General features: G+C 48.9%; 2 protein-coding genes, 1 long non-coding RNA gene and 1 pseudogene across 4 annotated transcripts; 2 read left to right on the top strand and 2 right to left on the bottom strand.

Moving 5' to 3' along the window:
- Nucleotides 1-6369: 6369 nt before the first annotated feature.
- On the top strand, nucleotides 6370-14124 carry CLEC3B (C-type lectin domain family 3 member B). Its single transcript, XM_047696062.1, has 3 exons — nucleotides 6370-6636; nucleotides 10912-11010; nucleotides 13619-14124. Exons 1-3 carry the CDS (start codon nucleotides 6528-6530, stop codon nucleotides 14017-14019), a joined length of 609 nt encoding a protein of 202 aa, XP_047552018.1. The 5' UTR covers nucleotides 6370-6527; the 3' UTR covers nucleotides 14020-14124.
- A 7721-nt stretch (nucleotides 14125-21845) lies between these two features.
- On the bottom strand, nucleotides 21846-25230 carry LOC125090845 (uncharacterized). The gene is made up of 3 exons (XR_007124503.1): nucleotides 24895-25230; nucleotides 24330-24464; nucleotides 21846-23691 (listed from the first exon to the last, which is right to left on the bottom strand). It is a non-coding gene; the product is annotated as an uncharacterized LOC125090845 (long non-coding RNA).
- Nucleotides 25231-43750: 18520 nt separating this feature from the next.
- Nucleotides 43751-101231, bottom strand: CDCP1 (CUB domain containing protein 1). 2 transcript variants are annotated; one of them, XM_047696031.1, is made up of 9 exons: nucleotides 101037-101231; nucleotides 71167-71385; nucleotides 66155-66517; nucleotides 64974-65342; nucleotides 54955-55176; nucleotides 53521-53901; nucleotides 50998-51363; nucleotides 48468-48555; nucleotides 43751-46474 (listed from the first exon to the last, which is right to left on the bottom strand). In XM_047696031.1, the coding sequence occupies exons 1-9, from the start codon at nucleotides 101116-101118 to the stop codon at nucleotides 46057-46059; spliced, it is 2508 nt and encodes an 835-aa protein (XP_047551987.1). In that variant the 5' UTR covers nucleotides 101119-101231; the 3' UTR covers nucleotides 43751-46056. The 2 variants fall into 2 exon arrangements, with proteins under 2 accessions (XP_047551987.1, XP_047551997.1); XM_047696041.1 differs by having other exon boundaries at nucleotides 43751-46471.
- LOC125081408 (uncharacterized) lies at nucleotides 99451-102597 on the top strand (annotated as a pseudogene).
- The last annotated feature ends 39530 nt before the right edge of the window (nucleotides 102598-142127 follow it).

The raw sequence follows: 142127 nt of genomic DNA, 5'->3' as shown, positions 1-142127 counted from the left end.
GGTTTATAGTTGTTGAGTTCTTGGGCTGTCTGGGGGAGACAGGGAGTTCTAGTAAGGTAGATCGAAATGTGTAGTATCCTATAGAGCTAATGGGGTTTTCTGTTTCTTGTGTGAGTTGTTAGAGTTGAAGACACCAAGTAAGTGCAGAACTGGGCTGATCATGCCTAGTTTATCCGTCACAAATGTACAGATCAGGTCATGTCTTGGCCCCGGAGTGGAGAGGATAGAGGGGCTGAAGGAGGCCATTGAGCTATGAAGTCTGTGTGGCTTCTCAGAGCAGTCTTCCCCCTCCTCCCACACTTTTGCATGTTGCCCAGCTGCCTCATACATAGGATCTTCTTTTCTTCCTTGCAAGGATCCCATTGTGTAGGCAGGGTCGAGATTATTACTCCTCTTCATGGATGGGGAATCTGGGTCTTGAATAACTTGCTCGAAAGGATGCAAATGCCAGGTGTCTGAGCTGGATTGGAAATCCAGGACTCTAGTTCTCTCTCCATGGGAACACTGCTCACCTTTAGGGACAGAACAAACAAGGAATGGGAACCCCAATGAGAGTCAAGAGTGGTATCTTGCCTCTCCCGCCATCCTGTGCCCCAGGGCCTGGCATGCAAGGACAGAAGCAATTCTTGTTGAATGAATGACAGCCCTAGACCAACAAGCTTTGCAAAGGAACGAAGGACTTTCCTAATGAGGGTCACCGAGGCCAAGGTTGTGTGCCATTTGGCTTTGGATTTGATTAAGGGCTGAGACTGCCTTTGCCATATTTTTTGGAGATGTGTACCCAGGACACTCTTACCCTTGAGGAGAGTGTGGAAAGTTCTCTGCCTCCATATGTGGGCCACATTCCTGTTGACACTGGGCTAGCAGGACTAAAAGGAAACAGCTGTGCAGGGCGAGGGGATGGGGTGGGGTGGGACCGCATGTTGGGCCGGAAGTTTGCATGTCATTTGGGCTGACATGGGTGGGGTGGCCAGAGATTGTTTTATATAACTTGGACTTCCAACAGCTTTGGAGAGAGAAAAAAAACAGAACGTGCTTAGATACTGAAATATGCCTGTCAGAGCTCTCTTCTGATTTTTCTGCCTCTGGGCTTTGTCATTAAGACCATCTCCGTGCAGGAAAATTGGCACAAAAAGACTGGCCCCTGGAACCCTCCTACTCTGTTGGTGGGAATGCGAGCTGGGGCAGTGATTCTGGAAAACAGAATGGAGTTTCCTCAAAAAGTTGAAAATAGAGCTACCCTATGATCCAGCAATTGCACTACTGGGTATTTACCCCAAAGATACAAATGTAGTGATCCGAAGGGGCACGTGCACCCGAATGTTTATAGCAGCAATGTCCATAACAGCCAAACTGTGGAAAGAACCTAGATGTTCATCCACAGATGAATGGATAAAGAAGATGTGGTATATACATACAATGGAATATTATACAGCCATCAAAACCATGAAATCCTGGGGCGCCTGAGTGGCTCAGTTGGTTAAGCGGCTGCCTTCAAGCTTGGGTCATGATCCCGGGGTCCTGGGATCAAGCCCTACATCGGGCTCCCTGCTCGGCAGAGAACCTGCTTCTCTCTCTTCCACTCTCCCTGCCGCTCTGCTTACTTGTGCTCTCTCTCTAGCTCTCTGTCAAATAAACAAATAAAATATTAAAAAAAAAAAAACAAAACCATGAAATCCTGCTGTTTGCAACGATGTGGATGGAACTAGAGGGTATCATGCTAAGTGAAATAAGTCAATCAGAGAAAAACAATTATCATATGATCTCTCTGATATGAGGAATCTGAGAAACAAGACAGAGGATCATAGAGGAAGGGAGGGAAAAATGAAACGAGATGAAACCAGAGAAGGAGACAAACAATAAGAGACTCTTAATCTCAGGAAAGAAACTGAGGGTTGCTGGAGCAGAGGGGGTGGGAGGGATGGGGTGGCTGGGTGATGGACACTGGGGAGGATATGTGCTGTGGTGAGTGCTGTGAATTGTGTAAGACTGATGAATCACAGACCTGTACCCCTAAAACAAATAATATGTTAATTAAGAAAAAAAAAAGACTGGCCCCTGAGGGTGATATATTCGTGCACAGACATGTCCGGGGTGGAGGGGGGCGGTCACTAGTGAATGTTAGCACCCCACTCCTGGCTGAAACCACCCCCTACTTGCTGCTCTTCTGGCTGGCTGAGGCCTCATGGACAGGGCCAGCAGAGGGGAGCTTTCATTCCGGGAGGAGGAAATCCATGGATGCCACCAGGGCTGGGAGCAAGTGCATTGCAAGTGTCCCCAGTGGTGGTCACCGCCCGGCCAGGGGCAGTGGGCAGTGGAGAATGGGGAGCTGGACATTTAATGGCTGGGAGCTCAGCATTGATGTGGTGGCTACAAAAAGACCAGGAATCTCCATCTTTTTGAATGGTGAGCATCCGACGACCGGCAGACCCCTTGAGAACGTGTCTCGTTCTGGGAGCTGTACCACCATGAGGTCCATCACGAGTGGACTCCTAGCTAAAGGTGATTTTCCAGAAGGTTAAAAACGGTCCCAGAACCATGTTGTAGAGGAACACAGGAGAAAGAGGAGAAAGGAACACAGAAGGGGATCACAATGGCCAATTTCAGATGTCTGCCCTCCTCGTCCTGGGTTGCTCCCCGTCTCTCTGCCGGGGGACTTGGCAGTAGGCTGAGAGCCTCACACTGGAGCCAGGCTGCTTTGCAGAGTGATGAGCTGCTCATCCAGGAGGGGTTTAAGCAAGCACAGGGGGACGGTGGAGAGGGTCAAAGTAAAGGAGCTTCCCATGCTGAGGGGTGGTCATACCGGACTGCATCTTCCAACCTACTTTTTATAAAACTCGGATGCCGACAGACGGTGGGCCACACGCATTCTTTAAGGCCTCCCAAAGCCACTAAAAAATGAGATGCCACAATTGGGTCACAAAAATAGTGATATATTTTAGAGATTTAAAGATTTATTTATTTCTTTCAGAGAGGGAGAGAGAGGCAGAGGGAGAACATGAGCAGGGGAGAGGGGCGGCGGACGGAGAGAGAGAGAGAGAGAGAGAGAGAGAGAATCTCAAACAGATTCCCTGCTGGGCACAGAGCCCAACTCAACAGGGGCCTCGATCTCTGGACCCTGAGATCATGACCTGAGCCCAAACCAAGAGTCAGATGCCCAAAGGGCAACGATATTCACAGGACTGGACTCCCTTTTAAAAGGTCAGCCTGAGGATGCTGGTGATGGGTGCAAATTCGAAGTGTGTGATGAGCTTGTCCTCTCCCAGGGCTGTCGGTGTATCTCAGAGGCTGCAGAGACCCTCCTTGGGAGACGTACCAAGCTTAAACCTGAGGAGGCCCCGAGCCAAAAGACAACCCCCACCGTGATTTTTACATAAGTCATTTTTATTTTTTTATTTATTATTATTATTTTTTATATTTTATTTATTTATTTGACAGAGATCACAAGTAAGCAGAGAGGCCGGCAGAGAGAGAGGAGGAAGCAGGCTCCCCGCAGAGCAGAGAGCCTGATGTGGGGCTCAATCCCAGGACCCTGGGATCATGACCTGAGCTGAAGACAGAGGCTTTAACCCACTGAGCCACCCAGGTGCCCCAACATAAGTCATTTTTAAAATAAGATTTTATTTATTTATTTGACAGTGAGAGAGAGAGAGCACAAGCAGAGGGAGTGGGAGAGGGAGAAGCAGGCTTCCTGTAGACCAGGGAGCCCAATGCAGGGCTCGATCCCAGGACCCTGGGATCATGACCTGGGCTGAAGGCAGACGCTTAACCAACTGAGCCACCCAGGGACCCCTGCATAAGTCATTTTAACAGCATGGGTGACTCCCGGTTGCTTATAGAGGAGCTCTGTGTAGTGCGTGCACACACACACACATACACACAGATGCACACATGCACACACACAGTCATACATGTACACACATGTACACACACCTGGGAAAAGCTGCAGGGTAAAAAATCCAGACGCTGCTCCCTACCTTCTAGAAAGCTCTGTACAAAAGCCCCCTTCCTGGACAACAGGTTACTTGCCAGGTTGGGCAGGAAAGAGTCCCGCTCCCCCAGTGAAGCTGTGATCCCACCTTGCTTGGGGGCTCATGTGGGACAGGTGCTTCATGTACCTCCCCAGGACCCCTCAGTCCAGCCCCACTCAGCTGTCAAAACACTCTCTCCACAGGGAGCTCTGATCACAGCCCTCCCTGCTTGGTTCTTTTCTGGCCTCGATTCCCTCTGGTCTGTGTCCAGAGTGTGTTAAGGTGGCTGGAGCATCCCTTTGCGATCGGCCCCGTCTGCCTCTCCAGCTTTCTTTCTTTCCCATCTCCACCCCCATTCGTGTTTAGGATCGAGAATGTGGGGTGCCCATAGTTGGCTGCCCCATAGTTGACACAAACTCCTTCCATTTCCTTGGCGCCCCAAGAGCCAAGGTGAGAAAACCAGGAAACCAAAGGAGTTAGTGAAAGAAAAATACAGCACGTTTTCTCTTGCCCTGCGCTGCCCTCCTCCGCCTGCTCCCCCGCTCCCGGCGCTAAAGGGCTGGGGGTGCTTGTTCTTGACCCAGATCCCTCCCCAAATCCAAGGGTGGGCTCAACAGAGGGCTCCTTGGCAGGCTTCTTGGAAGAAAAGGCCAAGTTACAGAGTACTGTATTTTCTTTGCAAACAATCCTGTGCTCACGGAAAATTGACAATTCCCATGTGGAGAGCATTGGTCCCCCGAAGCATTTGTGAGTAAGGCCTCAGCGGCTCAGTCGTCTGTGATGTTTCTTTGGCAAGAATCTCATGGACGGACGGACGGACATGGTGGTGCGTTCCCGTCAGGAGCTCAGGGGCTGCAGGCTTCCCACCTGCCCCACGAGCTGGGAGGCTTCCTGGGGTCGATGGATGAAGTAGTGTCTGCCAGTCTTCCTTCCTTACTCTTTTTCTCTTTTTAAAGGAAAAGCGTTTTGTGGACAAGTTATCTGGATCTCTGAAAATACCTCTTTCCTCATCGGATAAGCAGCGTGTCCACTTACTTACACCTGGGCGTGCTGTGGTTTTCTCTTTCATTGTTGCCACCGCAGTTGCTGACCGTCGGGCCCTGGGAGCTCCCCCAAGCTAGCTCCGAGTGCTCCCGGCATGTCTCCGTCATCCCTTGAGCACTCACTTGCCTGCTTTCTGGAAAAACAACTTGTTCATTTTTGACTTTCCCTGCCCAGGCCCTGGAATCAGGCCTCTCGCCCAGGTACTCTGGTTCCTTTTTGCGGGAAGCTGGGTTGAGAAGCCGGTGCTTGGAGGCTAGGGGTGCTGGGGGCCTTGGAGGGGCTGCTGCTCCACGGCCCTCCTAGTGACAGCTCGGGACCCGATGTGCACATTTCCATCTAAACGCATGGGCTCATCTTTATGTGTTGAAGTCCACAGTCGCACAGCGATGGCTCTAATGGTTATCCGCCACCATGGGATATCCTCCACCATTCTAGTTACCTGCCTCTCTGAATTGGCCCCTCCTGTCTCAGATGATGAGAAAACCGGCTCCCTTGGTCTATAACAGATTTGCTGATTTGATGGATGGAGCCCTGTATGTAACCTACCTCTTATCCCGTCCATGGCCCCGCACCCGACCTCCCATGCAGGATCATCTCCTCCTGTCCTCACTTGGACCCCAGCTCTCCATACAGGGTCCCTGTCCCTGCATCACCCCCCCGCCCCCCGATGCCCTTCTCCACCCTGTTGGGCCAGGACGGTCTTTTCTTCCTGCTCCACCCTGTCCCGTGTCTTCCCCCTCCCCCCGTGTGGTCACCTCTGCTTCAGGATAGGATGGTGGAGAGACAGAAATGTGAAGCGAGGAGAGGATTCCCTGGTATTTTTACCCAAAGATGCACCGAATGTATAAAGACAGAACCACAAAATTATCTATGCAGTCAGGCGCCGAGCCCCAGGTCACGGAGTGTACCTATTTTGAGCTAATGCTGGGGAAGGGCGCACCTCTACTCCTGCCCAATGAAACTGCTCAAGAGATGTGCACTTGGACAACGACCGTGTATATATCAGAATTCTAGAAAACAGGGTGCCTGGGTGGCTCAGTGGGTTAAAGCCTCTGCCTTCGGCTCAGGTCATGATCCCAGGGTCCTAGGATCGAGCCCCTCGTGGGGCTCTCTGCTTGCTGAGGAGCCTGCTTCCTCCTCTCTCTCTGCCTGCCTCTCTGCCTACTTGTGATCTCTGTCTGTCAAATAAATAAATAAAATCTTAAAAAAAAAAAAAAAGAATTCTAGAAAACAGTGAGTCTGCTTTAGAAGGCAGGGCCAGATCCCTGGGTGGGTGTTCCCTGGGCAGCCAGGCTCTCTCAGGCCTGCCTCTTTTGCAGGCTTTTCTTTCTTTCTTCTTCTTCTTCTTCTTTTTTTTTTTTTGGCAAGCCACGCAGCCCCGACTGGGAGGGTTTCCTGGACAGAGGTCCCCGTGGCTGCTGCCTTAAGACGTGTGGGCCGGGCGGTGGCCGCCACTCCTCTCCGGACCCAGGCCAAAGCAGGCAGAGCTGCAGCCCCAGCCGGTGCAACAGCATGGAGCTTTGGGGGGCCTACCTGCTCCTCTGCCTCTTCTCACTCCTGACCCAGGTCACCGCTGAGCAGCCAACCCCCAAGGTCAAGAAGGCTGCAAATGTCAAGAAAGGTAAGGAGGGGGACAGGGCTCCTGTCCCTTTTTGTTCACCCTCTTTGTCCTATCCCTCTTTGATCACCCTCTTTGTCACGGCTTCTTATGTTCCTTCCCTTCATTTTCCTTCTTGATAAGTCCAGGGAACTTTTGTGAGCTACCCCTGGACCCTAGGCAAATTCTTCAGTATCAGGGGCTGTTGTCAGACTTGGAAGGATCCCTGACTCTTAGAATGAGACAGAACCTTCCAGATCTTCTAAACCGACACCCACTCCCCCCATCTCCATCCTCCTATATGTTAAAGAAATCAAACCTGGGGTATGGCAATGCCAATGGGCTCTGCTTTGTAATCTCCAAACCTGGGGTTACTCCACTATAAAATGGGGATGGTGGCATTGGCCAAAAGAAAGCCGTCTGGTTAGGATTTAATGCTATAAAGCCCAGTGCTTGGCCCCTATGATCTACTTCATGCACAGGGAAAGAAAGGACCCAGTTAATTCTCCATGGGATAGCGTATCACGCAGTCTTGAGAAAACAAAAATGTGGGAACCCAAACTAGGATGCCAGGAGCAGGTTTGCATGCCCTCCATTGCCTCTGGGTTTGGGGTGTCCTTGGGTTGCCTTTGGCTGCTGCAGGGCCTGCCCTTGGAGGCCTGCGTGACTGTGGTGAGGTCACCCCAGGCTGTGTTGAGAAAACATTAGCGAAAAGCCATGGCAATGAACCGGCCTGTCACCCCCACAGAGCTTTGACGCTCTGAGGCTCCGAGAGAGAGTTCCAGGGGATGAGAATGTGGATTTAGGCAGAGAAAGGGGCAGCCAGAGCCAAGAGCCTAGAAGAGGCAAGGCGAGGGGCTGTGGGCCGTCCTCAGGCCGCTCTCTGAGCCTCCTCTGTAGATGGACAGCTGCCCGTTGGCTGTGGACTAGTGGAATGTGGAAAGGTCCCTCGGGACAGTGGAGACGCCCCCCACCTACCCACCCAGGGCTGTGACAGAGAACGGAGCAGATGTGTGGATGCCAGATAATGACCTCCAAGGTTCAGTTTATAAAGTTAAGGACAGAAAGTTCAAAACAGAATGGTTACCATGCCGACAATTATTTTGAAATGTGGGTTTATATACAACTACACATTTCCTTTTATTTATTTAATTTTTTTAAAGGTTTTATTTGTTTATTTGAAAGAGAGAGAGACAGCGAGAGAGGGAACACAAGCAGGGGGAGTGGGAGAGGGAGAAGCAGGCTTCCCGCGGAGTAGGGAGCCTGATGCAAGCCTCGATCCCAGGATTCGGGGATCATGACTGGAGCCGAAGGTAGATGCTTAACGACTGAGCCACCCAGGCACCCCCACATTTCCTTTTATGTGAGTCAGATTTTTTCTGGAAGGATCCACAAGAGTTAGTGACAGTGATTACCTCTGGGAAGAAAAACTGGGGAGCTGAAGGCAATGTCAGTCAGAAAGGAGACTGTAATGTTTTGAACTGTTTGGGTTTCTGAAAAGGTATATGCAGGTATTACCTCCCGCAAAACTTTCATGAAAAAGCAAAGAGTCAATATCACACACAACTGTGTCCATGAGCATTAGCTAAAATTACCACCCAGGGATGGTCTTCTAAAGGAGGCACAGTTCTAAAGGCAGATAATAGAATTTTTAAATGTGGAAAATAGTTGCTAACGTCTCAACTCCCAGAGATGTAGTATTTAGTTATTTCATCATGCAAATCATGTATCTCATGAAAAAGGAGAAGGCCAAACCAGAAAATGACTTGGTCCTTTCTGGTACCGCCACATGCAAACCTGGCCCTAGGGGGTCTCCACAGAGAGGGCGCCCTGGGGGCCTTCGGGACCGCTGATGACACTGGTGGAATGTTCTGTCCAGCACTGGCCTCTTCAGGAACTCGCTCCGGTGTGCTCTGACTCACCTGGTTTGCTTCCTTCCACAAGCAAATGCTTCCAGAGCGCTTTTCCACAAAGGCGCCGATATATGGGCCGAGCACCGTAGGGAAGGGTCACCACCCTGCTTGTTAAGGTGCAAATCGGCCCAGGAACTTTGGTGGCTCTCACTTGGGTGCCAGCACCATCTCGGAATCTGTTACAATCCAGGAGCCTGGGCGCCCCAACCCTGGAGATGCTGGATCTGGGGGTCGGGGGATGGGGCAGCATCTGCCTTTTCCACAAATCTCCAGTGATTCCAAGGAGCCACCAGGATTGAGAATCCCAGAAACAAACTAGCTGTAGGTGCCATGTGCACAAGTGGGGAAGGGAGTCCAGAGGAGGAAGCAACATGGTGCCTGGGATGGGGTTGGGGGGGGATGAACACATAGGGGAGGCTGGCAAAGGGAAGAGAGGATGGCTGTGTGGCAAGCTTCCCCCTTCCCCGGCCTCCAGGGTCAGGGGAGAGCTCTGGGTGCTTACAGGAGCTCATCTGCTCCTAGGCGGGAGGTGTCTCCCTTGCCGGCTGTATGAGGTCAGCTGGGGGTGATGCATGCTGGGAAGGCTCAGGTGGCTGGAGCTCTAGTGGCTGTGTGGCCACACCTGGCAGGGAGGCTCAGGTGGGCAGGATGGCTGCAGGGGGCTCACAGGCACTCAGAACAGGGACTGGGGAACCTGGAGGGTGTCCATTTCAATCACAGGCATCAGGAACCTGAGGCTCAAAAACGGAGAGGGGTAGCACAGGGCCTCCTGATTCCTCGCCCAGAGCTGTAGACATTCCCTACTCCTACACCTTCCTCGGGTGGAGCACTGTTGGTGCCTTCCTCCTTGACCAGTTCCTGGAGGACCCCTTGCACACATGGGCACCTGGGTGCAAATTACAAAGGTACCCCTCTGAGCTGCCAAACTATAGAAAGGCACCCCTTTCTCTGATCTGACCCAGCATAGCCAGGGCAAGGCTAGGGACTAGACATGAGCCCTCACTAGTCCCCTCAGCTGAGTGCCTTTGTGCAGTATCCAACTTGCACCACCTCACTTGGCACCCTGTGCTGATACATTATATGACTGGTACAGAGCTGCCATGAACTTGCCAAGACAGAGGCCCAGCACGAGGCACACATAACCCTGCCAGGCTAGTTTGCCAGCCCTAAATCCTCCCCCCCACTTTTTTTTCCCTTGCTCATCTGGGTGCTATTTTCCTCATATTTGGTAAATTGCATCACTAGTTTCTGTATATACAAGTATGTTTCTTGCTTGCATTTGTTTCCTGAGATTCTTGAGGTGCAAAAGCATCTTATGGGTGGACAAAAGCTCTGACTTCATCGCTCATGACCTTGGACTCCATGCAGGCACAGCTAAATGGACCATGGAAGCAATTCCCCGCCTTCCACCCCAAGCCACACAGCCTTTTCTGAAGCCCCTGGGATTTCAGTAAGACGGGGGTCCACCCACAGAGCCCTCCACATACACACACACACACAGAGACGCTTCCCACCTTCCCCTGCTGGCTCCCGCACAACCAGCTCCCAACAGGTCTTTGTGCTCAGGATGGCTCACGTTAGGACTCTGGTCCTGGGCTGTCACAAGGGGGTGTGGGGGATCAAGCCCAGAACCATATGCGCCCTGGGTTCAGCCAGCCCTGCCCCCTGCTGGCTCTGCGCTCTTCCATCTTCATCTGGCTCTGGTTTCCTCTTTGTGAAGCGGGACTCTCTAAGAGATGCTTATATGGGTCACAGGGTCTGTTGTGAGCCAAGTGCTGCTCACGTGCTTTCTCACTCTTAGTCTCTATTTTCTTCAGAGTCCCCTAAAGTGGGGCCATTATCATCTCCTTTCACAGATGAGCAACTTGCCCCAGGTTACTCACACCCTTGAGACCTCAGTATCCTTGCACATGCGCACCTGTTCTACCACGCCACGCCCCGGGCTGGAGCGCGTGCTCTGCTGGTCAGTGTCCCGTTGCTCCAGCCTTGGGAGGTGAACTTGGCAGGTCTCAAGGGCATCTGGTTCGGCTTCCTATGCTTTGCTCTCCTCTGGAGCTGGGAGGGTGGTTGGGGATGCCCCCCTCCCCGGCCCCTGCCAATCCCAACTCCAAACGACCCCCAGCTACACTCCTCAACAAACCACAGGTCTCTCTTGAATCAGAGCAGGTGAAGTGTGGGTCTCCGGGCAGGTGGAGAATGACAAGCGATTCCTCAGACTACCATCAGCGGGGACCGGGAGAAAGCAGTGCAAAGTATCAAGGTCTAGGGCCCTCTTTTCCCTTGTCCCCCTTGTGGTCGATAGAGCGAGGGCTTCTCCCAGCCCGTCCTTGCCCCACCCCCATCTCTCACTGCCTTCTTCACCGCTTTGTGAATGTGTCCATCCTAGATGCTGTGACCCCGAAGATGTTTGAGGAGCTCAAAAACCAGCTGGACAACCTGGCCCAGGAGGTGGCGCTGTTGAAGGAGCAGCAGGCCCTGCAGACAGGTGAACGTAGACGCGCGGGGCGGGTGGGGAGGGGAGCGCAGCCGAGAAGGGCTCAGGCAAGGGCAGCCAGGCACGTGCCTGGAAGTCTCCAGCGAGGACCGGGGCCCCAGCTGTCAGGATCCAGGGAGCCCCCTCCTCCACCTGCTCCTCTGGGGATGATCCCCCGACACGTGTGCCTATGGGAATGCTCTGGAAGGAAAAAAAGCCTCCCCATTACCGCCCATCGGAAGCATGGCCCCAGGAGCGCTGTGTGGAGCAGGGACAGCAGCCTTCCTCATGAGCCCCCAGAGGACCCTCCACTCATCCCATCCCCCACAGCCCTAAGGGGCACATTAGCGTCACTCCCCTGTGCCTCACTGCGTTTGCTGGTGCTGACGCTCTTCATCATCCTAATTATGTCAAGTCGGGGTTTATCCTACCCATTTGAAATGGGGGAAACCGAGGCACAGAGAGGTCATGTTCCTCCCCCACGCTCACCTGGTTGGTTAGTAGGCGAGGATCTGGATGGGAGCAGCTTGCCCAGTGCGCCCTGGGTGTGAGGAAAGGTGGGTTTGGGGCTTCCTGGCTCTGCGCTCACCAGACAAGCAAGTGTGGACACAGGCACACACCGGACAAGGGTGGACACAGGCACACAGCTGCAGAGCCTGGGGGCAAGGTCGGGCCCCCTCCCCAGCCAGCTCATCTTTCTCTCTCCGCCCCCCACCCCACATCATGTTCCTTTCATAGCTTCTCTATCCCACCTTCTCCTTTGTAAGTGTGCCCTGGGGAGCACAGAGAATACAAACAGTAGTAGGTAACACTCACACGTGAGCATCCTGCCGGCCTGGCACTGCTCCAAGTGCTCTACGTACAGAAAACCCCTGCTGGGGCTTATTACTATAACCCGCCTCCATTTCCCACTAAGACATGGAGTGTCTTGCTAACAGCTGGAAGGAACAGTCTTGCTCTTAGCTCTGCTATGCTGCCTTTCCAGTTATCACCTGGATTGCCCCTTCTTGGGCAATCTACAAATCTCCCTGTGGTCACAGCTACCTCTCACCTCTCACCTACACCTCTCATGCTTCTCTGACAGCATGTCCCAAACCTTGGGTCCTCTGCTCCCCTCGTGCCTCCTCAGAGACCTCCACATCCTTCTCACTGGGCAGTTTGCACCCACTTCCTCCCACCCAGGTCTCTCCTTTCAGTATGCACAGTGACCAGCTTTCTGTCCCTCTAAAGTGCCACAATCTGTCCTTCCCACCACGGAGCCTTTGTAATTGCTGTTCCAGCAGCCTGAATTGCCCCCCCCCCCCCCCGAGATCCACCTACTATATGGCATTCCTGTCTGAGAACTCTGTAATGACTCATCTCAGTCAGGCTCCTCAATTATAACTCTCACAAAATGATGTTCCTTCCTTCATCGTATTTATTGCAGTTTGTAATGATCTATTCATTTGCTTATTTAAGTCTGCCTCCCTCACTAGATGGTAAGCCCCCAGGAGCAAAGGGGCCATATTTGATTGCCTTGTCTCTTCCACCACATTGCCCACCATAGTGTCTGCCACATATCAACACTCAGGAAATTGTTGTTGAAGGGTGGACAAACACGTGATTTTGTACAACCTGCTTAACATAGCAGGTAGGGTGAAGGGGCTCTAGAAGGGAAGAGTCTACCAAGCTTTGACTTCCAGTAAGCAGAACACCTAACAGTAGCTTAAACAAAAATTGAGTCTGAGAGTGGGTAGCTCTAAGTTTTTGTTCAGAAACTTTGCCTCATGGTGCCAAAATGGCTGCCCCAGCTTCAGGCATCCTGCCGGTATTCAAGGCAAGATGTAGGAGAAAAGGTGGCCCAGCTATTTCTCAGGAGAGTGAAGGTCTCCCATTCCCACCTTATTGATCAGAGCTATATCATATGACCACCTGTAGCTTTGATGCAAGAAGGAAGATTTCCCAGCCTCTGTAGTGGAGGCAGACAAGGGAGAAGGGAATGGAGAATGGATGTTGGTTGGGTTGACCAACAGTATCTGCCCCAGAGGGAAAGTTTAGAAGCACGGTGCCATTCTGGGTGACAGTCTCCTCATCTGTAGAGTGGAAGGTGTAGGGGAAGATTACTGGGGGAGCTCTAACATCTCTCTCATGTCTAACCTTTGTGCTTGGCCAAAGTCCATATAACCTAGCCAGCACCAGCCCCCTGAGGTGAGGACTTCCTGGCACGAAGTTCATGGCAAAAGGCAGTTCTTCCATGGCAAAAGGCAGTTCTTCCCTCCCACCCCCTCCCCCATGTCTGCGGAGTCCCTGGAGGTTCACAGCCTCCCACGTTGACCGGGCTCCTCAGAATTCCACCGCCTTGACCAGAGCTGAGCCTGTCTCTACACTGGCACTGTGTGTGGTGCCCAGGAAAGGGCGGTGACCTTGAGCTAGGGGCTGTCCTCTGGCACGGGATCCGGGCTCTGCCTCAGTGTCCATCACAGCACTAGCCTGGGGTGGGGGTGGGCTGTCCAGGGCCCACAACAGGGTCGCAGAGGCGGGGACTGCAGGAGGGTGGACCGGGCCCTGGGGGTTGGCCTGGGGCTGGGGACCCTGGACACCTTGGCTGATTGCCGTCTCTTCCCCCCTTTCCCCCTCGCAGTCTGCCTGAAGGGTACCAAGGTGCACAGGAAATGCTTTCTGGCCTTCACCCAGGCCAAGACCTTCCACGAGGCGAGCGAGGACTGCATCTCGCGCGGGGGCACGCTGGGCACCCCGCAGACGGGCTCCGAGAACGACGCCCTGTACGAGTACCTGCGCCAGAGCGTGGGCGCGGAGGCCGAGATCTGGCTGGGCCTCAACGACATGGCGTCCGAGGGTGTCTGGGTGGACATGACCGGCGGCCACATCGCCTACAAGAACTGGGAGACGGAGATCACCGCGCAGCCCGACGGCGGCAAGGCCGAGAACTGCGCCGCCCTGGCCGGCGCGGCCAACGGCAAGTGGTTCGACAAGCGCTGCCGCGACAAGCTGCCCTACATCTGCCAGTTCGCCATCGTGTAGCCGCCCAGCCGGCGGGGGAGGGGGAGGGGCGGGGGGCGCGCAGCCCCGATCCCCGCTCGGCCCGCACCCCGCCCGCGCTCGCGCAAATAAAGCTGGTGCCGCTGGGCCGCGAGTGGCTGAGCCTGTGCTGGGCCGGCGGGGCCCAGAGCTCTGGGGAGGAGGAAGGGAGGAGGGGAGGAGGGGGCTAGGGAAAGAGGGGGAAGGAGAGAGTGGAGGAGGGGATGGAAGGAGAAGGGGGAGGGGGAGGAGGGGCGGAAGAGGTGGAGGGGAGCATAAGGAGGGGGAAATGAAAGAGGTGGAGAAGAGAGGAGGAGGGGGGAAGGGAGGAGGAGGAGGAGAGAGAGGAGAGGGAAAGCGAGCTGGACACACACTTCACACCACCAACGGATTCTCAGCAGGAGGACAGAAAAGAATAAGGGGAAACAGAACCCCTGACAGCTGCTGTCTTTTTCCTTTGTATAACTTCTTAACATCGCAGAATTTCCAACTTACAGAAAAGTTGCAAGAATTCCTGGATACCCTTCATCCAGATCTTCCAAATATGAACATTTCCCCATATTTGTTTTATCCTTTTATCTCCCCCCTCCCAAGCCATTTGACAGTAAATTGCAGACATGATTCCCCCTTTACCCTGAAATGCTTCAGTGTATTTACTTAGAGAGCAAGGGCATTTTCTTCCATAGGCACTATTATCAAAGTGGGGAAATTGACATCGACACAGTAATTGTCAAAGTCACAGCCCTGATTCCCACGTTCAGGTTTCCTTTTGTAAACTCCACTTCCACGTGCTGGAATCCAGTATTCCCTCCCCAACTCCAGGGAAGGGGTGACACCATCCCCTCCTGTTGTGTGGATCCATTTCTGGGATGCACTGATATCTGAGTCCTGCTGGGGGCTGAGGGGTGGGGGGTAGGAAGAGAGGTGATCTGTGGGAGAATTTGCATCCCCATCCTTCCCCAGCACAACCTGGGGGCTGGTCTAGGAGCCCCATAGGACCATTGCCAACACTGCCTGACTGGCGAGTCCCCTCCTTCCCACTCCTTACGGAGAGCTCCGTGCTAGCAATAACGGCTACCTCTTGTTGAGCTCACCAGAGTGCAGGAACTTCCAGTATGTTGTTTTATTAAAATCTTATCCACCCAGGACAAGATGCGTTATTATCCCCATTTCGTAGGAAAGGAAGCTGAGACTCAGGGAGGTTAAGCGACTTCCCTCGAGGTCACACAGCTAGTAAGTGGCAGAGCCGCGATTTTACCCCAGGGCTGATTCTAAGGGCCTTGGGCTTTCTGCCACCACTGTGATGCTTGCCTCACGTACTGGAGCTTTCCTGAAATAAAACATTGGAAAAGTGGCCTGGTGACCCCAGGAGGCTCCTGGCCATCTTGTGGCATGCCCTGGCTAGTGACACCTTCTACAGGAAGTCTTCCTTGTCCCATCAGCCGTGGTATCACTCCACCATCTGCGCCTTTTTCTCCCTGGTCTTTTTTTTAGTGTGTCTTGCCTTCAGTAATAAATTGATGACAGTTTGATTCGATCCACGGCCGTGAGGTGGGCTCGGGGAGGTTACTTACTGTGAAATGTGTCAGGCAGTCTGCTGGGCTTTGTCCCAGAAAGCCTCTCATGTAATCCAGTAATTATGGGAAAAAGTAGAAAGATCCAGGTGAGTTGCAGAAACAGGCTCAGAGGGAGCCTGGGTGGCTCAGTTGGCTGAGCAACAGCCTTTGGCTCAAGTCATGATCCTGGAGTCCTGGGATGGACTCCTGCATCAAGCTCCCAGCCCCCTGGGGAGTCTGCTTTTCCCTTTTCCCCTCTCTTGCTCTCTAAGTAAATAAATAAGATCTTTTTTTTTTTTTAAGATTTTATTTATTTATTTGACAGAGAGATCACAAGCAGGCAGAGAGGCAGGCAGAGAGAGAGGAGGAAGCAGGCTCTCCCTGCTGAGCAGAGAGCCCGATGCGGGGCTCGATCCCAGGACTCTGAGATCATGACCCGAGCCGAAGGCAGCGGCTTAACCCACTGAGCCACCCAGGCGCCCCAAATAAATAAAATCTTAAAGAAAGAAAGAAAGCAGCTCAGAAGGCTGATGCAACTTGTTTAAGACAACTCAGAGGCAAAGCTGAGACAAATCTAGGTCTTGCCACCCTCAGTTTGGGTACTCCCCCACCCCGGAAGGTATAATCTAGCTGGATGCAGGTGACCACGGCCTTTTGAAAGTTCCTGAAGTGGGCGGCTTCCCGCAAGAGGGCACCATGTCTCTGCGGGAGAGCAAAGGTCCGGGTGGAGAAGTGCCCCGGCGGCGGCCCGCGGGCAGGCAGCGAGCACTTCCCGCTTCCAGCAGCAGGGGGCAGTATGGGCCAGAGAATCGTTAGGCATCGCTAATCGGCCGCAGACGCTCTGGCTCTTCCGTTTGGAACAGAAATCAGTGGCCGGCAAACTTGGGGTACCCCTGACCTGGGATCTTGTTTTTATTTTAGCCTTTGACACTCTGTTCCTAATTGATTTACTTGCACTCATTTTTATTTTTAAACATCTCACGTTCAATTATTATTTATCACGATTACTGAGATTGTTTTCATTTTTGTATTTTTAATTTTTTTTTATGCTTCCTTAAATTTTGTAGCCCAGGCAAGTGCTTCTTCACACAGTGCTTCACTCATCTCACTGGTCCTGGCTCTGGCTCCGAGGTACAAACTTACCAATGTAAGCAATGATAGGAAGCTGGATTCTAGAGGTTCAACTTCTCCTGGAAAGATGGTCTCTTCATACTCGCCTGGAACTAATGTGGAGGCCTCTTTCATAATCATTACCCTTTTTTCTCTTTCCCATGGTGTGTTGCCTGGTGTGTCAAAAGCTTTGGGGATGCCAATCAAAGGGAAAAATTGAAATATTGGTGTAGGAATTGAGTTTAGGTCTGTCATTCTCAACTTTGGGCAGACATTAGAATCACCTGAGGTACTTGAAAAGCCCAATGCCCAGGCTGCACACTAGACCAATTAAATTGAATCTCCGGGGAGAGGGACTGGGCACTGAGAGGGTTTGAAGCTCTCTAGGTGATTCCAAGCAATAGTGGCTGAGAACCACTGGGCTACGGGGTTAGGATTTTTGAAGAAACCTATCAGCCCCAGAATATCTTCCTCATTGGTCTGCCTCAGTCTGAATTTCCTACTATTCTAAGCCTTGAGCAGTGATACCATGCCCACTAATTAGGATTGGCCAAAATAAGTTTGGTTACTGTTTTATATTGATTTTGACAAGAAGTAGAGGCTCAACTTGAAGCACTTGTTGTAAGTTAATTTCAGTAGGAGATAGGCATGTTTATCCAGTTAGAATTAGCTTTGGTTGCATATAATGAAAAATCCCAAATAACAGGGGTTTAAGATAGAAATCTGAAGGTAGATAGTCCAATGTTGGTATGACATCTTTATGATTGTAGGGGGTTCAAGTTCCTTTAACTTTCCCATTCTACCATTCTAGTGTGTGTTTCCTGTCTTTGAGGTCACCTCATGGCCCATGATGGCTGCTGGAGCACCAGCCATTATAATTCGCTTTCCAGGCATGAAGTAAAAGAAAATGGGAGAATGGGCAAGAAAGTTCCAGTCGGCTTCCTTTAAGGAGCCTTCTCTTTTCTTTATATTTCATAGGCCAGAACTTTGTCAAATGCCTATATGCATGGAAGGTTTTGGTAGATACCTTTGCTCCCCAAATAAAAATCAAACCTCTTTAAAGAAGAAGAGGGAGGGGTGCTTGGGTGGCTCAGTGGATTAAAGCCTCTGCCTTCAGCTCAGGTCATGATCCCAGGGTCCTGGGATTGAGCCCCGCATCGGGTTCTTTGCTCAGCTCGGAGCCTACTTCCCCCCTTTCTGTCTCTGCTGCCTCTCTGCCTACTTGTGATCTCTGTCTGTCAAATAAATAAAATCTTAAAAAGAAGAAGAAGAAGAAGGGGCAAATGGTAGGTAACTAGCAGTTTGTAGTTGTAGCATGGAGCTACTACAAACCCAAAGCTTGACCGTGGGAGGGAACAAAGGCTTGGAAGCAGAATTAAGTCATATTGAAGAAGAAATGATTCGTTCATATGGTTCCCAAAAACTTGCTCCTGTGGGTCTTTAATGGGAGAAGCATGTTTTCAATTGAGCAGCTGGGTCACGCCCTATTTCTTGTTTCAATAAATTCCTGGTTCCTAAGCACAGCAGTCTCAGCCTTACTTTTGGGTCAGTTGTCTCCCCAGGGCAGCCCTCTTCTTCAAGCGCCCAGATCTAGAAGGTTGTGACACCCCAGGTGCTTTCTGCCTGCCCTCGTCTGGATGGTAGAAGAAGTCATTGCTAGGCTGGAGGCAGAAGACAGAGGGCGTATCTTGGTGGACCCTGGCTGCATTCTGTGAAGCTTCCTTTTTCACTCCCTTGGAGAGTTAGTCAGACACTGTATCAGTTATGATCTTAGCAGGAAGCGGACTCCAACTCGGTTCAAAGGGCTCTGAGGATTATAGGCAGCCCTCATTTTGCATGGTTCTGATATAGATGAATTTCAATTATTGTTAATTTAGTGATTTTAATTTTAATTTTTTATTTTTTCAGCATAACAGTATTCATTATTTTTGCACCACACCCAGTGCTCTATGCAATCTGTGCCCTCTACAATACCCACCACCTGGTGCCCCCAACCTCCCACCCCCCACCCCTTCAAAATTCTCAGATCGTTTTTCAGAGTCCATAGTCTCTCATGGTTCACCTCCCCTTCCAATTTCCCTCAACTCCCTTCTCCTCTCCATCTCCCCTTGTCCTCCATGCTATTTGTTATGCTCCACAAATAAGTGAAACCATATGATAATTGACTCTCTCTGCTTGACTTATTTCACTCAGCATCATCTCTTCCAGTCCCGTCCATGTTGCTACAAAACTTGGGTATTCATCCTTTCTTTCTCTTTTTTTTTTTTTTACAGCTTTATAAACATATATTTTTATCCCCAGGGGTACAGGTCTGCGAATCGCCAGGTTTACACACTTCACAACACTCACCATAGCACATACCCTCCCCAATATCCATAACCCCACCCCCTCTCCCAACCCCCTCCCCCCATCAACCCTCAGTTTGTTTTGTGAGATTAAGAGTCACTTATGGTTTGTCTCCCGCCCAATCCCATCTTGTTTCATTTACTCTTCTCCTACCCCCTCAAACCCCCATGTTGCATCTCCTCTCCCTCATATCAGGGAGATCATATGATAGTTGTCTTTCTCCGATTGACTTATTTCGCTAAGCATGATACCCTCTAGTTCCATCCACGTCATCGCAAATGGCAAGATTTCATTTCTTTTGATGGCTGCATAGTATTCCATTGTGTATATATACCACATCTTCTTTATCCATTCGTCTGTAGATGGACATCTAGGTTCTTTCCATAGTTTGGCTTAATTTAGTGATTTTAAATGATGCCAGACCACCAACAAGATGGTTACAATTTCAGTGACACTGGTATATTAACTGCAAGAAAGTGTGTACAGCCTCAGTTGCAAAGGTACAATTGGATGACTAGCTCTTCCATCCAGAAATCACTAGGTAAACAGCAGACATGCAATGTGATCGGTGGCCAGCCATGTCACCTCTTTCCAAGATGGTGGGTGACTGGCCTCTGCACACGGGTTACTCCATTCATGCACAGACAGCAAAGCCAGCAGTTGTGGTACCTCCTGGTCTCCCACCGATGAACTCGGGGGACGTTTTACAAAGAAGGGAACAAACAGGGAACTGGCCAATAACGATGAAAATGCGGCAAATCAATGAAACGTGAAATTTGAATATAGGCGGGGAGTTAGGAACAGGCAAGGCGCTGTTCCAACTCCTCCTGGCTAGACTTTTCCAAAGAAATACTTTCTCAATGTCTGCAATGTTTCAAATTAGTGTATTTAGTACTGGTACTACTTTTCCTCTTATCAGCAATAAGAGGGTCTTAATGTTTTCAAAATCCTTTAGAAAGGCCAGTAGTAATTTTCCCCATGGATCATTAAGGTTATTTTGCATAGTTGCAGCTTGCTTGGTCCTTTTTACAGTCCCCCAAACCATGGTGAGGACCCCTATATTTAGAGAGATATGGGGGCACCTGTGTGGCTCAGTTGGTTAAGTGTGTGCCTTCGGCTCAGGTCGTGATCCCGGTGGTCCTGGGATCGAGCACCTGTATGGGCTCCTTGCTCCGTGGGGAGCCGGCTTCTTTCTCCCACTCTGCCTCTCCCCCTGCTTGGACTCTCTGTTCTCTCTCAAATAGATAAAATCTTTAACAATAAAAGCTATGGGCGTTCTCAGCAAGTGAGCAAGGGATAGCGGGCATTCAGAAACTCCCCACAGCAGGGAGCACTCTGTAGGGCAGGACTGTCAGTGGGGTGGGGGGCGCAAATGGTGCTAGGGGAGTCTCACAGCAGAAACACATGAGAGAGCTCTGTGCAGAGGGACACAGCCACAGACAGAAAATGCAGCCCAGCGCACAAAGGGGGACTGGGAGAAATACCCAAACACCTGCCTCTTTGCCCCCCTTCCCCAGCTTGGCAGGTGCTTCCTTCCCAGTGGGTGAACCCAGCTGAAAGGCAGCTAGCGGTGGGTATGGGTCTGGGCCATGCAGTCTGGTCAGACTCCCGCTGCAACTGACAGGGCAGAGGAGGGCAGAGCCCAGATTGGGGCTGAAGTACACTAACACATGTTGACTTTTTTATGTCCATGCCCTGCAGTCGGAGGGCAAAGTCACCTGGATCTCTGGGGCTAAGTGCTAGCACATTCCTTTAATAAAGACTAAGTGAACACACATGGGAATGTGGGGTTCCATTCTCTCCCAATGGCAAGGTTCCTAAGAACTGCTGACCCCGGAGTTTCCCTGGTGCTGCTTGTCCTATTGGCTGGGACAAAAACCACAAACACTTGGGGTCAACCGGAAGGAGAAAAAGCGAACTGCATGTTTTCCAGCTAGTGTTTACAGGAAAAATTTCTAGTGAGAGTCCCCCAGACTCGGTTGATTTTCAGCAAGATGGGCTGGGCAAGTTTCAAATTCCATTCTAAATGCAACGGACGGAATGTCAGGGTGGGCGTGGGTAGGTCTCAGATGCTACAGCATATAAAACATATTGCTTGGGATCAAGGGCTCAGGCATTTTACTTTCTGCCATGAGTTTCCGTAACTTATATAAGGCGTCTCACATGCTTTAGTTACACCTTTGGAAATCTTTTAAGGGTCTGGAAACTTCATTAAACAAAACTTATTGAAATAGAAAGCAAGCGCTGGTTGGCCTTCTGCAGGTTGCTCTCGCTCTGTTGCGCAGTCTCCTGGTAGGTCTCTGGCTGTCTGCAGCTTGTCTGAGCCTGATTCCAGGGGGGCGGGGGGGGAGGGCGGGACACCTCCATCCAGGAGGTCCTGGACCCTAGGGTCTCCCCAGGAAGCCCATGTTGCTGGCTTCCTTGCAAGAGGGTGAAGAGGACTGGCAGGGCAGTTTCTCAGCCTTAGCACTACTGACATCTGGGGCCGGATAACCCTTTGCTGTGGGGGCCGTTCTGTGCATTGCCGGACTTTAGCATCCCTGACACCCACCCACTAGATGCCCGCAGGGCTGGTTCCAGCTGTGACAGCCCAGATGGCCACAGACGTTGCTGCGTGTCCTTTTCGGGGGCAAAAGTCACCCTCCCCCTACCATGGAGAGGCGAGGAAGCAGTGAGAGAAGAGGGTCCTGGCGAAGCCCTCACAGAAAACAACCACGCAAAAGATAGTTGAGCTGTATCCTGTTTGTCTGATGCTCCAAATTCAGGGTCTTAAAAACCATATTTCCCAAGCCCATATTCAGCACACATGACTTCATGGAGGGTTTTAAAGGAAACACTCTTCTGTGAGTTTGTTTTTCACCTTCTTCACCAGTAGTGCACAGGTTGTGTCACATTTGCTTAGGTTCCCCCCTCCACCCCTTGCCCTCTTTTATCCTCACAGCATCTCCCTCAATAAAGCTGTTGCATGTCTAATCCCATCTTGGCCCCTGCTTCTAGGAGGATTTAAACTGGGTTCCATTTTGACTTGGGGGTGCTGCCAACTGAAGCCTTGTGTGTCCCCCCCCCCCAGGGTGTGGCTCTGATGGCGACAAGAGAGCGAGTGCCAAGAAGCAGAGCAGACTGACAGCCTCAACTGCCACCCCCCTCCAAGGGACAGGAGGCCAGGCACCCCCTGGCCGCCTCTGGGCAATGACTGAGCACGTCAGGGGCACGGCAGGGGTCCTGGTGCTACACGGTTCCCACCCAATGACGACTTGGGGACTCTTCTAATGGGGAAGTTCAGCCTTGGGAGACCCCAGCAGCCTGGCCAAGATTTTCTCAGAACTGCACTGCAGCCTGTGGCCTGTGGTTCTTCCCCCTCCGTCCTCCTTTCCCTCCCTGCTTCAGCAGGAGGGCTGGGCTTATATGTCTGAAGGCTCCCCCTGCCTGTTCCTGCTCCCTCAAATCCTTGTTCCCTCACAGGTGTTTCCCCAAATAACCCTCTTGCACGTCTAATCCCATTTTGCGGTCTGTTCCTCAGAGGATCAGACAAGTAATGGATTCCCTTCACTACAAAAATTGATTTGTATAAAACCCAGATCGTTTGTAGCAAAACTATATCCCAGGTAATCGAATAGTTATAATAAAGGTATTATAACTGGATGTACCAGAAAATTGAGTTGTATGATCACGCTACCTCGGTTTCCTAAGGGAGTGGATTGTATTTCTAAGTGAGGATTATCTGTTCTAAGAATGACCACTTATTGCCTTCCCCACCCCTTTACTGGGACCTTCTTTCTGTAATTCAGAAATCACCTGCTCAGCAATCATATCCTAATCCCTCCTACCCTGCTTCCTTCCTGCCCCACCCCTGCCAACATGGCTTTGGAATCCCATTCTATCCAGAGAGAGGAAGGGAACCCTGGATCTGTACAGGTGACAGAGATATGGATATTTTAAGCTAAGATCCTATTCCCTCCCCAGTCTACCTCCCACAAATCTCTCTCCTTATTCTCATCCATCCGTGCTTCCTCTTCCAGTGGGATGATCATTATCCCACCATGAAGATATGAGACTAGGAGAGAAGGTTGCAAGTTGAGGGTCAAGGCTTTGCCTTTGCAGCAAGAAAGAGAAAACAGTCCATGGCAGCAGGCTCGGACCAGCCAGGGGCTCACAGTTAGACTGTGAAGTTCTGCTGTGGAACAGAGCCAGTCTCATAGATCCCAAAGTCTGACAATACAGGACCATTCCATGGTCATGTCTGAGGGCAGACAAAATCATGGCCACTGTGTAAACCATAAAAACCAACGTTCCCCATCCCAAGCTAACACAAGTGAAGGCTGTCTCTTTACCAACCACAGCTTTAGCTCTGCTGCTTTTGTTTCCCATTCTATATAAAAATTGAGATACCCAATCATAGAATTGATCCTGCTTCCTTGAAACTGCCCCCACAGTACCTAACACAAGTTCTATTGTAAGTCCTTTGTAACACCTTTGGACTGAGATGTCCCTGGACTCATAGAGACAGGTACGCAGTCTCCCTCATTGCAACAAATCAGTAAATCCAACTTTGTTCCTGGTGGTCTATGGCTATGGACAGAGACAGATGGTCCACATGTGGCCAGGTCCTGGCCTGTCCTGGGACTTCAGCTCCCGGGCCTGTTTCCAAGGTGCTGGATCCATCCTATGAAAGAAAGAGAGAAGAAACTGAAGGCAAGACAATGACCAAAAAGAAAAAAAAAAAGAAAAAAAAAAAGGTTTCATGCACATAGCTGAGGTATAGATGAATTTCCTGACTCCAGTTCCAATTCTAACTAGTGGCTCTGTGGTCTTGAATAATTCATACAAAACTGGAGCTCCATGTGTCCCTCACAGACCTGCAAAGTAAGTCTTAAACAAGTCAAGAACGAGAACAAGCTGAGCCCAATGGCCGACATACGAAAAGTGCTTGCTTGTGGCTGGGAGAAACTGGCAGGGTGAGGGAAAGGTGGACGGTACAGAGAACATGATGGGGAAAGTCGATCATCTCAGGGAGAGAGAAGAGTTAAGAACATCAGAGGGAAACCAAGCTGCACAAGGAACCTTGGAGGCAGGCCAAGTTCTTCCCTGCTGGGAATCCTCTGCCCTTGAAGTATCACTCAGCCAAGGGAAAACAGATGTGGAGAGGAAATGGTGTGGGGCTGGCAAGATTGGGCAGAGAAGCACCTAGGGAGGGGTCAGGGAGAAGAGGAGAGGGACATCTGCCCCTGGGAATGGAGTTCAAAGTCCACCTCTGAGTGCCAGCTGAAGCGGGAGCCTCAGATGGGCAAGCGTTCCCCTTACCTTTACGTGTCAGAAGGAAGCTAGACTCCAGAGCAGATGCCTGCGGCCCAGCCTCAACAGCAGCCTTTATCATATTCTCCCCAAGAGTCCACCTTGGGTTCTTCAAGCAGCCACCAATTTAGAAAATGCACAGGCCTTTCAAGAGAAACAACAGATCAGTAATGAGGGTGGCCTTCCAGAGACTCAAGAGGCCAACATTAACAGCCCAACTACCAACGAGTGAGGGGAAGCCTTTAGGAAAACATGCTTTTAAGGAGGAAGGAGACGAAAGGGGCCACGAGCTCGAGGAACAGACAGGTGCCTGAAGGGTTTCCGCACTTCCCACCTGGGACCCCCTGGGAGGAGCGGCAGGTGCCCCGGCAGGAGGGCCCAAAGCCTCGCCATCCTTGCACACTGCCATCCTTCCGAAATGCGGACTTTAACTGTGGCAGGATGTCGGGTCCCAACGGGGGAGATGCATGCTCACCCCGCGCCCCCCACAAGGCGGGCCCAAACCCTGGATGAGGTGTCTGCTAGAGCAAACCTCTTCTGTCCTCGGCGGTGAAAACGTTCACCAGAAACTCACCCGGCCAGCCCGTGGCAGTTTCATGGATAAACGGGCTCTTTCTCCATCCGCCCACGTCCTCCACTGGGGGTCCTGGCAGTTTCTTCCCTCGCACGCCGCCGTGGCCTCAGCCCTGCCTTCGACCGGCTTCTGCGCTCCGATCGGTGCCCTCTCCCTGGAAACCCACGTGCAAGGCCCTTTTGCGGGCCGAGCCGGGCCGGAGCCCACAGCCTTCGCGGTGCTGTCCCACCCTCACCGGAGGGCCGTTCTCTGCAGTATGCGGAGGGGGCCAACGTGCCGAGGAAAGAGAACCCACTCGACTTCGCGAGACCAACGGTGCCAACCGCCTGCAGAGACCCAGCCAACGGCCGCCCGGCCCCGCCCCCTGCGCCCACATGGCTCCGCCCCCACACGGCTCCGCCCCCACACGGCTCCGCCCCAACCCCGCTCCGTCTGGCCCCGCCCTACCAGGCCCAGCCCCCGCCCCATCTGGCTCCTCTCTGCTCCCGCCCCTCCCCTCTCCAGCAGGTGCCCGCCTACACCACGCCCCTGCCTCATCCGTTTCCCAACCCTCACGGCCCAGCCCCACCCGCCCCCGCCGCGCCCTCGCTCCGCCTTGGCCTCCCGCTCCCTCCACTTCCTTAGGCATCGCCCACGGGGTCTCCTCCTCCAAACCTCAGGGTCTCCCTCACTCACTGGGCCTGTGCGGCTCAGGCCCCAGGCGCCTTTTGCGCCAACTGTCCTCATCCTGGTCCATTTCAAACATAGTTTAAAATCACGACTTGGAAGTGGGAGGCAGGATGGAGAGCAGGCACAGCTGGTTTGGATATACGTCTCAAGACCTGCCTTATTCTTCCCTGGGAGGTGAGAAGGAAGAAAGGATCTGCGTTGTCTGGCCTCAGGGCTCTTGCCTCACAGCCCCAAGATGAGAGCTTTACTTCAGGACGTAGGGAGATCTGGAAAGATTAGGATCTTTGCATGGGGATTTTTGTTGTTGTTGGCATTTTGGGTGCAGCTCTTGGAGATGTCTGGGAGGAATATGTCCCCTGAACACCAGCAGTCCTATGTGTTGTGGTCCTCTTGTGGCAAGAGCTCTTTCATTGGGATTTGCTGGAAGAATTTGACCAGCCAAGGGGATGAAGCTCGTGATTCCCTTCCGCTTTCCACACGTCCTCGCTTGTGCAGCATCTTGGGGCATCTGTTCAGAGAAGGGTCAAGGATGGAGTCTGTTCTGTAGAAGCTCATTCCTAGTGTAGCCATTATCTTCAAAACCTTCTTCCTGATTGTTTGGGTCCCTTAAAGAACCAGGGAAAGAGAACTTGAGAAATGTCAACTCAGAAACTTGAGAAGGGACTAAAACATTGTAGAAGTGTCCACACTCTCCAGAGTGCCACCCTCTCCAGCGAGCCTTTTGGTTATTTTTATTTTTTACTTTTTTCTGGATGGCCTGAATATGGGTTACCTCTCCCCTTCAGGTGAGAACAATATTAGCTTGCTATTAAAGAAACAGTAGTTCTCTCTGCAAAGGTTTGGAATTAAGATTAAAGCTTGAGGTGAGCCTGTTTCTTACAGGTGCAGAATCTGCCACCTTCTAGCTGCTCTGGTCATCAGCATAGCTGAGGGCCATGATAGAGTGCATGATTTCTTTTTATAGCATCCAAAATGTAAGTTATTAGTAAAAGGATATTGCTAGGAAATCATTGCAATATGCTTTAATTGGCTTTTAGATTAATGTAGCTTGTTTCTAATGTAAGTAACTTGCAATGCATTTTCTGTTACCTTGGGAGGAATGCTAGAAAAAAAAAGCTCCAAATTGGGAAAACTGAATGGAAATGGGCAGAGTCCCCATCACATTTTCTTCCTGCCCCTCTAGCCTCAGCCTAACGTTCCTCTTCTAGTTTAGAATTCTTAGTAGCTCAAGAGAGCATGCCCCACTCCTTGAATGAATGGATGAATGCAATCACCTAAAGTTTGTAATCTCCTCCCCCACCCCCCTTCCGCATCCCATCTGCCACGAGTGGGAACCTTTCCTTCTAGCACTTCACGTGGCAGCTGCTTTTCCACCTACGCTAAGCCTTCGCACCATGTCTTCCATGTCATATGTATTCGATAGGAGTGAATCGAAATAACTGAATTGAGTTGGATACGCAGCAGAACAGATAACACGCAGTTTAGTGCCACCTGTGCTAAAATTCTTCATGCAGACCAAAGCAGATGTGATTCCATGTTCAATTACTGCTCAACTCTTGGCAAGGATCTGAAGACAGATAGAAACATCTTGATCTCTGTGTGCAAGAAGTCGGCTTGCAGCATCTGTAGCAAGTATAAATTTTTATCTCAAAAATCGATGTCTCTGGCCTGGAGAAATTAAGTTAGATTGATTTTTTTTTTTTAACACCAAAGACAGAGACTTCATTATCTTGAAAGGGGTTTGTTATCCATGTTATTTAAGGAAAACATAATTGAAGATACAACTTCATCCTGGGTATCCTGGACTGATTTGGCACTAGACGTTTCTTTAAAAGGAACTTTTGTCTTCATTACTGGAAGTGTCTCTGTAGCCAGTGCCTCTCAAAGAGACTATCTGCCAAAGTATCACTGGGTTGCCATTCAAGAGGAATTGAGAAAGATTTCTGGAAAGATCTAACCCTTGACTGGAAGGATCTCCTCTGAAGAATGTATTTTCCCCATTGTCCTTCCTTCAGCTGGGCCTCAGTTTCTGCATCTGTAAAATTAATGGGCTGGTCGCCGGATAATCTTGACCATTCATTCTAATTACAACCTTCACAATTCTTTTTTGTTTGTTTGTTTGTTTGTTTTTATTTTTGCCAGCAGAAATGAAGGGCAATTATTCAGCTAATACCAAATGATAAATGTTAGGTGTCTTTTGTTGTTGTTGTTTTTTTTTTTTTTTTAAGATTTTATTTATTTATCTGACAGAGAGAGAAATCACAAGTGGACAGAGGCAGGCAGAGAGAGAGGGGGAAGCAGGCTCCCCACTGAGTGGGGATCCCGATGTGGGGCTCGATCCCAGGACCCCGAGATCATGACCTAACCTGAAGGCAGAGGCCCAACCCACTGAGCGCCCCTTTTGCTGTTGTTCCTAAAAGTGATTCTGTGGGCGGCTGGGTGGCTCAGTTGGTTAAGCCTCTGCCTTCAGCTTGGGTCATGATCCCAGGGTCCTGGGGTTGAGTCCCACATCAGGCTCAGTGCTTGGCGGGGAGCCTGCTTCTTCCTCTTCCTCTTCCTCTGCCTGCTGGTCCCCCTGCTTGTGCAGTCTCTCTCTCCATCAAATAAATAAATAAAATCTTAAAAAAAAAAAGTGATTCCGTGAGGAAAGACTTCTGCTGTCACTAGGTCTCCCAAAGTATTTGTGTCCATAGGTAAGTCTTTGCATTTCAAATAGAAACTCTGAAAATAGCAAGAGAATAAAGTCTGGCCTCTGTAGACCAGGCATTGCTTAGCATGAGTCACAGACTGTCTTAAAAATACTGGAAATCTTAATTAGTGTTTTTTCTTCCTAAATCAATTTTATTGAGATGTAATTGACCTACCTTTAAATGTACACAGTTGAAGTGTACTGCTGATCAGTTTTGACAAACAATTGCTCCCAGAGAAACCGCCACCCCATCACCCCTAAATGTTCCCTCATGTCCTTTTGTCGCCAGTCCTCATCAGACTGGGTCTTCAGTGTACATACATCATCCCTTCACATCTTCCCCCTCCCTTTTTTTTAAGAGATTTTATTTATTTCTTTGACAGAGATACATCGAGAGGGAACACAAGCAGGAGGAGTGGAAGAGGGAGAAGCAGGCTTCCTGCCGAGCAGGGAGCTTTATGCAGGACTCGATCCCAGGACCCTGGGATCATGACCTGGGCTGAAGGCAGACGCTTAATGACTGAGCCACCCAGGTACCCCGTCGCATCCCATTTTTTGACTTTCCTAGGGACACAGAGGTGAACAAAGACCATATACCTGCACTCAGGAGGCTTACACTCTAGCACTGTAGGGTAAGCCCAAGCCCCAACTTAACCAATTCAGTCTCTCTTACTGGGTAAGGAGACAAGACTCTCTTTAGACCTTTGGAGGATGCCCCATGAGGGGAATCCCCTTACACTTGAAATAAATCGCTTTTTCCCTTGGGGCGTGCCCGGGTGGCTCAGTGTGTAAAGCATCTGTCTTTGGCTCACGTCATGATTCCACGGTCCTGGGATTAAGCCCCATGTTGGGTCCCTGCTGTGTGGGGAGTCTGCTTCTTCCTCTCCCTGTGTGTGCTCTCTCTCTCTCTCTCAAATAAATAAAATCTTAAAAATACCAAAACAAAACAAAAGGTGACTGGGTGGCTCAGTTGTTTAAGCGTTTGCCTTTGGCTTGGGTCATTGTCCCTGGGTCCGGAAATTGATCCCTGGATCTGATTGGGCTCCCTGCTCAGTGGGAAGTCTGGTTCTCCCCCTCCCTTTACCACTCCCAACCGCTCCCAAAGGTTCTTTCACTTTCAAATAAATACATAAAATCTTTAAATAAACAAACAATCAAACAAAAAGGAAAATTGCCGGGGCACCTGGGTGGCTCAGTGGATTAAGCCTCTGCCTTCAGCTCAGGTCATGATCCCAGGGTCCTGGGATCCAGCCCCACATCGGGCTCTCTGCTCAGCAGGGAGCCTGCTTCCCTTCCACTCTCCCTTCCTCTCTCTCTGCCTGCCTCTCGGCCTACTTGTGACCTCTCTCTGTAAATAAATAATAAATAAATAAATAAATAAATAAATAAATAAATAAATCTATCTTAAAAAAAAAAAGAAAGAAAGAAAATTGCTCCCTCTCTCCCCCGCAGGATGAGGAAGTTCTTACTGTGTCTTTTACAGCTGAACACCAATGGAGTCTTCTCTTCTGTGCCTCCCCCTTTTTTTTGGCAACAGCAAAAAAAAAAAACCAACTCTGGCTTCCAGAGCTCTGAGTGGGTAATAGAGGGGAGCAGAATTGCTGGATTCTTCAGATGTATTTTGTTCTTCTTCTCTTGAAGGTGGTAGCTTACTTTAGAAAAACACTCAGCCCACAAGAATTATTTATTTTTCTGAAGAATCATGATGTAATAGCAAATGGGACAAACAATGTAGAATAAGATGGCAAAGTTAGATACAGGGCTGGTTAATATCCTACAGGGGCATGAAATCATAACCTCTGAGGTTTTCTTTTCTGCTGGACAGAGTTCATTTACATCAATGCCTGACAAAAATCATTCCTGACTTACCAATTTTCTGCAAATGAACATACACTCTTAACAGAGTCTAGGTCCCAATCAATAGTAAGTCAACCACAAACTTCATTTCCTTATAGCACTGGATGATCATTAGCTGAACTTGTTAGACAATCCTCTGGGAGACTCGGGAAGGACGTTCAGTCCATCCTTTTGCATAATTTTCAAGTTTTGGATAATCTATCTTTACACGATTGACAATACTCCTGCAAAATAATAGCCAAGCCTCATTAGACCAAAGGGACAAGTGCCTCTTCCATGACCTGTTGAGATGTTGCAGCTTTATATCAGATGTCTTTCTCCCCAGATCTCTCCTCTATCACCCGGGGGGAGTTGTTAGTGTCTCAGTACAATCTGATAAATGAGTTGCTTCTTGTAGCTTCGTGTTTAGTGTCTTCCTGTAATAGGAAAGACCATTGCCTAAGAGTGTTTGGCTTTCTTGAGAAAAAGTGGGGCTCTGAGTAAAAGATTGATTCATTCTTCTTTGGCAACTTTATTATTTTATTTATTTATTTATAAAGATTTTATTCACTTATTTGAGAGAGGATGAGAGAGAGTATGAGCAAGAGAAAGGGCAGGGGGAGAAGCCGACTCCTCACTGAGCACGGAGCTGGATGTGGGGCTCGATCCCAGGACTCTGTGATCATGACCTGAGCAGAAGGCAGATGCTTAACCGACTGAGCACCCAGGCACCACTTCTTCAGCAATTTTAAAACTGAGCTTTTTGTGACTTTATTTATAGAAAGACATCTAAGAAAAAGAAGGGAAATAGGTTGATCCTGAGTCATCGTAATCCCTATGCCAAAAGTCCCTGAGAAGCCCTGCCCTAAAGCCCCACAGGTCTATGTCATTTGGAGCATCAAAATACTGAGTGAAGACATCAACAGCCACTAAAAACTTTTACAAATATATTTTAAAAAATTGAATTATGGTTGACCTGCAATATTAATATTGTATGAGTTTCAGACACTCACCGTAGGAAGTGCAGTCACTGCACAAAGTTATTACAGTATTATTTGATGTGGTTTGAAGTGGTGGGATTTGGAGTCCATGGCCAAGAAAGAATTCTTGAGACCTCTTTGGTGCACAAAGGGGTTTTTTGTTTTGTTTTTAAGATTTTATTTATTGGAGAGAGACAGAGATAGCAAGAGAGAGCACAAGCAGGGGAGGAGAGGGAGAAGGAGACTCCCTGCTGATCAGGGACCCCCCCCACCCCCCACCACAGGGCTCAATCCCAGGGTCCTGGGAGCATGATCTGAGTTGAAGGAAGATGCTTAATCGACTTGAACCATCCAGGTGCCCCCCCCCTCCAAAAGGTGGTTTTATTAAAGCACAAGGATAGGACCCATGGGTAGAAAGAGCTGCTCTGGGATTGTGAGGAGCAATTGATTATATACTATGGAGTTGGGGGAATTAAAAGAAGAGAGAATTTTCCAGAAGGACTTTCATCTGGTAAAGAAGACTCACAGTGGCCTGCCTGTTGTCAAACTCAGGTTGCTTTTCCCTCTGGCAAGGCACTAACAGAAGATAGTTGGGAGTTTCCTAAAGCAATGTTATACTTTGCCTGCATCAAGTATTTGTCAATGGACTGCAGGTCATAAGGAGGTTTAATTTTATCTACATTTCCTGCTGCCCTTGTTCCCCACATCATTATTTTTTTGTTTTTTGTTTTTTTTTTAATTTGACAGACAGAGATCACAAGTAGGCAGAAAGACAGGCAGAGGGGGGAGGGGGAAGCAGGCTCCCTGCCGAGCAGAGAGCTTGATATGGACTCCCAGATCATGAACCGAGCCAAAGGCAGAGGCTTAATCCACTGAGCCACCCAGGCGCCCCTCCCCACATATTCCCTATGCTGTATTTTCTATCCCTGTGACTTATTTATTTTATAAATGTTAGTTTGTACCTCTTCATTCTGTCTACCTCTTTGGCCAACCCCCTTCCCCCACCAACCTCCCCTCTGGCAAGCCCTATGGCAACCACCAGTTTGTTTTATTTATGAAGGTATTTCTGTTTTTTTTTTTTCCCCATTTGTTTTGTTTTTAAGATTCCACCTATAAGTGAAATCCTGTGGTATTTGTCTTTCTCTGTCTGACTTATTTCACTCAGCATCGTACCTTCTAGATTCATCCATGTTGTTGTGAACATAGATGCATTTTAGAGTGCCACCTGGCGTCTTGGAGGACCCTCCCTTGTGTCTGCCTAAACAGGAGGCTGGAGTCCACCCCTAGGTCTGTCACTTTCTTGGAGGTGACATTAGGTAAAAGTCACACATTCTTTGTATTTCTTCATTTAAACTTAAAAAAAGAAAGAAGAGGAAGAAGGCAGTTAGCCCTCCAGGACTCAGCAGGGTGGTTATTAAGAACCAATTCAGAGTTTATTGAGCCGTTAAGTGCCAGGCACCCAGTGCTGCACGTGGAATAAAGCTGAAGTGATGTTTGTGAGGGTACTTTGCACATCAAAAGAGAAGGTGTCATTAGTCAAGATCAAAGGCCCATGACAGCTTGCAGTCTGGACCCCCGGGTGGTTGCAAGGATCAGGGGCAAGATGGGGGTGATAGTGGGAGGAGACTTAGCCTGGTGGGATGTCCCATGATCTTGACAGTGTTCAGCCTGCAAACGAGCCCAGGCAACACTGTGGGTGGCTGGCAACCAAGCAATTAGTGTCTCTTGAAAAGAAAGGGATCGAGAATGGAACTGGTCCCTACTAGTCTCCTGAGCCCCACGGAGCACACCCAGGGTTCAAAGTACACACTGAGTGCAAGTCTGAGGCTGAGCGAGTGGCTCTTTGATTCACTCCCCAGGCCTGTGGACTTGGATTTTAGCTAAAAACATAGGCTTTCCTAAAATTACAGAGCAGTCACAAAACGAATTTCTGAGTAGCCCTTCCCATAGAGCAGGCTGCTTTCCCTGAGCTCCGAGGAGCAGCCTGACCCCCTAGCAGCCCTAATCCCAAGGTTGGGTTCTGAACAGATTTTAGTTCCTCCAGCCTGGGTCTTTGAGAGATCAGATCTGAACGTCTTGGGCCACAGGAAGAACAGATGAAGGGCTTTGAAGTCACCTCATTAGCTGGTGCTGGGACTCCTCTTTCCAAGGGGGAGACCAACAGCCCCCCTCCCAGGGCTGGTTGTCAGCACCCTGGAGACATCTTGGCTTGGGAGGATCATCAGTTGAAGAGTGTGTTGAGCATAGAGTTCTGAGTCACTGGAGGTGTGTATAAGAAGCTTCTGGCAGGGTGTGAGCAACGTTTCTGCTGCTACACCTTCTAGTCTTTTCCAGCCAGTAGCCTCTCAGGGAGTAACCTGGGATCTCTGACCAGAAGGGGGTGAAATCTGGCCAAACTGGTTTGAGGACCTGGGGGTGGGGAGTGGGGAAGGGAGGCTCAAAGTCTTAAATGATGGACTTAATAGAGGCTTGCAGGTCTGTAATACTCTTTTGAGACATTTAACAGCCACAGAATCCTGAGTTTTAACAAATTTTAAATATATATATTTTTAAAGTTTATTTAAGTAATCTCTACACCCAACATGGGGTCTGAACCCATGACCCAGAGATTACATCTTCTTCCAACCCAGCCAGCCAGGTGCCCCAAGTTTTAACACGTTTTAAAAAGGAAATTTTCATTTTATTGTAATTTATTTGTTTGTTTACTTATTTATTTATTAATTATTTAAAAATTTTTTAAAAATTTACTCATTTAAATGATCTCCATACCCAACACGGGGTTCAAACTTATGACCTCGAGATCAAGAGCAGCATGATCTTCTGACTGAACCAGCCAGGTGCCCCCATTTTATTGTGGTTTAAGATTAGAGGTGCATTCTCAAGGTTCAAATTCAAAATGTACACAAGAGTATTGCGGTGAGAAGATTCCCAGTCCCACAGTTTCCTTCTATGAAGGCAAACACTTCACAGCTCCTATTTAAGATTTTTTAAGAAACTGCTTTTAAAACTTCTCAAATGCTTGGGACGCCTGGGTGGCTCAGTTGGTTGAGCAGCTGCCTTTGGCTCAGGTCATGATCCCAGCGTCCTGGGATCGAGTCCCACATCCGGCTCCTTGCTCATCAGGGGGCCTGCTTCTCCCTCTGCCTCTGCCTGCCATTCTGTCAGCCTGTGCTTGCTCTCTCTCCCTCTCTCTCTGACAAATAAATAAATAAAATCTTAAAAAAAAAAAACAAAAAACTTCTCAAATGCTTAAAGGCTAGTCAGAGGCACAGACTGAACTCCACATTGGAGAAGAACTGATGTGGTTTCTGACATTATAGGGGTTCAAAGCAAGTTGCAAACTAATCAAGGCCCAAAGACTGGGGAAGAAACTTTGGTCTTCCCCCTAACTGTCTGAAAGGATTTAGATGAAGAACCTGTTCTTAGACAAGGGATACATTAAATCACTGCATGTTAACGGGAACCAGGGTGGTGGACAGGGAGGGATTTAGCAAGTCTCTTTGTTAAAATTCCTCCCGATGTTCATTGTTTCCCCAGCAAACATTTGTTTACCAAACATTTACTTTTTCATCTTCCTGAGAATTTCCTTCCCTTTGAAGTCTCACACTCCTACCCCCCCTCTCTTTAGTTCAGGATGACATATAAACCTCATTTTGCCTGACTGTCTTTGGAAACTCATGTGTATGTGGATTCCCCATATGTGCAAGTTTAAATTAGATTTTCTCCTGTGAATCAGTCTCATGTCAATTTAATTCTTAGACCAGGTAGAAGAAACTTGGAGGATAGAGAAAAATGTTTCCTTCCCAGCATCATCTTTAAGAGAACGGTGTTGTTCGTCCATTCCCTTGTCATTGAGGATTGGTGTCCTTTGGGGAGTGAGATGGAGCAGGGAGAAAAGATTGGATGGTTGCTATGGTTACTGCAAAGCCACAGAGCTGTGAGTGCTGCTTTACCTCCCCCAACATGTCCCTACTGGGGTCTGTTTCTGACCCTGGTGCCCTGGGCAGGCAGGCCCAAATGCCCAGGGCTGCCTCAGACACAGGCAGGCAAATATCTCATCTCACTGCTCTCATGTCACAAAATGAGACCCTGCACTTTCCTCTTGCCTGGCTGTTGAGCCCCCTCACAGCTCATGCTGTGATGCTTCTTCCAGGAACTTCTCTTTCTAGGGCTGCACAAAAGCTGTAGGATCACATGACTTGCTGGAGCTGACAGCTCAATGAGTTTGGAGAGGATGAGGAGAACAGTATCGTCAAATTTGACACAGTTAGCTAGAGAATTGTCAACTCACAGGAAAAGGCAACCAGCTTGCTGAAGATGAGACCAAGCCAAAATAAGCCGATTGTTGGCATGGTTTTCCTTTTCAGTGCAGATTTAAGGAAGAGTGGCTACTAAATTCAGACATTGTCATATACATCCCCTCTCCCACCCTCGCAATCACCTTATTAAGTTGGTATCAGGATTCATATTTTATAGTTGAGGATATCTTGGCTCAAAAGGGCTAAGTTGCTTGCTTAGATTACATGGCTAGACTTCAGAGTTGCCTCTCAGTAATTATGAGGTCTGTGTCACCCTGAGGACAAATGTTTCCCAAAAACAAGATAGGTTGGGTTTAATATACATACCCATGTACACAAATTGATAGATCTGCCCCATCTCCTTGACACGTGGTGGATGAGTGATCTGTAGTCTCTTCAGTGGGTTTGCTGCTGGAGCACTCTTCAGTGATGGGCTCTAGCAGCAGTGACTCCCTCAAAGACCAGCCCATTCCCCAAATGGTCCTCCAAGGCCTCTCAAGGAGCAGCAGACAGTGACACAGGTGGACTAGAAAGTGAGCCCCAGTATCCTCATCTGAGTCTCCTTTCTGAAGAAAAGTCTTGGTCAATTGGCTAAAGACTGGGAAGCTGGTTGAAAATGTCAGAACTCCAGTCCCAGAGATCCTGACTGTGTAGTTATATAGGAGCTGGGAATTTGCATTTGATTTAAGGACTCCAGGGAATTTGGACACAGGTTCCAGAAATCACACTGAGACACCCTGGGCCCTGGAATGGGACATTAGCTGGAGCAGGGCAGAAAACATCCGGAAGCTTTCCTTTCCATTGAGGCCACAAGGGCAAATATTGTACCCAAATAAGGCTTTCAGAGGCTTTGAGTTTCAACAGACTCAGACCCTGCTTGGAATTGGGGAAAATAAAAATGAACTATAATATGATGAAAGTTTCCAAATGGATGAACAGCCCCAATTAGCTTGTTCATTGTCAAGCTCAGCTCACTTGGTCCTCCTTGGTGACCATTGCTCTATGTCCTATGCATAGACTTTAGTGGCTAATTGTATTTTGAGGTTAGTTAAGGCCCATTATGGAAACAAAACAAATAGAACAAAACATCATCATTTACAGCTAGATTCAAGATCTTTCTACAGTGTTACAATGGGCTGTATTTGTATTACATGATAGCCCTCTATTGAAGCCTGCCAAAAAAAAGCTCATTTTCATTTTTGAAAAAAATTTTAAATGCCGAATGACACAATATTTTTAATGGAGACATTTCTCTAGTCCATAAGGACAGGATAAAACTATTTAGAACACACTATGACTTTTAGTGTGGTCTCTAATCAGCTAAGGAAAGGGATAGGCTAGGGGGAAGTCTCTTTAGAGGTTCTTAAATCACTATGGCAAGAAACAGAAAAGAAATGAGCTGTATGCATAAATGTCTGAGTGAGGAGAATCTAGTCAATGGTCAGATGTGACTGTTACATTATGCTGGAAGCAAACTGCCTGTTTTTGAGAGATTTACAACCATATTTAAATATAAACAAATACATAAAAAACCAGAGCCAAAGCAAAGTTGCCAAGTTGCCTAATGAGTATCTATTTTCTCATTTCTCCCCTGTAACAGACCTCTACATTACCAGAGTCATCAATGTGCCTAGCTAATTTTCCAGTCATCTTTGAAGAGAGAGGTGAGATATAATAAAAAGTTAAGCGGAGCTCCCAGGAAAGCTCTTTACTCCCCATCTCTCTGCTTCCTACCTGGAATGTATATGTGGCTTCTGGAACTCCAGCAGCCATAGTGAGACCATGAAGCAAACTTAATGATTAGAAGCCACAGTCAGGATGATGAAGGAGAAAGATGGAGAATGTCCTCTATGGAAGAAAATAGGCCTTTGTCTTGTTTAGGGTACTATTTTTTGCTATATAAACTTGAATCTATCCTGTGCCAGGTACTGTTCCAGTACTAGGGTTGAGGAAGAGTAGAACATACTAACAGTTCCTGCCTCATGGAGCTTGTAATTTTTTTTTTTAAGCCCAATGTAGGGCTTGAACTCACAACCCTGAGATCAAGACCTAAACTGAGATCAAGAATCAGATGCTTAACCAACTGAGTCACCCAGGAGCCCCATGAAGCTTATAATTTAGTTGGAAGAGCAACAATAAACAAGATAAAGAAATAAAACATATAGTTTGTTAGATAGTAACAATGACTAAGGAGTAAATAAATAAGGCAGGGGAGCAGGTATGAAGTGTGGAGGTTGGGGGAAGCCTGACATTTTAGAGTGTAGCCACGGACCCCATGGGATTTGATCAAAGTAGTGACTGAGGTGCCGTTTGTATAAAGACCTAAAGGAAGTAAGGGAGAGAGCAGAGGGAATTCTGGTGGAAGAACATTCTAGTTGGAAAGAACAACAAGCACAAAAGCTGTGAGGCCAGAATTTTCCAGAATTAACAAGGGCTTGGCATGGGTGGAGTGGGGTGATTGAGGGGGAAGGTATTAAGAGCTGGATGTTCAAGAAGTGATGGGGCCAGGTCCAGCAGGCCCTCACGGGCAGTAGGAGGGATTTTGGCTTCTGCTGTGAATGAGATGGGGTGACATGGAGGGTTCTGAGCAGGGGAGTCATGAGATCTGCCTTGTAGAGGAACAGAACCACTGTGGTTACCGAGTTAAGACGAGGCAGCAGAGGGCCAAAGTGGAGGCTCAGAGACTGATGAGAAGGCGACAGAATCATCGAGGGGAGAGGTGATGGTGGCCTGGGCCCCAGTGAAAGCAGGGGGAGGTAGGAGGGTGGGGGATCCTGGATACTAGGGACAGCCATTACAATTACCGGTGGCCGGGACGCCTGGGTGGCTCAGTTGGTTGGGCGTCTGCCTTCTGCTCAGGTCATGATCTTGGGGTCCTGGGATCGAGTCCCAAGTCTATTTCTCCTTCTGCCTGCTGCTCCCCCTGCTTGTGCTCTCTCTCTCTCTCTCTCTCAATCTCTGACAAATAAAGAGAATCTTTAGAAAAAAAAAAATCCTGGTGGCCCAGTTGGGCTGGCATGGTCAGTAGAACATGCAACTCTTGATCTCAAGGTGATGAATTCAAGCCTCACATTAGGGGTAGAGTTTACTTAAAATAGAAAAAGGATTACTGATGGACCACATACACGTAAGAGAGTCGAGGGGGACTCTGAGCAATTGGAGGGATGGCGGTGCCATCAACTGATTGGAGCAAACTGTTTCCTCCACCCTCATCCTCAGTGAGGAGCAGATTTGGAGGGGGAATAGCAGCAGGTCAGTTTTGGGTGTCTGGTTTTTCTTTTTTAAGATTTTTTTGGGGGGGAACACTTGGGAGGCTCAGTCAGTTGAGCGTCTGCCTTCAGCCCAGGTTGTGATCCTGGGGTCCTGGGATCGCATCCCGCATTGGGCTCCTTGCTTGGCAGGGAGCCTGCTTCTCCCTCTGCCTGTCGTTCCCCCTGCTTGTTCTTACTCTCTCTCTCTCTCTCTCCCTGACAAATAAATAAATAAAATCTTAAAAAGAAATGTTTTTGAAAGTAATCTCTACACTCAACGTAGGGCTCAAACTCACGACCCTGAGATCAAGAGCTGTACACTCTATAGACTGATCCAGCCAGGCACCCCGGTTTTGGATGTTTTGAATTTGAGATGCCCATTAGATGCCAAGTGGAGATGTTGAGCAGAGATGGGCACAGAAGTCGGAATTCAGGGGAGAGGTCGTCCTGGGAGCCATCAGGATGTAGACGGTATTCAGTCTACTCGGAGGGGGTCACCCAGTGAGTGAGTGTGGAGGAAAAAAGGGATCTGAACCCTGAACCACAGGCCCCTCTGCTGTTCAGAGATGAGGAGGCAAGGTGTAGCCAGTAAAGAGGGCTGAAGAGAAAACTAGAGCCGAAGGAGGAAAACCAGCAAGCCCAAGGCCATCACGGCCAAGAGAAAAAAAATACTGGGGAGAGAGTGAGAGATGGTGTTCATTGCTCATCAAACCAGCCATAGAAACACTTCTGAAGCATTCTTGGTACATAGTAAGCAAGAATCCAGTTCATGGAAGGTGGTACTGTATAACACACACACACACACACACACACACACACACACACACACTGCATTAGTGCCCTGCAGCAGAATTTTCCATGATGATGAAAATGTTGTCCACATGTGCAGTCCCATACTGAGCACTTGAACATGTGCCTGGTGTAGAAACTACACCGTGGGAGGGACTGAAGCACTGTAGGCAGAGTGAAACCCAGTTCAGATAAAACAAGATGCCCGTATGTACCTTATTCATACAAACACCAAACACCCTTGGGGCATATTCATGCCAGGTGTGACACTCCATATCCCTTTCCCTAATCCTCCCACCCCCAGACCCTAGCATCCTCTCCACACACAACCGTGTACCCTTCATTTGAAAAAGGAAGCCCTAATGTATTAATTAGTACCCCATTTAATTAAAATTAATTGAATGTTAAAATTTAAGAAGCCACATGTGGCTAGTGTCTACAGAATGGATCTCTCGTCTATCCTGTGACCTGTTATAGATATTTTCTTTTCAGATTATCAGCCTAATCGTTACGTGTTTTAACCACTTAGTAAGTGAGGGGTACAGAGAACCCCTTTGGTAGAGTTTCAGAAGTCAGGTGCAGCGAAGAGGACAACGTGTAAGCAAGCAAAGAACCTTCAGAACCCTGAAGAAAGTGGGCTAGACCTTCAGACACCGCAGGACTCAAATCTTGGTTCTGTCACTTAGCCGCGGGCCCCCTAGTGAGTTTCTGAATCTCTCCAAGCCAGCTTCATCCTCTGATAACAGCCCTGACCTCCAGGCAGCGACGGCTAACTTCATTTGCAGGGTCTGGTGCAAAATAAAAATGGGGATATAAATGTTGGACAATTACTGAGAATCTCAAACCGGCACCAGGGGAGCACAGAGCTAGGAGCCGGCCCTCCTGAGCGTGTGGCCCGTGTGGCTGCAAGGGGGCACACCCGTGAAGCTGTTGCTAGGGTCTGAGAAGGGGTGCTGGGTGGTCCAAGGGTTGAAAACAGTAGTGGGTTCTGGGGGCTGAGCCAAGACTAGAGTGTTTGCTGCTGCTGCTGCTGGGCTGGGCTGGGCTGGGCTGAGGGGTGCAGAAGGGGGGGTGCGGGGAGCGGGGAAGATCTTTCCCGGCATCCAATCTGGATCTTCTCCCTTTCCATGTCCTTAGGCTACTTTACAGCAAATCTTTTTCTAGGCCTATTTGTTATCTGGGTCTGAAATGACCATAGTCTAGCTCCAGGTAATTTACCTCCATCAGAGGTTGACCAAGAGGCCGTACGGGCTCAGGTCTGTGGCTCGTGGATCGGCAACAGTGTCTTAAGAGGCCAGAGAAAAGGAGGGAGTTGGGAGGTTAGATTGAGTTCCGTGTCTTCCTGTTTTCTCATAAGCACCTTTTTTTTTTTTAAATTTTGAGAGATTCTATTTTATTTTATTATTATTTTTAAAGATTTTATTAATTTGAGTGGAGCCCTGCTGAGCAGGGAGCCTGATGCGGGACTTGATCCCAGCATGACCTGAGCTGAAGACAGACGCTTAACCGACTGAGCAACCCAGGCATCCCCTCATAAGCACCTTTAAAGCCAAAAAGCAACCCCATGAACTCCCAAACAGAGAACAGCAGAGTCCTAGGGTAGGGAATTGCTCGTTTCCCTCTGGAGTAAAGCTCGGGCGGAGGGACCTCTGTCTGGTGCTTTCTGGCGGCAATCTTGGAAACCACGCAGCGGGTGTGACTGGGGGTAGGGCTGAGTGTTGTGAGCAGGGTTTGGCAGGATTTGGAGGGCTGCAGGTGCTGTGTTCTGTGGCTCTAACACCAGATTCCCAGGCATCCCTGATGGGGAGGAGCTGTCGACTCTAAGCCCAGAGAGAGCCTATGGGTGGGGGCAGTGTCCCTGAGGCTGCTTCCCCCAAAGTTCATGGCCTCCTGGAGGAAGGAGAAAAGACGGTGGGGAGGAAGGGAAGAAAGGATCCCATGGGAGCCCTGAGCCACTTTGGCGGCCCCTTACCTCATCCCCGGATCCCAGGAGCCGTGCCCCTGGGGCCGAACGGAGCCACGGAGCAGGTGGAAAGGCTGTACATTTGCCGTCCCACCTCTCTCGTGTTGCGTCCTTGGGCAAGTGACTCCATTTCACGGGCTCTCCTTTTTGCGCCAGTAAACTGGAGATGGAACATTGCTGCTGCAATCGTCAGAGGCTGCCGCAGAGAAAGCTTGGAAGCTTCTAGCATACAGTATTTGGTTGGCATCAAATTCCTTCCCTTCGTCTGGCTGTCTCCTGTAGGATACCTGCCTGATGTCCCCGCCGGAGTACAGTTATGTCTCTATTCTGATCGTGAACGTAGCAGATGTTACTGCTGGGCACCTGCTGTGCTGGGCAGCGCAAGGAGGGTGAACCAAGGGCAAAAACATGGACTCCTACCTCCGAGAGAAGTACACCTGTGCTGAGCAAGACACAGGCAAATACAAACTTCCAACTAATCAAACTGATGTACCTCAGTGCCAAGTATCAGGCATCCTAAGGATGACTGCCATTTAGAGAGAGAGCTTGGTGGGGCTGGAGGGCTTCTTGGAGGAAGTGGTAGGTAGGAGTTTCTGAAATGCTGGAAGGATTTTCATAGGGAAGGGGGGTTAGGTAGCATAACTTCTGGTGGAGGGTTGTCCAAGAAGAGTGGCATGTGCCAATAATCGGGCAGGAGTGCCCATGATGCCCCCCTGAAGGTTTTGAGTACCATTGGGATGGAGCTCTGAGGTCATGGGTTCAAGGGAGGAAGAGGTCCGGAGAGCTCAGGAGGACTGGGTGGGAAACTGTAGGTGCCCAAACTGCAGCAGGAGATCCAGGACTTTATTCCAAGGGACAAACCTGGAGGCACAGATGTCACAAGGGAATTACATGATGAAGTATGGCAGGACTGAGTGGGAAGGTCAAGGAGAAGGATCTAAAGCAATCAATGTGAGTGACAGGGGTGAACCAAAGTTTAATATCTGGGCCTGGGTAGGACTAGAATAGTCCAAGCATTTTGGAGATGGACATGACCTTGGATGATTTACTCTTGTGTAGACATTTGAGAAACAGAACCCAACTCAAGGCCACCCAGCTAGTAGGGGCAGAGTCAGGAAATGAACTCACGTTAAAGGTTTAGTGCAAGAGGATGAGGAAAGAATGACTCTGCCTCTGGAGGGGTCAGGTTTGGGGTACAAGGGGACATGTGACCTGATGAATCCAGGAGGCTGCTGAAGATGTGGGTTTGGCGCCCGGGGAGGTATCAGCTAGGGTTTGGGGACAATCTCATCCTAGAATAGAGGACACGGTTAGAACCCCAAGAGGCAGTGTGCTAAGAGAAAAGGCCAGAAGCCCAAAGACTGAATCTTGCAGTCCAAGAACAGGATCCAGGAGAAAGGGTGGCCACAGAGGTTGGATGTGGCCCAGATGTGAATATGGTGATCAAGAAAACAAGTGTTGGTTAGTGCCGTCCAAGGGCTTGAACACTTGGCTCCGATCCCCCCCAGCCCCACTCAAGCAGATGGCGGCAAACTGTCCCACTCCCACTCCCAAACCCCACTCCCACTGAGAACATGGGGTCTTTTCTTCCTCCCCTTAAATGTTGGTGGGCTCTGTGATGAATGTGCCAGAGACTAGGATGGAAGGGACGCCATGCCGGCTTCCAGGCGCAAGTCTCCAGAGATGGGCTGCTCCAACTTTCTGCTCTGAGAACACTCTCTTGGAACACAGCCACTGTGTTGTGAAAAAGCCCCTGAAGTCCTGGAGAATGGTTCAAGGGAGGAGGAATCCAAGCTCCTGGTTGGTGGCTAGGAGACTCGCCAGCTGTGTGATGCCACCATCTTGAAAGGAGAGTCTGGTTGAGTTGCCCAGGGAGGTAAGCCATTCCTGATGAGTTCTGCTCTGATTTTCGAGCAAAATAAAGATCGTTCCTAAGTTACTAAAGTGTGGGGTGTTTGTTATGCAACAATATCCTGTCTCCTCTGTACAACTGGGTCTCTTCTCCAAGGGCAAGGTTAATGGTGGGGCACCCATTGGAGCTTCCCTCTCCCCCCAGCCTCCTTTTGCTTCTGTTCTGGTGGTTGGTCACCTGCACGGGACTTAGGGCTCCATTTCAGTCAATGGCAAGGATGGCCCAAGACCTCTAGAGGGGGTGTCAGGAGGGGTCACACAGAGAGGCTCACCGAGTTTCAACAAGGGCAGAACAGAACAGGTTCTGGCCCCTGAGTTACCTAGTGGAAGCCCGAAGCCCAGCATCTGGTACCATAAACACCCAGAAAAGACAATGTCAGCTGAGCCCCTGCTGAGCCTGTTGTGATAAACTGGGGCCTCAGCTGAACCAGGGGACAAATAGCCAAAGCATTTAAATAACTCGATGCCTGTTTTTCTTTCCTGTACATTTGTTTATTTAAAAAAGTGTAGGAAATGAATAAAATGGTACCTAAAAAGTATCTACAACGAAATAAATTATTCCCAGTTAAACACTGAAGAGCCAAACAAACCAGTCCTCTAACCTTGACCAAGGTCACGTTTCGAATGTCGGTTGGAGGGAGGAAGCCCCAGCCCTCCTTGTGGGGGCGGGGGGGCAATGTCAAGAGGCTGAGGGTAACTGGGCAGGAGCTCGCCTCTTAAAAGGGAAATGTGCCAGGGGCCGCACCCAGGGTGTCAGCCAAACAACAAACTCTTCCTTCTGGAAAGAGTTCGAGAGGCCTTGGAACACACACGGTTTAGGAGATTGCAAAACTCCTTTTCTTGGAAGCAAAGTAGCACAGGCAAGCAAGTCCAGACAGTGCGTCTCCAAGGTGAATTCACTGAACACGACGGAGCACATTTATTCTCTAAAGGAGGTTTAGCCACTGAAACATTGACCTTTGGACCGTGTCGGACAAGCCGGAACACGATCCCTCTCCTCGTGGATGAGAGCAGGGCCCACAGAGGCAAATGCTCCCTTTCCTTGGAGCTTGGCTGGTCATTAGTATAAAAGAGGGATGCGGGCCATGTATGAGAAAACACTTTACTGAAACACACCAGCCTCGACGCCCGTCTTCTCCTGTGATAAGAGGCACATAAGGAGCCTAAACTTTCTATTTCATTATGAACAAATCAACCACCCCGGGGTGGGGGGTGGCGGGGGCAGTGATCAGTAGCCACACTCAGCATCAGTGATGGAGGCGAGAGGGAGTGGTGAGGACTGGGGTGAACTGGGGGATCCAGGAGCCCCACCTGCTGCTGTCAGGTGAGTGTGAGCCCTAGCAACGGTCAGATCTCCTGATCTGGATTTTTATGCAAAAAATTGCATGATTTTAAGTGTTAGGAACAAGTTCTTCAAAAAGATTCTGTAGGCCAAACAAAACACACCCCTGTAGGCTGAGTCGTTTCACAGTCTCTCTCTCACAGCAGGACGGTGTAATAGGCAAAATCATAGGTTCCCAAAGACGTACATGTCCAAATCCCCCAGAACTTGAGGATATGTTACCTTAGGTGACAAAAGGGACTTGTCAGTGTGATTAAATTACAGATCTTGAGATGGGGAGATCTTCCTGGATTATCTGGGTGGGAGGGCTTTATAAGTGAAAGGTCCATAGAAGGCAAAGAAGGAGGGGCCTCAGTGTGACTGTGTCAGCACAAGTGACATTGTGTGACCAGCCATCGGAGGCCTGGAGTGTCTCTAAAAGCTCGAAAAGGCAAGGAAACCGATTCTCTCCTCGAACCTCCAGAAGGAAGGCAGTTCCGCTGACTCCCTGATTTTAGCTCAGTGGGACCCACTTTGCCCCTCTGGTTTCAGAAATTTAGATAAGAAATGTAAGTTGTTTTAAGCCACCATGTTTGAGGTAATTGGTTATAGTAGCAACAAGGCGTGAATAGGGTGGCCATTCTCTGGTGTATTTTTAGACATTGCTTGAGGTTAAAAATACTCTCTAAGTTCCTCTTTTTAAATGCCAAAGCATGGCTGGAGAGGGGACAGCCACACACACAGCAATTCAAGGACATTTTTCTTACTTCTAGGACTCGAGATAAATCTGTGCGGTGGGATAACCACAGGCAGAGCAAGAGAACCAGGAAGTCGCTTCTCAGAGCCGTCAAACAGACACACCCTCTTTTGGCTGGACCCATAGCAAATCATTCCCACTTTCCAGGGGGCAGGCACCTGTTTATCTAGTGGTTGGTGGAAGTCAAAACCCAGCCATCCAAACAGCTCGCGTGAGCTGTCACCATGTCAGGTAAAAAGAGCTACGTGGTTTTGCATTTGGCTTCTTAAATATACGGGACCACCAAATAAATAATAATAATAATAATAAGACACACTGTCATTTCCATCCAGGGCGCTCCAGTGGGAGCAGGGACCTTGGATGGGCTCTGAGGGATTGGAATTGTTGCCCTGAAGAGGTCCAAATCCAAATCCAAGTCCAGACCTCGTTGACATCCTCGTGCTTGGCGACTCACAGCTCTCCCCTCTCATTACGGGCTGGTTTACAACTCAACCCGAGTTTAGAAGGACATGGACTGTGACGATTGTATCCAGGTTGGAATTCATCACTTTCAACATCCCATCATTGGAATGAGTCCACTTGGGACTCGGAGGTCAGTGGCATCCTGAAGAACCTCCTGCTGTTCCTTCCATGTAATTCCTCTTTAGGATTTCTGCTTGAGACCCCTGTTTTAGGCAAAGTCTTCGGATGGGTCCAAGTTACTCCCCAGGCCCCTCTGGCTCATGGGTGTCCAGCAAGGGAATGTCTGTGTTCCTGTTGTTGGGGTGGGAGAAGGTATATGGTTCACTGTCAGACTCAGCAGGGAAGCCAGCAGATGGCTCGTCTGTGGTCAGCTTTGCAGTTGGGGCCCTGGAGTATACCAGGGGTGGGGAGGGGGGGCAGTCCCCTGTGGGCCCCTGGAAGGGCTGGTAGGTATCCACCTCTGGCTGTAGGAAGGAGCCGTTGGAATCCTGTAGGAGATGCCCGTACACCATGGTGTCATCGATGACAGCGTACACGTGGGAGTCACTGTCCTTTCGACCTTTCTGAAACTTTTTTGGCTGCATTGGCATCTGGGTGTTGATGTTGCCATTGTAGATGCCTACAGGTGGGCCTTTGTTTTCCTTCTTTTTCCTACCGAGAGAAGGGGAACAAGACAGAGTCAGGAAGAGCAGGATATTAGCTTGCTCCATTTGCATAACCCTACTGGAACTGAGGCCCTTTGGGGTTCTCATATGGCCCCCCCAGGTCCCTCAAATCCCTTAGCCCTCGAAACTGAAACTACTGTCTTTGCGGGAGCATTTAGAAGGGACCATCTTCTGTCTCCAGTCTTCACAGCGGAAACAGGGTGCAGAGCGTGGTTGAGAGAGGGCAAGTTTAACACTGCACTTGGATTTGTTTCAGTGGACGCAGGGTATCCAGGGGTGGGAACAGCTGACAACCAGCCTGTCTTTGCTCCGAGAAAGGATGGTGGCCCAGGCCAACCACATCTGGTGTGGTCATGTCCCCGCCAATCCTCTAGCACGCAGTCTTTCCCATAGCTAATGCTTCATCCCTCTTTTGCATGGGTACAAGTTCTGACCATCTGGATTCTAAATGATAGAACAGAGGGAGACTCGGGATGCAAGGCTGTGTCTTAGTTTTTAGCTGGAGTTGGGGACAGTGGGACTCACTATTAGCAGAGGGATCCAGGAACAGCCTGCATAAAGGGACAGAGCTCAAAAGAAGACAACATTCTGGCTGGGGCCCGCCAGAGCTCCTAGCAACGCCATTAACCTTTGCTTTGTAATGTTCTTTGGGACTTGAGTGTGGACGGGCATTAGCACTCTCCATGGGGGAAAACAAAGCTTCGCCCTCCATCTCCATGAGCCAAAAGCAGGGGACGCTGGCTTTTTAGCTGACTCGTGATTCAAATGGAGGACATTAGCTCAATTAACATAATGGACCCTATAATGCACTGAGAGCTCACTAATTGTGGACAGGCTCCCTGTCCTTTTCTGAGATAAAAATAATGTAGTACATTCAGCTTGTAACACTGGATCTCTGGCTAGGATGATGGGTTCCAAAGGCTCCCACCTGAAACCCTGAGATGGACACCCCTCCCTTTGTGCTTCACGGAGCCTCGATCGTCTCCACCAGTGTTCTTCTCAGGCCAGAACCGGGGCAGTTTAGAGATGGAGGCAAGGGCTGGACCCTCCTCTCACCCAGTTCCCCTCCTGAAGAGGACACCATGCTTTCTGATCTGGGTGGCAGAGACAGCACCACAGACAAGAAAGTTTCCTAGAGAAACCATAAAATGAAAGAAGTCCTTTCCCCCTGTGTGGATTTACACAATCCCATTTCTTGGAGAAGAGGCTTTTCCCTGGATCTGCCACAGGTGGCCCCTTCCCTATCACTAGAGACGTTTCTAGATAGTCTCACTGTGGATTGGGAATTTTAGTTGTTTGCTCACGGCCCCAGTTTAAAAAAAAAAAAAATCTTTAGCTTGTTTCAAGGCTGAATCGCGCTAAGGAAAGCAATTTCACTCTCTCTCACGGTTTTAATCAGAAATACGTGCAGAATTGATAAAATCTAGTGGCAGCCCATATTCTGTCTCAAAAGGTCAACGCTTTGGTCATAAAACACAGCTGTCATCCTGAGGGGGTGGAAGGTGAAATGAATCAGGTAACTGGGTCTTCCTTCCTTTCGCCCACAGGGCTCACTTTTTGGGGCCTGTCGGAGTCCCATAAGTAAGCACAAAAAAGTTTAAGAAACCGGAGGAGAACCAGCTCAGGTGGCATGCATTCACTCTCCAAGTGACAGAGGATGCAGGCTCAGAGACCTGGGCTGGCGGGACTGACATGAGCATTTTCCTGCTAAGATCATCCCCGATGACCAGTGTCCAGTAAATGATTCCCAGGGGACTCATGCTGAGATAGTTGCGTAAAAACCACAGGCTAACATGTCACCAGCCACATCTTCTGTCCCTCCCCTCCCAAGCATAACTCACATCTGGCAATATTATTCAACACCGATCCCTGGGAGAGGAATGGGAAGCCAGAAAAGAAGTCAGTAATTAACGACAGCTCTGGTCTGGGTGATCTAAGGAGGTGTCAGATCAGCCAAAGACAGTTTGAGAAATTCCACCTACTTCTTTTTCACAAAGCAAATGATGAGTCCGAGGGCAAACAGCAGTAAGGCGCCACCTCCCACGACCGCAATGACGACGACAGTCAGGTCTGTGAGCAGAGACACAAGGAGGAGGGATGAGGAGACATGGGGGTGGTCAGGTGGATGAGGAACTGGGGCAGACAAGTCTCCAGAGATGGCCGCCATTCCTTCCCTCCCTCTCCGTACACAGACACTGCTCCTGACAGCGAGAGGAGCCTATGTCCCTTCTTCTGGACTCTTCTTGACTTGCTGGTGCTGGAGTCCTTTAGAGGCCTGACAACTTCCTGTAGTTTCTGTCTGAGGGATAGCCAGTCAGTCACCATGTAAGAAGTCTGAGGCCGCCATCTTGTGAGGAAGCCCAAGCCAACAGGTGAATACTCCGTGAGGACAACGGACCAAGGAACCCGGCTGAAAGTATCAAGGCTGCCGGTGTCTGTCCCCATATGACCCATCCCTAGCACCTTCTAGCTGTTCGAGGCATCTGGCAGCAGCCCCACGTATCTAAGAGCAATATCTGTCCAAATTCCTGACCCATGGAGTTTTAAGCAAACAAAGTCTGCAGTCTAAGCTACTGAGTCTTGGGGCTGTTTGTTAGGAGGTGAAAGAGAACGAAAACAAACTGGGAGCCCTACTGGCTCCCTTCCAAAGGCTACTCGGGGCCTACCCAGGGGTGTGTCCACCCAGGCACCACAGCCTAGATGGGAGAGCAGGGCAGAGGGCTATAGGGGAAAGCAGGGAAGCCAAAGTCAGAAGTGAGGGTGCTAAAGACAGGGTTGTTCTATCTGTGCTGTCCTTTTCCTACGGTTGTACAAAGGACAGAGGAAATAAATCAGACAAGGAGCCCTGTGCCAAACAGGGATTTAGAAGTTCTTGCTTCAATAAGAAAGCAAAAAAGAGAGAAATCAAAATAGAAATAAATGGGGCACTATTTGGCTCAGTCCATGGAGCATGTGACTGTTGATCTCGGGCTTGTGAGTTTGAGCCTCATATTGGGTGTAGAGATTGCTTAAATAAAGAAATAAAACTAAAAAAAAAAAAAAAAAGTAGAACTAAATGACAGAAAATGGATGTAAGAGAGTCAGAAAACCCAGGGCCTAACCTGAGATTTTGGGAGAGCTTCTCACTCATGGCTTCTGGTTCACATCAGTTCTCTTGATGCTAACGAGTGTGTGGCCTTGGGCAGACACATAGCCCCTCTGACCGCCAGGAAGGGAATGGGCCAGGAGAAGCGACCTCCACAGTCCCTTCTGGTTCCAACACTCTGGGATGTTCTATGACTATCTTGGAATAAAGGCAAATGCGGCCCCACCACAATTGCTGTGCCACACAGGCATTTCCTCACTGGAGACTCGTGGGCAGATCCTGCGACTCTGAGCAAAAGGCCTGCCACCAAGGGCATCTTGTGGATTCCCATGTTTCCCTGGACTCAGTAAAAAAATGCCAATGCCAAGGGATGCCTGGGTAGCTCAGGTACTCAAGTGTCTGACTCTTGATTTTGGCTCAGGTCATGATTGTGGGGTTGTGAGACCAAGTCCTGTATTGGGCTCTGTACTCTTAGCACAGAGTCTGCTTAAGATTCTCTCTCTCTCCCTCTGCCCTTCACCCTGCTTACGCACACATCCACACATCCACACACACACACATACATACTATCTCTCAAATAAATAAATAAATAAAATCTTAAAAAAAAATAATGCCAGTGCCAAGTTCTGTGTCACACTTTCCAGGTCCCCACATTTGAATCCCCAACACTTGAAATCCTAATGTTACTTCTATGAGGTAGTTTTTACCATCTACCCTCTAAGATGCATAAGGTGAACAGAGTGAAGAGCCTTCCCCCACGCCAGAGAGAGATTAATAGTAAATGACAGTGACAGATGGATGATAAGATTGTCCTAGTTCTCCCCATTTCTCTCTGAACCATGTCCTATACTATGTGACTCTGCAGATCCTTCCACCAAAAGGGGAGTCTATCTGTCCATCCCTTGGATTCTTTGGCAGGCCCAAAGAATTCTGTAGAAGGGATGGTGGGAGTTCCTAACCCAAACATCAAGAGATCTTGTGTGTTTCCTCCAGAATCTCTTGGATCTCTCTGCCTCTGCCATGAGAACAAGGGCCAGGCTGGAGTGACAGGGAGCATGGGGAGGAAAGCCAAGGAACCTGGTTATTCCAGCAGATTGTGGCTATGCCCATATGTGTGAGAGTGCATGGCCAAGACCAGCAGAGTCCTCTGGCCGCCCACAGTTGCCTACAGGTGCAGGAGTGAGTGAACCTGGATAAGCCCAGCTCACACCAGCATCACCCAGCCAATGTGTGAGCAATAAGAAATGACTGTCTTTAAGGCCCTGAGTTCTGGGTGGCTTGTTATATGGCATGACCAATGCAAATGCTGACTGATACATGGACACTCAGTCATGTTTTCTGACTTGCCTCGCAGGCTTGCCCCATACCCTTCAGCTGCCAATTTGCTGTCCACCACCACCCTCCCACAAGACCTTGCAGGCCCTTACCCATAGTCCTTGGGGTAAGCGACACCCAGAAGAACAGGTCCAGCTGCTTGCCACTCACAGGGCTGCAGTTGGAAATATTGACCCAGAAGCTGTGGTGGTGGAAGCTTGGCTTGGGGAGCACCTCGTCCTCCAGGCTGAAGATCTCCTCTGCCTTGCTCCGCTGCTCCTGGATGATCATGAATGCACGTCCTGTCTGGCAGACAACGCCGGTCCTCTCCTTGAGGAAGGTCAGGCAGGCCACCTGGTTGCTGGGCACACTGATGTTCCAAGACACGGACGTGAGGGATGGCAGTCCCCGGTCCCAGTTAGGGCTCCTCAGGTAGACCTTGCCTTTTGTGTCTGGGGTCACTGTGAAAATACCTTCCTCTGCAGGAAAGGGGAGAGAATCCACACAAGATGTTTCACTGAATCAAAATTGATGTTAATCTGTCTAGACTTTTTCTAGAGTTTTCTGCAATGACAGAAAAGTTATTCACAGGCTCACCCCATTTTATTAGGCTTTCTGCCTCCTCCCCCCAAATTGGAGATTTGTGGCAACCCTACATTGAGCAAGTCTATGGCACTATCTTTCCAATAGCATTTGCCACTTTGTGTCTCTATGTCACATTGTGGTGATTCTTGTGACATTTCAAACTTTTTCATTATTGTATTTGTTATGGTGATCTGTGATTGGTGATTGTAACTTGCTGAAAGTTCAGATGATGGTTAGCATTTTTTAGTAAGGAAGTTATTTTTTCTTTCTTTAAAAGACTTTATTTTTAAGTAATCTTTACACCCAATGTGGGGCTTGACCTTACAACCCCGAGATCAAGAGTTGCACACTCTACCAAGTGAGTGAGCCATGCAACCTGGCAATAAAGAATTTTAAAATTAAGGCATGTACGTTGTTTTTTTAGACAGTGCTATCGCACACTTACTAGACTACAATGTGGTATAAATAGAACTTTTATAGGCACTGGGAAACCAAAAAACTCATTTTGCTTGCTTTATTGAGGTCTGGAACCCAACCCACAATATCTCCTGGGTGCCTGTATCTGCACTGTCCATCCAAGCACGTAACCATCACCACATGTGTTTGTAGAAGACCCAAAGTGTGCTCGATGTGACCGAGGAGCTGAATTTTTTTATTTTGCTATTAATTTAAATATAAATTGCAACACAGAGCCCGTGACTATTCATCAGCCCAAAGATTAGAGTCTCCGGTGAGGTGTTCAGGTTTTTTGAACAAAACCAACCAACCAGACAACAATAATAAAACCCCAGGCTAGTTGGCTAAACTGCAGGTTATCTCTAAAAGCTTCCTTTCAGAAACACCCTCCATGCTTAGAGTCACACTACGCTCTGCTCCATGGTGGGACTGGTACAGAGGGATTTCTATGTCCGAGATCAAACCACTTCTGGTTCTGGGAAGAATGGTAGAAATGCAAAGCTGAAGGCCTCCGACAGACATGTCAGCTGACCTTCAGGTGAGATGAAACTCCAACATTCCGCACTGAGGAGGGTATATCTCGTTCTCTAAGTCTCCCCAGAAGGAGTTTCTCAGGGAGCTGTGGGGACATCAGGCAGCCTGGACTGACCTTAATCTTATGGCCAAAGATTCTTCTCCCTTCCCACTCAGGTCTCTGGGAACAAAGTATGAAGTAAACCTCAGATAAAAGTCTTGGTCAATTTTTTTTTTTAAGAATATATTTACTTATTTGACAGAGAGAGAGAGAGAGACGCAGCGAGAGAGGGAACACAAGCAGGAGGAGTGGGAGAGGGAGAAACAGGCTTCCTGCTGAGCTGGGAGCCTGATTCGGGGCTCGATCCCAGGACCCTGGAATCATGACCTGAGCCAAAGGCAGATGCTTAACTACTGAGCCACCCAGGCGCCCCAGTCTTGGTCAATTTTTAAATGGTCTCTGACTTTGAGCCATTTGTAATGGCGACTGTGACTTTGAAAACCAACCACGGGGAGCTCACTGTTGCAAGGGATTTAAACCCCACTCACTGCCCAGCACCCTGAAGATCAAACACTAGCCTTGTGGGAGGGGTTGTGCCCTGTGCTGTGAACAGGACCCTGGTGCTCTGGAGACCCATCTCTCCCCAGCCTGCCTTCCTCTGTGCACTCCACGTCACATTCCAGATTGTCGAAGCCGACTCACAAAAATGCCTGGGTAAGGATTTTCATGCTCCCACCTTAAACATCCAGGAGTCAGGAATATCTACTTAGCTCTCCTCTAAGCCCCTGCCTGCTTCCAAAAGAGGCTTGAATTTGATTATTTGTTCTGCTGCCTGCCAATGGTCATCTCCCACGGTCAGAGCCTTATTTCTAACTCCTGGGATTTTCCACACTAGGTGAATGGCGGAGTCCAGCTGAGGTCACACTACCTTCCAGATTTCTGGTGAGAGGACCCGCCCACCCAGCTCTCCCAATTCTTCAAGCTGACAACTTAATGGTGGACGATCCCAGAAGCAAAATGAGAGGGATGCCCAACCAAGAAATGGTCAGGGAGATGTGGCGAGAGAGGGAGACCTCCTTACCTTTGAAGTATGGTATGAAGGACACGGTCAGACCCTGCCTGGCGGCCTCTCGTTGAACGTTGGGGGCAAAGGTGCGGAGGGTCACTGAGATGTTCTGCTTCACCTGGATCTTCTCGATGGAGCCTCCAGGGCAGAAGGAGCCAAAGTAAAGGTCCTGGCCGGGGACGGCGCTGGCCACCAGGTAGCCAAAGCTTGTGTTGCAGACCTTCTCCTGAGTGTGCTGTTGGAGCTTCTGGGCAGGTACCAGCGCGAGGCTCAGCCTGTTCTTGGGGACCAGCAGCTTCCAGGAGAAGTCGTGCAGCTGAACAGGCAGCTGGAGGATGTCCCCAGGCACCTGGAGGGATTGGGACCTCCTGTGGCAGTACCGGGGGTCCGTGCAGCCTGGAAAATAGGGGCTCGTGGTACCAGGAGGGGAGGGGACCAGCCGTGTGACCTCCTCAGCTGTAGAGACTGCCCCAGGCTTTCTTGCTTTTCCCTTTGGTCTCTTCTCTCCCAGTCTGTCCCCAACTCCGGGCTCCCTGATACTCCTTTTCTAGCTTCCCCTTTCACCCTCTCAGGTTCTTATGCTGCCTGAATTGGCAGACCAACTTCTGGGGAGTACTGAGGGTTGAAAAGAAGTGTGTCAGCTTCTCTTCTGAGGCTGAGTCTCAGATGCTAAGTATGGGCTGGGCACAGGTTTTTTTTTCCCTCCGCCCTGCTTCCCAGCGTCCTTGACTGTGGGGAGGTAGCTTTGTGCAGTGGTCAGAGCAGGGGTGGGGTTGGGGGAGGTATCAGCTCGCAGCCCAGTTCTGCCACTTCCTAGTGGGCAGCCTGCCTCGAGTCTTGTGGCCTCAGCTGTTGCATCTGTAGAAACTCTAAGGCCATCCATGTTGGAGGTCACGCAGCCCAGCGGGAAGGGGACTAGCAGTTTTCCTGCACTTCATTCATCAAACGTTTAGTACGTGACTAATACATGTCTAGCACTGCCAGGGGCTCGAGGGACCAAAAAACAAACAAACAAACAAACAAACAAACAAAAAACCAGAACAAGCCACAATGTTTGACCTCAAGACTCTCAGTCTCAAGCAAGAGGAGACAAGTACACAATGAGTGTGGAGGCAGGGTTGCGGGGAGTGGAGGATGGGGAGGCTACATGGAGGAGGGGATCTCAGGAGAGATGCTGGAAGGCTGGGCAGAGGACACAAGCATGAACTTTGGGGTGCAAGGCACTTCTGAAGGATGCCCATTCCCACTGAGCCTCTGGTCCTGGAAGGGCACATTTTCACCTCACCATCTGCTGCCTGCCCGTTGCTCACTCTGCACCGTGATGGTGGGGGGGCATCTCTGATCTTACTATTTACAGCCTACCCAGTGGACCCCACTAAGAAGATGGGGGAGCAGGGAAAGTTGCCCCAGCCCCGGGTAGGGGAATCATGCTATCCCAGGGGGACGTACTTATGGTTTTCTCCCCATTCATCCACAGGCGAGTCAGGTTATCACAGAGGAAGGAGATCTTGTGTTTGGAGCCGGACGTCAGGGTGAGGTTGGTGGTGCAGGTGCGGGACTCCAGACACACGAAGCAGCCGGGGACAAACTTGCGGCTAAGCTTAACGGGCCGCGGCTCGATGGTGAGCGACAGGGTTTGCTCGTTACTCAGGTCAACTAGGTAGATTTTATCTGAAACCATGAAGAGAAAAGAAGCCTGAGGCATGGATCAGCAGCCACTCCGTGAAGGGGCAAAAATTAACACAAAACCTCTCATGGCTGGGGAGCGTTGGAAACACGTTTTATAATTAAGAGAATATACAAGTGGACGCCTGGGTGGCTCAGTCAGTGAAGTGTCTGCCTCTGGCTCAGGTCTTGATCCCAGAGTCCTGGGATCAAGTCCCATGTCGGGCTCCATGCTCAGCGGGGGAGTCTGCTTCTCCTTCTCCCCTCCCGCCACCATTTGTGCTTATTCTTTCTCAAATAATAAAATCTTAAAAAAAAAAAAGTTCATACAAGAACTCTAGAAGAAATTTAAAAGGAAAAATAACCGACTGAATTTCTACCATCCATATTTAACCGTTTTTACTTCTTCAAATTCATTTTAGTCCTTGTTCATATGCATGATTTTCAACTGCTTAAAAGTATAGTATATATAATTTTATACTCAGCTTTTACTTTATTACTTTACACAGGTTTACTTATTTTTCCATACAGTTTTCATAGTCACGAGTCTTTGAAAATATCCAGTAATTTAGTGGCTGTGTGAGAGTTAACAAGTGAGATTTACGACTGTTTATTGAAACAGTCTCCTGTTATGAATAGTAATTAGCAACAGTATAGCATTAGCATGGGGATAGAAGATTCATAGATATTATATTTCTTCCAAAATAGTATTATTATTCACAGATATTATATCCATTGATATTATAATTTAGTCTTTAATAAATGCTGTACTTCAAATAAGTGAGAAAAAGACAAACCGTTCCTGGCTCAGCTAAACTATCTCTCCCATTAGTAAAAGAATTAGTAAAAGAATTAGTAAAATTAGACTGGTATTTCAAAGCAAGGAGAATATCCTTATAAATGTGGAGGTCAAACCCTAAAAGAAGAAAAATTTAAGTACCTGTCTGACAATAGGTACTGAAATATTGAAGGACAAGGGACACATTGGGGGAAAAATATTTGTCACACAGATGGATTAAGCAGTTCACAAAAAAGGGGAAACTGAAATGTTTACAAATTCAAAATATAAAGCATTCTTAGTATCATGTGCAGTATCACTTGTCATTGCAGAAAAGCAAATTAAAACACAGTGTAGAGGGACGCCTGGGTGGCTCAGCGGGTTAAGCTTCTGCCTTCGGCTCAAGGCATGGTCTCGGGGTCCTGGGATCAAGCCCTGCATCAGGGTTCTCTGTTCAATGGGGAGCCTGCTTCCTCCTCTCTCTCTGCTTGCATCTCTGCCTACTTGTGATCTCTCTCTCTGTCAAATAAATAAATAAAATCTTTAAAAAACAAAAACACAGTGTAGAGGGTGACATTGAAAGGCTGCATCCTTGGGACCCCAGCGGTATGACCGGGGAATACAAGCTCATGTTTGCACTGCAGCTCTGGAACTGTGGAAAACCAGACACCACATAATACAGGAAGGGTTAAATACTCTGTGGAACATTCATGGATGGAATGTTACCTAGCATTTAGAAAGAAAGAGGGAGATCTAGGGGCACCTCGGTGGCTCAGTCGGTTAAGCATCTTTGTTCGGTTCAGGTCTTGATCCCTGGGATGGAGCCTCACGTCAGGCTCCCTGCTCAATGGGGAGCCTGCTTCTCCTTCTCCCTCTCCATCTGCTGCTACTCCCTGCTTATACGCGCATGCATGAGCAAGCGCTCTCTCTCTCAAATAAATATATAAAATCTTAAAAAAAAAAGAGAGAGATCTAAATATACCAATCTAAGAACTTCCAAGATACAGTGTTGACTAAAACAGCAAGTGTAGAACAAATGTTGACTATGACACCACCCGATTATACAATCTCGGCATCAAAAGTAATCGCTATTTCTACGTGTATATACTTATGTATGGAAATGAAGAGAAACAAGATCTGGAGAGAAATGCAACAAATCCGTAACTGTGGTTACCCCAGGAAAGGAGCCAAGCGTGGGGCGCCACACACGATTTGGAATACCTCTTGCTTGCTGACCGAGCTTCTCTGGAGGGTGATCTGACCAGACTGCTTCCTGAGGAACCCATAACATCTACGTGTTCAACCTCTTCTCTTGGGTTGGTTGGATTCCCCCAGAGAAGAGCCCGCCATCCACCAAATCAAGGAAACTCACTCAGGGCTTCCCACGAAGGAAGCAGGATGGGGCCTGGAGTCCAGCCCATTAACCTTATTCAAGCTGCCTGTGTCCAGCACCTTTACCTTCAGTGCAACTGGGATCTTTGGTTCAAAAACTTCCCTACTCCAGGGAAGAAACTGGGAGGAGTATTCCTGGGCTGCTTGGTGGATCTGGGGCTGGAGTGGCTTCTCCCACTTTTCGCCCTCGTTCTGAAGGTGATGTGTTGCCAATTCCTGCCTTGGAAAGTTTCTTCTCGATGTCTCCCACTATGGGATTAGACTTTGCACTTTTGGGTCTGCCGAATCTGTCCCATGCTGGGAAACGTTAGAATATTGTTTCCTTTCTATGTATCATTTCCCTTGGAATTTATGCTTTTAGAAATGTTTTAAATGCCATGACAGTGTGGTTTGAGAAGGAAGCGAATCTCTCTTTAATGGGAAGCCCTCATTTTCCAATTAGTTGTCTGTTTTTCCCATCAGAAAGTGAATTTCAGGGATCTCCATAACCTGTGTATCTTGCACATGGTCGAGACCCCTTGATGTGTTACTTTGTTAATCCTCATGACGTGCTTGAGAAGGCGTGTGTCAGTCAGCTCCGGCTGTTATGCTGCAGTAACAAATGGTCCCCAAATCTGAAGGTTTAGAATAACCAAGATTCATTCTTCATTCCCCTTACATATCCATTGTGAGCTGGCTGTGGCATCAGAGCTTGTCTTTTTAGTTCTTCTTCTTCTTTTTTTTTTTTAAGATTTTATTTATTTGAGAGATAGAGCACACGCGCATGCACATGAGTGGGGGGAGGGGCAGAGGGAGAAGCAGGATCCCCGCTGAGCAGGGAGCCTGACCTGGGACTTGTTCCCAGGATCCTGGGATCAGGATGGGAGCTGAAGGCAGATGCTTAACCGACAGCCACCCAGGCATCCTGTGTCTTTTTAATTCTGAGATCTGGGCTGAAGGAGAAGGCTCTGTGACATATCAGTCTCCTGACAGAGTTTGAAAGGTGAACATAGGATGGGTGGTGAAGCTTCCGCTTGGAAGGGGCACACTTACTTCTGCTCATATTTCATTGGTAGAAGCAAACGCACGTGGCCAAGCCTGTAGCCAGTGGGGCAGCAAATCTAATCCTCCCCCAAAAGAGGGGGTGATGATTTGGGAATAAATATACAATCTAGAGTAGTAGGCTTCCTCACCCCTATTTGACAGACAGGGAAACAAACACCAGGAGATGGTGGGACTAAGATTACAAAGCCTGAGCTCTTTCTGACCTCTGTGGACCCCAGTTTCCTCTTCTCCAGCCAGTGGCTGGGCAGAGGAGACAAGAAACCATGGGAACCCTGGGCCTGGCTTCTCGAAACTCCTATATGGATGATGCCCCCTCTGAAAAAAATGTATCAACAGCCATCTGATCCCAAGATGAGAGCAAAGCTGTCCCTCGATATGCGTTAGAAATGCACCACATTGGGGGCACCTGGGTGGCTCAGTGGGTTAAGCCTCTGCCTTCGACTCAGGTCATGATCACAGGGTCCTGGGATCGAGTCCCGCATCGGGCTCTCTGCTCGGCAGGGAGCCTGTTTCCCCAACCCCTCTCTGCCTGCCTCTCTGCCTGCTTGTGATTTCTCTCTCTGTGTGTCAAATAAATAAATAAGATCTTTAAAAAAAAAAAAGAAATGCACCACATTTGTCACACTTGCTGTAGTTCAAGGACAGTTCTTCAAATATTGACCTGTTTTTACGGCCCCCATGTACTCCAGGACCTTTTCTTTGGGAAGTTCAAAATTTAGATTTGTTTAAGGTAATACTGCCTTAATCATGTCAATTTTTATAAACTACAAATCTGAAGCCTAGAAAGCTAATGTAACTTCTCCCAAGTCACATAGCTCACTAGTAGCATTCCGACTCCAAAACCCACTAACCACTGACTGTAGCTTTCCTTGACTTTTTTTGGTCACGTAACTTACATATAATAAAATGCACAGACCTTAAGTGCTCAGTGTGATGAGTTTTGTCAGCTTTCTATATTCATCGTATCTATCACCCAGAGCAAGATCTAGAACATTCCAATTATTCCAGCAAGTTCCTTTGTGCCCCTTTGTGGTCAATTCCGCTTGACTTCCAGTCTTGCCCCATGAAGGCCATCACTTTCTGATTTCTATCACTGCAGAGTTCACCTGTTCTGGAACTTCCTATGAACGGAATCATACGGTATGTGCTCCCTCCTGTGTGGCTTATTCCCCCTCAGGAAAATGTACTCAGTAGCTTTTTTTCCTCAGAAAAATGGATATCAGTCGCTTTTTCCTTGTCATCATGGAGTGGAGTTCCACAGAATGAATTTACCACACTTGTTTGTTCCTAGATTGATGGAGATTTAGGCTGTTTCCAACGACGAATAAAACTGCTGTATACATATTCTTCTATGGATCTTTGAATAGACTTCTGGTTTCATTTCTCTAGGGTAATTACCAAGGAGGAAAATTTCCGCCAGATTGTTCTCTCACGTGGTTGTACCTTGGTGCCCATCTGCCGACCGTGTGTCTGGGTTCCAGTGCCCCACGTTCTTGCCAACACTTGGTGTGGCCAGCCTTTCTTATTTTAGCCATTCTAGTGCATGTGGAATGGTCCTGTGGTTTTATGGTTCCTATTTCCTTTGAAAGTCACTGTAGAATGATCAAGGGAGAGTGATGAGACACCTCGCCCTTGAGCCAAAACAGAGAGTGGAGTTTGTTGAGGAAAATGATCCTGATTCTGGGGCAAGACAGGTCTTGCTCCGTGGGGGCACATATGGAGGACCCTGGCCTCCGTGCTCACACACCGCAGGGGTCCAGCTTTCCAGTTCTGCAAATACATCCCCTTTGTTAGTCACTTGATATGGCTTCTTTTCCACAGTTTTGGTTGGCTCTCGGGGTATACACAGTAAATTCCCACGCTGCCTAAGGCATGTGCTCATAGGTGGCTTCTGGGGTCTGGGCAGAAGGGAAGTTTGTGTCCCTCACCTGTCACAGGTGGGGTGGTTTAAAGGGAAATGTCACCATCCACATTCCTAAATCTATGGAAAGATAAGACAGATTTTACTCAGTGTCGCCTGTGTGCTCTGACAAGTGGCCTTATCCTACCCTCAGCAGAAGGAGCAGGAGAGGTGCGAATGTCACCAATTACAGCTGAAAAAGACCTCAGAGAGACTCCAAGCATTTGCTCAAGGCTAGGAACCTAATGGATTGTTTCCTGCGGCAAGAGAATCCCATATTGTCTCTACAACACGGTATACATTTCCTTCCTGTAATAAATACCTGGGCTGGAGATTTGAAAAGACACCTCCCCTCTGCCCCCATAAAAGGACAGTCTTTCACTATTTGATCCTTATTGACACTGGAAACCCTTGATGGGATTAGCTTATGGACTAAAGTTTTGAAAAGGCCTCTAATGACTTTTGTGGGGTTTGTAGATAGAAATTTCTCACTTTATTTATTTATTTATTTTTATTTATTATTTTTTTTAATAGAGTGTGTGTGTGTGCGTGAGTGTGCGTGAGGGGGGTGGGGAGGAGCAGAGGTAGAGGGAGAGAGAGAATCTTAAGCACCGAGCCAGCACAGGGCTCGATCTCACGACCCTGATAGCATGACCTGAGCTGAATCAAGAGCCGGATGTTTAACTGACGGAGCCACCCAGGCATCCCCGAGATTCCTTACTTTAAAATCAAAATGGGCTCCATGGGAATAAGAGGCCACCATACGGGTAAAATGTCAAATGTCAATTTGCCAGGACAAATGTCAGACTCACAGAGCTTGAGTTACCCAAAAAGACAAAAACAGGATGAAGTCAACGTTTTGTTAAGGGCTCCGGGTAGCTTCTGGGGGTCTGTAGGAAGAAGCCATATGGCTGCTTCCCCAACCAGCATTTACTCAGACTGGTTAATGGAAACCTACCGTGTAACAAGCTGGAAACTCCTGTTCATCTACCTTAGTTGAGTCACAATAACCCAGAAGCCCATGGGTTCTGAAGATACTCGTTTTTCTGGTATTTTCAGAGGAAGTGACCACACCTTCAAAAAGCTGGAGGGGGACGCATAAGGCAGCAGGTTTGCAGTCTGTCCGGGCTAACGGGAACCATATGGTTGGGCAGGTTACTATTCCCTGGTGGGACCGGTATCCCCAGGGCCATTGGACCTTGCAGAAATGATATAAAAAGAGGAACAGGCTGTAGGAGACAATAGAGACGTTGTTTCTCTACCGTGACTATGAGGATGAAAATCCAAGGGGGACAAAATTATTTTGTATATTTCTAGGAAGTGATGGGGCGCTAATACCAGGTATGACAGGGTAGTACGGTTGACCCTTGAACAGTGCGGGGTGAGGGGCGCCGACTCCCTCCCACAGTTGAAAGTGTCCATGTAACTTTTTACTCCCCCTGCAAACTTAACTACTAGTTAGGGTAGTTAACATAGCCGATTAACATGTATTTTGTATGTCATATGTATGAGGTACTGTATTCTTATAATAAAGTCAGCTAGAGAAAAGAAATTGTTATTGAGAAAATCATAAGGAGGGGCGTCTGGGTGGCTCAGTTGATTGGGTGTCTGCCTTCGGCTCGGGTCATGATCTTGGTGTTCTGGGATCAAGCCCCACGTTAGGCTCTCTGCTCAGTGGGAAGCCTGCTACTCTCTCCCCCTCTGTGCTCCTCTCCCTGCTCACGTCTGCTCCCTCTCTCTGTCCAATACATACAATCTTAAAAAAAAAAGAAAAGAAAAGAAAAGAAAAAATCATAAGGAAGAGAAAATCCTTTTATGGTATTATATTGTATTTATTGGAAAAAAAAAATCTGTGTATAAATGGACCCATGCAGTTCAAACCCATGTTGTTCAAGGGTCAGCTGTATTGTACTATTAAAAAAATGAAAAGTAAAGAAGAGAGTGTAGAATGGAACACTGAATAACAAGATTTGTTTGGTAGAGATGAACGTGAATCGAGCTCTTGAACCCAGCTGAGCTGTGTGCTTTGGACAGCCTAAGTGGTCAGTGCTCACAAACATGGCCACAGGGCCAGGGGGGCACTTGTCAGGCCCAGGGCAGCCCACATGCCTCATCCCACAGCATAGGATATCTGTGGCCAAGCCATAGAAAGACACCCCTGGAGGGCTCCTCCTAGTCTACTCTGGGTCTAGTTTGAGCCTATCTGATATATTTTTAAAATTATTGTTTTTTTATTTTTTAAAAAGATTTTATTTATTTACTTGATAGAGACACAGTGAGAGAGGGAACACAAGCAAGGGGAGTGGGAGAGGGAGAAGCAGGCTTCCCGCTGAGCAGGAGCCCAGGCACCTGCCTATCTGATATTCTTAAGCAAAGGAGAAACAGAGTAGGAGTGCCTGGGTGGCTCAGTCAGTGAAGTGTCTGCCTTAAAGACTTACAAAAGGCCTGGAATGTGCCAGAAACCGTGGTGAGTGTGGGAAGATGGAGGAATAAAACAGATTCCCGACTGGGAAGAACTTAGTGGGACCCGGATGTGCAGACAGATCGACATCACGGTGTGTGATGAATGCAAACCCCGCCCCCACAAGCGCACTTGGAGTCGTGCCTTTGGTTTGGACGGTTGTTTCTTCTGCTGGGGACAAAGGGGGACAATCAAGGGGCAAGGATCCCTGGCCTGGGCAGCAGGAGGGAGGCCTCCATGGGAGGACCAGCCGCAGGAGGTTTGCCTCCCTCCTCACTCTTGCAGGAAGGAAAGGCAGAGGCTCCTAACCGAGGCACTCAGTCTCCTGAAGCATCTCCCCGCCCCAAACCTTCTTCTTTCTCATTCCAAGGCCAAGAAAGAGCAGAAACAGCACACAGAGCCCCTGACGGTGGCAATGAGGGGGCACCAACCATCTGGGCCTCCCCAGTACGCTCCCCAGGCTCTGCCATGAGTGTCCTCCTGGAATTCCTGCCAACCTGCTGTGCATTTCCAGCCTTGAAGTCCTGGGAGTTTCCAGGACCTCCTGCAAACCTTTTCTGGGTTGTGGTCTGGTGAAAGCCGGTTTAACAATTTTATGAGTTGCAGAAACCAACTCAGCTTTTGTTCCAGGCAATGCAATAAATCGGCAGCCTTCCCCGCAGCGAAGATGATAAACAAATCCCTTGGTCTCCTAAACGCAAACCCACACCATCTCCAGATGTTTACATGGCTGTTTTCAACATCGGGATGATGCAGTTGTGATAGTGGAATCACAAAAATGTGTTGGCGGACACACATGCACACAGTGATGCCATCTATACGGTTATTGTAAATCAAAAGGCATCTTAGGTCATGCTGGGGCTGCAGCTTCCGGAAAAACCCAGAAGGTATTCCCCAGGCAGCATCCGCGGGGCAGCCCCTGCGGTGGGTCCCACACGGTGGCGTTCCAGATATTTATCAGCTCTACTGAAATAAACGTCATGTTGTCACTTAGCCATTTCTGTCTGGCTCCGTCTACTTCTCGGAAGTAAATACTGATCGAAACAAGGCCGAGAATCAGTGCTCGGGACAGAACTCCTCTTGAGCCCATGTCATGGCCTCAAGACCATCAGTCACACCCTTGGTCCTTCATAGACTCTAGCTGAAAGACAGGCCCCAGGAACAGCTACTCTGAACTCCTCTCGGACCTTTGGTTTCAATAACTACACTGCCCCCCATGGAGCCAAGTTCAAGGAGGCACTCGCCCTCAGGGGCTGACTTTGTACGTACACCACCCTGAGGGGGAGCACCTCCGTCTCAGAGGGGGTGCCTCCTTCTGTGTTGCATGCTGGGCACTTTGTCCTAGTCCTGGCCCTGATGCACCTTTTCTGGGTTCACGGCATCTCAGTAAATGTGTGTAAAGGGATGTGCAACCTCGTTCTCATCAACATAGCTGGGGTTCAGAGTGACCCAGAGCACGGGCTCTGGGTTCTGAAGTTTGCTCAGTTCCTGACAAGCTGCGTAATGTCGGGCTAGTTCTAAACGGTCTCTCAACCTCCTGTTTTTTCACATAACTGAGGATAACTCCTGCCTCCCCCATAAGGTTGTACTAAGGCTTAGCTGAGGCTAAGTGGCGTGCTTAGGTCAGAGCTCGGCACGGAGTGTGTGTGTGCATGGTACAGGGCACTTGGCCAGTTAAACAGGGTCCACCAGCCGACGGTCCTGGTGCCATTCTGATTCACATGGAGGGTCAAGACAGGTGATCTAGAAGGTAACCTTCTGGGGGTGCCTGGGGGGCTCAGTCAGTTAAGTCACTCAGGTCATGATCTCAGGGTCGTGAGATAGAGCCCCACATCAAGCTCTGTGCTGGGTGTGGAACCTGGTTAAGATTTTCTCTTTCCCCCGACCATCCCCCCACTGCTCATGCTCTCTCTCTCCAAAAAAAAAAAAAAAAAAGAAGAAAGAAAGAAAGTAAAAGTAACCTTCCAACCCCTTTGTTTAAAAAAATAGCCTGCAATTTCCCATTTGCTTCTTACTGTGTTGAAATGGAGTGCCATGCCAGGCATTCACCCATGAGCCTGATTTACTGCCCGGAAACACACTTCCTGAAACTCTTCTAAAGTCCAGAGTCCAAATGTGCCCAAAGCCACAGATGAAAAATAGGAAAGGGACCTCACGCCACGCAGACTATCCAGGAACGAAAGAAGGAGCTGGAGGAGGAGGGGGGAAGGAAATTAGGGCTCACTTACTGCTTTCATTTTGTGGATGTTGGACCAAAACTTGAAACTGCAGCCGGAGGACCCCTGGGTTTTGGGCATCTTGGTCACAGCCCTGCAGAGAGAGGTTGAAGTTCCCGGCCATGTTCCCGGGCTGCTTGTCCTCCAGCCTGAACACCTCAGGGTTGGTGGTGGAGCCCGGGATGTAGTACTCAACCCGCTCCTCCTTCTTCTCGCAGTTGGAGACATTGAAGTGAAGGAAGGAGACGCTCGCCCGCAGGTGCGCGGGGATGACAAACTGCCAAGTCATGAGCTCGTCCTCGGGGAAGCCATCTGGGTAGTTGGCAGACATCAGCGTTGCCGAACCTTCACCCTCAAACACAGATTCTATGATGCACAGTCCTGTTGGGAGTCGGACCCAAACGAGAACAGGAGGCGATTAGACCCTGTCCTAGACCCTAACCCCGCTGGAAAGGCAGCAGGGTAAGGAAGCTGTGAGAGCAACACTCAGGTCCTGAGCTCTGGGTGTGGTCTTATTCCCAGATAAGGATACGTCTGGGATGCATGACTAAATGTTGAAGGACCGACCCAGCAGAGGGAAAAATCAAAGCCCTAGTTTGTAGTGTCTGCCCATTTCCTTGTTGTGAATACTCTCACCATGGCTGATTTCAAGCCACCAACAGGATATGAATGTGGAGTTTGGAGCAGATGGGCAGTAGTTTGCTGTTGTATGGCATTTTGGCCACAGAGGTACAATCGATATCAATAATCTCAAGGGTATGGGTAACAGTCAAATGCAGCAAAATAATTAGGAGGCGATGAGTTTTGAGCATCTATTACCTTTGTTTCTAAACAAATTTATTCTCACTGTAAGTTTATACCATTTTATTTCTATGAATGGCTCCATTTAGCATCAGCTCACAAAATTCCTGAACGTTCAACCACCAGCTGTCATGAACGGGTGTGAACTGGCTCCAGCACACCAAGGATACAATTATGGGAACTGTGAAAGGGCTCGAAGATGGGACAAAGAAATCATCAATGGGGTAATCAAGGGAGGTCTGCAGATCCATCCCACTTCGTATTCCGAAAACAAACCTCATGGGCACAAAGGATCAAGGAAAGAGAGTGGCCACACAGTTTTCAGCCTGCGCCAAACTGACGGGCTGGGGGAGTGTGGAGTGGGGGGCGGCAGAGATGGAGGGCGCGCTTACGTTTTATAGAAGACCGGTTTGCAATGCTGAAGCCAGAGACGTTCCGGTTGTGGAACCAGGGCAAGTGCAAGGCCATTTTCACCCCTTCTTGCATTTTGATGCGGGACACCGTGCCGTTGCTGCAGAAGGTCCCAATCTTGACTGTGGTGGCATCAATGCGGCCGCTGATGGAGTGAGTGACTCCGTCTGGACAGCTCTCCCCGGGCCCAATCTGCCTCAGGCGAGGGATGGAGAACTGCAGCTCTAGACCAATGCTCTTGTGAGCTTTGACGTCCCAGACGAAGGTTCTGTTGAGCGTGGGCAGCATCGATGTTGAGGGCTGAAGCTGGACATCCCCAAACGGACAGGGGCCTGACATGCAGTCTGAAACACAGTCACAAAAGCAAGTTTGGTCACCAACAGGACCTCTCCAGACCCCTGGAGCAGATGCTGCCTGCCCTTGCCTTCCTCAACAGGCAGAGGCATGATCTCCTGGCTGTATAGGTGCTAGAGGGGAAGCTGGGGGGCTGCGGGGAACCTCCTTGGGCCAGAGAGCCTGAAGGGACCAACTGCATCTCCTCCCCTCCCAGGGTGGGTAGCAGCCCACAGCCAATCACTGTTCCCCAAGGTAGGGGTGAAAAACCCTCACCTCCTTGTTTCAAGGGACACAGCCTGGCAATGCCCACATCAGCCTGTGGCTACACTTCAGCTAAAATCACACTTCATTTACTTCCTCCCTTGGCTCTATGTTCTCACAGCTTCCTCGCTCCAAGGGCACCCTCTGGACAGATGACTAAAGAATCCCCGCATCAGGCTCTGCTTCCAGAGAACCAGACGCAAGATATCTCCTAAGTACTGTGTTTTCCAGACTTAGTAAGCCAGATGGGGGCCCTTTGCAATGGAACCTGGGCTCTGGGATACCCCACGTCCCCCTGGGTCTGAGATAGTCACAGTCTCACGGTTGTGAAGGCACAGTGCTGAGCTCACCCTTTTAAGACTGGTTTTTCCATCAATATACCGAGTACTCGGAACTTACAACCCCCTTCAGGGCTGGAACCCAGAGGCACAGTTATCATTCTGCCTCGGGGCTGTCATGCTGCTGTTTTACGACCAGTGCCGTTGAATTCTTTTTTTTTTTTTTTTTTTGACAGAGAGATTACAAGCAGGCAGAGAGGCAGGCAGAGAGAGAGGAGGAAGCAGGCTCCCCGAGAGAGCAGAGAGCCCGATGCGGGGCTCGATCCCAGGACTCCGAGATCATGACCTGAGCCGAAGGCAGCGGCTTAACCCACTGAGCCACCCAGGCGCCCCCCCCCTTTTTTTTAAACAGGCAAACAGCTAATGACATCCTTTGATTTATCTTGTTTCCTCAGCCTTTTAAAACGAAGCAAGAAACATTACTCTTAAGGAGAAAATGAGCCCGTAGAAGAAGTGATAGAAGCCAAGCAGAAAAGGGAGACTTTGCTGTGTCTGGTGCAGGGAATCCTAAAGGCACAGTGGCTTCTGGCTCTGGAACAGGAACTCTCTCTACCCCTCGTGCTGCTCCAGTGGGGTGTCTGAAAGGACCACCAATGCAAAGTGGGATCACAGGAGAATTTCAGAGCTGGCTAGGTCCTCCAAGGTCATTCCTGCCTGAACTCTCAGTTTTGCAAGGCGGTCCTGGAGTCTGGGTGACAAGCCTGTTTGCAGCGCACGCAATCCCAGGACGAAAGCCCAGGCTTGTGTTTGGTTCACCCGAGTTCTTGCCAACACATCGTGCTGCCTTACCCATGAAATGGGGTGAGATGATAAGGCAACGAAGGTAGCTAAAGCTAGATTTTGTGTGTGGGTAAAGATAGGAACTATTTTCAGGAGCTCACTGAAACTCCATTATATCAAGCCATCTCTGGGGCACCTGGATGGCTCAGTTGGTTAAGCATCTGCCTTCAGCTCAGGTCATGATCCCTGGGTCCCGGGATTGAGTCTCACGTCCGGGCTCCCAGGTCAGCAGGGAATCTGCTTCTCCCTCTGCCCCGCCCCCTGCTCATGCTTTCTCTCTCTTTTTTTTCTCACTCTCTCTCAAATGAATAAATAAAATCTCGAAAAAAAAAAAAAAAAAGCCACTCTTCTCAGGGTTTTCCAGCCACACCTCCAATGTGCCCAGGGCCACATGGATTGGCTCCTGCTGGGCTCTCATGGGATCTCTTAACCCTCTTTAGACAGTGAGGGTTTTGTGTTTTGTTTCATTTTGTTTTGTTATAGCGCCCTGGTACATTTTGATATTAGGTTTGTAAGAATCTTATTACATCAACTATGAAAATTCACCTTTCTGTGTTCTAGAACAGGGGTCACCAAATCACAGTTCATGGGACCAGCCCAGCCCAATCCTGGCCACCAAGCATAAACATGTGGGACATCACTGCCCATGTTTCCCTATTTGTGGTTATTTCCTCCTGTAACAGCAGAGCTCAAGTGGTTGGTTTGGAGACGATCTGAGATTTACTATCCAGCCTTTCTCGGAAAGGATTTGCCAGCCCTCCTCTGGAATGGTTTAAATATAAGAACTTATCTTCTCCTTAAAACTTTAAAGGATTCTCTATGAAACTGTGTCTAACTGACCCAAACCCTGCTTTCCTCCATCTTGGACATGGTTTCCAACCTCCTCCTTGGTTATTTATTTATTTAGATCTCCTAACTTCATAGGAGTCAATCTGGCTCATTGCATTTGTCCCCCAAATTAGTCCTTTTATTCAGATTTTCATACGTATTATCATAATGTTTTGCATAGCCTATTTTAGAAATCGTCTCTGTAAATGTCATTCAGTCAACATTTATCCTTTCAATGCTGTGTATCTGTGTATCTATATGTTCTCTTTCTTTTTTTTCCAGGGAATAGTCAGAAATTTGTCTATTTAATTAGTCTTTATAAAGAACAGTGCCTTAGCTTTAGTTATCAGATGTAGTTGGTTTTTTTTTTTAAAGATTTTATTTATTTGACAGAGAGAGAGAGAGAGAAAGAGAGATCACAAGTAGGCAGAGAGGCAGGCAGAGAGAGAGGGGGAGGTAGGCTCCCTACTGAGCAGAGAGCCCGATGCGGGGCTTGATCGCAGGACCCTGAGATCATGACCTGAGCTTAAGGCAGAGGCTTTAACCACTGAGCCACCCAGGCGCCCCTATCAGATGTAGGTTTTTTTTTTTTAATTTTTTAAATTTTTAAAAAAGATTTTATTTATTTATTTGAGAGACAGTGAGAGAGAGCATGAGTGAGGAGAAGGTTAGAGAGAGAAGCAGACTCCCCGTGGAGCTGGGAGCCCGATGCGGGATTCGATCCTGGGACTCCGGGATCATGACCTGAGCCAAAGGCAGTCAGTTGTCCAACCAACTGAGCCACCCAGGCGTCCCCAGATGTAGTTTTTTTTTTTTTTAAAGATTTTATTTGTTTATTTGACAGAGAGATCACAAGTAGACAGGCAGGCAGAGAGAGAGAGAGAGAGAGAGAGAGAAGCAGGCTCCCTGCTGAGCAGAGAGCCCGATGCGGGACTCGATCCCAGGACCCTGAGATCATGACCTGAGCTGAAGGCAGCGGCTTAACCCACTGAGCCACCCAGGCGCCCCCCAGATGTAGTTTTAAAGCTGCTGGTAAGTACTTTAATTTCTCTCTCTTTCTTTTTATAGATTTTATTTATTTGAGAGAGAGAGAGAATGAAAGAGAGAGAGAGCATGAATGGGGGAGGGTGGCAGAAGGAGAGGGAGAAGCAGGCTCCACACTGAGCAAGGAGCCTGCCACGGGGCTCCATCCCAGGACTCTAGGCTCAGACACTTAACTGACTGAGCCACCTAGGCGCCCTCCTTTCGGTTTTCTGAACTTCTTCCCAAGGTTTATTTTACTCCCTTTTCTTGCTTATCTATTGTCTGATTCATTTATTTTCAATGAAAAGCAAAATAAATTTTCTGAGTATGGCTTTGATTGGATCCCAAATCATGTTCTCCTCATTGTTACTACATCTAGGCTACTAGTTGGCATGCCCACCTTAAAGCAATTAGGAAATTCTACATTTAATTCTCTCTGCCTGGTGCTTATATCTTGTGTCAATCTCCCTCCCATCCCAAGTTCAAATGCTGAAGAATAACAAGAGTCCCACATAGCTGTAGTTTGTTACCTTGTGTGTCAAACATTTTTAGGCCATTAGTTTATCTCACCCTCAAAAGAGTCCTGCTGGTTGGTACATTGACTCTTATTTTATAGAAGAAAACACCAAGTCACAAAACAGTTAAGTGACTCAGTTAAAGCCACGTGGTGAGCTCACATGATAAGGAGCCTGAAGCTTGAAGCCAGACCCAGCTCCCTCAGCCTCAAAGCTGCTGTTTTCCCCACTGTGCCTCTTGGGCCCACCTCCCCAGCCTTATGTACCCAACTGTCCAATTTCTTTCCTTCCTTCCTCCCATCCCTCCCTCCTTTCTTTCCTTCCTCCCTCATTCCTTCTTTCCCTTCCTTCCTCCCTTCTTTCCTTTCTTTTAAGATTTTTACAGTAACCTCTATACCTAATGTGGGACTCGACCCTACAATCCCAAGATCAAGAGTCTTGAACTCCATCGATGGGCCACCCAGGGGTCCCTCCAATTTCTTTGCCTTCCCGCTCCCTTGCTTTCTGCTCCTTGTCAGCAAAATTTTAGCTTAGAATTTAATTAGTTTAAATTTGAATTAAATTAGCTTTCAAGCTTTAGTTCAAACGCTTTAAACTTAGCACATCTGCTGGAGCTTTCCAGACCTGAAGGAAGATCTATAGCTCTGTCAAGAAACAGTGTGGCACAATGCTCGGCAGAGCACTTGGGTTCTTGCCCTGCTGCTACTTAATAGCTATGCTATCTTAGGCAAGTCAGTGCCTTTGTGAGTTTCTCCTAGGGCTGTTTTGGAGCTTCAACAATGTAACCTGTGTAAAGGGTTGAGAACCACCAGCAGCCACATCACAGCTAAAAAGTGAGTTTCAGCATTAGAGGCATTTCCCCCATCCCAAAACAGGGGCAGGGAGGCCAAACATTGGTGAGTGTGTACTTACCGATATTCTTCTGGACCTCAATGACAAAGTGCTTCTCTGGGTCATGGCAGGTGAAGGAAAAGACCTCTTTTTCTCCAGATTTGATGGTCAATGAGGTTTTATGTTTTTTAGAACTACTGATGTAACAGGGCTTCAGCGGCAGGGGTCCCAGGGGTGAGGTCCCAGGCTTTATGAAAACCGTAATGCCACTTCCATGCGGCAGGGCAATCTCAGAAACTCCTGGAGGAGGAAAGAAAAACGGAGTGAGCAGGGTGATTTATTTAGGTCTCCCAAATTGCTGCTGTCCCCTTCCGTTGGTGCAGGAAGGATGCTCTCTTTGACACCTTTGTTCCCTTCCTCCAGGTCTGAGAAGGGGTGTATGGGGGGGTGATGTAACATGACAGTGCTGTCCTTACCAATGAGAAAGAAGATGCCGGTTGCTGATGGGGTGTTGACATGCGTCTCGTTTATGAATTTTTCTAAAACTTAAAAACACTAGACCACAGCCTAGATGTTTTGAGCAGTATGTGTTCATACCCCATCTGTGCAGCATTACATAGCAATCAGAGGAATTGCCACACCCGTCTCCATATTGACTGTAGACCAAAGTCCACGTACAGAAACTGTCTTCCTCTCTGGGGACGTATTTGTTTGCAAAGAGCTGCTGTCTCCCGACCCGAGTGCTTCACATGCCCAGTATATACACACACACAATAGTGGAGGCTAGGGAAAAATTTTTTTTAAAGATTTTATTTAATTATTTGAGAGAGAGAGAGAGAGAGTGCTTGCATGAGTAGGGGGGAGGGGCCGAGGGAGAGGGAGAAGCAGGCTCCCCCCTGAGCAGGGAGTCCCATGTGGGGCTCGATCCCAGGACTCTGAACTCATGACCTGAGCTGAAGACAGATGCTTAACCAATTGGGCCACCCAGGTGCCCCTAACAATGTATTTTTTAAAATCAACTTTATTGAGATATAATTTATATACATTAAAAAGGGCCCACTCATTTTAGGTGGTTTTTTTTTTTTTTCATTTTAAGTGTTGTAACAAACGTATGTACACATGACCACCACAACAGTCAAGGTATAAAAAATTTTCATCCCTTCTAAATGTTCCTTTAATGTCCCTTTACAGTCAACCTCGGCTTCTGGTCCCAGAGAACTCTCCATTGCCTGATCCAGACCTTCATTTAAACAGAATCCTACAGCATGTTCTCTTTTGTACCTGGTTACTTTGCTCAACATGTTTGGGAGTTTACTCCGTGTTTCCGCAGGGATTTATCATGTGTTTCTTTTTACTGTCTGTTGCCTGTATCAACTCCAGTTTATCTTGTTGAGGGACACACACTTGTTGAGGGACATTTGAGTGCTTTCCAGTTTTTTTTTTTTTTTAAAGATTCTATTTATTCATTTGACACAGAGAGAGAGAGGCAGAGAGAGCACAAGCAGCGGGAGAGGCAGAGGGAGAGGGAGATGCAGATTCCCCGGTGAGCAGGGAGCCGGAAGTGGGGCTCGATCCCAGGATCCTGGAATCATGACCTGAGCCAAAGGCAGATGCTTAACCATCTGAGCCACCCAGGTGCCCCAGCTTTCCAGTTTTTGACCAGCCACGTGTTTTCATTTGATCAAAACTGCTAGCTGCCATGAGAGTTTTGTGTGTTTTCCCTCCCACAGGAAGGTATGAGCGCACTGTGTTTCCTAGGCTAGCCGCTGTGTGTGATCACATGTTGGGACTTTTGTCAATTTCCTCTTGAACCTCTCCCCCACCTTGTTCACTCTGCTCTAGGCTGGCCAGCCAGCAGCTCTTTATACAGTAGTGGAAATTGAACCCTCAATCTGTGATAATAAACTGCAAATATTTTCTCCGTTTTATCAGGAAGACCTTTACCCTCTTTGAGCCTCTGTTCCTTCATTTGTAAAGTGAGGGGGTTGGGCTAGAATAATTCTACGTTTCTGGCCAGCTCCCAGTCTATGATCATCGGTACCTAAGGAAGAAGTGACTTTGCCACTTCGTCAGCATTCCTGACTCAGCCTGGCCGCGACACATGGCTTGGAACGCCGGTGCCCCAGCTCAGCTGCCTTCCCAACTTGGCTTTCAAGTTGGCTTAAGTTTGCATTTTTTGGAGCAAAATGTCTAATCTCGCCAACTTCAGCTTGTACCCCCGCCCTCTGGTTTGGTTACTGTGCTTGGGCCTCCTTTGTCGTCTTCTTGAACACACTAACCTCTTTCACATCCCCAGGGCCTTTGCACATGCTGGTCCTTCTTTCTTTCTTTCTTCTTTTTTTTTTTTCTTTTAAGATTTTATTTATTTATTTGACAGAGAGAGATCACAAGTAGGTAGATAGGCAGGCAGAGAGAGAGAGAGGAGAAAGCAGGCTCCCCGCTGAGCAGAGAGCCCGATGCGGGACTCGATCCCAGGACCCTGAGATCATGACCCGTGCCGAAGGCAGAGGCTCAACCCACTTAGCCACCCAGATGCCCCTGGTCCTTATTTCTAAAAATGCTCTTTCTCTAGCAACAGCTGGGTTCTTTTTGGCATTCCTGTCTCAGCTGAAAGGTCACCTCAGAGCGGCCTTCCCTGACCAGCCCCCTGTCTTTCTGCTTTTTGTCCCTCCCTGCTCTATTCTTTTTTTTTTTTTTTAAGATTTTATTTATTTATTTGATAGACAGCAAGAGAAGGAACACAAGCAGGGGGAGTGGGGGAGGGAGAAGCGGCTTCCCGCTGAACAGGGAGCCTGTTGTGAAGCTCAATCCCAAGACCCCAGGATCATGACCTGAGCCGAAGGCAGATGCTTAACAACTGAGCCACCCAGGCGCCCCTGTTGAGGTCTTTGACTGAGACCACTGTGTTACCTGTTCATTTGTTCTTGCTGCCCATGATCAGAATGTGAGCACCTTCCTACCTTATGACAACAGGAATTGGCCTGCTCAGGATCTGGGCAGTACGGAGGGCCTATGTGGAGGCAGAAGTCAGGAGCCTCTCAGGGGCTCCAGTGAAAACTCTCATCTCCATATTCTTGCCTGGCTGCCTTTGGAAGTATCTCACAGACATACCACCACCCCTGGATTTCAGTCTGGGCTAATCAATCTTGGTGGGAACCAGGGGCTCCGAGCTTCTTAATTAACAGCTTCAGAGAGAGAGAAGACACTCTCTGAGGCAGAAGCTTATTTACTCCAATGCTTCATCTTCAAGCAGCGTAGCCATTTAAAATCTTCAGAGAGAGGGAGAGAGAGAGAGAGAGAGCTGGAGGCCCAGGGGTTCGTGAAGACATCAGATTAAAATGAAGCTAGACCTGTGTTCAGAAACCCAGTTATCAGACTGATACCCAAGTGGTGTATGTTAACCTTGTGTTCTTTTCCTGCAATCATCAAAAGGTCTTACCACGCTATCTGCAAAAAATTCTTGGAACACCCAGTTTTGGAAAGCGTGGTATGTGCTTTCGTGGCCTCCAACTCCGGGTCTCTGGCGGGGCTAGGTCACTGTCACAGGAAGTGGCATTGTCTCAGGACTGTAGCCAGGCTAGTTAGGTTGTCCGTTTCTTCTCTACTCTTTTTTTTTTTTTTAAAGATTTTATTTATTCATTTGAGAGAGAGAGACAGAAAGAGCACAAGCAGGGGGAGAGGCAGAGGAAGAGGGAGAAGCAGACTCCTAGCTGAGCTGGGAGCCCTATGTGGGGCTTGATCCCAGGACTCAGGGATCATGACCTGAGCCTCCCAGGTGCCCCGATTATTGTTATTTTAATAAAGTGTTAGACCCTAAGCAGATCAGCAGTTGTCTGCCCAGGGAGGTGGGGGCAGGGGATGGAGCCTTTGTAGGACCAGAGAACCATTCTGAATCTTGACCATGGAAGGGATTATACATTGTACCCAGATGCCAAAATTCATCACCTACACACTTAAAATTGGTGAAGTTGATTATATGTAAGTTATGCCTTAATAAACAAAAAAGGGGGAGAAACTTGTGTTAGGAAGATTGTGTTTCTGCGCAAAGCAGGCACTTAATAAATGAAACAAAGAGTAATCACAACCATAGTTAAAATATGGTTTAATAATATTTTGGGGTGGGTCTTGTTTCTCTCATGGTATGGGTAATATTTTCAAATATCTTTAAATGAGATTTCGGGAACAAGGCTAATCTCGCCACGATGCCTCCCCCGAGCTTTTCCCTCGTGCTTGGAGGCAGGTTGGTACCCACAACTAATTCTGGGTGTGTGACAATCTATTCTACAGCAAAGAAAAATGGATGATCCTTTTTAGAAAAAAAGTTTTTGTTTTAGAATCTTTGAAATCATGTATTCATTCCATTAACATTGGGTTCATAATATGTTCTAGGGGATCATACCTGGTGCAAATGATTTAACAGCAAAAATCGCTGGAGTCCCTGCCCCCAGGTAGTTAATAGTCCAGACCAGGGGGTCCTTTTCGTTTTTGTTTTTTGAAGATTTATTTATTTATTTACTTACTTGAAAGAGAGAGAGCAGGGGAGGGGCAGAAGGAGAGAGAGTGCGAGAATCCCAAGCAGATTCCCTACTGAGCATAGAGCCCCACACGAGGCTTGATCCCACGACCCTGGGCTGAAATAAAGTTAGATGCTCAACCGACTGAGCCACCCAGGTGCCCCCGTTTCTAAATGGTCTCTGGAGGGCTTCAAGAATGATGAAGTCCCAAGGTCCAGAACGCCCATCCTGGGACGTGGGAATCTGTATAGGAAACACTTTGTTTTGTCTGGGCTGGGAAGTAGGGATTCACTTTTACTATTTTTTCCCATATGGAAAGCCAACTGTCCCAACTCGTTATTGAAAACCCCAATCCTTCCTCCACGCATCGCTAATGTTAACTGTTATTTATATTTTTAATTTTGGATCAAAATAACCCAGATTTTCATTCTGACTTGTTTTGCAAATCAAGAAGATGAAACGGGGGGCACCTGGGTGGCTCAGTGGGTTAAAGCCTCTGCCTTCGGCTCGGGTCATGATCTCAGGGTCCTGGGATCGAGCCCTGCATCGGGCTTTCTGCTCTGTGAGGAGGCTGCTTCCCTCTCTCTGCCTGCCTCTCTGCCTACTTGTGATCTCTCTCTGTCAAATAAATAAATAAAATCTTAAAAAAAAAAAAGAAGATGAAACGGTGAAAGGGAGCAACGGCTCACTTCGGATGAGCGTACTTTTATCATCTCACCATGTTCCCTCTTGTTCTGCCTTCCTGGCGGCCAGCCCAGAACATTCCACTGCCCAGCCACAGTTCATAGCTCTCCTTCAGTACCTGGGACTGGAGAATCCCCACTCTCTTCCCAGCTCATCACCCAGAGAAAACACATGTGCAATAAAGCCTAGGCTCAGCAACTTTTATAAATCGTTAAAGATTGATTTGCATGATGGGTTGTTTCCTGGGGTCACAGCCAAGGATACATCACGCACGGGACTGCTCCCGTCATCCTCAATGATGCATATATTTGCATAGATTAGCAGAGGGGTCAGATGGGGAGTGAGAGGCTAATTATCCAACCATGGACATGCTTGGATTCTGGACTCCCCTTCCCCACCTTGCCCCAGCTCTACTAGTCAGTAGCAGAGAGAACCTCATTGCTTGAGTAAAATAACTTATAACTCATCACAGAGGCTCCGAGCGTCAGAAAGACATGTTGCTTGCACATTTTCCTCTTCTACACTCACCGTCATTAATCATAGCCTGAAACTGGAAATCCCAACCCTGGAATAAATCTCAGCCGCCCACCACGGCCACCCCCCACGGGGTCAGCTTGACAAATGCACTGTAATTTAAAGAAAGTGGTTGGGTGTTTTCTCCTTCAGCATCTCTTGCTTTTGCCTCCCTAGGAGTTTGGTATTCCTCTGGTGTCATATTTTGGAAGATCAATTACCCGGGTTCACAGAAACTCAGACAATGCTCCAGATTCTAGTGTGATTTCGAGGTCTTCCAGGTGGAAAGAAATCCAAGCCAAGCCCCGCGGAAGCAACGCGTGGGCTCCTGGGCTCCGTGGGCTCGGGCAGGCTCCCAGGCTCTGAGCTGCTGCTCATGAATCACATTTCTCTTCTTCGTTCTCCTGCCTTCCGACCTCTCCTTATTAGGACAACTTTGCTAGTTTCTGCCTCACCAGCGGCTTCTCAGGCGGGAATTTCCAATTGTTTTAATCACCATTCATTATTCACCATTCATTAATCACCGGATCACAGGATATCCTACAAATGTCCCTATTATTTCTTCTCCCTGTCATGCTATTTCTTTTCAAGGGAAGCACACGCAAGGAAAAGAAACTCAAAGAAGGGGATTCTACCAGACATGCACTGGGCAAGTTATCTGGCCCCAGTTTGCCAAGTAAAGTTCAAAAGACCAACACACGTGATTCAAACATTCTTAGATGGGTCAGAACCAGCTGCCTCGATTCTGGGTGTGGTTCCCTGGGGGGGTTGGCTTCCAGTCACTCTCCATCCACCAAAGACGGACCAAGCAGCTTCCAGCAGAACCTGGGCCAAGCCTGGGCACCAGGAGACATTTATTAAGGTGAATAATGCTCTGCAGGAGAGCCCAGGATGTCTCGGGAGACAGAACGCGGAAGCCAAGTGGTATAATCGTGAATCAGCGCAGCTGATCTAGTCACAGCCTGCGTGGGAGTCCGATTCCAAAGAAAATCTATACGGGGAAGAAGTCCTGGCCGAAACAGCCCTGTCCTTTCTTAGGAAGAGGTCTCACTGCACGTCAACATCCCTCTCTCAAGTCCACCGGCCAAGGCTGCCGTTGCTCATCCGTGGAGTGGAGCCCTGCATTTCGGGTTAAGCGCCAAAGTAGTGATTGGATTTTAGGCGCCAGGTTTGCAAAAATATATTTTGTTAAATTCTGGGTGATCCTTCAGAGCATGGGATGCTCAGACCATGAAAGCCCGAGGAAGTGACACGAGAGGGGAGTCCACTTCACAGCCACCCTGGGGGGACACTCACAACGCTTGTATGAGCTCTCCTGCTTTTAGTCCCTGCGGGAAGCGGTTGCTGTACTCGTGTAAGCTGAGTAGTACATTTGCCTGTCTGCCCACCAGACGGCACCTGAGAGTCAGCGACTTGAAGGCACCAAGGAGGGTTGAGGTACTCTAAGACACAGAGGGTCCGCTACTAACTATCTAGGGGTGGTGGTCAAGGAAGGCTTCACATAGGAGGCATAACTTAAGACGGGTCTTGAAAAACAGGTAGGAGTTTGCCAGCCGGGACTAGTGAGATGGGTGTTAGGAAGGCTAGGTGGAGGGAACAGCAGGTACAAAGTACAGAGGTATGATGAATGTGGCTCCCCTTGGAGCCAGTCCATGGAATTGTTTTGGCTGGAAGGCAAGGAACATGTGGTAGAAGAGGCTAGAGACAGAGGCAGGGGACGGGCTGGGAAAGGGCATGGTCGTGGCCATGGAGTTTGGCCCCCTACTCCAAGAACCAGCATAACTTAGCAGCTTTGCATAATGGTTAAGAGCTTAGATTCTAGAATCTGCCTGTTTGGGATCAATTCCTGGCTGCACTGCTCACCAGCTATGTCTCCTTGGGCAAATTCCTTAGCTTCTTTGTGCATCACTTCCCTCCTCTGCAAATGGGGATAAGACCGGCATTGTTGTAAGGACTAAAGGAGTAAACACCTATGAAGCTGCTTAGAACGATGCCAGGTAGTGATCAAGGTTACCTGTTATTATTGCTGATCACGTAAAGCCCAGGGTTGGGTGGGGATGAGGGGGAGGGAGGTACTCCCTGGGGCCTTGACTCTCAGGGTTATGCAAGCGTGGAGGCCTCCTTAGCTCTTCCATGCCTTCCCTGCCCTGGGTCGGCCCTATTCACTGCTTATCAAAGCCTTTCTATTTGTGTTGACTCACGGGACTCCGGCAACCCTTTGCAGCTCAGAGATGTGACCTTACTTCCCCGTGTTTGCTGAGCACGAGAAGCAGAGGGGGCATTCTGGTTTGACCCCAGCACCCCTGCACTGGCCACTCTCCCGGGTCCTACACTGGGCTGTCCTCTAAGAAGCTGCCAAGGTCAAGTCACCAGAGGGATGGAAGTGCCACTGTTAGGAGGTGCACAGAGTTTCTGACTGACACCAGGGGCTGGGCATCACCACGAATGTAACCCACTTAATAGGGTCCCCTATGGGGACGCAGTGCCGGACTGTCACATCACCAGATTCAGAGCCTGCGGGCAGAGGAGGGACACCGGGTTAGACACTCTAAGTCCATCTGGCATCAACTCGGCCGGGTCTGTTTACATCCTGGTGAGCTGAAGGGAAAGTCTTACCAATGGCAGGGAGTCACCCATCTGCCTACCTGGGAAGAAGTCATTGCTTACATTCACATAAAACAGAACAGGACACAAGTTGCTGTTTCAGGAACTAATCTGTCTCCCTTGCCTGAGAATCTTCTAGAATCTAGGCACTGGGAATGCTTCCATCACATTACAATGAACATCCAATGAGCGGTCTGTATGTGAAGACTCCATGCTTGTGTTTGGCAAAAGTATTTCTAAACCCCATCACCACCCCACAGAGTGAGCTCTAATGTGAATGCTCATTTTGCAAACGAAGGAGCTGAGGCTCTAAGAGCTTAAGTAATGTGTCCAGGCATATGTGGTTAGTAAGAGGCAGGGCCAGGTCCTGTGTCCAAGCAGTCGGATGCCGGGACCCAGAAGGATAGACGACCCTTCCGCAGAGCTGGCCCTGCCCAAGGAGCCCCACACTCAGCAGGAACTTCATGATGAGAACGGTTTACTCTCACTGCCCATCCGTCAGGACAGAATATAATGTCCTAGCTGCTATCTCTGGGATATCAACAGGCAAAGATGTTTGTTTAAAATGGCTAAATAGTTACCCTGCACTTACTGAAATCGTTCATCATGTCAAAATAGTCTGCAATTGTCGCTTGAATTTGAGCTTAAGATTTATACCTCCCTGGAACTTGTGAGATGTTTGGGATGTGGTTCCTTTTTTTGTGCATCTTTTTGGACAGCTCCCAGCGCCAGGAAGGGAAATTGACATGTTTAGGTGCTAACAGTTCTTCTGCAGCTTGGCGGGGTCTGCCTGGGCTTGTGGGATGAGAGGGATGTGGCTAAACTGGTGGCAAAGGAAGAGGAGCCATGTTTCTGGTAGAGCATGCCGGGAATCAAGAGCTAGGGCCAGGTCTTGGTGGGAGGTCCTGTAGAAGTCCCGACCCATGGGCCCACTTCTCAAGGCTCCCGTTGGTGAGACTCAAGAGGCAACAATCAGACCTCAGTGGAGCAGAATCCCCCAAATCCCCATCTACCGAATTTCCTTCTCGTTCAGCTGGAGTGGCTGAATCTCAACCCGGGTTTGGCTTGGCAGGGAATGCCTGCTCCCAGATAAAGACTCCCACCTATTCTTCTTCATTGGCGTGGAAATCAAGCAGGACCTGATAAGACATACCAACACCTCCCACGACCACCTTGTCCCCCCTTCCACGCCACCTGCCTCTCTCCCCGGATTGGCTGGAGCAAAGCAGCCTGCTGCAGGACAAAGGGATGTGGAATGATGGCCACCCACAAGGCAGCCCCATGAAGATGCTGGGGAAAGTGTGGTGATCGGGGCCAGCTGGGGGATGCTTCAGGCTACTGTTGGAAGTCTGTAGGAAGAGGTGGATAACAGGACAGGTGACCATTCTCCAGCTCCAAATAGCACGGGCACCTCCCAGCTGAGGATCCTGGGCCACAGGTTGCCACAAGAATTTGCCCGTCATGCTCCCATTAGAGCTTACAGGTTCTCCAAAGGTAAGGGTTGAACTTTAAGCTCATGTGCTAAACACTGCAGCGATCAGCTAATCTACCTGCAAGGCCTGGACATTGACCACAGTTAAAAATAAAAAAATAAAAAGCCTGGGGATGAATAAGTGCCACCTCCCACCAGGGAAAGCGGCGGGGGGCGGGGGAACTGTGACACAGGCATGCACTGGGGAGGTCAGGGAAGGGAAGAAGGCAGACACAATGGTGGAGGAAGGGCCAAAGACAACTTGCTGTTGCAGTTTCGATGAATGCGTATTCCAGCCACCGGATGCAAGGTAATGATGGGCTGCTATCCAGCATACAAAGAAGAACAAGGCTGGGCCCGCCTTTCCCGAGTCACATCTGGGGATTTCAGGGTTCCAAGGATGTCACGTTCCCATCCACTCAGTGAAAGAGACCCATGGTTTGCTTTAAAATTGTTTACCATTTTCATGGCTCTGAGAGCAATCCTAGAGGACATGGTAACCTAAAGTTCAAAGGGCAATGTTAAAAACAACCTGTGAGTCCTCCTAGTCAATCCAACTTTTTGGAACAGTTGATCAGAGCAAGGGCCTCTTACATCCACCCATTCACTTCCTGCTTTTAATCCCCAAACTCTTCAGGAAAGAAATTGATGCGCACTGATGCAAGTTGTTTATTTTCTAAAGTAACCGAATGATCCTCTGAGGGGGACACTAGCAAGGAACGGGCTATAGGGCTGGTGTTCTGAATTATTTCTCTAACGCAGTGATGGGTGTGCATATCCAAACCCTTTGGCTGTATCTTTCCCTTTTATGATCAAAGAAAATACACCTTATTAGAGATGCACGTTAGAGACCCACAACCAGGCTGCCGACTGTCCAGGCCAGAGTATGGAGCAAATGGATTCATCGTTGTATAAATCTCTCTAGGACTGTGGCCAACCCAAAACGTGGACTTTCATATATCACTCCAGATTGAATCGAAATGCACTGGGTAAAGGAATGATTTCAAAGAGGGCTGCAGAGGGAGAAAAAAATTGCATCGTAATAGACTTTGAAGGTGGGACTTGCAGAATTAAACAACAAACATAACTCAGCTGATGACCGCTGTGAATAATTCATGATATGCTAACATGCTATAAGGCCGGCTTAAATCACATTTACATTTTATGAAATGTTAAAAAGATTCGTTTTGTCAAGACCCTGAAGTGTGAGTTACCAGGACCGTGAAAGTCGCTAAAGATCACAAGGATGGGTGGGGGAAGGATCAAAGGAGCAGATCATAAAACCCATCTGTATGCGCGCTCACGGACACACACAGGACAGCGGGCTCAGAGTTCCCTTTTCCCCACTGCTAAACGAAGCTGCTGGATCTCCAATTTCTTTAATGTTCCAGCCCTAGAGTATTTTGTTCCAGAGGCCCTGCCTTGCCAATAGAGATGAGCTGTTCAGGTTTTTTGGATACAAAGTTAACAGGGAGATATTTGCACAAGAATCCACACAGGAAAGACTACGTGTTGTAGGATTCCATTGTATCAAGTTCCAGAAGACAAAACCAATCTGTGCTTACATTCCGGAACAGTGATCGCCTGGGAGACAGGTATTAACTAAGGAAGGGGGAAGAAGAAAAACTCTGAGGTACTGGAAGGAGACACACACACGTATAAATGTGTACGTACGTACATATGGTAAATGTAGCAAGCTGCATACTTAACATTTATGTATTTTCTTGTATGCCTCAATAAAACAATTTTTAGAACTCAAAAGAAAAAAAAAAGGATATCTGAAACTTGTCCTGATGAGAGGCTCAAACCCCTTTTTTGGTCCTTCCCGGAATGTGCCAAGCCCATTCTGGATCCCACTTTGTGCCTGCGGAGCGCTGGGCACAGGGGCTCGACCATGAAAGTTTCAGAGTCTCTGTCCTCCAGGTCCTAGGCTCTTGGAGCAACTCACACTTCTGGCTACAACCAACCGTAGTTTGCCCTGCTCTGAAGAAGGAAGACAAAAGCCGGTTTGGCCTCGGATTGAAGCCTGAAAGGTCTGAACCGGACGTGGGGTGAGTCAGGCTTGTGGGACCCTGCTGAGGGACACTGTGGGGTGTCGCAGGGCTTCCTCCAAGGACAGGGTTAGAAGCAGATCCACTGGAAGGTACATTTACAAAGCAAGCCTTGGTATCATAAGGTGTTTCACTGATTTTTTTCTTAATTGTGGTAAAAAAGAAAAAATGGAAGAGACGACTCATCCTTCCACTACCCATAAATAGACACTCCAAACATTTCCCCCCCATTAAAAAAATCGTGGTAAAGTATACATAATAGAAACTTTACCACCGTAATCATTTTTAAGTGTACTGTTCAGTGGCCTTAGGTATAATTATGTTATTCTGTGACAACTGTCACCATCTATCTCCAAAACTTCCCCATCTTTCCAAATTGAAACTCTGTCCCCATTAAATACCAAGTCCCCGTTTCCCTCCCTCCGCCCCTGGCCTGCCATTCTACTTTGTCTCTGGGAATCTGGCTCCTCTAGGGACCTCATATAAGGTATTCCATATTTGTTCTTTTGTGTCTCAATTTCACAGGGCATCAAGTCAGTGTGCTTCACTTCTAAACCCGAGAATTGCTAACCACTGATTTCAATAACAACCCCAAATTGAGCAAAATGACACACAGGCTCCAATTCATACGTACACACAATATTCGCCTTGGGAGAAGGGGGGAGAAATATTTCTTTACAAGAAAAATGATGTCAATAACTAGAAAACTCAAAAGATGGCAAAAGGGTATGAAAATGAAGCAGGAGCATTTCTCTGCAAAGTGGTTAGAACGTCACTCAGCCTGCTAGCTACCAGCTGGGCTCCGCCACCTTGACCTTCTCTGTGCTGCAGACCCAACGATGGGCTATGGTGACCAGTGTTCTGACAGGCCTGCATTCCTTGGCGATTAGGGCCAAGAGACAAGAAAACCCTCTTATTTGTCTGAATGTAAGCCATGAATTGTTAATGTGAAATAAGTTTAGTTTAAATGGGTTTTTCCAGGGTGCCTGGGCAGCTCAGTCAGTTGAGAGGGTGCCTACGGCTCAGGTCATGATCTCAGCATCTTGGGATCGAGTCCCACGTTGGGCTCCTTGCTTAGTGGGGAGCCTGCTTCTCTCTCTGCCTCTGCCACTCCCCCTGCTTGTGCTCTCTCTCTCTGACAAATAAATAAATAAAATATTTTAAAAAATAAAATAAAATAAAATGGGTTTTTCTAGACGGTTATATGAGCCCCTTTCCACCTTATTATTCACTGTCCCTCAAAGTTTATGTTAAGAGATGGAGTTTGGAAGGCAACAGGGAAATGTTTCATTATTAAAACACCCACCTTTGATTTAGTCCAAACCTGCGGCTTTGAAGAGCTGCTCCAGAGGGGGCAGGGAGGGGCAGCAGGGGAGAAGATTCTATTAAAGCCTGACTTGTGCTAGGGGCCACAGGAGTCTTGCCTCCATCACTCAGCCCGATGTGAGTAACACTCCCTCCTCATGCACTAAGTCTCTCCAGTCATCCCTGGGGCCATGGTTGGCTGCGCTGCTTGGGAAAAGCCATCTTACTTCCCTAAAGTGTAGGGTTCTCATCTGTACTATTTGGCCCCAAACATTAACTACTCAGGATATGGCCACCATCACACCTCCATCCCCTCACAGGGCCTCTGAACCCTATGGTGGGCAGAATTTCAAGATGGCCCCAAAGACCTGCACCCTATATGTTCTCCTCCACTTCAGTGTGGGAGGGACTCTGAATATGATGGGATATCACGTGATCAGGTGGTGTTGTAGGGTCAGGTCAACGTTATCCTGGTGGGCCTGACCTCATCAGTTGAGTCCCCCTAAAAGAGTCTGGGCTTTTCCTGGAGAAGGAGAATTGAAGTGTGAAAGGAATTCTCTGTAGCGGTTGTCAAGATGGAGGGGGCCACGTGGCCAGGAGCGTGGGTGTGGGAAGCTAACTGCTGTGAGCAGGCACAGCTTTTAGCTATTGAGGAAAGAGGGGATCCCAGACTTACGGCCACAAAGACCTGAATCCTGCAACAACCATGTGAGGTTAGAAGAACACCCGAGCACTAGATAAGAACACAGCCTGGCCAACGTCTTGATTTTACCCTAGGGAGACGGAGCAGAGAACCTACCCACATCATATCTGGACTTCTGACCTACAGAACTGTGAGCTAATTAATGGGTGTTGTTGTAAGCCACTAAATTTGTGATAATTTATGTTATGCAGCAGTAGAAAACTAGTATAGAACTTGTAACCAGATGGGGTACCAGGCAGGACCTGCTGAGCTGCTCAAGAAAAGAGGTTTGGATAAGTATAGAGTGTTGTCTAGGACATGGATCCTTCCTTTTTCTTCTTTTTAAAAGGTCTATGTATTTAACAGAGAGAGAGAGAAAGAGAGAGTGGGAGGAAGGGCAGAGGGAGAGAAGCAGACTCCACTAAGTGCGGAGCCTGATATGGGGCTTGATCTCGCAATGCTGAGATCAGGACCTGAGTGGAAATCAAGAGGTAGATGCTTAACTGACTGAGTCACCCAGGCTCCCTAGAGCCTTCCCTTCAGAGCTAAGTTACCGTTATGGTGTTATATCAAGTGGAGAGCTTTTCTGGAAGTGTACATCCACGAGGATGTTTAAACTCATTGTATTCACCATAAAACTTCAGTGTCCAGATGCTGGAAGGTTCTGGGGAGGGTGGTGGAGGAGTGCGTCAGAGGGAAGCTGATGCTGGGATCGAGAGAGCTCACGGCTGGTCATCTCACCTGGCCCTGTGGGCAGAGTGAGAGCAAGGAGAGGGTCCTCAGGTGAAAACCAGATGTCAGAAAGAGAGAGAGAGAGAGAGCCAGTGGGAAGCCTGGCCTTATTACCCCAAGAACCCAGAAGTGTTAGGCTGTGTAGGGGTTGGCCAGAGCTGGGGGCTGGTGGGAGGTGGCCTCCAGGAATGATGGCCAGAACCTACCATCCCCACGTGTTTGGCATCTGCCACATGCCAGGTACTTTCTACACATATCCTTTAGGTAAACTGTTCACAATCACAGCTGGGAAGATGCACAGGGAAGATTCGAACCCAGGACTGCCTGACTCTGGAGCCCACGCATGGCTGCTACTCCAAGATGGCCACCCTCAAGGTCATAGGCTGCTGGGCAGCTGGGACCAAAATATTCCCTCCAACTGTGGCTGGGAGGGAGCTTCTTCAGTGTGTAACACCACCACCAACACAGAGAGAAGTATCGTGTTTGCTTTTCCAACATCCACTCCGAGTATCAACGCTACCCTTTGCCCTAGTGCAGAGGCCCCTGGGACCATACACTGTGCTCTGGAGGGAGGCAGGAGCCTAGTCATCCAGAACAAGCCTGTGTGCCTAGTTTGAGTCCCTCTCTTGGCCCATCATCTTGCCCCCACAGAGCCTTGATCCCAACCCTCCTCATGAACGACAAGTCCTGGGCAAGGGATGATGTCTGCTTACCTGCCATCTTTGACATCTTCACCACCTCCTCCCCCACCTTGATTCCTGATGATCTGGCAGCGGTCTACACTCTGGAGGATGACCACCAGCTGACTCACCCCTCACTCCATTCTTGCCACAACCAAAAGGACCGACAGCAGCATTTGCAACCAGGGGATGTCAGCCTCCACCAAGTGGCAGCTGAGAGAGGGGTGCAATGGTTTTTGGGGGTCCATAGGTCTACCAGTTTCTTAACTGCAAAGGCCCAAACTCTTGGTTACTCAGGGGGACATAACCGGGAAGGGTGGGTGATCAACATGGCAAGAGCCAGGGCAGCCAACTGGGAACACATCCTTCTGTTTGAATCTCATGTTTTAGGGATTAGGGATCAGTACCACTTGCTGTTATTAATGTTTCCAACATTCTTAAAGGGCAGGGGGGTGTCAACCCACACAGCCTGACTTGGACAATAAGTCTCCGAATGAAGGTCTCTCAAACTACCACAGGCCAGGTCAACAAAATGATTTCTCTGGCAAACCGGATAGCCCAGAGTAAAATGGGTCAGCAGAAGAAGGCGGTGCATTCCAGGAAATCTTTGGGGTCAGACAGACACATACTTTCCTCACCCACAGGGGCTAGCACAGCTCCTAAGGGGTGTTATGTCAATGAGGAGGGCCATTAGAGAATACATGACATCAGTGTGTGGTGATTATGGGAGGTGTTATGTCAACAAGATCAACCATTATGGAAGATGTCACTGAGGAGGGCCACTATAGAAGAACGGTTGTTATGGAAGGTGTTATGTCCATGAGGATGGATGCTGCAGAAGATATTGACATGGAAGGTCTTAAGTCCACAAGAACGGGTATTACAGGGGTTCAACCACCGTGGAACAAATGACATCAACAAGGACGATCATATTGGCACCTGGACAGTGCCAGTATTGGGACTAGCCAGTGATCTCAAGGCCGTGACGCTAAAAATTCAGGGAGATAAAAAGCAAGGTTGGTGGACCAAGAATGCCGAGATGAGGGTTTTGAGGAGCCTGGCCCCAGAGCACATCGTGTTGGCAGGTGAAAGAGAGAAGAGACTGTGGTTTAGAGCACTTTCCTTTTCATGAACCATATTCCTTCTTTACAGTAGGAGTTGGTCCTACTGCTAAGTGCTACTATCAAGGAAGAGGAGGATGGGAACAAAACCAACTAGAAAATCCCAGTGCAATGAGGCATTTACTCCTCATTCAAGTACATTCTGTTTATATTATTATTATAGTTGGTCTCCAGTTATAAATCATATTGAAGGATCACTACTTAAGTTTTTATTTAAATTTCAGTTAGTCAACATAGAGTGTATTATTAGTTTCAGGTGTACAACAGAGTGGTTTGACACTTTCATATAATACCCAGTGCTCACCAGAACTGCACTCCTTAATCCCCATCACCTGCTTCCCCCATCCCTCAGCCCACCTCCCCTCTGGTAACCAGCAGTTTATTCTCTATAGTTGAGTCTGTTTCTTGGTTTGTCTCTTTCTCTCTCTTTCCCCTGTCTCTGCATGTTTGTTTTGGGTTTTAAATTCCACATATGAGGGAGAGCATATGATAATTGTCTTTCTCTGATTGACTTATTTCACTTAGCATAGTACCCTCTAGCTCCATCAGTGTTGTTTCAAATGGCAAGATTTCATTCTTTTTTATGACTAAGTAATATTCCATTGTGTGTGTGTGCATGTCTGTGTGTATGGTATATATAGGTATTAGATAGATAAATAGGATGTGGTATAAATATGTGTATCTGTATATGTATATACCACATCTTCTTTATCCATTCATCAATCAATGGAGACTTGAGCTCCTTCCACGATTTGGCCGTTTTAGATAATGCTGCCATAAACAGCAGGGTGCGTATATCCCTTTGAATTAGTACTTTGGTATTCTTTGGGTAAATACCTAGTAGTATGATTGTTGGATCCTAGGGTAGTTCTATTTTTAACATTTTGCAGAACTGCCATACCGTTTCTGAGTGGCTGCCCCAGTTTGCATTCCCAGCAGTGTAAGAGGGTTTCCCTTTCTCAGCATCCTTGCCAACCACCTGTTGTTTCTTGTGGCTTTGATTTTAGCCATTCTGACAGGTGTAAGGTGAGATCTCACTGTGGTTTTGATTTACATTTCCCTGATGATGAGTGATGCTGGGCATCTTTCTGTGTTGGCCATCTGGATGTTGAAGAATCACCCTTAATTACATTTTTCCAGGTAGTGGATCACTTAGCAAGTCGTCTTTTCAGAGATGGTGGGAAAATGCTCTGGAAATATCGGAAAAACACTGTGGGATTATTGGTCATGAATGACAGAGCCACAGTTCCAACCCAGAGTCTTCCTCATGGTTTGTTATGATGTCCCACAGACCTCAGACACCGGAACACCTGGTCCACCTCCTTCTCTTTTCCTGCCTATGAAAGCTGGTCTCCATCCCCAACCTTTACTGTAGTTATTATACATATATCTTTTTTAAAAAATTTATTTGACAGGCAGAGATCACAAGTAGGCAGAAAGAGGGGGGGTGGAAGCAGGCTCCCCGCTGAGCAGAGAGCCTGATGTGGGCCTAGATCCCAGGACCCTGAGATCATGACCCGAGCTGCAGGCAGAGGCTTTAACCCACTGAGCCACCCAGGCGCCCTACATATATCTTTTAAGCATACTTATCACATCGGACAGTGTTTCAAACTCATGCTTTCAGGCACCAGGCAGGCGATGTAAACGAGAAAGGCCAACATAGGACATTGGTTGAATCAGAGGTGCATGCTTTACTAAATCCTTTGTAATTCAGCTTTTTTCCCCCCAAAACACACCAAACAGAACTGTACCAAGGCCTCTAGGCCTCTAATTTGTAGCCCCCAGGGTCCATGTTTGAATCCCTTCTGGATGGTAAGTCCCTGGAGAGTGAGGGACTAGGGTTTCCTACCTCTATATGTCAACCGCCTAGCACAGGGGCCTCCAAGATCTGTGAAATGGATGGGATTTATTACCTAGTGGCCTAAGACTGTGCTAGATCCTTCAAAGACTTCCTAGGCAAAAATCAAATTCCCTAAGCCTGCTCAGTGCTGGGTTCTAAGAGTGGACAGGGGGAGAGAAGCAGCAATTTGCTCTTCAAGAAAAGTCGCTCTGTGTGGAGAAGGCAGCTTTGGTTGTGATTTCCCCAATTCCTAGTGACTTCATACATCTATTCTGGTCCTTCTACATAACCAAATTCTTGCGGGAAGCAACTGCAGACTTTTTGAAGACAGTATTTACATTCACAACCCCCCCCTTTTTTTTTTAAGATTTTATTTATTTATTTGACAGACAGATCACAAGTAGGCAGAGAGGCAGGCAGAGAGAGAGGGGGAAGCAGGCTCCCCGACAAGCAGAGAGCCCAATGCGGGACTTGATCCCAGGACCCTGAGATCATGACCTGAGCCGAAGGCAGAGGCTTAACCCAATGAGCCACCCGGGTGCCCCCACAAAACCCTTTTTTAAACAAAACTATTGATTGCTGCACTCATACTTGGCTTTGAAAATTTTTTTTCTAACTTAAGACAATTTTTAAGGCAAAACTTTGGTACCACAAGGCAAATCAATGGTTGCGTGGGGATTGATGGCCAAGGGCTCTGGAGTAACTTTGCAGAGTGGTGGGAAAGTTGAATCATGCATTTGACAAGACTCCTCGAAGAGTGCCATTGAGATTGGTGAATCCTGTGGTCTGTATATTTTAGCTTAATAAAGCTGAAAATATTTTACATTTAGATAAATAATACATGAAGCACAAAGTAAAAAAAAGAGTTTTGAAAAGTCTTAATTTTATTGTGAATTGGGGGGTTTTGTTAGAGGCAACAAGTGATCCAGCTTTTTGGGTATCCTTACACAGGTAATTTCTGAATATATAAGTTTATATCTATATGCCACACTGACTTTATTTTATTTCCGTTCCTTTTGCCAACAGGCAACGTGCTATACTCACTGTTCTGAACCATACATTTTCCTGTCCGTAATATATCTTGGGGGTCCCTCCTCATCTGTGCACTGAAAGTTACCCTTAAATAACCTTAAATGGCCATGTAGCATTCTGCTGCTGGGATGTACCATAATCTATTTAATCAGGCTTCTAATGACGGACATTGGGTTGTTTCCAGTCTCCAGCTCCCAGGACATGTAGCAGAAGATGGGGTTTCCAGGTGCTAGTGGGACACACCTTCCTTTGGTCTCAGGTTCTACGCTAGAACTTGGATTGTGTTTCCCCATACAGGCACAGACCAGGGAAGCTGGAAGGTGTGGATGTGAGTGTTCGGCTGTATTGGGTGGTGATGGGCTTCTGAAAGGTGACCCAAGCACCGCTTACGATTTGAAAAACGTCTTCTATGTTCGGACAAGTTGAGAACTTGCTCCGCATAGATTTAGCCTCAAGCTGGAGTACCTGATAAGATTGTCAGCAACTTCTAAGCCGGTTGGGTAACCCTCCTTGATCTCTCGGAGGGGATTAAAGGGAGGGGCAGGGGGTCCAGCTCTGCTTCCGTGGCTTGGCACATTCCAGCCCAGTCTCTGTGTACGACACCTGCTCACAAGAATAGCTATAACCCTCAGAAGCCTACTGGCATGTTCTCATTCATTTTGCAGAGAAACTGGGCGCGGCGTTAAAGTTACATACAACTGGTCTGGTCAGTTCCTTGGCTAACAGAAAATGTGTGTGTGTGTGTGTGTGTGTGTGTGTGTGTGTGTGTGTGTAGGTGCTCACTTACAAACAATTTTTTAAAAACTTGTTCTAGTGTCACTGGCAATGACTTCTTGCCATTTTTATTTATTTTTTTTTTAAAGATTTTATTTATTTACTTGAAAGAGATCGAGAAAGAACACTAGAGAGCACGAGCAGGGTGCAGGGACACAGAGGAAGAAGCAGGCTCCCCACTGAGCAGAGAGCCCGATGGGAGGCTCAATCCCAGGACCCTGAGATCATGACCTGAGCCAAAGGCAGACGCTTAACCCACTGAGCCACCCAGGCACCCCTGACTTCTTGCCATTTTTAGTCCAGCAGCTTCACTTCTAGGAACTTCCCACGAGATGTCCTCACACGTGCCCGAAGTCACCTCTGCCGGGACAGTAACCAAAGCACAGCGAGGGGTAGCAGAGGCCTGAGAACAACCGAAATGTCCCCCCGAGTGACCTGGTTACACAGACTATGGCCTGGCAGCTCCGTCCAGGTCACTTGCTCTTGAAAATCCCCAAGTTCTTCTTGGGTTCAACTCAAATAATCAAAGAAATAGCAATTCTTGTTAACTGGGGAATCCGTTTGAGGCCAGACCTGACCTGCCGAGTGATTTACAGACGTGATTTCATACAGACTTCCAGCTACCCACAAGGTGCTGCTGTGTGCCCGCCTGGAACTGAGGACATTGACTCAGGGAGGCTAAGTAACTAGCCCAAGCAGCCTAGTTAAGAGGTGGGGAAGTCAGGATTTGAACCAAGCTCTGCCCTATCCCAACGCTTGTCTAAGTGGGCTTGCTTCCACAAATCTAACAGGTAACTGGGAGCCCGGTGAGGCCTCTGGTTCAAATCCTTCCATTTCTGGCTCCCTTCTCCTTCCACCAGTTTCCTGAACCCCCGGGGATACAGGGTCTGGGGACAGGGGTCATGCAGCAGTAAGCAAGAACCCAGAAAGCCACGGTGACTGAGCAGGGCTGGGTCTGTGCCTTGGAGATGCTCCAAGGTCCAACTCAAGTCAGACTTGTCCCACAACGCTCAGCAGGGAGGAGAGCCCATCAACACTGCTGAACCCTCCCGAAGCCAGTGTTCCCAGATGCCCCAGTGGGAGCAGCAATGTATCACGGTGCCTCCCTCTGCGCTGCTGGCTCTTGGCCTCTCCCCAACCATGGCGGTCACTCTGCCCAAAAGCCGGGTGTCTCTCTGGGTCCAGGAGATGCCCCCATCCCTTCACACTCAGGGGCTTTATCCCTACAACCCTCATGGTGTCCCTGGACCTCTCACCAAACACCTGCGAGTTGTTTTCAGGCTCAACATCGCTTTACCCAAACATTTTTGTTTGAAACAGCCTGATGCTCCTACCCCCAGATCAGTAGTGGAAGATAAGGCATCTGTCTGGATGGCTCGGCATGTGCCGGGACGGGCACCATCCCTGCCTAGCTCCCAGCTAGACCACACATCATCAAGGGCTGTAGAAGGCTCCTTAGGGCTCCAAGTATCGGGGGCAGCGTGCATGGCCATATGGCGGACCTGACCCCTAAAACGACAGCTTGACTTAAACTCCATGTCATCTGGGGACTCGTTACAATTTGATGAAACTCATTCCTGGAGACGATCTTTTTTCATCCCGGACAGAGGCAGCAGATCGGTACTTCAGATGTTTTTGCAGAAATGGTGCCTCTCACCCAGCATTGTCTGGTCTTCTGGCACCAAGGGTCAGGAGTGTCAACACTTCACTTAGAACTTAAAGAAAGCTACATTGTCTGTGCTTATGAATAGTTTTAACGGGTGCTTTCGAGATGTTTCCAAATTCATTACTCCCACTCTTTCAAGGGAATCACCAGAAAACGATGCTCCTGTATACTTCAGTGATTTGAGCAATGGGGCTCGAATGGGAAGAACACGCAGGACAGTACAAAGTCCTTGTCACGGTCATCCCTGCCACCAACAAACCATCCTCTGCACAGGGAGATTTGCTGAGCCACCCCGCGAGGCCAGGTGCTTGTAGTGGGACTTCCTTCCTGCCAGTCTCTCTTCCTGAGCTCACGTGACATGCAGACACAAAGACAGCAAGATGACATGAGTCATGCTGCACACACGCATGCGCACACACACGACTTGACTCCCTGCTTCCTTCGCTGTATCACGAGCAAGTCCTCGTCGCTTTCTGGTGATTCCCTTGAAAGTTTCCAGGAGCAGGGTTGCATTCCTGTGGAACGCAGGAACCCCCACGCCTACCTACTGGCTCCTGAACACACGTTTCAGGGGGACCGGCAGAGACTTTGCCCATCTACTAGGCAGTGGAGCCCCCAGGTCCTGGTGTGAGGCTGAGAACCTGGACTTCCGGTGAGATCTCCTCCACCCTCTGCAGGAACAGATTGCTGTGGTCTCCTCTGTCAATCCACATTCTCTTTTTTTCTACTTTCTAGGACTGAGCTTCCCTCTTCCTCCTCTTCTGTCTAATCTGCATTGGATTTGGAGCCAGTAGCCTGAGGTTTAGAACTTTGGGCCCTCAGCCCCTTCCAACAGTGTGACTCAAAGAAGTCATCTAGCTTCTCTGAGCTTGTTCCCTCCTAAAAAGACTTGGCTTGAGGGTTGACCTGGAGTCCCTGTCTGTTCCTTTCACACGTAACTTATTACATGCTAGCTATGTGCCACGCACCATTCCAGCCTCTAAGCTCATGGGCATTGGATATGAACTTGCCTGAGCCCTTCCCCTAGCTCAGGGTTCTCCAGGAGGCCCACAGATCAGCTTTGGTTTAAATCAGCTCATAAAACATAAAGGCTGGTGCTTCCTCTGCATGGTCCAAGTCCCTACATTAAAGATTGGAAAACCGAGACCCAGAGAGGCGAGGCAACTTTCCCACATCCTAAAGCTCACCATTGACTAGCTTGACGTCACCACCACACATCCTGACTCTCTAAGTCTGGTGCTTTCCCCATTTTGCCCACTGCCTTGCCTGCTAAATGGACAATGCTAACTTCTTCCAGGGTCACACCTAGACTGTATTTCACTCTCCCTTCCAGTGGAATGGCGCCATGCCAGTGAGATTTAGTCAAGAGAATGGCAGCATGAATGATGTGAAACAACTCCCATGCTCGGGCCATAAAAACCTCCCACATGAGCCCCTTTGTGTTCTTCTGCCTTCTGTCAGTTTAATGCAGATGAGCACAGAAGCCACATGTTGAAAACAGCAGAGCAAGAAAGTGGAAGGGGCCCGGGTCCTCATCACTGCTTGGAGGGGATCCCCTGTTTGGGATCTTATATGAGTGAGAAATACACATCTGCTGTGTTTGAGCCATGACTCACATTTGGGTTTGTGTGTTACAGCAGCTTAGCGTGTATTACACCTTAACCATGAGACTCACCTATGTAAAGAGTCAGTAAAAACAAATGATCCTCAGTGTCAACGTGAAGTGCTATCAGAACCTATGCCTGGCCTCCATCTTCTTGACACATAGGGCTCTGGGCACGTTGAGCACTTAGCCAAAAGTAAATAGGAAGGAAGTTTGAAACGTTTCTCACCTAAAATGTTTGGTTAGTTTCAACTGGAAAGATGAAAGGAAGGAACAAACGGCAGCATGGGGAGGGGCAGAGCCTACACTCTGAAACGGGTCTGCCCAGATTCACAGATAAGCACCACCACTCATTAGCAGTGACCTTGGGCAAGTTGTCTCACTTCTGTTACTCACTTTGCTCCGTGCATTCTTTGATACTTTCTGTACAAATCCTTTGACCCAGTAATTCCCTCCTCCAGGAATTTCACTCACAGGTAAACTTGCCTCTATGTCTAACAAAGTCTACAAATATGGTCACTGACACTCTGTTTATAAAAACAGAAGACCAGGGCTCCTGGGTGGCTCAGTGGGTTAAGGGTCTGACTTTGCCTCAGCTCATGATCTCAGGGTCCTGGGATTGAGCCCTGCATTGGGCTCCTTGCTCTGTGGAGGAGCCTGCATCTCCCTCTCCTTCTGCCTGTCCCCCTGCTCATGTTTTCTCTCTCTCTCTCTCAAATAAATCAGCAAAATCTTAAAAAAATAAAATAAATAAAGACAAAAGACTGGAAACAATCCACCAGCAAGGGGCTGGTGAAATATGACATGGTGTGCCCATGGCAAAAGGAATATTATGCAGCTGTCAAAAAGGAAGACAGCCCCCATATGTTACGATCTGGAGTGAGCACAAGATGGACAAAATCACAAGAAGTGAACAAAATCAAGACGTGTGTGAGACCCTTCCTATCCTGTATACTATGGTTAGGCTCCTGCTGTGTAAAGAAGGAAGGTACATACGTTTGTAAACTTGTACGTGTATTGAACAGCTCAGGAACAATGCACAAGAAACCATGGCTGCTTCTGGGACAAAGCCTGGCCTCAGAGGTGGACGGGGGTGTGCTTCTGTCCACATACCCCTTCGTTCTCTTTGAAAATTTTTTTTACCGTGTCCAGGTGTTTTGGAAGCGCAGTCTTGAAACTCTTTGACTATTAAAAGCACATACACATCCCCAGAACAAATATGAGCACAGCACTCAGTAAGTGTTGCTTTTTTTTTTTTAAGATGTTATTTATTTATTTGACAGAGAGCGATCACAAGTAGGCAGAGAGGCAGGCAGAGAGAAGGAAGCAGGCTTCCCGCTGAGCAGAGAGCGGGATGCAGAGCTCGATCCCAGGACCCTGAGATCATGTCCTGAGCTGAAGGCAGAGGCTTAACCCACTGAGCCACCCAGGCGTCCCCTGCTTGTTTTAAGTGAAAGGACATGTCTGTCTCTGAGGGGACTAGCAAAAGCTGTCTTCAGAAGTCCACTGCGTGCAGGAGTTATCACCGTGCATAGGTGACAGGAGCCAGGCTCTGTGGTCAGGCTACCTGGGCTGCCATTTTAGCATCACTACCTACCAGCTGGGTAACCCTGGGCAAGTGCCTTCACCTGCCTGTGCCCCTCAATACAGGGGTCTTTGTGAGGGTACTTGGCTTGAGGACGGAGGGGTAAAAGGCTAGCAGTTTTCCTCAAGAACACCTCCTCAACTTACATTTTCTCAGGAGAAAGCAGCTTAGTTTTTATTTAATTTATTTTTTAAAAGATTTTATTAATTATTTGACAGAGTGAGAGAGAGTACAAGCGGGGGGAGCAGCAGAGGGAGAGGAAGAAGCAGGCTCCCCACTGAGCAGGGAGCCTGATGAGGGGCTCAATCCCAGGACCCTGGGATCATGACCTTGACCTGCCCAATGGACTGAGCCACCCAGGCGCCCCCAGCTTAGTTTTTATGACTCAAACTTTATTTCATCCATCATAATTCTTTCTGGCCAGTGTCCATCGAGGAAACAGACCAACAGAACATTTAAAACAAAATGATACTCAGAAGGTCTCGATGTACATTGCAAATACAATAGGAGGAGTGTCAGGGTCTGGGGGAGATGCCCCGAGCGTCAACCGGAGGGGGGCTGTTCAGCAAGTTACTACACACAAAGCAGCTGTCCGCAGAGAACCACATAAACGGTTTGGCCATCCAGAAGTGACATCTTCTGTCTTTTACACTGAACGGAATCAGCTGTTCATTATAGATGGGTGTCTTTCTGTTTCATTATGTTTTTGAAAACAGCTGGGGGTTTGGGTTTTTATAGTTTTTCCCGTAAGAAATAATGAGACATAGGGCATCAGTTACTGTTTTCATGCAGAATGCCCGGTTTTAAAGAATGAGTCAGGGGTGCGTGGGTGGTTGATTTGGTAAAGCGTCTGCCTTCGGCTCAGGTTGTGATCCCGGGGTCCTGGAATTGAGCCCCGCGTCAGGCTCCCAGCTCACTGGGGACTCTGCTTCTCCCTCTGCCTCTGCCCCCTTCTCTCTCTCTCTTTCACGAATAGCTCAATAAAATCTTAAAAAAAAAATTTAGAGAATGAATTCCTGATGGTAAGTGAGACATGCTTACATATAAAATACTCAGAAGAGTGGCTGGCCCAGAGCAGATGCTTCATATGTGTTAGCTATGACAAGTAGTAGTTAGTGATTTTAAAAAATGATGTGCCGATTACAAAACCAAGGCTACAGGGAGGTGAGGTAGGAAACTTGGCTCTCCTGGCCTGGTTGTCAAGAACGTTGCCAGCTGCCTGGGAGAAGGTGAAGGGCTAATTACAAGGCTGTCGGAAGTGGTTTGAAATAATTTGATTGTGGGATAATTTTTATAATTTAGAATGATAATTAAAGGGTATGAACTTTTCTTAGTCAGGTGGAGAGCCTTAGCTGTGAGTCTTTCATAGCAGGGGTCTTGTCACCGCACCCCCCAACTGCCCCACCCACCTTGAGCTCAATCCTGAGTCCCTCCGACAAGCAAACTCCACCCCCTCCTCTATCCAAACCCAAGTCAGCCCTGCTGCGCAGAATCCCAGGTGAGGCTTGTGTTATAAGCCAAGGGATTCAGTTCTGGGTTTTTTTTTTTTTTTTTTAAGATTTTATTTATTTATTAGAGAGAGGGAGTGTACCAAAGTAGGGACAAGGGGCAGAGGGAGAGGGAGAAGCAGACCCCCACGGAGCAGGGAGCCCACTGCTGTGGGGCTTGATCCTAGGACCCTGGGATCATGACCTGAGCTGAAAGCAGATGCTTAACCAACTGAGCCACTCAGGTGCTCTTGGGGTTTTTTGGTTTGGTTTGGTTGGTTTTTGGCAACGACAACAAAAAATCACTGCTGGACTATTAGTACTATCTAGCTGGGATATCCCTGAGATTCTTAGAACACTGTTCACACCCTGCTTGCTGAACTAGAGGGAGGAAAGGCCTTCTCTAGATGTTACTGAGAGAGTAAGGACAGCCTACGAGTGTGGGAATCAGCTGCTCATACATGTTGGCTGGAACATACACCAGGACCACAGAACGAGCTCGCCACAGGACCACAGGGGAGGAGGGATCCACCTAAACATTTTCTCTATTCTTCATACCAGCGATTTTATTTCCAAGGTTTCAGTCAGACAGAATCATCAAGAAAGTACAGAACAACATAGCGAACAAGAACACATTCTCAGACATATCCAAATCAGCGAATCCATCTTATACTGTTCTATAACCCCAACAACGCAAGGATAACATCATTTCATATCAGCATAGAATCTGTGCTGTGTGATTTTTTTAAAAGATTTTTTAAAAAAAATTTTATGTATTTATTTGAGAGAGAGAGAGAGAGAAAGGGAGAAAGAGAGAAAGAGAGAGGGAGGGAGAGTACAGAGGGAGAATGAAAGGGAGAAGCAACTCTCCCCTGAGCAAAGAGCCTGATGTGGGGCTCGATCCCAGGACCCCGGGATCACGGCCTGAGCCGAAGGCAGACCCTTAACCAACTGAGCCACTCAGTCATCCCTGGGCTGTGTAATTTTTAATATCTTTTCACTGAACGGACCTATCAGAATTGACATAAGCTGTTCCCTATAGTCGGACATGTTCTGTTTTTTAGCAGGGAAAGTGGAAAGCAACTTAAATGTCCAATGGGACTGATGAAAGCCATACAATGGTTGGTTCCATATTTGGTTTTACACACACACACACAATCAGATTGCACCAAAATGACCAAGGTGCTTTGCTCATATTAATTTTTTTTTATGTTGGTTGTATTTATTATTAGTGTTTCTACAATAAGTATTTATTACTTGAAACATTTTAATTGGTGTTTTCCACTTTCTTCCGCTACCTCGAGAGCCTGGGAGAACCCCCAGAAGAGAGTGTGTGTGCGGGCAGGGTACAGACTTCACAGACAAAATGGCAGCATCTGAGGTGAACGCTGAGCCTGATGGCCCAGCACCAGAGCAGCCCCTACGGTCTGCAGAACAGCCCTCTCTGACCCTAAGTCATGAAAATCTGTGAGGGCGAGGAAGAATCCTCAGTCCTGCCAGTTACACATTCCAGACAACAGCCGCCAGCTCCTCACTTGAATCTGAAGAATGGTGAACACATATACTCATCGAGCGTCAGTGAACACATTGTTCGATGACTCTCACAGTTCTGGCAAAAAACAATGGCGGCAAGCATGGGGTCACTGACCCAGACTCTGGTATCTCAGCAGTTCTTGGGACTGGGGGAGGGGCAGAGGGAGAGGGAGAAGCAGGCTCCCTGCTGAGCAAGAAGCTGGATGTGGGACTCGATCCCAGGACTCCGGGATCATGACCTGAGCTAAAGGCAGATTCTTAATGACTGGGGCACCCAGGTGCCCCAGAGTTCAGAGATTTGAAAAACAAATTCGCGGTGTCTCCATCTTTTCCGGACAGACTCCAGTAACTCCTCAGAGGCCCCTACCCGTTAGGCCACTCCTAAGACTTCAGGCAAAGCAGCTTTAACTCCGCAACAGGTCTAAGCTCCAAGACACAGTCCTCAGTTCAGCCCCGAGAGGTGGCCGCACAGAGCCAGTTCTGGGGACCACAGGAAGGATTTAAGAAAGTGAGGTGGGAAGTTGCTCGGCTTCCCAGTAGTCACACCTGAGCCATGAGACAGGTCTCCGAGAGCCATGAACTTCCTGGAAGGAAGGGATTCTACTGGAGCTACCAGAAACCAAAATGGCCCCCTCTCCAGGCCACGGGAGAAATCAGACGCATTAACAGAGGCCAGTTCAGCCCAGCATATCACCCTCGTCACGACTAATGCGTTGATTTACACCGTATTCTTACTGGAGGAGTTCTGGGTATCACAGACAATGCAAAACATCTCAAACAATTCCCATTTCCATACAGCTCCCAAATGTGACGGGACACGCATTTTTCTCACACATATTTGCACACATTTTCACTCACAAAATCACTCTTCTTAAACTGACTTTTTTTCTAAAGGAAATCGAGAATTCAGTCTGACAGTAAATGTGTTTAACAGCAAATATGCATACATGTGCAAGGTTTCCAATGAGGTCTTAAAACATTCTATGAACCGCGCAGCAAATGTCTCCCAATGCTGTTGGCGGAAGGAACCAGGAAGCTTTCCTGTGGGTTTGTAACGGTGGCATTTGCCAGAACGCCAAAGTTCACCGCACCAGCTTGGCTCGACTCCTTAACTTAATTCACAGGAATCCACCTACCTGCCAAATACAAACCCCCCTTAGCTGCCGCAAAGAATAACTAAAGACCAGCTGTGCTAGTTTCGAGAAAGGCCTTCACTCAAGTTCGTACAGGAAGACACCTACTTGTTTCTGGGTTTTGATAGTTGCAGGACCCGAAGGACACCTCCCCTCAGGCACAGGCCTCTCTCAGAGGCAGGGGGAGGTGGCGGTCCCTGCCCCCAACCGGAACAACTGGAAAGTCACACTTCTCTGGAACGCCCCCTCTCCGACCCCCTTGGGCGGTCAAAGTGCAGACTCTACCCAGGGGCGCGAGGAGTGGGACTGCGGCACTTCCGTGGCACCGATGCATGGCGGCCTTCTCTAGCCTGGCGCTTTCATTTTCGAATGAATGTTCCCGAACTTCGGGAGAGCTAGAATGCAGCGTGCGGGCCCGGACAAGGGTGATCCGGTGGGCCATCGGGCGCCAAACCACAGTTTGCTTGCACCTTCTCCAGGGCCCAGGCGAGGAGGTGGAGGGTGGGTCAGGAGGGGATAGCTCCCTCCCCACGCCCAGCCCCGGCGCCCCCAATTGATTACCCGCGTGAGGCCCCCGGTGCGCAGCAGTTCCTGGGACTCGGCCGGGGCGCGCTCTTACTTTCTCCTGCGCTGTGGGCGCGGGGCTCATCCCCCCGACGGCCGGGCTCCCCCACTCGGGGACACTACCAGGTACCGCGCCCAGGACGAGGTCCCTGGGAACTCAGGAGGGCACGGCCACCTGGCCCGACGCCGCGCGCCCTGGAACCGGGCAGTTCCGGGGATCCCGCACTGTCGGTGCATCCCGACTGCGTCGCCCCCGACTCGAATCGGCATCCTCCTTACCCGAGAGTCCCTCGGCGCCTCCGCACCTTCCGACGGGACCCTCCTTGCCGGTAACCAACACCACTCCGCGCCACCCGCTGCTGCCACACCGCACTCACCCGCTCCGCGCGGCAGGAGCACGGCACCCAGCAGCTGGACCCCCAGCAGCGCGATTGTGACCCCGCAGTTTTGGACGGCCATGGCTCTGGGGCGCCTCGGCCTCGGTGGGGGAAATCGGCTGTGGCCGGTGGCTTGGAACGGCGGCCGTGGGCGCCCGAGCCTGGCACCGGCTGCGCTGCGCTCCGCCCCGGCTAGCTCACCTGCGTGCGGGTGCGCCGGCCCGGGCTCCGCCCTGCGCCCTGGAGCCGGGGCTGGCCCGGCCAGTCCCCTCCTCTGTCCCCTCCTCCCCTTCCTGCTGCAGCGCCGGCCCCTCCCTCCTAGGGTGCTGGGACTTGTTGCCACTTTCCCGGGCTAGTCTTCCCGCCCGGGCCGAGGGTGAACAACCCTTCTCTTCTACAGGCGCGAACGTCGCCCTTGGGGAAGCCGATCAACTTTCTCTTAACTGTCCCGGAGACAGGAAAGCCCTGTTTTGCAAAGGAATCATATTTGTGGGTCACGCAAGCCCAGATTTCTCATGGTCTCCTGCCCGATTGCGCTGCGGAAACTGTGTCTGCGGCCTCAGGCACTTTACCCGCAGCATGTCTAAAGCTCGAGGCACCCCTTCACGTTACGGCACCCCTTCACGTTACAGCGAGACGCACTGCCCAAGGCCAGTTAGGAATTTACAGAGAGGCAGGGTTTCACAGCGCAGAAGGGTTTTCCATGATCGGAATTGCTTTGAAGAAGGAATGAATGAGTGAATGAATGATGGAGGCTGGAAAAGGCCAAGAGAAGAAATCTGAACATGTCCACAAGGGCACCTTCCTTGATTTGTGTGTGGAGTAATATGTGTGGTCTGGGAAGGAAGCATCCAAGCCCGTCTGGGTCTTTGAATGGTGGGCACTGGGCTGCCTGTGTGGTTCCAGCGTCTGGCTTCCCTGCTCTTGTGGGTTCTCCTTCCACCCCATAGGCCACACAGCAAGCCTAGGGGCACAGGATCACAGGGAAAGGCAATAGATGGCTCAGGGACTTGGTGGGCAGATGAGGGGTCTGCCAGAATGACTCCATGGGGCCCCCTGGGGCTACCTGTGGCTGTGGACAATCAGAAGGTGGGCCAAGGTCACCCAGAGCAGCCTGGGGGGGGGGCTGGGACAGGAACCGGAGCGCATTCAAGAGCTACTGTCCAGCCCCAACTTCTGTATAATTCTTGGGGACACTGAACATCTCCAGCAGCCCCTGTGCTCCTGCTCCTTGTGCCCTGGGTGAGAAGTCGTCTCTTAGGAGCTTCTTGCCCTTCCTGCTTTGTGTCTTCCCTGATGAGAATAAAGCAAATTCTGCCCTCCGGGAACGCATGCTCCATGAGGAAGGCAGAGATGTCCAGACTGAGGATATGACCCAGCCTTTCCTCTCCCTCGAAGGGCCCAGACTGTGGGCTCACATGGACCTCAGAGCTCATCTTCTGCTCTACTTCCCTCATCAGGCAGATCGGTGGGGAAACTGAGGCCTAGAGGGAAGGAAGAAGATGAGAAAAGTAGGGAGGCTCTTGGTTCTCCCCACTGAACTGAGGGCATGCTCATCAAAAGAAAGAAATTCTGGGTGCCTGGGTGGCTCAGTGGGTTAAGCCTCTGCCTTTGGCTCGGGTCATGATCTCAGGGTCCTGGGATCGAGCCCCGCATTGGGCTCTCTGCTTAGCAGGGAGCCTGCTTCCTCCTCTCTCTGCCTGCCTCTCTGCCTACTTGTGATCTCTCTGTCAAATAAATAAATAAAATCTTAAAAAAATAAAAAAGAAAGAAATCTTGAGAAAAATCTAAACACCCTTTTAGTTTATCTTTTTTTTTTTTTTTACAGATTTTATTTATTTGGGAGAGAGAGAGCGTGTGTGCATGTACGTGTGGGTGCAAGGAGGGAGGGGCAGAGAGAGAGGGAGGAAGAATCTGAAGAGGACTCTGCCTTGAGGTGGAGCCCCGCACAAAGCTTGAGATCACGACCGTGAGATCACGACCGGAGCCCTAACCAAGAGTCTGATGCTCAATCCACTGAGCCACCCAGGAGTTCCAATACCCTTTAAAAATGTTTATGCTGACCTAGAAAATGAAAGCAGATTTTGTCTGTTTTCCTAATTTTAAGCGAGGATACACACCCCAGCATCTTTTCCTTGTATTCACAGCACCATTGTTTCCCACATATGATAATAATAATAATAATATTATTATTATTATTATTAGAGTGGCAGTGTGTTGAATTCAAAATTATCAGAATTACTGCTTGACAAGTTTAAGCCCAAGGAACAAGTTATTTCATTACTGTCTTCTTTCTCTGAAGCTGGCTTAACTGTCTTCCCTGGGATAGTGACACCAACTTTCTGTAAATGACGTGCAAGTCAGTGAATCTCAGATGTGGAGGGCTGGCAATGGTCCCAGACAGCAGCAGCGGTGGCAGCAAAGGGAAAGAGGTGAGGAAAGCAGGGAGGCAGTCCTACGTCCTCTGCATGACAACCCAGCTACATAGTTGAAATCAAGATGCCTTGAGGTAATGTCTTGGTTCTTGGAGTAGAATATGAGCAAAGCCATGCCAAGGTATGGAAATGTTTTGTCTTATGAATGTGGCTGAATGGAAGGAGCCAGTTTTACAAGGTTATTTCTGAGCTGGAAAGAAATGCAGGCAGCCACTGTATGGTGACAGAGAAAAATGATAGATGGATGGGTGAGTTTTAAAACAAATTATTCCATCTAATTTGACCCTCTGGAAACCCTACAAAAGCTACAAAATAGAGCTTTTAAAAAGATGGAAGTGCACAAAGAGGGAGAACAGAGAGAAGACAGCAGCAAGATTCTCTTGGAAGCTGGAAAGTGAGACAAGCAATAATTGCCTTAGGAGCCTCAAAGGAGGAAAACTCTAAGCCAGAAGAGGGGGAAATTGAGAAATAGAATGATTTATACCATGGAATTTTCAAAACTAAAAAATAAAACAAAGCAAAAACCCTAAAAAAATCCACAAAAAACCCATAATATAAAAAACAACTTAGGAACTGGTAGCATAAGATAAGGAATGGGACCGTAGAGGAAGGACTAAAGGAAAGAAAACTGGGAGAAAACTACCTCAGAAGTGTTATAGTTGTATCATTGGAACCTTTCCTCCATTCATCCTGGCTGGGCCACTGCGGCTTTACATCAGCAGAAGTCTGAAGTGTTTTCTGGAGTGGTTAAAACCAAGGGATCTGGATCAGGATTGGCAGACATAGTTGAAGGCCTAGGACTCGTCCTGAAAAACAGGTAGATAAAAAGAGCATATGCATTCTGAATGCTGAACTCCCCACCTGCCTGTCCCCAGCTTGCTTCCCAGAATGCAGTTAGAGGGCTTTATCATTCATACTGGAGTTGGAGTCTTCTCTTGAGGCTCTAACCAACCCAAGAGGAAAGGGCTAAAGATGGGGACATTTGTCCCCATCAGCAGGATAACCAGAGCACAGGTATGAGGCTCCCAGGTGATAGCCGCCACCAACTCAGCTTTTTAAGCTCTCTTTTAAATATGACGAGACACTTAGGATCTCCAGACATCTGAGGAAAGTTTCTAACATGATAGAATCAAAATCAACCAACTAGCCAAATGCAAAAAAAGCACTTGGAGGAAAGCAACTGTATAAGGAGAAGAAAACAAAACAAAGCAAAACAAAAGCAATTACCTGCTCCCTTAGAGAGATAGCAGGAAACATTATATCTATGAAGCAGCAACACAATGTTAGGAAACATGAAGTTTCAGGAATCCGCAAAAGAGTTCTTGGAAATTGCACATACAAAAAACGATAGTTGATAGATTTCCCAGAAAGTAAAACAGAAGGACAAAAAGAAAAAAATAGGAGAGAAAAATTAAGAAATTAGAGATCCAGTTTAGGAGATCCAACATCTGGATAATTTCTCTGATAATGATGATGCTCTTTCTCTAAGAAGAGAGAACAAATGAAACAGAGAAGACATCATCAGTGATATAATTCAAGACATCCCCCAACCCTGCATGACATGAGTTTCTACATTTAAGGACTATGAAGTGTCCTGCACAATGGCTCACATCAAGGCACAGAAACCTATGAACCAAGAGAGGATTCCATAACTTCCAGAGGCAAGAATTGGGTCTCATGCAAAAGAACAGAAATCAAATGGGTTTGGGTTTCTCAACAGTAGCCCTGGAAGCTAGAAGACAATGAAGCAATACCTTAAATGCTGAAGGTTTAATAAATTCCAATCAAGAATTCTATATCCAGCTATGCTACCAATTAAGTATAAGGTAGAAAAAGGGCACTTTTAGATATCCAAGATCTAAGATAAACAAAATAACCCCAAACTTCAAACTTCCACACACCTTAAAAAGAAAAGAAAAGATTCTATTATTTTTAAGTAATCTCTACAGCCAATGTGGATTTTGGACTCACAACTCCAAGATCAAGAGTCACATGCTCTACCAACTGAGCCAACCAGGGTCAACACTGTGCCCCTCCCACACACCTTTTTTTTAGGAAAATACTGTGTTCCAGTAGAAGAAGAAACACAGGTGCGCCTGAGTGGCTCAGTCAGTTAAATGTCTGCCTTCAGCTCAGGTCAGGATGCCCGGGTCCTGGGATCGAGCCCTGTGTCAGTCACCCTGCTCAGCAGGGGAGTCTGCTTCTCCCTCTTCCTCTGTCCCCGCTTGTGCTCTCTCTTTTGCTCACTCTCTTTCTCTCTCAAATAAATAAATAAAATCTATTTTTTTTAAAGAAGAAATATATAAAACAGAGAGATGAGTGGATGCAGGTTTGTGGGGCTGAGCTTAATCATCTCAAGAAAGAGAACACAGAGTTATAAGCAAAATCAGTGGTGAAAAATGACTATTTATTTAGCATGAGGAAAGAAATCACCACAAATTACAAACTTGAAAAAAATGGAAAAATACAGCCAACATCACGAGATCCAGCAAAATAATCTGGTGTCTTTATTATGGACTCACAGGTACAGCCTGATATCATTCATTTCCTTCAGTCCTTTTACTTCCTTGATGCGATATTTGTGCTTTCTTCCGGAAATGCCAGACTTCAACACGACAAAATGCATCAGCTAAGCTAAGCTACCATCTTGATTTACTGTGTTGAATTCACACAGAAATGCTCACTGTTCATAGAAACACTACACTATTGTGCCCTACATACAGGAATTCTTACAAATTCTATTTGTGTGATTCCTACTAAATATAAAGAACAAAGCAATGTGATGTATTTATAAGCTTACCTGCTGCATAATCCATTTATTCTTTTTTTTTTTTAAGATTTTATTCATTTATTTGACGGAGAGAGACACAGTGAGAAAGAGAACAGAAGCAGGGGGAGCGGGAGAGGGAGAAGCAGGCTTCCCGCCAAGTAGGAAGCCCGATGCAGGGTTTGATCCCAGGACCCTGGGATCATGACCCAACTGAAGGCAGACGCTTAACGACTGAGCCACCCAGGCGCCCTGAATCATTTATTCTTGACAGAAACAAACAAACCACCTTTTCATTTTTTGATAAGGCATAATGAAAGCTGAATATTCTGCTTAAAATTTTGGTTTTGATGATTGGAAGAATTTTCCAGAGATGGGCTTCTGTCTCCGCTCATGTCAGACTTGAACTCTCCTCCACTCTCCACATACTTCCAGTTGGGCACTGTAAGGCAGGTTCATCATGGGATACCACCTCTGACCTTATTGCTTTTGGTCACCTCACCTGTTGAGTCAGCAAGTAGGTGGGAGTATTCCTGGAAGTCACTATTATGTGAGGGTAAGTAATGATTTAACTGTACAGGGAAGTGACTTTGAATCAGTTACATTGTATTTCAACAAACCCCAATTAAATGTATCTCTGATTCAACTTCTCCTTAGCCAGATCCCTCAATGGCTACAGCCACTCAGTGCTACATTGCATTGGGGGAAGTGAGGTGAGGGGGCGCTGTGGGGGAGAATGTTTTTTTGTGGTTGAGATATGTGCCTTTGCAATTTGTGCAGGAGACCTCTGACCAGGTGAGCACAAGCCCTTGGAAGGGGCTGCACAGGGCCCTTTCAGCTTTCTTCACTTCATAATCTATTTTCCTGGGGACACAGGAAGCCCTAGATTCAGCGGGAAGGAGAGGCAGGAAATCCCCAGGGCAATGTGCTCCAGGCTTTGAGAGCCCCGAGTTGAGTGCTGACTGAGTCAGGTTGTAAAATGCATGGCCCAGGATGGTGGGGGTCCCTCCCAAGGGAACAAGATGGACAGAACGGAGTCAAATGGAGTGTCACTCTTATGGATGAGAGCCTCAAATACAAATGGTGTTTGAGAGCAGACCCAAGTGATTCACCCCAAAAAAGAACCTGACCTAAGTTCAATGACTCAGCGACTACCGTGTGGATTCTGCAGTCAGACGTCCTGGGTTCAAATACGGACTCTGTTCTTTACCGGCATGTACCACTCTCTGTGTGCCTCAGTTTCCTTATCTGCACACTGGGGCTAGGAGGGGGCTTCCTTCCTATCATGAAACTGTGCATGTGATATGTGTCCACGGCAGTGTTTGGCACACGGTGAATGCGCAATGAAGCTGGCTGAGATGGCCTTTGCCGTGGGGTTTGGCAGGAAAGTGAGTTTCTGCTGGGTGGGAGTGGAAGCCATGGGGGTGGAAGAGAGAGTTCTGGAAAGAGGGGTCTGGAGACCAACATCCTCATGGTCTCGTTCAAGCGTGAAAGTGTCAGTTCCCCAAGGCAGGAAGCTGTCTCTGCTTTCCTCATCTCGGTGCTCCCGGTGCCCCCCCAAAACAGCACTTGGTACCTAATCAGTGCTCAACAAATAGTTGAGGAATGAATGGATTCGTCAAGCCAATGAATGCATGGCTTGCCCCGCGAACCCAGCCAGCTGAGCCTGGGGAGCTCCTGGAAACTGGGACCCTGAAAGGATGAATGCACCGTTCACTGGGAAGAGGGGTGGGGTCCCTGGTTTCCAGAATGAGGCCATTGTGGCTCCCACCAGGTGTCTGGCAGCAGCCGTGGCCTTGTGGGATTGACCAGGGTCTGGTGTGCCAGGACATCATCTGGTGTGAACGGAGGGTGGGGGGAACATCTGTCTGAATCAGGCAGTTTCTCTGAGACTTTGCTTTCCAGACGATGAAGTCAGTTAACAAAGTGGAGATTCTTCCGGGGCACAAACGGCTCCTACTGTCATTGCAACACCGACTACTGTTTCAGGGAGAAAACCGTCCAGGCACAGTTTGGGCAGAAGCCCCTTTGTGAGTCTTGAAACAGAGGAGTCTTCTGTGGTCTTGGGATGAGATGGGTGTTTCGTTGGGGGGTGGGGGTGGGAGATGACTTAGCTGGCCAAGAAATTTGCTCAAGGGTAACCACGTGGTACAATTTCAGTCCGAGGATGAGTAAGACAAAGAAGGAAAAATCCTCAAGGAGAAGCAGGTAGTCATGGGGTTGCGGACGGGGGTGCTGAGTGATCTCGGGTCGATGACATGACTCAGGGACTCATAAGCAGGCAGCAAGGGAAATTGTTGCACTCACCCTGGAGATACCTGAAGCCCAGGGATACAAATTCTGTTATCTACCCCCGCCCCCACCATCCTGGAACCTAGGAGGTCAAGGTGAATGTCGGGTGGCAGGAAGAGAGGAGTCCAGACCTGGAGCCTGCGCTCCCTTCTACTCCCTTCAAGCTTGTGCAAGTGGTTCCTTGTAAGTCACTTGCCTGCAGGGTGAAGAAAGGGACCCTGCCCTTCCTTGGCGAGCACCACCCTCGGATATGACCCATACCTCCGTCAAGCCTGTGCCTGCCAGCCTTGCTTCTTTCTTTTCTGCGTTTCCGCTTGGAGTTTCAGAGGGAAAGGGCCTTTGTAAATGCTCTCAGGGATTTTCTTCCCCTTGGAGAGGGGGATGGAGTCATATAATCATTGAGCTGGAGGCCTTGGAGCTCGCTCCTCTGGCTCTCACCTCCTGCTAGATGTTGTCGCAGAGAGGGGGAATGCCACCAGTCACCCAGCAAGTGACCTTCAGAGCAGAGAAGCCACATGTCCATCCACGAGCCCATGAGTTCTTCCTAAAGAACCCTGGTCCAACTCTGTTGGCACTTGGGGCTGGCCAGCATCCTTCTTCCCTCTGCCTGCAGTCACCGTGCTGCCTGCCACCTGCCCCTGACCCTCAGCCCTTTGCAGTTTGGCTTCCACCTGCACCTTCCCCACCCCCCACTTCCTCTGTACAACCTTTCCTCCTCAGAATGGCCAAAGCCCTTCCCCTTGGTCCCACCAGGTTTGGGGACAGGAAGATGGCTTCAGAAGGAAGAAGGAGGTGGGAAAGTGTTGTGGGCTGAGGCTCTGCTGCCTCAGTTTCTGCTGCCTTGTCCAGGACTAGTTCAGGAGCTGTGGGGGGCTAAGACTGGGCTGATCAAGCCAGGACAGGCTAAGACAGGGTTAGCCAAACAACACGGAAGCCATTGGCCAATGTCCTTGCCTGCAGTCCCCCCTCCCACCCCCAACCACTTACTGGGCTAAGAATCTAATCCATATGTACTCCCCTGAGAAGACTCTTCTACTCTGTTTCATGCACACATGGCATCTGTCCCTCTTTGATCTGCCATCAGCGAAACTGAGACCGGCCTCGTTGTCTTTGTCACTGTAGTTTTTTTTGTCTTATGTAAAACTTTAAAAATATATAAAAATAGGGAAAACAAGACTATAAAACCTCATGCACTCATCATCCAACTTCAAGTCACCAATTCCTGCCCAGTCTTGCCCAGTCTTCTCCCAACAACCCACTTTTTTTGGTATTGCAGTCGGGTGGTATTTTTTTTTTTTTAAATAAACTGTTTATTTTGGAGTGATTTTATATTTACAGAAAAGTTGCCAAGATCACACAGAGAAATGCCATGTACTCTCCACCCAGTTTCTTCTCATGTGAACATCTTGCAAACCATGATACTTTCAGCAAAATTGAGAAATTAACACTGGTACTTTACGATTGGCTAAACTCTCCACTTTCTTTGGATTTCAATCAGGTTTCCCAGAAATCTTTTTTTCTGTCCCTAGATCCCATCTTGGATCCTACATTGCATTCAGTCTTCACATCTCCTTAGTCTTCTCTAATCTGTGAGTGGCTTTGAGTCTTTGCTCGTTCTTCATGCCTTGGCGGTCTTCCGTGCTGTCCAGACATTTTGTGTCATATCCCCCGATCTGAGTGTGACGACTGTCTCAGGATTAGACAGGGGATGTGAATTTTTGGTACGGACACCAAATTGTTGGAGGCCCCTTCTCATTGCTCCCTACGGGGGTGCTGGTGGCATCCACACAACATGGCTGGTGGTGTTCCCCTTCGTTGCTTGGCTACACCATGTCTCCAGGCTCCTCCACCGAAAACTTACCATCTTCCCCTTTCTCTGCTCTGTTCCTTGAAGGCAAATCACTAAGTCCATGATTTGTCTTTTAAATCCATTTTGGTCAACCAATTTCCCCATCTTTCTTGTTTTTTCTTTTTCTCAAAATTTATGTTTGAAGAAACCAGGTCTCTGCTAACATTTCTCAGGGTGTTAGCATGTTCCTTTGCCTCTGATAGTGGCTGTAAATGGGTTTTTGGATCTAGGGGCCTGACCTCATTCACTGCTAGTGTTCTCAGCAGGATGGGGTGGGGAGAGAGACTCACAGGTGGGATGGGGAATTCTGTCGGGAGCTACCAGTTGTCTCCTTTTTGTGACGTTATCTGCTGTTGGTGCCCGCTGTGTTATCTCTGGGCCAACCCCTTTAGAGTCTCAGGACTTACCTTCTGAAGGTATCTCCTAAATGAAGACAGTTTGTTTTCCATCCCCATCACATGTCGTGGATCTCAGCAAATCAAAGGCACTACCCATGGCCAGAAACATGAGACTATCTTATGCACAGCTAAGGCAAAAACCACTGCAAAGTAATCTATGGCACCGTGCTTCTTATTGCTTGGAACTTCTCCATCGTCAGTGTAATTTTGAGGCAAGTAGAAGAATACCAGCGTCAAGTTAGCATTTTCCTTTTTTATGGACCCAGAGATTCACTCTCTGTTCGGTTGAGCTGCATTTGCTGGGAGTTCCGTCCAAGTCAGCGGGCGACCTCTGACAGCTGGATGTCGGATGCTCTGAGGATAGCCTGAGCTGCAGGGGCAGGGATCACTCCCGCCTTCATTGTGTTCAGTTGATGGTTCCTTCACCATCCCAGTGGGGTCAGTGGTTCCTCTGCCCACCCTCACCTTGGTGTGTGTTCTGCTCTCCGTTTGCACACTTCTTGGTGACAAAACAGCCTAATCTAATTCTGTTCCTTCTAGGTACATTTCTGAAGACCCATAGCACTTGGTCATAGTTTTGCAAGAAAATAAGGGATTGCGGTCATTCCTGTAAAGACAAATATTTGCTACTCTGCCGTTTAACTTGTGGCCCAGTGTCCTGTGCCTATAACCAACTTTTTGTTTCTGTACTGAATTATGTGGTGATGTTTTGGATGTTATTTTATTTTATTTTTAAAGTAGGCTCCACACCTAACATGGAACCCCATGTGGGGCTTGAACTCACAACCCCAAGATGGAGACCTGAGCTGAGATCAAGAGGCAGATGCTTAACCAACTGAACCACCCAGGTGCCCATAGGATGTGATTTTAAACTTAGAGCCAACCATGCCTCTCATTCATTCCAGGGTCACTCAACCTGAATAATCATGGCCAATATAGTCACAGCCATGCCAGGGCTGCTGTTGTTGTAAGAGGCTCCTCTGGTGGTATTTGCTTGATTTTTTTCCCCTTGAGGATTAGACTGGCTTTGAGAGTTTTGGGGAGGAAGATCACAGAGGTAAAATGACCTTTGCATCACATCTTATCAAGGGTCTAAGTGGTCAACATGACTTAGCACTGTTGATATTAATCTTGGCCGTCTGGCTGAGGTGCCAGTGTGTCAGGTTTTTCTCCCTGACCCCGCCCTTGCCATGCAGTGCTCTCTGGAAGGTAGGCACTATGCTCAGCCTGCACTTGGGAATGGGGAGTTATGCTCCCTCTCATTTAGGGTGGAACTTGGATTTATTTTAAAGTATCAGCCTCCTGTGTTTCTCTCCATCTTTCCTTTCTTCCCTCACCCTCTGAAAGTCTCGTTTCTGAAGTCTTTCTTCCAATGTATATTTGAATGTTTTCTCTTCTGATATAAATACTCCCAGGTTTTTGGCTGAGTCCTTATATGCTCCTCTTTTCCTTAAAGCAGGATTTTTCTGGGTTGACCTTACAGAGTGCCCCTTCTCCAGGATGTTCTCATGGGAAGGGTTCTATGGACTAATGCACCCATAAACTAGCTCATTCCTCATCCTTCTGTAGAGACTCACAGTGCATGTGAGCATATTAAAGCTCTGACAATTCCTGCAATAAGGAGACCAGTTTAATGCAAAGGTTTCCCAAAGGTATTTCACTTTGAGGCCTTTCATCATAGTCCATTGATACAGAGACACACATGTTTTTCCTTATATGTTAACACATTGGGAATCGAGACACATCTTACAGCTGATTAGAGAAGAAAACAAGGATTTTCTTTCTTAGAAGTTCTTGCAATTGTGGTGTCAGATACATCCATGGTATTTGAGATTTGAGGAAATGCTGTATCTTCTTCTTTTTTTTTTTTTTTGGTGGAGCCCAATGCAGGACTCGAACTCACAACCCTAGGATCAAGACTTGAACTGAGATCAAGAGTTGTACACTTAACTGACTGAACCACCCAGGTGCCCCAGGAATGCAGTGTTAACGTTACATCTATGGATATTCTTCAGAACCAGTGAGAAGTGGAAACTGTGTTGAGAAACTCAGCCTGGGGGCGCCTGGTTGGCTCAGTGGGTTAAAGCCTCTGCCTTCAGCTCAGGTCATGATCCCAGGGTCCTGGGATTGAGCCCCACATTGGGCTCTCTGCTCAGCGGGGAGCCTGCTTCCTCTTCTCTCTCTCTCTGCCTGCCTCTGCCTACTTGTGATCTCTGTCTGTCAAATAAATAAATAAAATCTTAAAAAAAAAAAAAAAAGAAAAGAAACTCAGCCTGCCAGGTCCTAAGACCCTACCTCTTCCGACCCGGATTCTCTGCCTCCCTGGTCTTAGGTACTCCTTGGTGTAGTAATGAGCCCAGATTCACAGAGCACACTGTTCTACTTTATACAATGACTTTACTCTACTTTACACAATGTAATGAGGGAATGTTATGGATGGCCAGCTTTGCAGTGTCAACTTAACAAATAGAACATGTTCATGGTGTAACAGTATTTAAGGATTCACAAGGCTTATAATCATCCATTCCTACCAGACCTTTCCAAATGCACTCTAATCCTTTAACATATGGGCTATTTAAAAGAAAAAAAAATCTAATAGCTCCTTTGAGATACAGTTTCTGTACCATAGAGTATGAGATATAATTCACATAAATGTAATTTAAAATGTATAACTCTCTTTAATGTCCTCTTAAAACATGCAACTCAGTGACTTTTTTGTTTTCATTTGGTTTTGGTTTTGTGTGTGGGTGTTTTCACCAAGTTGTGCATCAATTACCCCTATCTGATTCCAGAACATTTTCATCATTTTAGGGGGTGCTTTAATTTTTCCTTCTGGGGCTGTCCTTTGCATTTTCCAAATAATAAAATATATTTGAAGGATCCGAGGCTGGGTCCAAGGAGAGTGCGGGGGTTGGGGGAAAGGGGAAAGAAGTGGCAAAAACAGGGACGTGTTGGGGAGGAAACTCAGACAATCCTTACAAGCCCCAAGGAGGAGTGAGAGAGATGGGGGTGATCGGTGGCAACGTTAATTTCTTCTGGAAGTGGGGCACCTGGGTGGCTCGGTTGGTTGAGTGTCTGCCTTGGGCTCAGGTCATGATCTTAGGGTCCTGGGATGAAGCCCCACGTAGGGCTCCTTGCTTAGCGGGGAGTCTGCCTCTCTCTTTTCTTCTGCTCCTCCCCACCACTCATGCACATGCGCTATCTCTTTTTCTTTCTCAAATAAATAAATAAATAAATAAATCTTTTTAAAAAATATATATTTTTAAATATTTTATTTATTTATTTGACAGACAAGTAGGCAAAGAGGCAGGCAGAGACAGAGGAGGAAGCAGGCTCCCCACTAAGCAGAGAGCCCGATGCGGGGCTCGATCCCAGGACCCTGGGATCATGACCTGAGCTGAAGGCAGAGTCTTTAACCCACTGAGCCACTCAGGCGCCCCATAAATAAATAAATCTTAATTGGGAGTATTTATCTGGTTGGGCCTTATGGGGTTTCCTGGGGTTGGCCATCATGGAAGTGATTATGCCAATCTCATGTTTGATTGGGTTACGAGGGTCTCTAGGCCAAGGGAGGTTGCACGGATCCTGGAATGCTCAGAGTGTCTGCTGCTCGGGAAGCCCCCAGGAAGGACCGGCAGGGGAGGTTTGGTGAGATGAGGCCGAGTCCTGGCATCAGGCAGGTCTGGGTCTGAATCCCAGTTCCACTGACACCTTGTTGTGTGGCTCTGGACAAGTTACTTTACGTTACTTTACTTTACTTTACTTTACTTTACTTTACATTACTTTACTTTACTTTACTTTACTTTACTTTACTTTACTTTACTTTACTTTACTTTACATCAGCTTCCTTTTACGCTCATCACAACGTCTGTTTTTCAGTGTGAGAGTGAGGATGTGAGAGAATCACTATGGGGCAGAGACAGAACTCAGTGCTGGTGGACATGCAGCTGTCACTCTCGTACCTGGTGACATAATGGTCGTCCATGCAGGGACCCAAAAGGGGTAATGAGAGGCTGGAGCAGGTGATGCAGACAGCACTTGGGAAAACGAGGGGCTTTAGCCCAGATCAGAGCAGGTCTGGGATATGTGAGAATGGTTTTAGTGTCTGAAGGGCCGTTTTCTTGAGACGACACTAAAATTCTTGTTTGTACTCCTCCAGAGCAGAGTTCTAGGTATGGTTTGAGTGTTATAGGAAGGAGGCTGCTAGCTTGGTTCAAGGAAGAGCTGTCTGTCAAGAGAGGTAATCAAGAGTGGAGAGAGCCGTCTCCCAAGGATATGAAAGGTCAGCAGGGTGTCCATCACCTGAAGCTGTGCTGGATGCTTCTGACTCTGAAGTTGGGGCCCACTCCAGAGCCAGCTGGCAGGCGCATGCTGTTTCCTCACTGGGGGTTCTCACCCTGGGCCCTCTGGACCCCCCAGCAGAGTTGACTCCAGCCAGAAAGTAAAGGGAGAAAGCAAGGAAGTGATTCTCCATTCTCTTGAATGGATGAGGCTGTGAAAATCGCCCCTAGGAGAGGGGTGCCCATGTGGCTCAGTCAGTTAAGCATCTGCCTTTAGCTCAGGTCGTGATCTCAGGGTCCTGGGATCGAGCCCCACGTTGGGCTCCCCGGTCAGTGAAGAGTCTGCTTGCCCCTCTGTCTCTGCCCCACCCCCCCCCACTTGCTCCGTTTCAGAAAAAAACACTTTTTTTTTCAAAAAAAAAAAAAAAAAGGGCAGCCGAATTGTCAAAAGCAGTGGCTTGCAGGTCCCAAGAGAATGGCTTTCTTCAGGGTATCTCTCGGGGTGAGTGCCGGCTGGGGCAGTACTCTGTCCACGCCCGCTCTCCACTCAATTCCCACCTCCTGCCCGGATTATTCAGGACAGCTGCTTTATAGTCATCGCCCCGTGTGTTCTGTCCAATTTAATTGCTCTGTCACCAGAGATCAATCCTGGCACATAAGAAAAAGACATCTGGAGAATATTGACTCTGTTGGTTCTTATCTTCTCCCTGGGGGCCTTAACGTTTTCAGTGGTTTTGTTCCCAAGCTTTGGGAGGTTGTTGGAGTGGCTTGTGTTGGCAGGTGAGCTAAGGGGGGGGTCTCCTGCTGAGCTTTCCCCAAGGCTGGAGGCCTCTGGTCCCATCCCAGCCAGGAACAGTCCTGCCTTTACTGAGCTGCTAAGAGAAAGGCATCCTGAGGGTCAGGTTGCCTTTAAAAAAATATAACTTTAAGAGGCATCTTGGTGGCTCAGTTGGTTGAGGGTCTGACTCTTGGTTTCAGCTCAGGTCCGGGATCTCAGGGTCATGAGATAGAGCCCCGTGTCAGGCTCTGCACTGAGTGGGGAGTCTGCTTGAGCTTCTCTCCCCTTGCCTTTTGCTCCCCAACCCCCTGCTCAAATAATAAATAAATATATCTTTAAAATAAAAGAATATAACTGTAACAAGCTCATCCTAAATGATCCATCATTGAACCTTTACCAAGATCTTTCTGGTTGTTCAAAAGATGGTCAACATCTCCCTTTTTCTCACTCCCTTTCCTCCCCTCTCCTCCCTTTCCTCCCCACCCCTTCTCTCCCCATCCCTGTACTTCTTTCTTCTTCCATGTCTGTTTGGTTGTAGGTTGGTTTTTGTAAAGATTTTTATATATTGGGGCACGTGGGTGGGTCAGTGGGTTAAAGCCTCTCTTTTTGGCTCAGGTCATGATCTCAGGGGCCTGGGATCGAGCTCCGCATCGGGCTCTCTGCTCAGTGGGGAGCCTGCTTCCCCTTCTCTCTCTGCCTACCTCTCTGCTTACTTGTGATCTCTGTCTGTGAAATAAATAAATAAATAAATAAATAAATAATAAAAAAGATTTTTATATATTTAATTGAGAGAGAGAGAGAGAGAGAATGAGCAGGGGGAGGGGAAGAGGGAGAGGGAGAAGCAGACTCCCCTCTGAGCAGGGAGTGCGACATGGGGGCTTGATCCCAAGACCCTGGGAGCCGAAGGCAAATGCTTAACTGACTGAGCCACCCAGGCTCCCCTTGGGTGTAGTTTCTAAGGGTTCTGCATCTGCAGCTGTGATGGGGCTGGGCAGGGGTGGGGATGGCCGGGTGGGGGTCTCAGCCACAGGTCAACCTGGAGCCCAGGAAGCATTTGGGAAACTGCCCTTGCTTTGCCCAACTGTGCCCCTCATTTCCCAGGGGGAACCCTTCAGGGAGCACACTCTCATCCACGTGTTAAATGAAGTGATTACCTGGGAACGAGTACTCACACTTTTTGCGATCATTGCCAGTGACTGCGTAGCCCTCTGCTGCTTTCCCAGTCCTGAGCTCCTCATTTTGAAGAACATGTGTTGCGTGTCTCTGGCTCTATTTTATTTTCATACAAAGGATCGCACGCTATCACCTGTTCTACCCCCTCAGGTTTTTCCTTTCTTTCAACCTAACAAGGTCCTGGCTTCTCTTTCCATGTCTGCAAAGAGGAAGCAGCAGGAATCATTTTTAATGACTTGCGCATCAAGTGTGTTTTCTGCTTTGGGCTCCTCCACCAGCTGCTTCCAGGCTTGCAGACCCTGGTACCTGAGCCCCAGACTGCTGTGGGAGTCACAGGGGGCCAGAAGCTGATGGCAGCTCAAGTGTGGCCATCCACGAAGCTCAGTGCTTCGTGAAGGCACTGTTGACAGACGTATGGCCATAGGAGAGGGAACCAGATAGGGAGTGGGCCAAGGTCTCAGGGCCAGCCCCATCTCATCTGCTCATTTGCTCAGGTCACCAGGGGAAATTGTGACTTGCCCAAGGTCATCCAGCAGGAAGTGCATCCACTGGGGAAACTAGGTGTCCCGACTCCCCAACAGTGGTTTGCTTTGATTATCACAAAATGAGATAAGACAAACAAACAAAAAACAAACAAAACCCTCCAAATCACCACCTCAGTTATTCAAATTCCACTAGTGAGCCTAAGAGTTTTTAAATCAATCTTTTCCACAATCAAGACCAATTAGTAAACTCTTCTATTATGAGCTTCCACAATTTTTCTATTCACCCACCTTACAAATTGCTTTTTAAGTTGTAACTTGCAAATGTATTCATAGAAAATGTTTTTAAAAGCAAAAATTTGGTATCTGTTTTAAATGCCCCAAATAGGATAATTGGCAAGTAAATGAGGATTTGTCTCCCCAACGGGAAATCACGCATTTCTTAAACTTGGTATTGACAAAGAGTTTGCAATAAATGGAAAATGCTTAGCTGTAATGCTCAAGGAAAATTGTGATCTCCAATTTATTCAGAGTATCACTATAATTAAATGTTAATTCACGCATGCACTGAAACAAATAAAACTTGAAACTAACATAAAGAAAAATAAATCCAGGAAGAAAAGATACCAACATGTTACTGATAGTGATTATCTTTAGGTGGGAGTAATATGGGTGATTTTTATTCGCTCTGTATTTTCATAACAATAATGGCATCAGCTGGGCTCCTGGGTGGCTCAGATGGTTAAGTGTCTGCCTTTGGCTCAGGTCATGATCCCAGGGTCTTGGGATGGAGTTCCTTGTCAGGCTCTCTCTTCCTCTCCCTCTGCCTCTTCCCCTGCTTGTGCGTACACTCTCTCTCTCTCTCAAATGAACAAATAAAATCTTTAAAAAAAATAATGGCATCAACTACAACAATCCCAATTCAAAATAAAGTCTGATCATTTGACAAGGGACAGATATCCATCCAGAGCCGTAAAGATATCCACAACTTCTGACCAGTCATTTCTCTTCCAGGAATCTGGCCTGAGGAAGTCATTCTGCTTTCAGAAAAAGTTCTAGGCAGGAAGAAGTTTATTGCTGGTAGAAACTGGCATCCACCCGATCGCCAAACAGTGCCACAACCACGTTACAGAAAATGAGGCTCGGACTTGAGCGACTGTGTGTTCATGAAGAAAGAAATTTAGGACAACGCATGCGCTCCACCATTAAATGGGAAAACTCAGGATCCATGCTGAAATGTAAAGTATGACTATAATAGGTTTTTAAAAATGCTGCAGGTTTTGGAAAAAAAAAATACACCAGGATGAGAGAATGAGCTGGCACATGGCATGGTGGGAACGCGGGGAATTTTTTTCTTGATTTTCTAACATTTTCTGTAATGTGCTTATCTTGCTTCTATAACTTAAAAAAACATAGTAAGCAGCTGTTCTAAACTGAAAAGCTGGTTCTAAACCACCTACCCCCTGAGCCAGAGCCCGCAGAGAAGGCTGGAAATAAGAGGGAAGTGTTCATCAATGAAAGCCTGAAGACATCTGAGTAATGAACGGCAGAGCTGATTCCGCATTAAGGAGGTAAAAAGAAATCGCTGGACCCTGCAAAGGTCAAGGTGGGGATTGGAGAGATAAGGAGTGCAGGGCACACAGTTTAAAAAAAAAAAAAAAAGCCGACAGATGAGTTCCAGTGGACAAATGTCAAATCCCTCCTACCTGCTGGGGAGAGGAGAGCCGCAGCTGTGGACACCCGAAGCACATCCAGCCGGCCCAAGGAGGGGAGGTCCCCCAGATCGGACCCCAGAGACGTGGGTTCTCGGGCTCATGGCACCAGCCCCTAACCCAGGATGCTGGGACTGACCAGCAGGCTCCGAGGCTCTTTCCAGTTCCCAGGTTCTGTGATCTGTGCTGCCCTCTGCTTTTGAGATTCTCTTCATCTTCCAGCACATGGCCCAGAGAAACGTCTCCGCCTCTGGGAAGCCTCCCTTCATTGCCCTGCCTGCGCTGTGTGCCAACGGGTCTGTGTCTCCACAGCTCAGAGCTTGAACCCCAGCTCGGAACCAACTCGTTTCATCTGAAAACAGAGTACACAGCTGAGAGCTAAGCAGCGTGCAGAACATGTCAGATACTCTACCTGGCTGCAGGGGGCCTGAAGGTGGGTTGGTCTATCCTCCCAGAACTGGGGAACTGGGGTTTTGCCTTTGTGCCCTGACTGCCTCTCGCTGCAGAGCATACCATCCCAAAGCCTAGAGGGGGAAGCGACTGCAATCTTTATTTTGCTCACCTTTATGGTGACAGCTGGAGCCGCCCGAAGGCCGGCGAGTTGATACTGGTTGCTGGCTAGCACCCCAGCTGGGGTCGTTGGCCGGAACACCCAGTCTGGTGGGGGTCCAAGTCCTCATGGGAGTGATCTCCCGCCCTCTGGAGTGCATGGGCCTTGTTAAGGTCTCAGCCTATTTGCGATTTCTCGGGCCTCTGTTCCTATTACGTGATCTCACAGAGGCAGTGTGGGCTGATGGTGCTCTGTGGGATGTGCCGTGAGGTCCGTGCCTTTGGAGTATATTATGACAGAGGGTAGGAGAAGTAGTGTGGCCCTTGGGAGGATCAGCAATGGGTCCTGCTGTCCGTCCCCAGTGAAAGTGAGCTGTTTCTGATAAGGATGGGGAAGGGGGAGAACGAAAAAGCATTTCGCAGATGAATGCTGCCTATCCTGTATTTAAGTTCTTCTTACCGTGCTCTACAAGACCCTGCATTTGTCGAGAGCTGTCGGGGCTATTCCTTGGTTGAGTTTGGAAACGTTTACTGTCATCTTCCAGGGTTTATCCGGCTTTTGTAGGGGACTGCCGTCCTTGCATCCTTTATGATGTTAAGAGCAGAACGAGTCTGCCAGTCTCCTAGGGATGTGATGGGGTGGGGGGGCACTTTCTGGGGCTTCCATTTGCCTTTTTCCCTCATGGTAACTACCCTCGCCCCGACCCCAGGCCAGGGCACCTGTGAGGGCTCTTACTCCCAAGTATATCCACTCATGTCTTTCATTCGGGGGCCAATGAAATGACCACCCATTGGCTCCAGGGCTGGACCTCACGGATTCGCTAGGTCAGGGATTCATGTGTTTCCTCTGACGTTGCAGTTAAGATCGAGTAAGAACGACACAGGAGAGAAAGATTTGTAACATGCAGTAAGTCACACTTGTTAGTTTTTGCCCTGGGAACGTCTACTCTGGGTTGGAGTCCGGGCACCACCAGGAACGGAGCACATTTCCTTGGGCAGGAGCCCACCCTTCTGTGTTTCAGTTCCCTCATCTGTAAAATGGGTATAATGGCATCTGCTTTGCAGGGCTGTACGTGTCATTGGGCCATGGCGAAACATGGAAGTGCCTGGCAGAGTTCCACACACAGCTTTGCCTGAACGGAACCTTTATTTTATTAGGAATTCTTCACTCTGGGCGGCGCCTGGTGGCTCAGTCATTAAGCATCTGCCTTTGGCTCAGCTCATGATCCCAGGGTCCTGGGATTGAGTCCCACATCGGGCTCCTTGCTCAGCAGGAAGCCTGCTTCTCCCTCTCCCACTCCCCCTGCTTCTGTTCCCTATCTCGCTGTGTCTCCCTCTGTCAAATAAATAAATTAAAAATCTAAAAAAAAAAAAAAAAGAATTCTTCACTCTAAATGCCCAGGTTCCATGGAATTCCTTGCCAATGGACTGGAGGAGTTTTGCCTGAGCCCAGAAGCCCAAAGCAGCTCCTCTTCTGGCTGGTGTGTGCCTGAAATTGCACTGTTAGCTGTGTTCCTTTGCCTCTTTTTCCTTTGCCGCTCACGATCCCGTGTGCATGGCACTTGTTTTATATTTTCCAAAGCAATATCATTCCCGGCCACAACCCTGGGAAGTGACTCAGAGATTTGTCCCACGTCACTCAGTTGGAGAGGGAGGAGCTGGGATTTGAACCCAGCACCCCTCCACCCCCCAGAGGTTCTCACTCAGCTGGAGGCAATCTGAGTTGTTGACTCCGACCCATTATCTGTTGATCTGACAAACTACATTCCATCCCTCAAGGTGAGGTACAAGCAAGTCAGTTCATATCAATTAAAATTAAACGTTAGGGACCCGCTTTGTGTCTCGAGTGCCCTGCCCTCGTCTGGTCTGCCCCAGGACAGCGCAGTATATAAACTGAGTCACACATTTTCCTGAAACAGAGCTTGGGCCCCAGGATTTTAGAGCCTGATCCCCAAGCCCTTAACCACTACATCACACTACCATCGGCATAGTAAATAGCTCAGGACGTGTTTGCAGGGTGAGGCGTGGAGAGGGCCCTTCAGGCAAGGGGAACAGCCTCACCAAAGGCCCGGGGGTGGGCGGGGGGAAGCAGCACTGTGCTCTATGGGCTCAGAGTCACTGGAGGACAAATGAGAGAGGGATCATGGAGATAAGCATGGGGGTGCCAAGCTTCCCTGGGGAAACTCAGTGAAGGAGAGAAGCCTCAGCCCTTCCCTGAGACATTTCCAGTGCCTGTCGGGGTGCTGCCTCCCACTGAGAACATTTCCCTCGGGGGTCTGGAGCTGGGATTTGTTGTATCATTCGAAAGTGCACATCTCTGCCTTGCCAGGGCCTTTGGGGCCCGGTGTTGGGGCGCCCACCATCCCCAGCAGCCACATTCAACACCAGGTTCTGTCCTGGAGAGAGCCGGTGGCCACACTGTGCTCGTGCTCTGCCCGCGATAGAACCCGCCCTCTGAGATCCCAGCAGCCGCTGCAAGTGGGCTGAGCTTTGAAGGATGCCTCTTCCTTGGAATGTACGTGGTCTTAGTGGTAACCAGTTAAGTGGGCCTGGGTTTCTTCTGGGAAAAAAGCGAGCAAGTAGGAATACCTCCCAAACAGCCTAGATGGGGGAGACAGTGAGGTTCAGCTAGGAGTGTGGCTCTAGGGGAACAGATCTGAGATGGAGTCCTGGCACTTGGCTTTGCCTGGAACCCTGGAAGGTCCAGGTTCTTCCGATGGGACTTGGCAGCCCAGATGCTCCTGTTGACCTTCAGCTGTAAAGGTGAAGGGCACGGTCCATCTCATAAGCGTGTATCCAATAATGGTAAGTTTTGGCGTGATGCCTGGGAGGTACGGACCAGGCATTCCCACATTCTCAGATCAGATTCTTCCAGAACCTGGGCTAAGGTTTTGTGTGGCAGCAGCTTATTAAGGGAGTGTTCTCAGGAGAACTTGGGAAGTCTCTTCTAGCTCTGTGTGATGACACGGTGGCCCCGGGGGTGGGGACAATCTTCTGAGAGTCGCAGGGCCAGCCATTAGGAGCAAAGCATGCAGCAGCTGGGGGAAGGAGACACAGAGATGATGAAGGGATTGGATGAGACTTGCACGAACGTGAATTTCCTCACTTGTAGTCTAAGGGCTGTCCCCAGGCTCAGGCAGGTGGGCCCAGGACCTGTTGCCTTGGCAGAGAATAAAGTTGACAACATTTTGGCTTGCAAGTTTGAAATACTTTGTCAGCTGTAAGATGGGATTTGGGCTGTGAGAGAGACGGGATCTCTTTTCTTTCCCTAAGAGAACCAGCTGGCTTCTGGGGGGACCGCTGTCCTCAGGGCACCGGAGTTGGCCAGCTCTGACTCCAGGATGGTCCTCTCTCCAGGACGTGAGGATCAGATGGTGGCTTCCCTTTGCTGTTTGGGGACAGCTGGAGGGAACTGAGGGGTTAGCTACCTCCTTCCAGGGCACAGAGCTGCCAAGTAGAGCTGGGAGTTGAACTTGGGACCATAGTACGGGTATGTCTTATATAATGCTGCATAACATGTCATCCCAAGACTCAGTGGCTTAGAACAACAAACAGTTATGATGGCAGTTTCTGTGGGCCCGGACTCTGGGAGCAGCTTCCCTGGGTGGTTCTGATTCACGGTCTCCCATGAGGTTGTTCTCACACTGACGGCTGAGCTGCCGTCATCTGAAGGCTTGACTGGGGCTGGAGGAGCCAAGACCAAGCAGGCCAGGGGCAGCTGGAGGCCTCAGTTCCCTTCTACCGGGCATTTCACAGGGCTGCTTGCGTATGCCCCTGGTACGGCCTCTGGTGATCCCCCAGGGCCAGCAATCCAAGAGAGAAGGCAAGGAGGAAGCCAGACGCCTTTTATCCCCAATCTTGGGCACCGCACACTATGACTTCTCCTTCTCCTTCTTTTTAGATTTATTTATTTATTTATTTATTTATTTATTTATTTATTTATTTTAGAGCGGGGTGTGGGGAAGGCAGAAAGAGAGAGAGAGAGAGGCTCTCCGCTGAGTCTGACACTAGGCTTGATCTCATGACCCAGCAATCGTGATCTAAGCCAAAACCAGGAGTTGGACGCTCCACCGACTGAGCCACCTAGGCACCCGTAACGTGTCTTATTGGGAGGGAGTTACTACATCCGCCATACTTTAGGGGAGTGGAAGTACCTTTAAAGGGGAGAAATATCAGAGCGCCTGGGTGGCTCAGTGGGTTAAGCCTCTGTCTTCAGCTCAGGTCATGATCCTAGGGTCCTGGGATCAAGCCCCACAGGCTCTCTGCTCTGCAGGGAGCCTGCTTCCCCCTTTCTCTCTGCCTGCCTCTCTGCTTACTTGTGATCTCTTTCTCTGTCAAATAAATAAATAAAATCTTTTAAAAAAATAAAAAAATAAAGGGGAGAAATATCAAATAATTTAGGGATGTGTTTTAAAACCACCACAGGGCTGTATTTCTGCTCCCCACCTGTAGGACTGTTTGAGGAGGGCTTCCCTCGACTCCCTGGTTGGCTAAGGCCCCCTGTGTCATTCTGTCACCCCCACTACCCCCACCCCTGAGAGCATGGCTGTTCCTGCACCCACACTTCCTCAGGCCTGGAACACTGTCAGCTCTGCCCTCCAGACCTCTTCTCTGCTTCCCTGGGCATCTCAGTTCCCAGAGACGGTGGGGAGAGCTCGGAGACCCAGGGTTTCACCACCGTGGTAAAGGGATTCAGCGTGGTCTCTCATCAGCCAGGGATGCTGGGGAGGGGAGGTCTCTGAAGGGCTGAGGGCTGAGGCAGCGTCCCTGCCTGGAAGATCCTGTCCCCGCGAGAGGCTTGGTTCTGGGCAAGGCTGGTCCACTCAGCACACACCCACTCTTTGACCCGAGGGTGAAGAAGTACTCAGCCACATCACCCATTTCTCTTTCTAGAGTACTTGCGAGGTGGGGCCCTCAAGGGGGTCAAGCCAAGGCTAGAAGACAGATGTCCCAAGGCAGCCGCTGCTGACCCTTCTACCACTCTGGCCTTTGTGAGGGCTTCTGGAAGGCCTCCAACCACAAGGGGTTAACTGACCAAGGGTCCCAGCTCCTGGATCTTGAATCTACACCCGCCTCTTTTGTGCTGAATCCATAAGGCTTCCCATGTGCCCATCAATACCGAGTGCAAAAGGGATACCAAGGCCAGCCCACGTATTCCTTGGATGTCCCCTAGCTTTGGCTCAAGGACTCCCCGATGGCTTTGCTGAAAACTCCCTTACACAGCACTGCCATCTAAGATACTCAACCTACGTTTCTCCTTCTTTTGGAGTTAGGGTGACCAGAAACAATACAGGTCACCCAGCTAAATGTGCATCTCAGATAAACGACAGCCAATTGTTAGCATAAGTATGTCCCAAATACTGCATGGGAAAGGCTTATTCTTAAAAACCACTTGCTGTTTGTCTGAAATTTCATGTTTACCTGTGCTGGCTGATTATTGGTTGAATCTGGTCACCCGACTAAGGGTCTGACTCACCTTGTAGACTCCTCCGCTCTCTGTTTTCTGCCACACATGCAGTTCCTCTTTACAAAAATCTTTGCACATTTAATCCCTTCCTGGTATCTACTTCTCAGAGGGCGGGGACTAACACAGCGGGGCGGGGCTGAGGGCAGGGAGCACAGGGTAGGGTAGGCAGGCTTGACTTAACAAACCTCTGGTTTTCTTCCAGCCGGGGTATGGTCCTGGGAGTGGGGCCCCCTTTTGCTGCTCAAAGCCACAGCAGTGGGGTGGGGGGAAGAGGAGCTCCTGTCCCTGAGTCCGAGTCAGAATGCAGTTTCTAAGGGAAAGGAATTTCTAAATCTGTTTTGTAATTTCAGGGTGCTCGAGAGTTCCACAGGGGAATACAAGGGGAGATGTAGATCCGTGAATTCCTATATCCAGATCTCCCAGTTCTAGAGGTCTAGGGCTGGGGTCACCAATTTGCATTTTCCCAGGCTCCGCACTTGATCTCGGAACTCCATAGGGAAAGTAACTTGGCTTATTTCATAAAATTTCCCACAAACGCGGCTGCCTATGCTTATTAATTTAGTAGTAGTCAGAACTTTGTACTCAGGGCGTCAAAGTGAGGAGTGAGTTTGCTTCCTTTGTTTCCTCTCCCCTCTTACTGTTTTGAAGCCTTTTTCGGGGTTTGAAGAATTTACTAGGTGTTTGGGTCCTTGAGAAGATAGGGCACACCTTTTCTTTTTTTTTTTTTTAATTTATAATGAGAGCACCACAAATCCCTTTCACCTTGCCTGCTAGGAGGCTCAGAGCAAGATTTTCTGTACATTGCAGTGCTCTTTCTAAATTAGGATTTCTGATACAACAAATTCCTTCCTTGTGCCAAGCCAACACTGATGGGCTTCATTACATTGCTATTGTTGTTTCACTCCTGGATAGTTTCTTTGTTGCTTATTGTAAACGGCCCACTTTGGTCTTTTTGGAATTAGGTGGTGTAGAAACCCGTCCTCCCTTACCTGACTCCTGAGGGCTGGAGCTGCTTCTCAGGAGCCGGGATCATCTGAGCTGAGCATCTGTGAGAGAGTTGAGGTAGACCATGAAGCCGTGGAGAGAGTGTGGGCCCCTGGGGAGGCGGGCAGGTGGCACCCTAAAAGGCAGAGCCGGATGGGAATCAGCTGGAGGATGGCACTGGGCGGTGTAACCAAGTATGTTCAGAATGGGTGTTGGCTGATTCTGATCCCGGGCAGGCTGGGTGAGTCGGCAGAGAAGGAATGTCCTGACTCATCCATGTCTCAGTTTCTCTTCGGGTGGAAGGCTGCCCCTGGGGGACTGGAGAATCTGGAAAGAGAAGGATAGACAGTGGAGTTTCGTATGAAGTCTCTGGGAACACGTGTCCCGGCCACAAGTGGTCAAGGTGACAGTCCACCACCAACCACTTACATTAGACCCGGGAAGTATAGCCCTGCATGAGGCATTGCATTTGGGGACAATCGAGATATCTGCCACTTCAGACATCAGGCCACCAGTCCTTATTTTAGGATCTGCCTTAGAGGATGTTTGCCTGAGGTTGAAAGAGTCTGGGTTCCTCCCTCCCATTTTCCCAGGGGCTTCAACACCTGCTCTTCAGCCTCAGCTGGGTGACATGGGGTGGGTTACTTGAGCCCCATCTGGAGAATGGGTGCGTGAGGCTGGGATGGAGGAGAGGAGGCTCTGAGTCTTGGTGTCTTCCTTCCTGTGTGTGGGCATCAGTGTCTCCTGCCCTAGCGGTGTACTGGCTGGACACGCTGATGGCAGCCCAGTGGGGATGGAAGCCCTGTGCCGGCATCTCTCGGATCCCTCAGCTCCGGGGTGGAGGTTCAGCCCCAGCATGGGTTAATGGGCCAGGCGGGGTTGGGGCCAGAGTGATCCCACTTGCCTAGGAGCCAGAAGCATCTGGGTCGCATCAGGACCCCTGCCCTCCATTACAGAAGTCCCTAAGCCACTGGCCCCTGTTGTCACCAACCTCATGGCCATGCACTTTTTCTTTTAAATGGATGCCCAGATCTAAGGAAGGGGCTGGGACTGGGGCAGTAGAGGCTCAGTTCTGAGCAGGATCATTGTGTCCATCTGCCCAGAATGGCCTTGCACAGGGATCCACCTGCTGGAAGAAAAGGACAAAAGCACAAACCCCAGGCTTCCAGATGAGATACAAAGTTAATGCCCTGCTGATGAGTTTCTCTGCCCGAACAAACCAAAGGTGGCTGGAGGCTACGGCTGACACTGGCAAGCCTGACCAATTGGCTGTGTAGGTGGGGTGACGGGGAAGATTCTGACTCGGAGCAGCTGGAAGACCCTGGACAAGTTGCTGGCCATCTCTGAGCCTCCAATCCTCCCAGTAACGTAGGGACATTCTATCTTTAGAGAAGTTGGCCCAAGAGCTCAGGCAGTACAGGGGTGAGTAAGCCCAGGTCCTGGGGTTCTCACCGGGATGAGCTCCCCTCCAGGAAGGGCTTGGGGGGTCAAAAACTGTCTCTGCCATTTCAGATAGACCCCCCAAACCCACCGGGATGAGCCTCCAGGAAGGTGAAGGTCAGGATCTTGGGGGCTCCATTCTAGAGGGGAATAAAGAGCTCTGTGGGGTCTTGCTGGGAGCATTTTGGGAAATTAAGTCATAGATACACAAGTCCTCCTCAAAAGGTACCACTTCAGAACATGGTAGAATGAAAGGACCCCCAATTCTACAATGCTGGTATTTTTCCAGGCACGGCTCCACCCCTGGAAGGCAGACGATTTCCTTCTCTTATTGAAAAAGCAAGCTGCTGGAGCTGCTCGGAGTGGGTCTCTGTAGAAACAGCCCCCGGGATGTAATTACTACTGAGTGGAAAATCTCTGGCTGGTGAACACATTAATTAGCTAATACCTGATGCCCAAGGGGCCGCTAAGTGTGGTCCTGGTTGTCTGGGGAGTGGGGGGCAGAGATGGATGGATGAAGGGGCTTGTCAGGGGCCTGCAGGGAGAGAGAGCCCCCGGGGGCAGCCCAGCCCTACACAAGGGCCAACCTGATTTTCCTGGGGTCTCTGTTAATGAGTTTGCTTCACGATCTTGATGTGCTGGGGGTGGTGGGGGCTCACAGAAGCAGGTACAGGGCCATGCCTGGGTGCCACCTGCTGTGGGGAAAAGACACAGTTGGCAGAAGGATCTGGACATGGTTGACCCCCTCGCCAGGACTGGCCGGGGTAGTCCCTGCCCCCACAAGCCATAAACCCCTGCCTCAGGGAAGAGAGGCTGGTAACTGGACAGTGGGCTCTGCTGGGGGCTGCTTTGTTGGCTTGGAGGCTGGGCCGCCTTCCATGGAGATAGCAATTACGTCTTGCCCTCCTAAGAAGAGAAGAAAGAAAAGGCCCTTTCCCCTTTGCTCTCTCCCCAAAGACCTGGGTCTATCCTCTAAGTGTCGGATCAGGTTGTAGGGAGCCCCTGGGACCCGGCAGGGGACTGAGAATGAGAGCCAGGAAGGGAGACCCTGGCAGAAAGGGGCTGGAGGACGCTGCTCAGACCCCGAGGATTGTCCTGGTTGTCAGATGGACCCCAGGTTGTCAGCTCTGATCTTCCAAGTGTAGCTGGACCTCTAGATGATATCGTGAGACCCGCAAATGCTGGGAGGTGACTTCAAGAAATGGCAGAGACAGTTTTTGACCCCCCAAACCCCATCTGCGTCCATCAGTGGATGAATGGATGGCAAAGTGACATATCCTAACAACAGAATATCACTCCACCATAGAAAGGACCGAAGCTCTGACTTTCCCTATGATATAAGGTGGGTAAACCTCGAGGACCTCGTGCTGAGTGAGAGAGGCCAGTTGCAAAAGACCACCTATGATATGATTCCATTTCTAGGAAATGTCCAGGACAGGCAAATCTGCAGAGACAGAAACCAGACTGTGGTTGCTAGGGGCTGGGGGAGAGAGGGATGGAGAATGAATGCTTAATGTGTATGGGTTTTATTTTGGGGTTTTGAAAATGTTCTGGAACTAGACAGAGGTGATGGTGTACAATGTTGTGAATGTACTAAATGCCACTGAATTGTTCATTTAAAAATGGTTTATTTTATATTATGTAAATTTCATCCCAAAAAAACCTGCAAGCCAAAAAACCAACAACCATCTGCCTACACACACACACACACACACACACACACACACACACCTCATTAGCAGCCTTTGTCTGGTTCAGGGGCCCTGGGGGCCAGGAAGCTCGCTGAAGTCTTTCCTCCCACAGAGGAGCCCTGTGAAGGTGGCCTGGATGGTCAGGGCCCGTGGAAGACCCTAGTCGGGGGAGGGGAGCAGCTGGTGGGGTGACCTGAGGCTGGGCATTAAGTTTAGAGGGCCTGAGCACAGAGAGGCTTCCCAGGCAGGGTTCCCCCGGGGACACGGCTGTAATAGGCATCCCTGGTCATGGGAGGAGCAGTGCCAGGGTGGGAGTTCGGGAGAAGCACTGGATAGTAGCCTCAGGTAGCAGGAGTCACAGTAATGTGGGTGCCCCAGGGACCAAGCCTGGCTTCCCCCATTTTTCTGGGACTACGCACACCTTGGGGTTTTGACAGAGCCCCAAGGAAGCATGGAAACGAGCAATACAGCAGGTTGTCCCAGTAAAGGAGCTTGGAGTCACATTAACGTGACTTAGGAAGACAAAGAACTGTGGCGTCAGTTCCAGGAGAAGCCCACAGAGGCGCCTGGGAATCACTGTTCGGAGGGATGCAGGCAGGGCTGTCTCTGGAGGCAGAGGGAATGGATCCTGGGTGATCTATCCTGGAAGGCTTCCTGGAGGAGGGGATGTCCAAGCTGAAGAACGAAGAGAAAGACATGGCTGATGATGGGAAGACCGATTGGTGGGAGAAGCACGAGTGGGTCTCAGAGGCAAGCCAGGGGGCTCTCAGGGAGCTCCAGCCTTTGGGGAGTGCGGAGCGCATGTGCAGCGTGGTGAGAGGGGACATTCCTGAGGTCAGGAGGCCATTGTCGAGGGCTGTATCTGCCAGGCCAAAAGCCTATCAGCTTATCCTGAGGGTAGTTGGGAGCCACGGAAGGTTGTTAAGCAGGGAATCGATGAGGTCAGATTCGCATTAAAGAATGACAGCCCTGGATGCCCTAAGCCACCAACACCCGATGAATAGAGAAAGAAATCCTCATTCCGGACACCCGATGAATAGAGAAAGAAATCCTCATTCCGGGTCTCGCTCTACCCATCTGCCAGAAAGACTCCCTTATTTTCATAATATCCATCTGCGAGTTTTGATATATTTTTACAAAACACATTTTAAACCACAAAATGTTTCCACCATACAGAAAGTGATGTACCAGCTACTCAGGCTTCCCAGAAGTCAAGATAGTGGCACGCGTGCTCCGGATGTTATGATATTTCAGAAATAAGAAGTAACTGGCACAGACACCTTTCTGTCCCTTCCCGCCTAGAGGTAACCACCCCACCAAAGCTAGTGTTAGTCCTGTCCAGCCATTGTTTGTTTGTTTGTTTTTTTAAAGATTTTATTTATTTATTTGACAGAGAGACACAGCAAGAAAGGGAACACAAGTTGGGGGTGGGGGGAAGCAGGCATCCCATGGAGCAGGGAGCCCAATGCAGGCTTGATCCCAGGACCCTGAGATCATGACCCGAGCTGAAGAAGAGGCTTTAACCCACTGAGCCACCCAGGCGCACCGACCAGGCATGTTTTGATACTGTTACTTGACAAACACCATACATACATATGCATGGCTAGGCATTGAGAACTTTTTTTTTTTTTGAAGATTTTATTTATTTACTTGAGAGAGAGAGAGAGAACACAAACTCCTTGCTAAGTGGGGAGCCCAATGTGGGACTCGATTCCAGGACCCTGGGATCACGACCTGAGCTGAAGTCAGATGCTTAACCCACTGAGCCATCCAGGCACCCCAGAATTTGTATCTTTTCAGAGAGTCTGGAGTCAGTACCAAGATCCCTTGGGATCTCAATTCTCCGCTTCCTTAATTCCTGTCCTCTAGACACCCTTGGAACGAATTCCTGGAACTGAATTAGAACATTCCTGGGCTTCCTGTGATGGACATTGTCAAGGGCTGTATGTAGCCAGAGTGCTTGCTGAAATGTCCATCCCAGATGAGGTGGGTCACTGCCCCCTCGAGGGTAATTAACGTCCCCCCAAGTGGCTGCCTGCTTTCCTGCTGGGCTAGTACGGCGTTGGGGTCTCAGCTGGTGCCTGTTGCTGGCAGGTGGCCCTCTGCGGCAGCAAGACCTGGATAAGCTTTGGGAAGTGGCAGGCGATGCTACTGGCCCATGCACACACCCCATTTCTGCCACGGGCTACATGTTCATGAGCCCACTGTGCCAACACTGAGTGGCCGAGGACAGGGACCAAAGGACATCTCCTGTCTGAGCCATTCTGCTCCCTTAATTATTAGTGTCTCTCCTATGGCAGATGTTCTCTGAAGGGCACAAACGTGTGGCACAAAAATCCTCATGGCCGTGCCTACACCTGTCGGGCCCATCAAATGCCCCCTCCCAGGACCTCCTCATCCCCAATCTTCCAATCCTGCTCCTGGCAGACAGCCACTCAACCAGCTAAGCCAGTTGGCACTGTGCATGTGTCTGTGTGTATTGTCCCCCAATCACTCTGTCCCCAGCCCTGCCCATCAGGAAGATTTCCTTCCTCTGGCCGTCTTTTACCCCTACATGAGGCCTCTCTGCACCAGCACCCACACTCTGAGCAAGTCCACGCAGGGACCAGGCTCAGACCTTTCCTATTCTGTCAGCTGAGACCTGAGCACAGCAGAGCTGGGGGCCCCGAGGTCCTTGCCACCGGCACGTGGGGCTCACTTGTGCCCTCTGGCCCCGCTTATGCCTCACCCCAGATGGGTTCTAAGAACTGGCTCCGGTCTGGGACCTGAGCAAGGGATCGCGACTGTACACGAAGTGGCTGACCTTGACCTTCTGTTCATCCATGGTCACTTCTGATTATTATATAAAGCAATAGCCTCATTAGCTGCTCGCTCACCTTCGTTATGCCTAGGAGCGTTATCTTCAATTTGCATGTCCATCGTCAGACACTCCTGGTTGTCACTCCAAAGTTGTCACCCACGATGGTAATCACTCCCACCTTGACTCTGATGGCTGAGCACTATCACCCGACCTCTGCTATCCCCAGATCCTGTCATCCCCACCGTCACTGGGGAGCCCAGGTCTGTCATGGTACCTCCTACATCTCTCCCCTGCCTGGTGTGGACAGCCAGCACTAGGCTTTCATTCCAGAGCCCCTACCAGAGCGTTCCTTACTGCTTCAGTAAAGGGAGCAACCTCCAGGCCTTCCCAAGGAACACAATCAGCTGGGGGAGGGGGTGGTGGGAGAGTCTCATATATTAGATCCCGAAGCCTTTGATCCATTTCTCTAGTTTCTTCCACAGCAGTTCTGGCGTGGTATGTTCACTTCATGCGGGCATTGCTTTTTCCAAGCTTCCAAGAGTCATCTTGGCAGGGTATCGGTTCAAGCCCTGAGGACCTTCTCTGGGTGTTAAATCCTGGGCTCACATCAACAAACTCTTCCTTCTTGGGCTTATATTGTGAACAGCTTGATCCAGGCACAATCTTCCAGATAGCTGTGCATGTCTCTGCAGAGGTCTAGAGCTCCCCAACACACCGTCCCTCTCCTTCCTTCCCAGCACAGACAACGCACCTCCACCAACATTCAAGTTAAGTTTGGAACTTGACCTTCCTTGTAGGTCTGGTGGTCAGAGGGCAGGTGGGACAGATTCGAAGGAGGGCAAGCCCTTCCTCCTAAGGTCTCTGTCTCCTGGGAGGCTCTGCACCCCCTCTGGAGGGGCTGGTGAACCCTCTTGCAGGCACGGAGAATCAGAGGTCAAGTCTTGGGAGTGCATCTATCTGCCTGCAGAATCCCATCCTGAGTCCCTCTGGGCTGAGGTCCTGCTGCTTGTGTAGTGAGGTCCTCAGCTGTTCCCCAGCTCCCTCTGCCTTTTGGCCATGGAGGAGGAGGCCCTCTGGCTTTCACATTTTGAACTGATGATTTGCATTCACCCAGTGGCACTCAGGCACAGTCGCCCCATTCCACATTCCTTATAATCATCCTTTCCCCCCAGATTTTTCACAGGTCAGGGACATTGGATGAGCCACCACGACTTGTTCTCCCTGCGTCCCACCCTAGGTAGCCTTTGTCTGGCTACAGAAAACCAGGCAGAGAGAGAGGAAGGGCTTGCTCGGGGTCTCCTCGGGGGGCTCACAGCCATGCCGCACTGCTGGTCCTGCTGGGGTCTCCTGTGTCACAGGGTGGGGGCAGAGGTGGGGTGCCCTGGATTCCAAGAAAAACAGACACCTTCGGATCGCCTCGATGAAGACCGAGGACAGTTACTGCAAGGCATCACCCACTCAGAAAGCCTGGGAAGCCCAAATCAAGTTTTACAGAAACCACGAAATTGGTCTGCCAAGGCCAGAGTCATGTAATGTAAGGACCTCTGGGGCCACCCCAGGGGGAGCTAGGCATCTCCCTCCCAGAAGCCCTCCCTCTCTTCTTCCATGCACTGGCTTTTTCTGTTCATTCTCGAGTCTTAGGAAATCTGATAGGCACAACTAATAACTGTTATTGCTGGGAAGATGCTCTGCCATCAGCGGTAAGGGCACAGCAGTGACTTTCCTCTTGCTCTTCCCATCCCCATGCGGTAAGTCTGATGGAACCAAACCTGTTTTCTCCCAGGCTAGGCCCACCCCTCCTCTTTCACTTTCTGCCTCACGAAAGACTCACGCCCAACAAGGCCAAGGCTGGCCTCTCTCTCTCTCTCTTTTTTTTAAAGATTTTATTTATTTATTTGACAGACAGAAATCACAAGTAGGCAGAGAGGCAGGCAGAGAGAGAGGAAGGGAAGCAGGCTCCCTGCTGAGCAGAGAACCCGATGTGGGGCTTGATCCCAGGACCCTGGGACCATGACCTGAGCCAAAGGCAGAGGCTTTAACCCACTGAGCCACCCAGGTGCCCCTGGCCTCTCTTTTTGGTCTACTTTCCCCCCAGGATGAAGGCTGCTGACCCAGGTGTCTGAGATCTGGGGGTGGAGAGGTGAAGACCAAGGGTCCATGTAGGTTTGCTAATCTGAACTACACCCACCCCCCAAACCAGCAGGTACCAGAGCTTAGCTGGGCTGCTATAGCATTCATCACCCAAATCAGGCATCTTGAGAGAGAAAGGGAAGTTTCCTACTGACCCTGGGAAAAAAGATACACACTAGGCATGTCCCAGGCAAATACTTTGTCATGGGGATTCACAGAGCAGAACCTGATTTCCCAGTTGGTTCTCCTACCCTGGTGAACACAGCTCTTTTGGTGCAAGATCCCCGAGGGAGAACAGAGGAATGTCAGCATCTGAACATCGAAACCCAACCTTGAATCCCTTATACAAGTAATAGACTCTTAATTAATAATGGAGGAAGAGCGATGAACATAGCTGAATGATTGCACCATGATGATAAAACAGAAGGTACTATTGTGAAGTAGTGAAGACAAGGGACACTGGAAAGGTCTTTCTTGACTTTGATGGCTCTGAGAATGAGTTGGGACCCCAGCTTGACATTTGTCAACTGTTGTTGCTCTGGGCACATTGTGTAACTCAGGGCTGTGTGTGATTCACATACCACTGGGTCCTCCCTGCCCCCTGGGGGGTTTGGTGCGTTTGACTCAAACACTCTGTGTGATGGGTTAGATAATTCAGAGTTTTTCTCATAGTTCCTGAAAATTCCATTTGGAGTCCTTGTTTTTTGACTCTTTGTCTTTATGCTGTTCTCTGTCCCCACACTTCATACCTGTGTGTGTTGGTGAACATAGATCCCAGATGCGAACCTTAGCCCATTCTACTTTCCATAGGAAACCCCACCCTTTGCCATATTGCATGGGTCTGGAGGTTTGAAGATTTGGGGGGGGTCATCCAGAAAATCTTTTCATACCATGGCCCTCTGTCATCTGGTGGCCTCCAGGTATCCCCCTTGTCACTCAGTTGTTTTCTAGAGTTCTTCTCTCCTTCCCCTGCTCCCCCATCTACTCCACAAACCCTTGGAGAATACTTTTTCGTCTCTTTATGACTTCTCTCATTGACCCACCAGCCCCTGACCCCCCTCCTCTGTTAGCCTTCTCTTGAATTCTGCTGAAGAAACTTTTCACCAACCCATTTCTTGAATAAGAACATCGAGGATAAGTTGGGCTCACAGCACTATGACCATTAGGGCTTCTCAGTGGTGATTTCTGAGTCTCTCTGAAAGCTTTAGCCTAAGGGCATGTTGTATACACACTCATTTTTATAAGGCACTCCTTATTAGTTCTTAACAGATTTTCAAAGATATCTGTGACCCCTGAAATGAGAGCCTGAGCTTTGGCATTAGTTGTCCCATTTTGATTTAAAATTAAAGTCTCTGGGGCACTTGGGTGGCTCAGATGGTTAAGCGTCTGCCTTTGGCTTAGATCATGATCCCAGGGTCTTGGGATCAAGTCCTGCATCAGGCTTACTGCTCAGTGGAAGCCTGCTTCTCCCTTTTCCTTTGGGTTTTCTCTCTCTCTGTGTCAAGAAAATAAATAAAAATCTTAAAAAAAAATAAAATTAAAGTCTCCATTTCTATGAAAGAGGTGCAAGGTTGAGCTACCACCTAGACTTAGGAGCCATCTTAGGGTTCACAAAAGGAATAAAAAAATGAAAAAGAGGCAGAGCACCTATACCCCCTTTCCCCAAGGCAACTTCCAGCACGTGCTGGAAGAATGGAAAGGAACGAAAATGAACTGGTTATGTCAGTGAGTCTATTTCCAAAGACAAGCAACAGGAATGCCAACTGGGAGTAGATTTTGCAATAAAAATACCCAAGCGTGGATGTCTCCAAGGGTGATATTTCAGCAGCTCAGTGACACGCTGAAGATCCAGCTCCTTTCCAAACTCAGCCCGGCTTCATCCCAGGCTGGTCACCTCGGTCCCAGCAGTAGCGGCAGCGGCAGTGGTGAACCCAACAGCATCTGGTGATAACGGGGAGGACCATCTCCTGCCATGAGTCTCTTTTAACCAATGACCAAATAACACCCCAAATAACTCCCCATCAACTTTTGCTCATTTCTCCCCGGACGGAATTATATCATGTGTTCCCGCCTAAACCAATCACAGGCGAGGGGCATGGCAGCGCCCACATTGGCTGGGACCGCCGAGGGACTGTGTAGCTGTCACAGAGGGAGGTGGCTACCAAGACAAGAGTGGGTTTCCTTGGAGGCGTGATGGGATGGGCAGCCACGTGTGCCACAGGGAGACTCAGGGATCTGGTCTTCGGGTGATGAAGACGGGGTGAGGGGCATAGGGGTTGTGGGGGACAGAGGGCACAGCCAAGGAGAGGGAGGAAAGAGATGGTGGGCCAGACAGCTCTCCTTGCTCGCAGGACATTCTGGTTATTTCTTCAAAAGCCTCAGGGCACGTAGGGGCTGGGGGAAGTGGTATCTGAGTGGCCATGAGCATAAGTGTGTTGAATATGCTGCTTCCCAGCAGGAGAGACTGTCTGATGAGGTCTTGTTTGCAGTCTGATCACAGCCCTTTCTGCTTCGGCATTTCCACTCCAATTCTTCTTCCATCGCCTTTCTCTAACTCCGAACGTGTCCTTCCTTCTCTTGGACTCTTTAAAGCTCTCTTTGCTTTTCATTTCTTTTCCATGTCTTTAATTTTTTGAAGGTCTCAAGAAATAGTTTCATCATCTTTAGTGTCTGGTCTAGACACTCCGAGTGGGAAGAAGACAGCTGCAGATTTCAGCTCAGACTCTGTGCTGCATGGGTTTATAAAACGTCCAGTAGAATCACAGGAGCCCTCTCGGACCCCTGGTGCCCTGAAAGAATGGAGACGCCTTCCCACCAAAGGATGCAATCAATCATGCAGACCTGCTGGCTCAGAGCCCCTGCAGAGTCATCTCCATCTGTAACGCACCGTTTGCATGCATTTAAAAACCGAACCTGGGGCATCTGGGTGGCTCAGTGGGTTAAAGCCTCTGCCTTCGGCTTGGGTCATGATCCCAGGATCCTGGGATCCAGCCCTGCATTGGGCTCTCTGCTCAGTGGGGAGCCTGCTTCCCCCCCTCTCTCTGCCTGCCTCTCTGCCTACTTGTGACCTCTGTCAAGAAGTAAATAAAATCTTAAAAAAAAACAACAACAACGAATCATTTGCAGATAACCTTTTAGTTATAAGCTCGCATCACGCCATGGATGTCTCTCTGCGAGTCTCAAATGAAACTTGCAACGAGGCTCCCAGAATACTCACCAGGAAAGCTTCCTGGAAAACTGGAAGCCAGCACCTTCACCCTCATTTCACTGAAATGCAATTCTAATAGTGCTTTTCTTGGTTTCTGGCTCTGCAAGGTCTCATGTGCCCCATGGAGACGAGGCCATTGGTTGAGATGTTGTTGGTTAGGAGAGCTGAGCAGGGGCCTCGGTGCTCAAAAGCCATTGCACTCCCACTCGGCCTCTCTTGGATACGTGGGAGCTCTGATCTGTGCAGAGGGGAGGAGGGACAAGTTTTATCAGGGGATGGGCTGGAGGAGATACAGGGACTGCAGGACAGATGCTATGGCCCCTGTTCTTAGACCCAGGACAGAGAAAGGAATTCGAGACTGAAGCTGCTGGAGAGAAAGTATTTGAGGACTTGAACCCAAAGACAGCTGCCTCAGGGTCAGGGAGCCCAGTGGGGTTGGGGTGCTGGCTGTGGGGAGGTCTGGCCGCTGCGCCGGAACAACAGATGGCATGCCGATGGTCTGCACCTTGGTGTCTGGTGTTGGGCAGTGGCATTGGCACGCAGCCTCATTAGCAATGACTCCTGACTCGGGGGAGTGGGAGCGGAGGCAAGAAATGAGGAGGGGAGGGGTGGAAACCGCAGCACGTGAGCTGGCCCCGAGGACGCCACCACGGGACTAGTCTCTTCCGTAGTTGTGTGGTTGCATTGGACAGTGGCTGGGGCAGCACGCAGCTGGCCAGTCACCTCTGTCCCTTCATGTGGTGTCAGGCCTCCGTGTGGCCTCTCCCTGGGGCCTAGTTTAGGCTTCCTTACAGCACGGTGGCCTCAGGGAGGGCGAAATAATTCCAGCTGGTTGAAGGCTTCACAAGTGAGGACTGGAGGGCGTCTGGGGGGCTCATTCGGTTCAGCGTCTGCCTTTGGCTCAGGTTGTGATCCCGAGGTCCTGGGATCGAGCCCTGCGTCGGGCTCCTTGTTCTGTAGGGAGTCTGCTTCTCTCTCTCCCTCTCTGTCTTTCATGAATAAGTAAATAAAATCTTTTAAAAAACCCACACCAGGAAGGACTACAGGTAGAATATGGTGGAATATGGCCCAGCCTGGGAAGTCTCACATAGCATCATTGAACCAGTCACAAAAGCTCATCTAATGTCAAAGGGAAGGGAACTAGAAGACCCCACCTCTTAATGGGTGGGGCAAGGTTCTAGAAGCACATGGGGGTCGGGGCAGGGTGGGAGACGTTGCCTCTGTCTTGGGAAAATACAGACAGCCACAATCACCTTTTCCATGCAGGGATGAATCATTCTGTTGAGCCTTCTTCCAAGGCGGGCTTCTTTTAAGACAGCTTGCGTCTGTGACTATGTTCCTTTCTTTTCTTTCTTTCTTTTTTTTTTTTTTTAAAGATTTTATTTATTTGTCAGAGAGAGGGGGAGAGAGAGCGAGCACAGGCAGACAGAATGGCAGGCAGAGGCAGAGGGAGAAGCAGGCTCCCTGCCGAGCAAGGAGCCTGATGTGGGACTCGATCCCAGGACGCTGAGATCATGACCTGAGCCGAAGGCAGCTGCTTAACCAACTGAGCCACCCAGGCGTCCCACTATGTTCCTTTCTGATTAGCTTTCAGCCCCTTTCCTTCCCTGCCTGATTTTCCACTCCTCTCCCAGGCTCATTTCTTCCTGAGCCCTGTTTAATATGCAGCCCGCCTCAGATGGAAAGTCTCTCCAGCTTCCTTGCTTCCCAGCCTTTCCCAAAAAGGGGTTGAGCTAATGGTTGTTCTCAAGAGGGAAGACAGTGCAGAAACTGTCAATGAGAGACAATGCAGAAACATCAGAAGGCTGACAGGGCTGCCGGGCAGCTCGGGGACACTTGGCTGATGGGAACATCCTGCACGTTCTTTGATCTGAGCATGGCACACACCAGTGAGATATTTAAATACATGGGGGCTGAGCGGGTTGGGGAGGAACAGGGGGTGTGAAAGGCTGGGGGCGAACCTAGGGGGATAAAAATGACTTGGAGACCAGCAGAGCCTCTCAGGGCGAATTTTCTAAGCCCGCGGGCATGTGAGGACTCTCCCAGATTGCCTGTGAGTGATTCATTGCCAATTGTCATGCGGCCCAGTTAAGGATCATAGTATGCAACAGGCCTAGAATCAAAGCCTATAATAATAATAATAAAAATAAAATTAATTATAGTATGTGTTATTATTTAATCAACGAGAAAGAGATCCTATTTAGAAGCCAGGAGAATGATGGGAAAGGGAAAGTCAAGATGGCGACCTTCAGAGGCAGGACAACAGAGAAACAAGGCTGTTAGGAGGGGCAGACTCACAGAGAAGCCAGGTACTTCGGGCCAGAAGAGACCTGTTCATGGAATCACTTAGGTCCCCTGAAGTCACACCGAGGCCATCCTCTCCTCTCTGGTTTATTTATCCTTTTTTTAGGCTCCAGTGAAACAACTAGGCCCCACAGGCCTCCCATCCTTTTGTTCCTTTGTGATTCCAGTCAGACAAGGGAGAGCTCAGACCCAAGTGTGATTTCTGGCTCTGTCATTCTCCCAGCTGTGTGACTTTGGGGAAGTCACTTCACATCTCTGAATCTTTGTTTGCTCCCTGAAGCTGTGAAATGGTGACCATTATACCCTACCTTTGTGCTCTGATAAGAAGAGAGCATATGAATAAAGGGTTTAGAATAGCCTTGGCTCCAACTGGTGCTTCATCAAGTCTGTCCTTTTCCCGTTTCCTCTTTGTTACCTATGAGCATCTTTGTTTCATTTTGCAACCAGTCCTGAACGTATTTCTTCAGCCAGGTGTACATTATTTAAAAAGGAAGGCGTTTACGATCAAAACATCGTTATAGGAAAGGGCAGGTCATCATCTCCCTGGGGGATTTAGCAGAGGAAGATTCTTTTCCTTGTTTTCTTTTTACGTCCAGGGCTCGTCCAGGGCTTCCAAACCAACTTCTCTGCAAGGGGGACGGGGGTGTCTTCCCCTGATGAGTTGAAAATCCACCTACCCCTCCCCCCAAAGGAGCAGATCTAGGCAATGAGTCATGGATGTAGCCCACCCAGCATCCTGGTTTTGGTCCTTGGATCCAGAATTCCAGATCTCCTAGCTGGTTACCTGCTGCCATCACAGGCTTAGGAAGGGTTGTCTGGCAGTTTCTCTGTGGAGGCACACAGGGGGTGTGAACACACACCACGAATCGCATCACTTCCTCTCTCTGGCGAAAAATGCCCCCTATATCTACAGGAGGCCTCCGTTCTCAGGCAGATGTGGCTTTCTCCTCTGAGGCTATGCAGTGCCTGGGACCCAGAAGCTCTCCCTGGGCATCGACATCTGATGATTTCAGGCACGCTGCCTTCCCCGCTCCCCTCCTGCTCACATTCCGACTTCCCAGCCCCCAGCCCGGCTAAGAGCGAGGCTCACGGTTTATTTGTGGAACTGAATCAAATTGGCGTAAGGCAAGACTTTTAACATCTTCCAGCCCTGTTATTCCGTGATTAATTTTTAAAAAGCGCCTACCCGGTTAACTTCATTTTTGGAACCTAATTAAGTCTAAAATAGGTGTTGTGGAGTTAGAAATTTCACATTACAACTCAGATGTACATAAAAATGTTACTGAGAATTTTCTTTCTAAATGATTCATTCTGCTTTGCAACTTCATTTCTTTTTTACTTAAAATTGCTTTTAAGATGAACAGGATCTGGAACAGGGAAAGAGTTCTTAAATGTAAGACAAAAAGCACTCCCCGTCAGGGGGGACGTTGCATAAATGGAACTGCATTAAAATGGAGAATTCCGGTCATCAGAAGATACCCCTGAACAATGCAGAAAAGAAGTTACAGATCGAGAGAGGATATTTATAATAAATATATCCAACAGAGGATTCAAAATTCATAAAGAACTCAGACACATCCATAGATAAAGCTGACAGCTCAACAGAAGATAGACAAACGGCTTGAACCGGCACTTTCCAAAAGGGAGCTGATGTTAGCTCCGGGTGCCATAGCAGAATGTGATAGACTGGGTAACTTTAATTATAAATAAACATAAATAATAATAAAAATAAAACTCCTTTTTCATAGTTCTTGAGGCTGGAAAATGCAAGATCAAGGTGCTGGCTGATTTGGTTTCTGGCAAGAGCTCTCTCTCTTCTTGGCTTCTAGATGGGCTAGCTTGTTGCTGGGTGTTTCCATGGTAGAGGGAGAGAGAGGGGGAGGGAGGGGGAGGGAGGAGTAGGGAGAGGGAGGAAGGGAGGGAGAGGACCTCTCTGGTGTCTCTTCTTATAAGGACACACTATATATGGTGAACTGAAATCCGTGCCTAAGTCTGGAACAAAAAATGTCCAAGAATGTTCATCGTAGCCCTGTTTGTAATTACTGGAAACCAAAACCTCCCCCCCGTCCTCTAGTGCTAGAATGGCACTGTGGTGGGCTGAACCATGTGTTCCCCCTGCCCCAATTCCTGTGTCATTGTTCTAACCCCCCAGTACCTCAGAACATAATCATATTTAAAGCCACGACCTTTAAAGAGACTGTCTCATTACAAAGAGACGTTTTGCGTATACCCTGGGCTGGTCTGCCTGGTGTCCTCCTTCTTTTTTTTTTTTTTTTAAAGATTTTATTTATTTATTTGAAAGAGAGAGAATGAGACAGAGAGAGCATGAGAGAGCTCAGGGTCAGCGGGAGA

The sequence above is a fragment of the Lutra lutra genome, chromosome 1 (genome assembly GCF_902655055.1).
Source record: "Lutra lutra chromosome 1, mLutLut1.2, whole genome shotgun sequence".
In the NCBI taxonomy this organism is placed as follows: Eukaryota; Metazoa; Chordata; class Mammalia; order Carnivora; family Mustelidae; genus Lutra; species Lutra lutra.
This window is presented reverse-complemented; position numbering and strand designations above follow the sequence as displayed.

Excerpts from the sequence above, each read along its gene's own strand:
- CLEC3B (XM_047696062.1), top strand. The coding sequence starts at position 6,528 with ATGGAGCTTTGGGGGGCCTACCTGCTCCTCTGCCTCTTCTCACTCCTG. Across the intron at positions 6,637-10,911 it reads GGCTGCAAATGTCAAGAAAG|ATGCTGTGACCCCGAAGATG; the intron begins GTAAGGAGGGGG and ends TGTCCATCCTAG. Across the intron at positions 11,011-13,618 it reads GCAGCAGGCCCTGCAGACAG|TCTGCCTGAAGGGTACCAAG; the intron begins GTGAACGTAGAC and ends TCCCCCTCGCAG.
- CDCP1 (XM_047696031.1), bottom strand. The coding sequence starts at position 101,118 with ATGGCCGTCCAAAACTGCGGGGTCACAATCGCGCTGCTGGGGGTCCAG. Across the intron at positions 51,364-53,520 it reads CTTCATACCATACTTCAAAG|AGGAAGGTATTTTCACAGTG; the intron begins GTAAGGAGGTCT and ends CCTTTCCTGCAG. Across the intron at positions 46,475-48,467 it reads ATTTGCTTTGTGAAAAAGAA|TAGGAAAAAGAAGGAAAACA; the intron begins GTAGGTGGAATT and ends CCCTTCTCTCGG.